The following is a 136,805-nucleotide window of genomic DNA, read 5'->3' as shown; positions in this document are numbered from 1 at the left end:
AATGTGCTACAAGCTCCAGACGAAAGAAAGTAAAAAAACAAAAAGGAATCCAAACAGGAAGGAAACTTTTGAGTTGCAAAAAATTCAGCTGTTCACTTTGTAAAAAAAGATTTTCTTCCAAAACAGCTGTTGTGATGCACATGAAGACCCACACAGGGGAGAAACCCTTCAAGTGTTCAGTTTGTCGTAAAAGATTTACACTAAATGGAAATCTGAGGCGACACTCTGCAGTTCACTCAGGAGAGAAACCATTTAGCTGTTCCGTTTGTGGTAAAAGATTTACACAAAATGGACATATGAGGCGACACTCAGCAGTTCACTCAGGAGAGAAACCATTTAGCTGTTCCGTTTGTGGTAAAAGATTTACACAAAATGGACATATGAGGCGACACTCAGCAGTTCACTCAGGAGAGAAACCATTTAGCTGTTCCGTTTGTGGTAAAAGATTTACACAAAATGGAGATCTGAGGCGACACTCAGCAGTTCACTCAGGAGAGAAACCATTTAGCTGTTCCGTTTGTGGTAAAAGATTTACACAAAATGGAGATCTGAGGCGACACTCTGCAGTTCACTCAGGAGAGAAACCATTTACCTGTTCCGTTTGTGGTAAAAGATTTACACGAAATGAAACTCTAAAAGGCCACCTGGCAGTTCACACATGAGAGAATCCATTGAGTTGTCCATATTCTTAAAAAATGGTCTCTCAACATGATTGTTCCAAACGTCACATGCTTGTGTATGAAAGAAAATTCTAAATTTCTATTTTGTTCCAAACATTAAATAAAGTCTTGTTTGCATTTACCCTGCCTCTCAAAGCTCGCATTGTTTGTCTGCGTATTTTCTGTGTATAGGGCCCAGATGTAGAGAAGGTGCCCGGTCTGGATCAGTCTCCATCATTTGTGAAGGAATTTTTAGGTCACATCAGATCTGTTCATTGTTTATAGATTCAAGTCTGGTGATTACTTTAACTTAACACTGTTATTGTCATGGAGCATGTTATCATGAACCACACCATGACATAAAATAAAGTGACTGTTCAAGTTTTCTAATTGATTCTAATCTGTACCTGACAGTCAGTGAAACTATCCCCCAAACAAACATAATGAATATAATCATAATGATAAATACAGCCTGAATCACATTTAAAGTAATAAAGCATGAAAACACGTGTTGGCTAAATGATGACAAAGGAAATGAAGTGTTCTGGTTCCAAGCTCGTACACAAGCAGTCTTCAGTTTTTGAGGAAGCATCAAAGCCCACATTTCTTTTTTAAAGCCAAGTAATATAATGGTTCTTAATTCAAACTTCCATTCCCTTTAATAATAATGACATATTGTTTATAACACAGTGCTGTTGTGGGGCCTAAAGAAGTGTGTATACTTTACATTTTACCAGCAGAGCAGAGCAGGGGGCTGAAGATTTCATCTCGTCACTCCTTAAATGTCTGCATCTGAATTAAAACTGCGAGGAGTGATGAGGTCGGAGACGAGACGCCAAAAGCAACCTGTGTTCCGCTGCAGAACATATTGTAAGCGACACAAACGTGATGTGACTCTGTACGTTACGCATCTGTCACTCCTCGTTTCATGTGAGCAACGTAAATGAAACCAAGAAGCTGAGAGGTGAAGTAAATGTTTATTAGTGTCTGTGCCATCGACAGTTAATATAACCATACCCTTATAACCCAAGTGACCAACTGTTACACTGTTTGACATCAGACAGTATAACAATAGAGGGACGAATGCAAAGTAGAGACACAAATCTGTAAGAGCGTGAGAGTTACGACCCGAAAAAAACAACCTGTTTGACTATGAGCCATGATAGAGATCAGACTTCTGATCTAAACGCTGGAGACGAGACGAGTGAATACCAAAGTGAGGAAGCAGATATGAAGTAGCTGCATGTCACAGCTGCTATTGAAGCTGTTTTTAAAATCAATTTCAAAGAACCAGTGTGACCCCCCGACGGTTTATTTAATAACCTTTCGGCTTCTACTGATTCACATAGGTTACACACAGGAGGCATTAACACACTTAGAGCTATAAACACAACCCCTGCCAGGATTCATTTTTGTCTACCCCAATTAAATACAGTGGCAGATATATCTATTCCATATCTGCCTCTGGGGAAACCACTAGAGAAAGGTTTTCTAATCTAAAGCTTTACCGCTATGTCATTCATTTCTGGTTTCTCATCATGGACCTAATGATGACGATCCTGACACGTCCTGATCCTGATACTTGTATAACAAATGGTAAAAACAATCCTCTGACAGACAGGCTATCAGTGTGTCCTTGATGGAGCCTTAGGAAGAGTTGTTTAGAGTTTACAGTTTCTCTCTGCATGTTTCTTCCTGAAGCTGAGCGCTCCTTCGAGCAATTGTTTATATTTTAGCTAATTGTTATTATTTAATGTTCACTTTGTAGAGAGAGAGAGAGAGAGAGCACAGTCTACTGAATTAAATTCCCTGGGTGTTAAACATACCTGGCCAACAAAACTGATTCTGATTAAAACAAGCCCTGTCTCAGTCGCCACCTGCCGTGGGTCTTCCTGACCCCTCCTGTCCTGTTGTTCAAACGTTGGATGTAAAGGGAGGATTTCTCTCTTCTGTCTTGTTATAAATGCATGGTGATAAACTCCGCTCGGTGGCCTACTTTTCATCCAAACTTGACCCTGTGACTGTGGAACTTCCTGGGTTTTCTTGGCGCTGTAGCAGCAGCTGAAGAAGCTGTTTTAGCTTGACGTGACATTTTTGGGTCTGTCCTTGTTTCTCATAATGGTTACATTATTTTGTTTGATCAATGTGATGGACACAGCCACACATTAAAAGGTTGTAGGCCACACAACATTGCACCCACATGGTAGTTGCAAACATTTCAAATAAAGGACACAGGTTATTTCTTTTAGCTGAGCATGTTTATTAAAGCCTTTGATTTAAGTACACACATTCAACTTATTTAGTCATTGTTTGTTTATAAAGTAAAGTGGTCGTAATTCATTTCTCTTTTCCTTTTGAGTTACCTGGCTGGTGTGCTCGCCTTCCTGGTTGAGCAAAGGATGAGGCTGAGGGTGGAGCTTGACTTCATGGAGGAGGACCATACCAAGTGCTGAAATATCAGGAGGGGGGATCAGGGTCCCTTGGGGTTAACTTTAAGTTATTTCGTTTGCAGTCCTCCCCTGTGTGTTGGTTTTGGTTCTGGTCAGCAGCTTTAAATATCCCCCTCAGTTCTCATTTTGTCAGGTCTGTTAGTTGAGTTCACACACTGTTTAGTTAGCACAAGCTTTCAGTAGAGTTATGTTATTTTGACCTCTTTTAACAAGTCATTTACTTATACACCCTGACGGTGTTTGTTTGGCCTTTAAGTAATATTTTTGAATAAAGAAACTTGTTTTTTGAACTTTTAACCTGTGTTCGCTTATCTTGACTGCTTGGTCCATGACAATCAAAAAGCATGACACTTGTCTGTTGCCAGGTGATTGCACTATTCCACCATCTTGCTTGGCCTCCCCAATGTCACAGTCAGGTCTGCACACCTCGTGCTGACCTCTCTTACCGACCGCTGATTAACCCTGACCTCATCCTGTTCGTTGATGGTTTCTCCTCCTGCTCTGACATTGGACTGAATACAATGTGTTGGCCTCTGGCTCACTGTCACCTTATCACTCTGCACAAACAGCAGAACTTGTGGCTTTAACTGACGCTTGCAAATTAGCAACGGTCATAATCTACACTAACTCCCATTATCCCTTTGGAGTAGCTCATGACTTTGGAGCACTATGAAACATCTCTCTTTTCTGAAATCTGACGGTAAACCTATTTTTAAATTGTGGTTGATTGTTTTCCCATGTGTGTCGAAGCATTTCCAACTAAACATGACTAATGAAAGCTGCATAGTTTGTGGATTATTGCCCCATACCACTCCTTCTAATAGCTTGCTGATTTCCTATCCCGCTTCAGTACACGTTTCCACTTCCGTTTTCCTTCTGTGGAAAAGCAACCACACTCAAACTTTTTACTGGAAAAGAAATCAGACTCAGACTTTAAATCTTAACCCCGTGGGAAGAATGTAACGGAAGTTGTTATGTTCTTCGTGATCCTCACACCTTCACTGCACCGACTAATGCTTTTTGTGTTCAATCTCAATCAGTGTACATGTAAATAATAAAGAAAATGGTCTCAACCTTTTTGTTAACCCTTCTGTCTGTATTACTCGTCAAGACCCGAAAGGCACATATTTGGGTACCATTGCAGGAGGCAATGCCCCTCTTAATGACTCCTGCTCTTTCTTGTTTGGGCAGGCCATCCTCACCAACAGTCCCAAGGAACCTAAGAGAGCTCAGGAGCTCCCAGAAAAAGGAGAGGTTAGAATATAAAGATGACAAGCAGTAATAAGATATGAAAGCTGGGAGAGAAAGAGAAAGAGGGAGAGAGAGATAAGAGATCCTGGTGCCAGTTCCCCCGGTAGTCTAGGCCTATAGCAGCATAACTATGAGCTGGTCCTAAGCCAGCCCTAACTATAAGATTTATCAAAAAGAAAAGTTTGAAGTCTATTCTTAAAAGTACCTAGTGTGTCTGCCTCCCGGACCCCGACTGGTAGACGATTCCAAAGGAGCGGTGCCTGATAACTAAAGGCTCTACCTCCCATAGTACTTTTAGAGACTATAGGCACCACGAGCAGGCCTGCAATCTGGGAACGTAATGTTCTTGTCGGATAGTACGGTACAATTAACTCTTTAAGATACGATGGTGCCTGACCGTTTAGAGCTTTGTAGGTGAGCAGAAGGATTTTAAATTCTATTCTAGATTTTATAGGGAGCCAATGGAGAGAAGCCAATACAGGAGTAATGTGGTCCCTTTTCCTCGTTCTAGTAAGAACACGAGCTGCAGCGTTTTGGACGAGTTGGAGGGTCTTTAGAGATTTACCATAGCACCCTGCTAAAATAGAATTACAGTAATCCAACCTGGAGGTAACAAATGCATGAACTAATTTTTCAGCATCCTTTTGTGACAGGATCTGTCTGATCTTAGAGATATTACCAAGGTGAAAATAAGCTGTCCTTGAAATTTGTTTAATGTAGGAATCAAAGGACATATCCTGATCAAACAGAACTCCTAGGTTCCTAACAGTGGTACTAGAGGCTACGCTAATACTACTAAGGGCCGTCATATCGGCAGAGAAAGTCTCTCTAAGGTTCTTAGGTCCAATCACTATAACTTCAGTCTTGTCTGAGTTGAGCAGTAAGAAGTTTCTGGTCATCCAGGTCCTGATGTCCTTGAGGCAGGCTTCTAGTTTACGAAGCTGGTTGGTGTCTTCTGGCTTCATTGCTATGTAGAGCTGAGTATCGTCTGCATAGCAATGAAAGTTCATGGAGTGTTTTCTCATAATACTACCTAGAGGAAGCATATATAATGTAAATAAAATCGGACCAAGCACTGATCCTTGAGGCACTCCATGGCTAACTTTGGTGTACAAAGAGGACTCATCATGAACATGCACAAACTGAGATCTGTCTGATAAATAGGATCTAAACCAACTTAAAGCAGTCCCTGTAACTCCAAGCAATCGTTCTAGTCTCTGTAACAGAATCTGATGGTCAATTGTGTCAAAAGCAGCACTAAGATCTAACAGGACAAGCACAGATAGAAGTCCCCTGTCTGAGGCTAACAGAAGATCATTTGTTACTCTAACTAGTCTCAGTGCTATGGTAAGCTCTAAATCCCGACTGGAACTTCTCAAACAAGCTGTTGTTGTGGAGAAAATCAGACAGCTGATTAGCTACCACTTTCTCTAAGATCTTGGAGATAAAAGGAAGGTTAGATATAGGTCTATAGATAGCTAGAGTTTCTGAATCAAGAGTAGGCTTTTTAAGGAGCGATTTAATTTCAGCTACTTTAAATGACTGGGGTACATAACCTGCTGCTAAAGATGAATTGATCATATCTAGTATGGAGCTGCTAACTAGAGGAAAGACTTCCTTAAACAACTTGGTTGGGATTGGATCTAAAAGACAAGTTGACGGTTTAGACGCAGAAATAATCGAATTTAGTTCTGAGAGGTTAATTGGAAAAAAACAATCGAGGTTAGTATCAGAATTTGGAACCGTTTCTGCCGAATCGAAAATATAGGAGGAATCTGCACTGAGTAAAGGTAGTAGGTTGCTAATTTTGTCTCTAATGTTTAGAATTTTATCATTAAAAAAACTCATGAAATCATTACTGCTAAGGGCTAAAGGAATAGATGGCTCAAATGAACTATGACTCTCTGTCAGCCTGGCTACAGTGCTGAAGAGGTATCTAGGGTTGTTTTTATTTTCTTCAATAAGAGACGAGTAATAGGCAGTGCGGGCCTGCCGTAGAGCTTTCATATATCTATTATGACTATCTTGCCAAATTAAACGCGATTCTATCGTTTTGGTGGAGCGCCAAATTCTTTCAAATTTACGTGACGTTAGTTTTAGAGTACGGGTTTCTAAATTGTACCATGGAGCTGATCTCTGTCGTTTGATTGGCTTCTGTTTTAGGGGGGGCGATTGAATCCAGAGTAACTCTAAGTGAATCCACCGCACTATCTACAAACTGATCTAGCTGAGAGGGACTAAAGTGATTATAGGAGTTTTCAACTGGGGTAGGGGATGGAACTGAAACAAAGGCAGCTGAAATAGCTTCCTTAAATTTAGCTACAGCATTATCATTTAAACTTCTAGAGAGCACTTTTTTATTAAGAGGAGTTAAGGTTGGTAAAAATAAATCAAAAGTTATTAGGAAATGGTCTGATATCAGAGAATTTTCCAGAAAAACCGACAGACTATTAATTTCAATACCATCAGCTAAAACAAGATCCAGGGTGTGGTTAAATCGATGAGTAGGTTTGTTTACACCCTGGGTGAAGCCAATAGAGTCCAATAGAGACATGAAAGCCGTGCTAAACTGTCATTAACAACATCCACATGGATATTGAAATCACCTACAACAATTATTCTATCACTGCTAAGAACTATGTTTGATAGAAATTCTGCAAATACAGATAGAAATTCTGAATATGGGCCAGGAGGGCGGTAAACTATAACAACTAGAACTGGCTGAAAAGTTCGAGAGACTGGATGTGAAAGACTGAGTGCAAGACTTTCAAAAGAGGTATAATTCAGCTTTGGTCGAGGATTGATTATAAGACCAGAATTAAAAATAGCTGCTACTCCACCACCTCGACCAGTGTCTCGAGCTATATGAGCATTCAAATGACTGGGAGGGGTGGATTCATTTAAACTAACATATTCATCCTGAGAAAGCCAGGTTTCAGTTAAACAAAGTAGATCAATATGATTCTCTGATATTAGCTCATTTACCAGGAGGGATTTAGATGCTAGGGATCTAATGTTTAGTAAGCTGCATTTAATTGTTAGATTTTTTTGCCAAATCGTATTTGTAGTTTTGATTTTGACTAAATTGTTATGATTTACGCCTCTTTTATTGAGGCTGGAATTGCCTATGACAGGTGTGGGGCGGAGAACAGACACAGTATCTATAGTATAAGTAGGGTTACAGCTATAAGAAGATCTAACTGAGTTACAGTTAGATTTACAGTCACAAGGACAGCTATAGTTGCAGGTAAACAGATCTAAAGGAAGCACAGAGAAGTGTGTAAGACTGCAGCTCTGCATCCTGGTCTGAACTCTGATGAGTTGTCAGGGTTTGGGACTAATAAACTCTGCTACGTTTCTAGATAATAGAGCTGCACCAACCAGAGTAGGATGGATGCCATCTCTAGCTAGCAGACCAGGCTTTCCCCAAAAGGACTGCCAGTTATCTATGAAGCCCACATCGTTTACTGGACACCACCTCGATAGCCAGCGGTTGAATGAAGACATGCGGCTATACATGTCATCACTGGTCAAATTAGGGAGAGGACCAGAGAAAACTACGGAGTCCGACATCGTCTTAGCAAAACTACACACCGACTCCACATTAACCTTAGTAATTTCCGACTGGCGAAGTCGGGAGTCATTTGTGCCGACATGAATTACAATTTTATCAAATCTACGTTTAGTCTTTGTCAGCAGCTTTAAGTGAGCCGTGATGTCGCCCGCTCTGGCCCCGGGTATACACCTAACTATGCCTGCTGACTTCGCTAACTTCACGTTTCTGACTATGGAGTCTCCAATTATCAGAGTTTTTGTCTCAGCGGGTGCGTCGCTGAGTGGGGAAAATGTGTTTGAAACATGAAGTGGTTGGTGGGGAGCCGTGAGCCTCGTTTTCTTACTATGCCTCCCTCTGACAGTAACCCAGCCACTGCCTCCCGGCTGCTCGGGAGCTACCGGGGGAGATTTAACACTATGTCGGCCCGCACCGGCTACAGGTGGCTGGCTAACTGCTGCTGCGTAAGATGACTGTGACTCTGACTCAAAGGTGCGGAGCCTGCTCTCTAACTCAGACACCCTCGCCTCCAGAGCTATAAATAAACTACATTTAATACAGATACCTTTATCAGTAAAGGAGGACGAGGAGGAACTAGACATCTGGCACACAGAACAAGAGAGAGCAGGAGAGGGAGAGAAGCCATCGTAGGAGAAGCTAACTGCTAAGTTAGCCTGAGAGTACGTAGTTTAACGCAAACAAAAGATCTATAGATAGCTAGCAGGAGTGCTTGGTGATTATTTCGATTAGTCAAAGTGTGCAGTGAATGGAGACAAATGTAAGAAAATACACAGGATAAACAATTTAGCTTTAGCTCTATTGATCGGTAAGGTAGTACCGAGACACTAAAGGAAGTGATGCAATACGCTTACCGTAGTACGTCAGGACGTCAGTGACAGTCACAAACGTTTTCCATAATGTATATGTGTCGTAAGCTTTACAAAAGTGTTTCACATTTTGTAACTACGAAGGAAAACCATCCAGAGAAGACACACAAGTCAGGACAGTGTGTGACCTGCGGTGTAAAAGCACTCTGAGTCATCAGACGGTTAGAAAAGCATAACAAAAGCTCCAGTTTTCCATGTGTGACTGTATATTTGATTTGATTTCTTAGCTCAAGGATCATCGGCAGACCTTTAGTCCAGGATGCAGATCGCGCTGAGTTTGTGTGCGTTCCTCTCACTCTTCTTTTCTGCTCAAACTACAGTTGTGGAAAACTTTCATGTTGGTTTCTTCAGTTTCTTTAAAACTTTCTGGGACATGTGTAGTTACAAGGTTCACTCGGGGTTCTGTGTTATGTGATTATTTTCATTCCAGGATGTACCAGAATGCATGGCGTACTTCTACAAAGAGAAGGTGCCTGAGTGGGGGGCTTCTACACCCGGTGTTGTAAGAATCTGTCAGCGCTATGTCAACAGGTAAAGACAAAAGGGTCTGAACATGGTTTATAAATGTCTTTGGGTACAATTGGCTATATTAAAGAAAAAGTCACATTCAAAGCATATAAGGATTTCACTGAACTATGGGAAGACCTGATTATCAGTTGTTTCAGACATATTCCGGTCAAGTAGCAAAACATCACTCACTAATCTGGTTATTTAAGTTCTTACATGAACATCCTCACTCTTGAGAAGTTGCCGAGTCATTTTAAGGCCGTTTCACCCACAGCACCAAGTCCAAGACTTTCAGCAAGTTCAGACAGAGACTACAGGGCTGCAGCAGATCCACCAGAGCAGCTTCAAGAGGCAAAATAATGTTTGCAGCTTCTTCTGTGAAAACGGCAACATCCTGGAACTTACAGCAAACTTCAGCACTTTTAAGAGAGCTACTAAATCCTGCTTATTTCAGCAACACTATTAATCTCATGTCAAACTGTTTGTGGTTATGTCACTTCTGAATATGTTTCACATGACTGTTTTCATCTTTTCTTCACACTGAAGCTCTTCAAGGGACGGGGGATGCAAATTAGCTCTCACTATAATCACCATGATACTTGCATTGGCTGAGTTTGTCAATTTATTTTGTATTCGTCCCTTTCTATCAAATAACCCTGAAAAAAAAGGACTCAAAATGAATCATGAATTTTAAGAGCAGCTGTGTTGCAGCATGTCTCCACTGCTTAACAACAAACGACCAAAGTGAATCTTTGCACCACTAGTTACCACTTTGCCACACTGTACGACACCATCCATCGTATCGCTGTCTACTCCGCTTATCAGTTCCAGCCCACTAATAAAGGAGGCAGACACAAAAAGTGGATGGTGGAGCCTCAGGTTGGTTTTTATAGTTTATACTGATTATGTGTATCGACACTATGTGATCCAAATCATCAGCTAGTATGAAAAGTTCACTGACGCCTGTAAAAATAAATCAACCATTCAGAGTTTGTGTCTTATAGCTTGTAAACAGAGACTGGTCAGCAAAGATGATGACAAGCTACATGCTGAAAAGAAAACACCCTTGGGTCTACCAAGGAGAGAAACAGGCTCTGGATGAGGACTACAAAGGCTCTGGCTACGATCGAGGTCACCTCAACCCCAACGGACACCATGACAAAGGTAGTTAAAAGTTGGTGTTGTTTCAGTGTGAGGTCAGCAGGTGGCAGTAGCAGCATAGTGCACACCTCTATTAACCAGCGCTCTCACAAAAAGGCTTCCTTTGTCCAGTAGCAGGGCCCCTTGAAAGAGTTGTCACCATACTGCTTTGATGTAATATAGCAGTAGTACTAGTTCTTGCATATTACTGTTTTTCTCTCTTTCAGAGAGCCGAGTCGCCACTTTCACGCTGACCAACGTGGTTCCTCAGAACCCAAAGCTGAACCAGAACTCCTGGAATGAGTATGAGTCCAAGCTCACCGTCCTCTTCAAAAAACAATGCTCCAAGGCCTACGTGCTGGTTGGCGCCATTCCCTCAGCAAACAACTGGATCATTAAAAACAATGTGAAGCGGGTCAACATCCCCGACTACCTGTGGAATGCCTACTGCTGTGTGGACAACAACGACAGACCCGTTCAGAGCGGAGCGGCGAGGGCCAGGAACACGGAGGAGAACAAGGTGGAGGAGATGTCTTTGGAGGAAGTGGGAGAATTCCTCCAGCAGTTCTCCAATCAACCAGTAGGGGAGCTGTTTCACAACAACTGCAAGGCATAAAGAGATAATAAAAAGATGTGAAGATGAAGAACTAATAATCAGTGTCATTACTCTTAAATGTCACATCAGATTTGATAACTTTGGAATCATAGATTAACAGAAGTCCTTCTTTTTAAAGTGACACCAGCCAAATGAACTCAAGGTTTTAAACTGAAAGCAGAAAAGATTAAATCACATCAGTAAGGTAGTGGTTTATCCTTTTCTTATTGGATTCATGCTGCTTTTTTTTTTTAATCAGGTATCGATAATAAAAGTTAGTCAAAACAAAACAAGAAGAGGCGTTACGTCTTGATGGTCAATCCTTGAAACTGCGGATTTTTGCAAACGATTTATATTTTCTATATATTTGTATTTCTTTAGTTAGTTTTTTAGTTCTGCTTGTCATGTGACCCCTAGATAAATACAACAAGGCTCGTTTGAGCTTTCCACATACAGTGTAATTATCCACACGACACAAAGAGGACGTTTATCTGTTGTCATGTCAACGATAAGTAATAAAGTTCATTTAGCCGACTTGACTCTTCACTTTACATCTGTGAATGTTCTTGTTACTCTGAAGTCAGCTGATAAACTTTCTTTTCTAACAGCAGATCTGAAGGACAATAAACAGTGTCTGTGCAGTTTTGCATGTGACTTGTCTGAGTGTCGTTGCCGTACGTGTACCTATGTTGCACATCTCTGTGGTTGAACACAGAGCAGAAGTCTCTTAGATAAGATCAGGCATTTCATGGAATGGAGAAGTTTTCACAGAGGCACTTTTTATTTTTTGTATTGGCTGCTAAAACCACCGCAGTGAAGTGACAAAAAAAACAAAAGAGGGCGAGCTGGTTGACTGCTGCTGCTGGGATGCAACCGGGGACTTGATCAACCCCGGATGGGTCACCTGGGAGAGGGGGTCTGATGTTAAAAGATCCAAAACCACCAGTGACCCCAGAATCATCACTGATGACGCATCCCAGCACATCCTGGAGTCGTATCGAGCAACCTGTTTATTTAGAAGACGTGTTTTAAACTCACAGGCTGCAGATTGACGGATGTGCAGATCCTAAATAAAAGAAGCAAAGCAAAAATATCTGATGGTTAGAGACAAAGTCAGCCAGGCCTTACACAGAAAGAAATTCTTTGAATCAGCCACTTCAGTGGGTGCAAAGCATCTTGAACTGTTCATGCTGCTGAAGCTCCCTGTTATCTTTTTTTACATTTTTTTTTTAAGGTTTATTTTTGGCCTTTTTGCCTTTATTGATAGGACAGTGGATAGAGTCGGAAACAGGGAGAGAGTGGGGAGAGACATGCGGGAAAGTGGCCACAGGCTGGACGCGAACCCTGGCTGCCCGCGCGAGGAGCAAAGCCTCGCAATATGGTGCGTGCGCTGCCGCTGCGCTATCGGCGCCACAACTCCCTGTTATCTTTTTTTTCTACACATTTGTGTACATTTTATTTTCTGCATCTAAATCATGTTTTTTTTTGTTACATTATTTATGTTGTCATGTGTATTATGTTTATTCTGTACTCTGCAAAAAAATAAAAATTAAAATGTGTGACTGTGTAGATTAAGAGAAGTCCTTCTTTATAAAGTGACACCAGTCAAATGAACTCAAGGTTTTAAACTGAAATCATAAAAGAGTAAATGACATAAGTAAGGTTGTTGCTTCTTTTGGTCATTCTTTAATAACATTTTTAATAAAAATGTCATGATCCCATCATGGCAGGTCCCTCTTTCCCCGTTGTGTTGTTTGTATTCCCTGTCTGTGATCCTCATGTTTCTTTCCCCTGTTAGTCTCTGTGTGTGTGGCTGTAGGCGTGGCTACCTGGGTGCTGGCTGCACCAGGTGTACCTAATCATCTCATCAACCCTGGCTGCACTTAAACCTGGATTTCCTCTGCCTCTGCGCCAGATCGTTGCGTCTACCAGTGTGGTAGTAGTGTTTTGTGGATCACGGCCTTTTTGTGTTTTTATCTAGCTTGGTTAAGCTGGGTCACTAACTCCTCTGTGCTTCTCCACCAGTGTGATCGTCGTTGTTTTTGGATTCGTGTGTGTAACTTCACTACCTGCTCACTGCCTGCTGATACTTCTCAGGAGGAACTTCACCACGGGATTGGAAACTCACGCCACACTCGGACCGAGTGTTCACCTCACTGTTGGGATCCCTGGATGCATCACCCCCTCCCCCCTCACTGTCACTTACTACTTCATTAAATTTGACACTTGTTTGAACCTGGCTTGCGAGTTGTGCTTTTGGGTCCGATCCAGTAGGAGATCGTAACAGAACGATCTGGCCAACATGGACCCAGCAAACTCGGAACCAGGTGTGGACTCGTTGAGACAGGCGGTGTCGTCACAGGGAATACTGTTGGGTCATCACGACCAGACTCTGCATAATATCATGGAATCCCTCTCCACACTATCAGTTAGCCTCTCCCGTATGGAAGGCCAACTCCTCATTTCTTCTCAGCCTGTGCTAGCTCCACTACCTGGCCCTGCTTCTCTCTCTGCGGCACCCGTGAGTAGTCATCAGCCTCGTGAACCTTATGTTCCTGCACCAGAACGCTATAATGGGAATTTAGGGGAATGTAAATCTTTTTTGTTTCAGTGTTCCTTGGTTTTTGGTCAGCAGCCAATCACTTGCGCTAGCGATGCTACTAAGATAGCTTATGTGTTAGGTCTTCTTACGGGGCGGGCTAGAGCATGGGGAGCTGCGTTTTGGAATAGTCCTGCTAAATCCAATTCCACTTATGATGAGTTTACGTCGGAAATTATCTCGGTTTTCGATCATCCTGTCACTAGTAGTGATTCCAGTAACTGTTTGCTCAGTCTTAGACAAGGTCCCCAGAGCACTGCTGACTATTCGGTGGAGTTTCGTACTTTAGCAGCAGAGCTGGGGTGGGACGACTCATAACTTTAGCCATAACTATAGACAACCGTTTATGGGATCGTCGCAGAGAGAAGGCAATATCTAACCCGACCAGACCCAACATACCACCTGTTCAGTCAACCCAACCTCCGGAGGTACTCATGCAACTGGGCCGAAGCCGTCGTTCACTGGAGGAGAGGAATCTAAGGTTTAGAGAAAGCCTCTGCTGTGGCGAACAGGGGCACCAACTGGCTAACTGCACCCAGCGGTTAAACTGCAACAATCACCAGTCAGTCGGGGTTCTGGTGAGTCACACTGTGGTCCCTACTCTTCCCCGACAACGCATTAACCTCAAAGCTAGTATTTATATGAACTCCTCCACAATTCATCATCAGGCTCTGATAGACTCTGGTGCTGACTCCAACCTCATTGATTCCGAGTTAGTTAGACGAGTTCTAATAGCTACTGAACCTCTTCAGACTCCCCTGGTGGTTAATGCACTTAATGGTGATGTTCTAGCTCGCATAACTCATCAGACCTGTACCCTACCCCTGTTGTTAGCTGGTAATCACCATGAGGAGATCTCCTTCCACATTATGCCATCAGCTAATGCTCCCATTGTTCTCGGGTTGCCCTGGCTCCAACGTCATAACCCAGTTATTGACTGGGCTGCTGGTAAGATTGTGAGTTGGAGTCCTTTCTGCCATGCTTCATGCCTTAAGTCAGCTCAGCCGTTGAACACTAGCTCAGTCTGTGCTGTACCACCAGAACCCCCTGATGTCACCTCTGTGCCTCCCGTTTACCATGACTTGGCTGAGGTATTCAGTAAACAAAAAGCTTCATCTCTGCCTCCACACCGTCCCTATGATTGTGGCATTGACCTGCTATCCAACGTTCAATTACCTACCAGCAGGTTATACAATCTCTCGGCCCCGGAACGTGAGTCAATGGAACACATCAATGAGTCACTTAAATCTGGAATCATTCGACCATCATCATCTCCTCTAGGAGCAGGTTTCTTTTTTGTTTCTAAGAAAGACAAGACCCTGAGACCCTGCATTGATTTCCGAGGTTTAAATAACATCACTGTCAAGAACAAGTATCCCCTGCCTCTAATCAACTCTGCTTTTGAACCCCTGTCTGGCGCCACGGTCTTCACAAAGTTGGACCTACGCAATGCGTATCATTTGGTCCGGATCAAGGAGGGAGATGAATGGAAGACAGCATTCAACACACCTTGGGCATTTTGAATATCTAGTAATGCCCTTTGGTCTAACAAACGCCCCTGCTGTCTTCCAGGCAATGGTCAATGATGATCTCAGAGACTTCCTGAACAGGTCAGTGTTCGTCTACCTGGATGACATTCTTATTTTCTCCCGTAACCTGGAGGAACATATAACCCATGACCGCCAAGTCCTTCAAAGACTGCTGGATAACAAATTGTTTGTTAAACCCGAGAAATGTGAATTTCACACGTCTTCAGTTTCGTTCCTCGGGTACATTGTTGAGAGTGGGCAGGTGAGGACAGATCCAGATAAGGTCAAGGTGGTGACAGAGTGGCCAACCCCTTCCTCCAGGAAACGGCTACAAAGATTCCTGGGGTTCGCTAATTTCTACCGACGGTTCATGCGTAACTACAGTCAGGTAGTAGCTCCACTCACTCAACTCACCTCTCCATCTGTTCCTTTCCTCTGGTCTTGTGCGACGGAGAAGGCCTTCTCAGAGTTAAAGAGGAGGTTTTCGTCAGCCCCCTTTCTGGTGCAGCCTGATCCCTCCCGACAGTTCATTGTGGAGGTGGACGCCTCGGATATTGGGGTAGGAGCGGTGCTCTCCCAACGTTCAGCAGGTGACAATAAATTACACCCATGTGCCTTCTTTTCCAGAAAATTGTCAACTGCTGAGAGAAACTACGATGTGGGCAACCGTGAACTATTGGCAGTAAAACTGTCTCTGGAGGAATGGAGGCACTGGCTGGAGGGAGTTGAGACCCCATTTTTGGTATGGACTGACCACAAGAACCTAGCTTATATTCAAACCGCTAAGAGACTAAACTCCCGACAGGCTTGATGGGCTCTGTTCTTTGGCTGTTTTAATTTCTCCCTGACTTACCGTCCAGGTAGTAAAAATGTGAAGCCGGATGCTCTTTCCAGGCAGTTCATCCACTTGGAAGACAAACCTGCCGTTCCGGACACCATCTTGCCGTCATCCTGCCTGGTGGCATCATTGACCTGGGCGATTGAGTCAGAGGTGAGAGAAGCACTTCAGACACACCCTGACCCTGGTGGAGGTCCACCTGGTCGTTTGTTTGTACCTGACTCTGTTCGTTCCCAGGTCCTTCAGTGGGGACACTTCTAAATTTGCATGTCACCCGGGCATTGCTCGAACCCTGTGTCTCATCCGTCGACATTTCTGGTGGCCCACCATAACCACAGACACCAGGGAACATGTGAAGGCTTGCACCGTCTGCGCCCGTGGAAAGGCCTCACATCGTCCTCCGGCTGGTCTCCTCCGTCCACTCCCAGTGCCCGGCCGTCCTTGGTCCCACATTGCTCTAGACTTTGTGACTGGTCTGCCGCCGTCGAGAGGTAACAATACCATATTAACGGTTGTGGATCGTTTTTCTAAAGCGGTTCATTTTGTGGCTCTCCCCAAGCTACCAACAGCCACAGAAACGGCTAGGCTCCTTGTGGACATTTTCCGCCTCCATGGGATTCCCTCCGACATAGTCTCCGACCGTGGTCCACAGTTTACCTCTCAAGTATGGAACTAATGGCCAGACTGAACGAGCCAACCAGGACCTTGAAGCAGCGCTACGATGTGTCTGCGCCCGCAATCCCTCCTCATGGTATTCTCAACTATCATGGGTGGAATACGCCCACAACTCCCTCCCCTGCGCTGCCACGGGTATGTCGCCCTTTGAGGCCTCATTAGGGTACTTACCTCCTCTCTTCCCTGCTCAGGAAACAGAGATTGCCGTACCTTCTGTCCAGGTTAACCTGCGCAGAGGCCGCAGAATTTGGAGAAACTCGGGCTGCTCTTCTTCGCAGCCGTGAGCTGAACTGCAGGATGGCGGATCGTCATCGGATTCCTGCTCTGGACTTTAGACCAGGTCAACAGGTTTGGCTTAACTCTAAAAACATTCCACTCTCTGTTCCATCCAAGAAACTGGCCCCTCGTTTTATTGGTCCTTATGTCATAGAAAGAATCATCAATGCCTCTGCTGTTCGCCTTAAGCTTCCCAGTGCTCTCAAGATCCACCCCACCTTCCATGTGTCTCAGTTAAAATCAGTAGCCTCCAGCAGTTTATGCCCTCCAGCCGTCGCCCCACCACCCGCCCGACTCATTGATGGCCATCCGGCTTATACTGTAAAGAGAGTCATGGACGTTCGGGGTCGTGGGTTTCAGTATCTGGTTGACTGGGAGGGGTATGGACCGGCGGAAAGGAGCTGGATCTCTCGGGCTCTGATTCTCGACACCTCATTGATCAGGGATTTCTATCATGCTCATCCTGACAAGCCTGGTGGACTGCCTGGAGGGGGGGGGGGGGGTACTGTCATGATCCCATCATGGCAGGTCCCTCCTTCCCCGTTGTGTTGTTTGTATTCCCTGTCTGTGATCCTCATGTTTCTTTCCCCTGTTAGTCTGTGTGTGTGGCTGTAGGCGTGGCTACCTGGGTGCTGGCTGCACCAGGTGTACCTAATCATCTCATCAACCCTGGCTGCACTTAAACCTGGATTTCCTCTGCCTCGGCGCCAGATCGTTGCGTCTACCAGTGTGGTAGTAGTGTTTTGTGGATCACGGCCTTTTTGTGTTTTTATCTAGCTTGGTTAAGCTGGGTCACTAACTCCTCTGTGCTTCTCCACCAGTGTGATCGTCGTTGTTTTTGGATTCGTGTGTGTAACTTCACTACCTGCTCACTGCCTGCTGATACTTCTCAGGAGGAACTTCACCACGGGATTGGAAACTCACGCCACACTCGGACCGAGTGTTCACCTCACTGTTGGGATCCCTGGATGCATCACCCCCTCCCCCCTCACTGTCACTTACTACTTCATTAAATTTGACACTTGTTTGAACCTGGCTTGCGAGTTGTGCTTTTGGGTCCGATCCAGTAGGAGATCGTAACAAAAAATTCATTAAAGACAAAAAGAGAAGAGGCGATACTTCTTGAAGGTCGATCTGTGAACATGTTGCACATTTTTGCAAACTACAGATACATTTTCTATATACATTTTCTTTCGTTAGTTTTGTAAACATGTTTAAGTTAGTTGGACACTTTACATCAACAGCCTCTGTCATCAGTGTGTGAAGTTTTGGTCAATGTTGGCCAGGAATTAGCCAATGATATTTCTGCTTGTCATGTGACCCCTAGATAAATACAACAAGGCTCGTTTGAGCTTTCCACATACAGTGTAATTATCCACATGACACAAAGAGGACGTTTATCTGTTGTCATGTCAACTATAAGTAATAAAGTTCATTTAGCCGACTTGACTCTTCACTTTACATCTTTTCTAACAGCAGATCTGAAGGACAATAAACAGTGTCTGTGCAGTTTTGCATGTGACTTGTCTGAGTGTCGTTGCCGTACGTGTACCTATGTTGCACATCTCTGTGGTTGAACACAGAGCAGAAGTCTCTTAGATAAGATCAGGCATGTCATGGAATGGAGAAGTTTTCACAGAGGCACTTTTTATTTTTTGTATTGGCTGCTAAAACCACCGCAGTGAAGTGACAAAAAAACCAAAAGAGGGCGAGCTGGTTGACTGCTGCTGCTGCTGGGATGCAACCGGGGACTTGATCAACCCTGGATGGGTCACCTGATGTTAAAAGATCCAAAACCACCAGTGACCCCAGAATCATCACTGATGACGCATCCCAGCACATCCTGGAGTCGTATCGAGCAACCTGTTTATTTAGAAGACGTGTTTTAAACTCACAGGCTGCAGATTGACGGATGTGCAGATCCTAAATAAAAGAAGCAAAGCAAAAAAATCTGATGGTTAGAGACAAAGTCAGCCAGGCCTTACACAGAAAGAAATTCTTTGAATCAGCCACTTCAGTGGGTGCAAAGCATCTTGAACTGTTCATGGTGCTGAAGCTCCCTGTTATCTTTTATTTCTACACATTTGTGTACATTTTATTTTCTGCATCTAAATCATGTTTTTTTTTGTTACATTATTTATGTTGTCATGTTGTTTATTCTGTACTCTGCAAAAAAAAATAAAAAGTTAAAATGTGTGACTGTGTAGATTAAGAGAAGTCCTTCTTTATAAAGTGACACCAGTCAAATGAACTCGAGGTTTTAAACTGAAATCATAAAAGATTAAATTACATAAGTAAGGTTGTTGCTTCTTTTGGTCATTCTTTAAAAACATTTTTAATAAAAATTCATTAAAGTTAGAGGTTCAAAGAAGGTCAATCTATGAACATGTTGCACATTTTTGCAAACTACAGATACGTTTTCTATATACATTTTCTTTCGTTAGTTTTCTAAACATGTTTAAGTTAGTTGGACACTTTACATCACAGCCTCTGTCATCAGTGTGTAAAGTTTTTGTCAATGTTGGCCAGAAATTAGCCAATGATATTTCTGCGGCTTAAAAGCGCTGAGTTGTCAGCAGATACAGAAGGCACTATAAAAGCTCACCTCCGTTTACCACTCAATCATCATTCCATATTAACCTTGAAGCACACACACTCTGTCTCAGGACCATCAGCAGACCTTTAGTCCAGGATGCAGATCGCGCTGAGTTCGTGTGTGTTCCTCTCGCTCTACTTCTCTGCTCAAACTACAGTCGTGGAAAACTTTCAGGTTGGTTTCTTCAGTTTCTTTAAAACTTTCTGGGACATGTGTAGTTACAAGGTTCACTCGGGGTTCTGTGTTATGTGATTATTTTCATTCCAGGATGTACCAGAATGCATGGAGTACTTCTACAAAGAGAAGGTGCCTGAGTGGGGGGCTTCTAAACCCGGTGTTGTACGAATCTGTCAGCGCTATGCCAACAGGTAAAGACAAAAGGGTCTGAACATGGTTTATAAATGTCTTTGGGTTCAATTGGCTATATTAAAGAAAAAGTCACATTCAAAGCATATAAGGATTTCACTGAACTGTGGGAAGACCTGATTATCAGTTGCTTCAGACATATTCTGGTCAAGTAGCAAAACATCACTCACTAATCTGGTTATTTAAGTTCTTACATGAACATCCTCACTCTTGAGAAGTTGCTGAGTCATTTTAAGGCCGTTTCACCCACAGCACCAAGTCCACAGAATAGCCTTCAGAATTTAAATTGTTGGTATTTATCAGTGACTATACAGAAGATCAGAGATCTCCTTGACAAGAGAAACCAGGCCGTGAACAGCAGCCAGTCACAGTTTGAACAGACTTTCAGCAAGTTCAGACAGAGACTACAGGGCTGCAGCAGATCCACCAGAGCAGCTTCAAGAGGCAAAATAATGTTTGCAGCTTCTTCTGTGAAAACGGCAACATCCTGGAACTTACAGCAAACTTCAGCACTTTTAAGAGAGCTACTAAATCCTGCTTATTTCAGCAACACTATTAATCTCATGTCAAACTGTTTGTGGTTATGTCACTGCTGAATATGTTTCACATGACTGTTTTCATCTTGTATTCACACTAAAGCTCTTCAAGGGACGGGGGATGTAAATTAGCTCTCACTATAATCACTATGATACTTGCATTGGCTGTGTTTGTCAATTTATTTTGTATTCGTCCCTTTCTATCAAATAACCCTGAAAAAAAAAGGACTCAAAATAAATTATGAATTTTAAGAGCAGCTGTGTTGCAGCATGTCTCCACTGCTTAACAACGAACGACCAAAGTGAATCTTTGCACCACTAGGTACCACTTTGCCACACTGTACGACACCTTCCATCGCATCGCTGTCTACTCAGCTTATCAGTTCCAGCCCAGTGATAAAGGAGGCCGAAAGGAAGACTGGTTTGTGGAGCCTCAGGTTGGTTTTTATAGTTTATACTGATTATGTGTATCAACACAATTTATGTGATCCAAATCATCAGCTAGTATGAAAAGTTCACTGACGCCTGTAAAAATAAATCAACCATTCAGAGTTTGTGTCTTATAGCTTGAAAACAAAGACTGGCCACCAGAGATGATTAGAAGCGACGTGATGGTCCATGAGAACCCTAATGTTAAGCTAGGAGAGAAACAGGCTCTGAATGAGGACTACAAAGACTCTGTCTACGATCGAGGTCACCTGAACCCCAACGGACACCATGATGATGCAGGTAGTTAAAAGTTGGTGTTGTTTCAGAGTGAGGTCAGCAGGTGGCAGTAGCAACCAGACAAAGTTCTTATTCCAGAGCTGCGTGCACACCTCTATTAACCAGCGCTCTCACAAAAAGGCTTCCTTTGTCCAGTAGCAGGGCCCCTTGAAAGAGTTGTCACCATACTGCTTTGATGTAATAAAGTACTAGTACTAGTTCTTGCATATTAATCTGTTTTTCTCTCTTTCAGAGAGCCGAGTCGCCACTTTCACGCTGACCAACGTGGTTCCTCAGGTCAAAAGCCTGAACGGGCCAGTCTGGAATAAGTATGACAGAAAGCTCATCAAACAATTCAAGGAAAAATGCTCCAAGGTCTACCTGCTGGCTGGCGCCATTCCCTCAGCAGAAAACTGGATCACAAAAACAAATGAGAAAGGGGAAAATGTGAACCGGGTCAACATTCCCGACTACGTGTGGCATGCCTACTGCTGCCTGGACAACAACGACAAACCCGTTCTGAGCGCAGGTGCGACAGCCCAGAACGTGAAGGGGAGCGAGGTGAAGAAACTCACTTTGAAGGAAGTGGGAGAATTCCTCCAGAAGGTCCCCAATCAACCAGTCGGGCTGCTGTTTGACAACAACTGCGAGCCACAAACAGATGATAAAAAGATGTGAAGATGAAGAACTAATAATCAGTGTCATTACTCTTAAAGGTCACATCAGATCTGTGCATTGTTTATAGATTCAAGTCTGGTGATTACTTTAACTTAACACTGTTATTGTCATGGAGCATGTTATCATGAACCACACCATGAAATAAAATAAAGTGACTGTTCAAGTTTTCTACTTGATTCTAGTTTGTACATGACAGTCAGTGAAACTATCCCCCAAACAAACATAATGAATATAATCAAAATGATAAATACAGCCTGAATCACCTTTAAAGTAATAAAGCATGAAAACATGTGTTGGCTAAATGATGACAAAGGAAATGAAGTGTTCTGGTTCCAAGCTCGTACACAAGCAGTCTTCAGTTTTTGAGGAAGCATCAAAGCCCACATTTCTTTTTTTTTTTTTTTTTTTTAAAAGATTTGTTTTTTGGCCTTTTTGCCTTTATTGTAGAGGGAGGACAGTGGATAGAGTCGGAAAGGGGGAGAGAGAGTGGGGAGAGACATGCGGGAAATGGGCCACAGGCCGGACGCGAACCCGGGCTGCCCGCGCACGAGGACTGAGCCTCAATACGTGGGGTCGCGCGCACTGCCGCTGCGCCACCGGCGACCCCCCACATTTCTTTTTTTAAGCCAAGTAATATAATGGTTCTTAATTCAAACTTCCATTCCCTTTAATAATAATGACATATTGTTTATAACACACTTCACACAGTGCTGTTGTGGGGCCTGCAACTATACAAGTTATCGCTTTTCAACCTGTCACATCTGTGCCATCGACAGTTAATATAACCATACCCTTATAACCCAAGTGACCAACTGTTACACTGTTTGACATCAGACAGTATAACAATAGAGGGACAAATGCAAAGTAGAGACACAAATCTGTAAGAGCGTGAGAGTTACGACCCGAGAAAAACAAAACCTGACTGACTATGAGCCATGATAGAGATCAGACTTCTGATCTAAACGCTGGAGACGAGACGAGTGAATACCAAAGTGAGGAAGCAGATATGAAGTAGCTGCATGTCACAGCTGCTATTGAAGCTGTTTTTAAAATCAATTTCAAAGAACCAGTGTGACCCCCCCGACGGTTTATTTAATAACATTTCGGCTTCTACTGATTCACATAGGTTACACACACGAGGCATTAACACACTTAGAGCTATAAACACAACCCCTGCCAGGATTCATTTTTGTCTTTATGTCATTCATTTCTTGTTTCTCATCATGGACCTAATGATGACGATCCTGACACGTCCTGATCCTGATACTTGTATAACAAATGGTAAAAACAATCCTCTGACAGACAGGCTATCTGTGTGTCCTTGATGGAGCCTTAGGAAGACTTGTTTAGAGTTTACAGTTTCTCTCTGCATGTTTCTTCCTGAAGCTGAGCGCTCCTTCGAGCAATTGTTTATATTTTAGCTAATTGTTATTATTTAATGTTCACTTTGTAGAGAGAGAGAGAGAGAGAGAGCACAGTCTACTGAATTCAATTCCCTGGGTGTTAAACATACCTGGCCAATAAAACTGATTCTGATTAAAACAAGCCCTGTCTCAGTCGCCACCTGCCTTTGGGTCTTCTGACCCCTCCTGTCCTGTTGTTCAAACGTTGGATGTAAAGGGAGGATTTCTCTCTTCTGTCTTGTTATAAATGCATGGTGATAAACTCCGCTCGGTGGCCTACTTTTCATCCAAACTTGACCCTGTGGCTGTGGAACTTCCTGGGTTTTCTTGGCGCTGTAGCAGCAGCTGAAGAAGCTGTTTTAGCTTGACGTGATATTTTTGGCTCTGTCCTTGTTTCTCATAATGGATACATTATTTTGTTTGATCAAAAAGCATGACACTTGTCTGCTGCCAGGTGGTTGCGCTATTCCACCATCTTGCTTGGCCTCCCCAATGTCACTGTCAGGTCTGCACACCTCGTGCTGACCTCTCTTACTGACCGCTGATTAACCCTGACCTCATCCTGTTCGTTGATGGTTTCTCCTCCTGCTCTGACATTGGACTGAATACAATGTGTTGGCCTCTGGCTCACTGCCACCTTATCACTCTGCTTGCAAATTAGCATCTGGTAAAACGATCAAAATCTACACTAACTCCCATTATCCCTTTGGCGTAGCTCATGACTTTGGAGCAGTATGAAACATCTCTCTTTTCTGAAATCTGACTGTAAACCTATTTTTAAATTGTGGTTGATTGTTTTCCCATGTGTGTCGAAGCATTTCCAACTAAACATGACTAATGAAAGCTGCATAGTTTGTGGATTATTGCCCCATACCACTCCTTCTAAAAGCTTGCTCATTTCCTATCCCGCCTCAGTACATGTTTACAATTCTGTTTTCCTTCTGTGGAAAAGCAACCACACTCAACCTTTTCACTGGAAAAGAAATCAGACTCAGACTGTGAATCTTACCCCCGGGTCAAGAATGTAACAGAAGTTGTTATGTTCTTCGTGATCCTCACACCTTCACTGCACCGACTAATGCTTTTTGTGTTCAATCTCAATCAGTGTACATGTAAATAAATAAAAAAATGGTCTCAACCTTTTTGTTAAGCCTTCTGTCTGTATTACTCGTCAAGACCCCAAAGGCACATATCTGGGTACCATTGCAGGAGGTAATACCCCTCTTAATGACTCCTGCTCTTTCTTCCTTCCTACTTATAGGATAAATTTGCTGTTTATTGGAGCTGTGCTGCTGATTTTGGTTTTATGTTCTTGTGTTATTCCCTGCATCAGAGCTCGGGTTCAGCACTTAGTTAACCAAGCTGTTCAATATCTACTCCTTTCCATGACTTCCCCTGTTATTAAGAACTGTGAGAGTCCAGCAGCGACAGTGATGATGAAGAAGACTATAATCCGTAAATATTGATATGCTGTACCTTTATGAAGTTTTGACTTGAAGTGGTCACACATTGTCATTGTAAGTACTGATGTTTGGTTTGCTATGACTACACACACAAATTTCCCAAGTATCATATGGTGTGATTAACATGTAATCAAAAGGGAGGATTGTTATGGAAAATTTTACTCCATGTGTACGATATGTGTTGTATGAAGGTCTCATAGAATCTGTCATATAAAATTGTAGGGACCTTCCACAGCGGCAACATTATGTTGGGGTTTTATGATGTAAAATTTAGTTGTCAAATTAAATTTAATAATTAAGTTACCTTAATTATTAATATAAATCAATAATTATTATTAAACTGAGTTTAATAAACCTCGGAGCACCACCCTGTAAACAGGGAACAATCAAAATATTACAAATATCAGTCTCAAATTAGTTAATTAAATACCAATATAATCAATAATTAATAATCTGTATTTAATTGAAGGTGTGAAATCCGAACACAAAGCCCTTTCACCCAGCCTAAGTCACAATGCAAATCCACAGTAATCACAAACAACTGCTCTTTAAATTATAACAGAATTTATTTAACAAAGAAACATCAAGTTAATCAATGAAACTCAATCAAACAAACAACTATTATAAACTAAACTACAGGTAACAAACAAAAACAAACAAGCGTGGCACATGTGTATGTGTGTGTTTCTGTGAGAGTGAGTGAGTGAGAGAGAGAGCGAGAGAGAGATCAAAATGGCAGTGGTCACGTGATGGCGGACACAGAACACAGGTCTCCTAACCAGGTCTATTGTCTAGAGACGGAGTCAAACTCTGTCTCTACCTGATCTACGTTTCTGCAGCGTCTGGAAAGTGTGAGTGCGTAAAAGGTGGGGAGAGAGAGAGAGAGAGAAAAGAGCGCACCTCAGAAGCTCAATCGCAGCCTGGAACTCACACACAACTCAGAGCATAGTTAACTTCACTACCAGAAGCCAGTGGCCGGATTTGTATCAGACGGCGTTCACACTAGTCTTTCTGATAATGAGTCTATTACCCGGTTATGATGCGAGAGTTCACAGAGAAACACACAGGATGCAGCGGCACAAACAAAGAAAACAAAAGAGGTTTTACTCTCATAAAACCTAAGACACAGTGGTCAAACACCAAGCAAATATTATCACCGTTTCACTATAATAACTCAGTTATTAAACACACTCTCTATATCTAACTGCACAGACCTATGGAAGTCTCACTTGTAACCGTTTTGTCCACGGTTGATGAAAGGAGGAAAAGGTCCTCTTTCGCCGTCTTCCTGCAGTTGTTTGGAGATGGCAGCGCGTCCGTGGGTTTGAGCAGGGCCGCGGTGTCCTCCGTCGAGCGAGGTGATCTCCGTGGATGTCCTTTCTTTAAAGGACGGAACGAGACGTAATCCTTACAATCTCTCTCAAAACCGTTTTAATACGGGAGAAATAAGACGCTCTTCTTAGAGATGCGTTCAAATGGATGATCTGAGCTCGGAATTCAGGACGTCGGTATGCTTCAAGGCCTTGGGTTAGCTGCGCGCCAAAACTTTTAAACAAAGAGAAGCGTGCTGTGAAACAGGAACAGAGTTGAGACGACGTATGAGAGAGGCTGAACAATGGGCATGGCCGATTTTATCCCTCCCAAACTTCACACCTATGTGTTAGGTGTGGCAAAGCATTCTGGGAGTATCTGCAAGGCATGCTGGGATAAAGAGTCTTTTGTCCTGGTTCTCCAAACGTACACAGCCTGAACTTTGCCATCCTGGCTGGACCCAACACTGTCCAAGCTTACCGATGCCTTGGAAAAAATTGCGAGCAACCTGGATGGCCACTCGGCACTTTGTGGACACGTTGGAATGACCATATTGGTGAGCCCTATAAAAAAAACCATAAAAATGTCCAGCTCTTTCTACAGACTTCTTAATATAACCACTTAATTTTATAAGCTGGTAAACCTAATTTTATTTTGAGTGTTAAAGGGTCTTTCTGGGTAAACTATTCTAAGTGTTTTGTAAAACTTAGCCTTATCATTGCATTTTTCATTTCATAGCTCTTCTTAGTTGGGCGCCAGTTCTTATTTTTGCTCTGTAGATTATAAGAGTTAAAGGTGCCATGTATGATGGTCATATCAAAGTTGATTCAGGTACACTTGCATATTTGGGACAGGGGCGGGGGCCCTGGAGAGAATTTTTCTGTTCCTGTTTTTCTTTCTCCCCTTCTTATTCTCTCGATAGTGTTGGCCTCCTTTGGTGTCACGTCCTGTCGAAATACCCATCGGGTGTTCTTGTATTGTTTTATGCCTTTAATGTCATATATGTTCCTTTGGTTGTTGGTTTCCTTTCTTGGTTGTGTTCATGTAGTGTTTGGGGACGCTTCTTTCTTACATGACAGCATCATTTATCTCTGTTTGCTTTTCTTGTTAATCGGCGACCGATCCCTGTGGACATCTATGTTTAAATATTCAACATATAATCACAGCTTGAATGAGTGTTACTAATATTGTGACTTGGAATATTAAGGGAATTAAGTTCTTTCATCACTCAAAAAAGAGGGGGCCCACATAGCCTTTTTAGAGGAGACCCACCTGCGTGACCTTGAGCACCTCAAACTCAGGAGAGATTGGGTGGGCCATGTTTACCACTCTTCCTTTAACTTAAAAAGCAGGGGTGTAGCAATTCTTCTACATAAGAAACTGCCTTTTACATTAGAAAAATGCATTAAGGATACTGAAGGTAGATATGTCATCATCTCTGGCTTCTTATATGGGGAAAAGCTTACTTTGGGATGAATATATTCCCCCTCCTCTTTCTTTTCCAAACTGCTAGCTGTCTAATCTTCTGTCACTTCTGCCCTTATGATTCTTGGCGGGGACCTGAATTCCTGTTTGGAACCGAAGCTGGACCAGAGCCCCTCCAAAACATTGCGCCCATTCAAAATGGCTCTGGGCACAAGGGAGCTTTGTAAAGACCTTCATTTATTTGATACCTGGAGGATTTTGAATCCGAAGGCCAGGGACTTTACCTTCTTCTCCCGTCCACATAACTCCCTTTCTAGAATTGACTACTTGTTCACTTCTAGGCAGGCTTTAGACAGGGTTAGGAATTGTAATATTAAAGCAATGGCTCTCTCTGATCACTCTCTTGTTAGGCTGGAATTCATACCCCCTTATTTTGACCCCTCTGTACGACACTGGCGGCTCAACCCCTCCCTGTTTAGTAATCCCACCTTTCTAACTCTTTTAGAGGAACAATTAGCATTCTTTTTCTCTCCTAATGATACTCATGATGTCTCGGCTGCTACACTTTGGGAGGCTGCTAAGGCTTATATTAGGGGAGTAGCTAAATCTTTCACCTCGGCGAAAAGGAAGGAAGCGCTTAGACAGCAGCTGGAACTTGAATCCCAGATCGCTGATCTGGAGAAGGAATTTAAACACTCGCTTTCTAGATCAGTATTACTAAAATTTGGTGCAGCGCGTTCTGCCCTTGATAATATTCTTACAAGCAAAGCAGAAACTGTTATTTTTTACGCCAGGCATCGCCTATTTGAATCCGCCAACAAGCCAGGGAGACTTTTGGCTCGTCTTGCAAAGGGCAGGGCTGAATCTAACGTGATTCCCTCATTGAAAGATAACCAGGGAGCAAACCACTTTGAAACTAAGCGCATGGTTGACATTAGGAAGTGTTTTTACCAAAATCTGTTTTCATCAGAATGTCATGATAGTGTCAGTGACCGCTCCAGATTTTTCGACTGTATAAATTTGCCAACCCTGACGTCTGAGAGCAGAGATGCACTTTGTAGTCCAATCACTAAAGAAGAGGTCTCGGATACAATAAAATTCCTCCCAGGTGGCAAGGCACCAGGCCCTGATGGGTTTTGCGCAGAATTCTACAAGAAAATGGTTAATTTAGTGGCGGAGTCACTCACCCGGATGTACAGTGAGTCTCTTGGGCGGGGCACCTTACCTGAGACACTTAACATAGCCAATATCTCACTTATTCTAAAGAAACATAAGCCCTCAGATTGCTGTTCTTCCTATAGGCCAATCAGTCTAATCGGAGTGGATTGTAAATTGCTTTCAAAGCTTCTGGCCAGAAGACTGGAGGTCTTTCTTCCAGCCCTGATTAAACCTGATCAAACAGGATTTATAAAGAACAGGTTCACACACTCCAATGTTCAGCGCCTCCTTAATGTGATTCAGTATGCACACTCCAGTCGAGAGAAAATCGTATGTGTAGCTTTGGATGCGGCTAAAGCATTTGACAGGGCGGAATTCAAATATCTTTTCGATGTTCTTCAGAGGTTTGGACTTGGTTCCGATTTTATTAAATGGGTGAGACTGCTTTACAGCGCCCCAATGGCTAGAGTGTTGGTAAACGGTTGTGCCTCTGAGGCCTTTCACTTGGAGCGAGGCACAGGACAGGGCTGCCCGCTGTCCCCTCTGTTATTCTCATTGGCTATTGAGCCTCTGGCAGAGGCAATCAGGTGTGCGGACAATGTTTCAGGTGTGACTCTTGGCTGTACTGTACATAAATTGGCCCTCTACGCTGATGATGTAATTCTCTTCCTGACTCGGCCGGAGACATCTATCCCTGCCCTTGTTTCGATTATTGATGCCTTTGGCAGTTTCTCTGGTTACAGGATAAATTATGACAAGTCAGAAGCTTTGCCGCTTGGGGACGATAAAAGTGCCCTGGTTGATTTCCCCTTTAAATGGTCTGACACTGGTTTTGTTTACTTAGGCGTTAAAATCTCTGCCAATCTGAACGATTTATATAAACTTCATTTTGCACCCGTTATATCTGTTATAAAGAGTGACTTACTCAGGTGGTTTGACCTCCCTCTCTCTTTGTTGGGCAGAGTCAATTTAATCAAAATGAACGTCCTTCCAAGGATCCTATACCCAATGCAGATGCTCCCGCTGAGGATTAATAAATCTGTGTTTTCCGATATTGATAAATCTATCTCAAAATTTATTTGGCATGGAAAAAAGCCGCGTCTTAATTTCAAAACATTGCAGTTGCCAAAGAGTGGTGGTGTGTCGATGCCAAACTTTATGTTTTACAACTGGGCATGCCACATGCGCATAGTGTCAGAGTGGCTGAGTCATTTTCTCGTCTCGCGACAGGAGACTCATATTGATTCCTGGCAGTGCCCCTCTCTGTCTCTACTCAGCCTCGTTACGTGCGAATCCTCTTTGCTTTTATTAATATTTATATGGTTATTTACAGGTCAGACACTTTATTACCAGTCTTGACTTTCCTGAAGCTGAGCCAGTAGCCTCTGCCTTGGACTCACTACTGTTACAGTCCCACCAAAATAAAAAACATATATCCCACTTTCACGGGAAATTGCAGTCCCTCAATAGATTTAACATTAATAAAATTAAAAGAACATGGGAGAGGGACCTTGGAACTGAATTTGGTGAGGAGGCATGGTCCAATGCTGTGGAGTCAATAGGGAAAACCTTTCTGTGTAACAGACTAACAGAGAGCCAGTTCAGGATCCTTCTTCGGCTGCAACGTACGCCCCAGTCCCTCAACATTTTTTATTCTAATATTTCTCCAATTTGCATCAAGTGCAAGAAAGATGTTGGGTCATATTTTCACTGCCTTTGGAGTTGTCCTCTGATATCAACATTCTGGGGAAAGGTTTCACAGGAAATTAACTTAATTCTCGATAAGAATATACCGATAAATCCTGGTTTATTTGTCTTAGATCTTTCAGAAGAGAGGCCCCCTCTAACGAGTACAGTCAGGTGGTGCTGTTAGCGTGAAAATGGCACTTTAAAAAGCAAATTGGCGAAATGTTGTGAAGACAACAAGTTACCCTGGACAAAACTTCCGCTAGTTCTCATGCACGTGTGCGTGTACCTCACTTAACTTTTATGAAACTCCTACATCTTCTGCTTTATTAAAACGTAACATGTTGAAATATTGCAAAAGTCTGTCACGGTCCCTTTCTGTCTCCATCAGGCGGTGAAAGCCACTGAAAGTCCAAGTGCCGGTTAGGCGTGGTCACCATTAGAGCCATTGCCTTTACCATCTTTTGCCTCCCCTTGTGGTGGTCCTTTTGGGGAGACCGTGTCACTTCGTCTCAGACAATACCTGGCATTTGGCTGCTCGAGTGGAGGCCAGGAAGGATGACTAATGAAAGCTGCATAGTTTGTGGATTATTGCCCCATACCACTCCTTCTAATAGCTTGCTCATTTCCTATCCCGCCTCAGTACATCTTTACACTTCTGTTTTCCTTCTGTGGAAAAGCAACCACACTCAAACTTTTTACTGGAAAAGAAATCAGACTCAGACTGTGAATCTTACCCCCGGGTCAAGAATGTAACAGAAGTTGTTATGTTCTGTGATCCTCACACCTTCACTGCACCGACTAATGCTTTTTGTGTTCAATCTCAATCAGTGTACATGTAAATAAAAAAAAAATGGTCTCAACCTTTTTGTTAAGCCTTCTGTCTGTATTACTCGTCAAGACCCCAAAGGCACATATCTGGGTACCATTGCAGGAGGTAATACCCCTCTTAATGACTCCTGCTCTTTCTTCCTTCCTACTTATAGGATACATTTGCTGTTTATTGGAGCTGTGCTGCTGATTTTGGTTTTATGTTCTTGTGTTATTCCCTGCATCAGAGCTCGGGTTCAGCACTTAGTTAACCAAACTGTTCAATATCTACTCCTTTCCATGACTTCCCCTGTTATTAAGAACTGTGAGAGTCCAGCAGCGACAGTGATGATGAAGAAGACTATAATCCGTAAATATTGATATGCTGTACCTTTATGAAGTTTTGACTTGAAGTGGTCACACGTTGTCATTGTAAGTACTGACGTTTGGTTTGCTATGACTACACACACATTGAAGAAAATTTCCCAAGTATCATATGGTGTGATTAACATGTAATCAAAAGGGAGGATTGTTATGGAAAATTTTACTCCATGTGTACGATATGTGTTGTACAAAGGTCTCATAGAATCTGTCATATAAAATGTATGTGAAATGTCTTAGAATACGACATGCACAGCATATTGGGTGTTTTGTTTTCCATCATTTCCCTTTATTCTGTTTCTTACACTCTGTACATGTGTACATGTCACCCAGGCTCTTTCTCACTGGACTCCATCTCCTTCTCAGCCTTGGGAGGTGAGTAAATAGTCATGTAGTCTCTTTTCTCACACTAGGGGATAGATGGTGCCCTGCCAGGTGGGCAGTGGCTCTATGTGGCGTGATGGGGAGTGCTCTGTGTAGTGTGATGGAAATGTATAAGTTTTCAGGTTTGCCTTTACTCGGGGCCTCTTTCTCTCCTCACCGTGTGAGAGAGGGATCTTCGAACGCTTATCTTGCCTTCGAATAAATGTTCATTGAGACCAGATCGATCTTGGGCTTCTTTTTTGAATAGATCTTCTCACTTTTTATTTTCACTCCTTGGTAATGGGAAAAATTCCATAACAATTTGGCGTTGTCGGCAGGATCCAGCGAGCTGCTACACGAGGGAAACGGGTGAACGGTGCTTGGCCAGCCTGAAGAAAAAAACTCAGTCCACCTGTTTGAACAGGGGAGCCAGGATCTCGTTTCCTGCGCCTGGATCCAACGGACTTGATCCGAGAGAATACTGGGTGAGATACTATTCAAATCATATTACAGACTCTCTGGGAAAGGGACTGATTGCTGAATAGGTAGTATTCAGCGTAGAGATAACAGTTTGCATACCTGCAGGCGGAAGTGTGTTTGAAGCTATCTGATGAGCTCTATCGGAGGATCCTAATTTAGTCATGATCAAGTGACAGGCAAAGAGCTGGAGTGAAAGCCTCCTGACTTTTGGGAGCCAGCCTCTAGTGGACACTAAAGTAACTGCACTTTTTAGTAAGCGTCTCTGCGTTGGCTCTGCACAGCTTCTTTAATCTCACCCTGTGCACAGATGATCCACGGAAGGCACTGTAAAAGCTCACCTCCGTTTACCACTCAATCGTCATTCCATATTAACCTTGAAGCACACACACTCTGTCTCAGGACCGTCAGCAGACCTTTAGTCCAGGATGCAGATCGCGCTGAGTTCATGTGTGTTCCTCTCGCTCTTCTTTTCTACTCATACTAAAGTTGTGGAAAACTTTCAGGTTGGTTTCTTCAGTTTCTTTAAAACTTTCTGGGACATGTGTAGTTACAAGGTTCACTCGGGGTTCAGTGTTATGTGATTATTTTCATTCCAGGATGTACCAGAATGCATGAAGTACTTCTACAAAGAGAAGGTGCCTGAGTTTGAGGCTTCTACACCCGATGTTGTACGAATCTGTCAGCGCTATAAAAACAGGTAAAGACAAAAGGGTCTGAACATGGTTTATAAATGTCTTTGGGTACAATTGGATATATTAAAGAAAAAGTCACATTCAAAGCATATAAGGATTTCACTGAACTGTGGGAAGACCTGATTATCAGTTGTTTCAGACATATTCTGGTCAAGTAGCAAAACATCACTCACTAATCTGGTTATTTAAGTTCTTACATGAACATCCTCACTCTTGAGAAGTGAGAAGTTGCTGAGTCATTTTAAGGCTGTTTCACCCACAGCACCAAGTCCACAGAATAGCCTTCAGAATTTAAATTGTTGGTATTTATCAGTGACTATACAGAAGATCAGAGATCTCCTTGACAAGAGAAACCAGGCCGTGAACAGCAGCCAGTCACAGTTTGAACAGACTTTCAGCAAGTTCAGACAGAGACTACAGGGCTGCAGCAGATCCACCAGAGCAGCTTCAAGAGGCAAAATAATGTTTGCAGCTTCTTCTGTGAAAACGGCAACATCCTGGAACTTACAGCAAACTTCAGCACTTTTAAGAGAGCTACTAAATCCTGCTTATTTCAGCAACACTATTAATCTCATGTCAAACTGTTTGTGGTTATGTCACTGCTGAATATGTTTCACATGACTGTTTTCATCTTTTCTTCACACTGAAGCTCTTCAAGGGACGGGGGATGCAAATTAGCTCTCACTATAATCACTATGATACTTGCATTGGCTGAGTTTGTCTATTTATTTTGTATTCGTCCCTTTCTATCAAATAACCCTGAAAAAAAAGGACTCCAAATAAATTATGAATTTTAAGAGCAGCTGTGTTGCAGCATGTCTCCACTGCTTAACAACAAACAGCCAAAGTGAATCTTTGCACCACTAGGTACCACTTTGCCACACTGTACGACACCTTCCATCGTATCGCTGTCTACTCCGCTTATCAGTTCCAGCAAAGTAAGAGAGGAGGCCGAGAGAGACGATGGTTTGTGGAGCCTCAGGTGGGTTATTATAGTTTATACTGATTATGAGTATCGACACAATTTATGTGATTCAAATCATCAGCTAGTATGAAAAGTTCACTGACGCCTGTAAAAATAAATCAACCATTCAGAGTTTGTGTCTTATAGCTTGTAAACAAAGAATGGTCACCAGAGATGATGACAAGCTACCGGCTGAAAAGAAAATACCCTGGGGTCTACCAAGGAGAGAAACAGGCTCTGAATGAGGACTACATAGGCTCTGGCTACGATCGAGGTCACCTCAACCCCAACGGACACCATGACAAAGGTAGTTAAAAGTTGGTGTTGTTTCAGTGTGAGGTCAGCAGGTGGCAGTAGCAGCATAGTACACACCTCTATTAACCAGCACTCTCACAAAAAGGCTTCCTTTGTCCAGTAGCAGGGCCCCTTGAAAGAGTTGTCATCATACTTCTTTGATGTAATATAGCAGTAGTACTAGTTCTTGCATATTAATCTGTTTTCCTCTCTTTCAGTCCCAAGCCGAAACGCCACTTTCACGCTGACCAACGTGGTTCCTCAGAACCCAAAGCTGAACAAGAACTCCTGGAACAAGTATGAGTCCAAGCTCACCGACCTCTTCAAGGAAAACTGCTCGAAGGCCTACGTGCTGGTTGGTGCCATTCCCTCAGCAAACAACTGGATCATTAAAAACAATGTGAAGCGGGTCAACATCCCCGACTACCTGTGGAATGCCTACTGCTGTGTGGACAACAACGACAGACCCGTTCTGAGCGGAGCGGCGAGAGCCAGGAACACGGAGGACAAGGTGGAGGAGATGTCTTTGGAGGAAGTGGGAAAATTCCTCCAGAAGTTGTCTCCCTATCAACTAGTAGGGGAGCTGTTTGACAACAACTGCAAGCCACAAACAGATGATAAAAAGATGTGAAGATGAAGAACTAATAATCAGTGTCATTACTCTTAAATGTCACATCAGATCTGTTCATTGTTTATAGATTCAAGTCTGGTGATTACTTTAACTTAACACTGTTATTGTCATGGAGCATGTTATCATGAACCACACCATGAAATAAAATAAAGTGACTGTTTAAGTTTTCTACTTGATTCTAGTTTGTACATGACAGTCAGTGAAACTATCCCCCAAACAAACATAATGAATATAATCATAATGATAAATACAGCCTGAATCACCTTTAAAGTAATAAAGCATGAAAACATGTGTTGGCTAAATGATGACAAAGGAAATGAAGTGTTCTGGTTCCAAGCTCGTACACAAGCAGTCTTCAGTTTTTGAGGAAGCATCAAAGCCCACATTTCTTTTTTTAAGCCAAGTAATATAATGGTTCTTAATTCAAACTTCCATTCCCTTTAATAATAATGACATATTGTTTATAACACAGTGCTGTTGTGGGGCCTAAAGAAGTGGGTATACTTTACATTTTACCAGCAGAGCAGAGCAGGGGGCTGAAGATTTCATCTCGTCACTCCTTAAATGTCTGCATCTGAATTAAAACTGAGAGGAGTGATGAGGTCGGAGTCGAGACGCCAAAAGCAACCTGTGTTCCGCTGCAGAACATATTGTAAGCGACACAAACGTGATGTGACTCTGTACGTTACGCATCTGTCACTCCTCGTTTCATGTGAGCAACGTAAATGAAACCAAGAAGCTGAGAGGTGAAGTAAATGTTTATTAGTGTCTGTGCCATCGACAGTTAATATAACCATACCCTTATAACCCAAGTGACCAACTGTTACACTGTTTGACATCAGACAGTATAACAATAGAGGGACGAATGCAAAGTAGAGACACAAATCTGTAAGAGCGTGAGAGTTACGACCCGAGAAAAACCACCTGACTGACTATGAGCCATGATAGAGATCAGACTTCTGATCTAAACGCTGGAGACGAGACGAGTGAATACCAAAGTGAGGAAGCAGATATGAAGTAGCTGCATGTCACAGCTGTATCTGTTTAACCATAAAGCTCTATTTTGTAAGTTTTTAAGTATTGCCATAAATACAGTAAAATGACTAGAACAAAAAAAAAAAAAAAAGGAAGAAAAAAGGAGTCAGTTATTTGAATTTGATTCCAAATTCTCAGGAGCGACTTCAGAAGCGAGACATGTTCTTCTTATTACATGTTATCTCTGCAGCTTTTTGTACGTTTTTTAACTAAACAACATGCGAACAATCGGGGGAAAAATCTGTCTTTCTATGCAACTGACTGCACTAATGTTTATTTCTGCATGAAGTTTAAGGGGGAATCTTCCACTAATCACCGTTCTTGGGTTGGAATCGACCTCAGCAGGTCAGAGTAAGCTAATGGGAGCTTAGCTTTAAATTACTCATCACTGTGTTTAAACTAGATTATTATTGCACAATATGTTTGAGGATAGTCCCAGAGAACATTTCTAATAATTGCTGCTTCATCTTTTGTGAATTTCGCCCCTGAAAGGTCTTTAAACCGCCCTGCTACACTTTCTATCAGCAGCAGTCTGAAGCTCAGTTGTACTTGACCATGGGGTGGTCACTCCAAGGCGGCAGTTTGGAAAGTTTCTCCTCCGTTTCTTTTTCTATGGGCCAGCTCCAGGCCTTAAAGAATCCACACAGGTTCATCCCCACCGCCTGGGAGAAGGTCTCGGCGTACAGGTTCATCTTCTCTTTGTTTTGCTTTGGGAAGGTGGCCGGGTTCATCTGGTGGTAGGCTCCAAACACCTTCTTGAAGGCGTCCCAGCCAAACTTGTCCTGGAGCTGCATGAAAGAGACCAGATGTGAAATGCAGCGACGTGTTTTGTTTTGTGTTGTGTTTTATGAGCATTGAGACAAAGAGTGTCTACAGGAGGAGGGAAACAATGACACTCTCTAACCTGCATGTATGTCTCCAGGGCTGTCCATACACTCCAGCTTTCAAGTTTTCTTCCCCCCTTGACAAACGCCTCAGCACGGTTGTTTCGATTCTCCGGTGTCATTGCTCCATGAGCCTGAACGAGATGACAAGTTTTGATGTAATCTCAAAAACAATGCACTTTAACTTCAGACTCAGATTAGACAGCTCGATGACTCCACCTTCTCCCTGGGGATCCCCAGCACGTTTTCATGCACGTACACAGACCACAGATTGCATGTACACTCTGTCGTGTGTGGTGCGAATTCCCAGTGGCGTTTCTGTTGGTTGTGTCCCAGTTCATGGATGGCGCCCCACAGGCCTGTGGTTTTAGCATGCTTTATGTCGACCAGCGTAGCTGCTGTGGCCCTGTGCATCATGACAGGATAACCTGCATGCATCCAACCTGAGGGGACAAATGGTTTAGCTTTATATCTGTGATAAAAAGAGCCCGCACTGCATCGCACACAATTCAAGAGTGGGATGTTACAAAACTATGGAAGCCCTTTAGGCCTGAGTTTACACGCTATTTACTACGAGTGCACGGCACGCATGACGTCAGCCTCGCATATCTTAAAATGTCAAGAGATCAAGTCTGCAACTATTTACAGGTCATCTCTACTTCTACATGTATGAGAACATTTCCGTTCAGGACGCAGCACGCGTGGTTCAAACACAAGCGTGTCTGAGAGGAGATGCATCACGACAACGTACACGTCAGTTTTCCATGATTTCAGTTGAAGGCTGAACTTTTTAATCTCCACATCCAAGGATAACCACGCGAGTTATGTTATTGTTCAGCAGATATGGCTGTCACCTCGTTATCACAATAAAACCAGCAATAACAACATGTGATTATCACCAGGGAAACGAATGACAGCTTCAAATCTTTCAAACTAATAAACGGTTTACATTTTTTAATCAAATATGAAATAACAAAAAGTATCGATGTAACACTCAAATAAATAATCTATAAGGAATAAATATCAATTTATTCTAACCGGCCTCCCGTCAAACAGGAACTCAAATTAAAGAGCTGGAAAGATGTAAAACCTGAACTCACCGTGGGAGATCTGCACGTCGGTAACGTAGCGCTCTTTGCGTGGAAATTTGTGCGGTACGACAGCAAGGTCGGCGATGCCCTTCATGATGTCATCCCAGAGCACGGCCAACTCATCAGGGCGGTCCAGCTTCCGAACAACATCCGATGGTACCGTGATGATGATGTTGGCAAACTCGAGCTCTGCCCAGGGCGCCGGAGCTGTACGCAGCAACGACCATTCAGCTGCTGTTGTCACACCTGAAAGGAGTAAAGGGAAAGGCGGGATTCAAAATGAAGCAAATATTTACGAAACAATCTTTTTTTTTTACATTTTGTTGGAGGTTTCATTTGATCACAGTTACAACCAACATGGTCAAACATTGACATCTTCAAATCAGATAACGGGGGGCAAATAGGAACATTTTCTTCAAGTCACCTAGAGGACAGACATTTACTATCTGAATCAGTCAAAAAGCATTTCATTTGAGGTTCATTGTATGACACGAGCAGTTCTCCTTCACCAGCAGAGGGCGCTACATGAATTACAACAAACATCTTTCTCCAGAGTGTCGAGCGGTGATGCTCGTACATGCTCAGTTGAGTGACTGTCTTGTCTTCATTATAAATCTTTACCACACGTGTTTGAAAGATAAAATCAATAAATGAGTACACTTATATCGATCTATCCCAATAACAGTATCAGCCCCCCCAAAAAAATATAGGTGGGGCCACTCTTGTTATGTTTTCATTCCTCTCTTTAAAACGATTTAGGAACACTCTCAGGGAGAAATTTGTTTCACAGACTCACCAGATTTATAGTAAGGCGCAGGTACTGCAATCTGCACTTTGACCTCCAACCCATCCTCTTTTGTGTTGGGCGGGGCCACCAGGTAGATGAGACCCCCCCACAGGTTCGACACCATCATCATCTCTGAGTTTACAGGATATTGCTGATGAACACACCGTGCTCTCTTCAGCACGTCTTTCTTGAGAGTGTCTGTCTGACAGCCAATCTGGATCTGAAGGTGACACGGAGTGTGATTAGTTACATATCCGTGAGGTGAGGACAGAGTGAACGTGCTCAGGATATTATTTTATTTGACGAAGCGAAGAAAGAGGAAAATGTTCTGATGTCGAAAATCCCACTATTCTCCACAAAAAGGTACGCTTTGTTTCTTTTTGTTTTCTAACACAGGGCCTCACGAGGATTGACTTATTTTTTAAATCCGGTCTGAACTAGTTGTTCTTCTTTTGTCGGCCCTGCAGGTTGACAGAAACACTGTGATCTCAGTCATTCTTGAGTGTTGGGAGCAGTACCTTCCAATTCTTGTTGACAATCTGTGCTGGTAAGGAAATGTAGGTCTTCATGCCAGGAGCCAGATAAAGACCTGTACTGACCCACTCTAATGCTCCTGACACACACACACACACACACACACACACACACACACACACATTAATTCAATGTAATTATGTATATACAACAATAAATCACAAAATGCATGATGTTGAAGGAGCACATGTTCGTTCGTTACCTGCTGTGTCAACACTAAAATTGACAGTGTGGTTGTAGACCACTGGCATTACGGGATTGTCCTTGATGAGGTGGGGCAGGAGGGCATCAGGATTTGAGCAGACTTTGTACACCTCAGGCCCCACATCGAGGAGCAGGAGGTCTTTTGGATTCTTCACGGGGCAGCTGTCACACACCTTCAAACACAAATATTATCACAGTACTATTATTGTTGTTGTCTTAATGCATCTGTTTGGTTGTCAGCATTGTGCCCTTCTGTTGGAGTCCATTTGAGCGTCTCAGTGTGGTTTGGTTTGCTCACCTGAGGCATACCCGACTTTACCAAGAGATTAGTGATGGTGGAAACCACCTGTGTGTAGCAGCAGCAGTCATGAGCGTTCATGTGCAAGTAGGAGGCCAAGTCCTTGCCCAACTTTTTCAGATTTTCCTCGTCGTGCTTGCTCAGTTTTTCCCCTTTGTTTACATGGTCAGTAAAGCGGCTGAGCACTTGGCGGAACTGGTAGTTTTCTTTGGCCTTGCTGGGCTCAGGGGCTTTGAACACACCTCCTCTGATAATTGAGCCCATCACGCTCAAGCCCATTTTGTTCAGGACATGGTTCCCTGAAAGACATGACAGCAAACCTCGCATGAAAACCAATGCCCTGCTTCTGACTTCTGCTCCCACTTTGAGCAATGATTGGCAAAGCGTTTTTTTTGTCTTCTACCTTCGAAATGTTCGGTTAGTGTTGACTCATTGCATTGTGGAACAGTCAACAACCAGTGCCACAGCACTCTCCACCAGAACACAAATACATGAAATACAATAAAAAGGGGACGAGCTGGTGGCTCATGGGAGTTGAAGATGGTGTTCTTCGGACAGTGGAGGCATGACGCCTTCACCAAGGTCCAGATCAAAGCAACAACTAGGTCAGCGCAGAGGCCCTTGTTTTCACTCGCTCCGAGTTATATTTCCCTTTCAGGTTGCGCTATAACACTTCCAACATGGTCGGACGACATGTCAAATGAATTAATTCATTTTTGAGCATTACCCAACCTATAGTCATCTTGGCTGCCGCCACTGGAGGAGCTAAACAACCTTTAGTCCATCTTGTCCCTGAGAAGAATCAACCTGAACAATCCCATAGACACGACATAAATCCACTCTGATCCTGTATTTGATCATGTCTATAAACCCCTCTATTTCAGCCCTGCTCAGAACAGGCTGTTTCTGTGTCTGTAGCTTTAAATATGTAAATGAGCTGTGTCTGACCACGCCCCCTCTCTGGAAGGGCTCGGGTGTACTCGCTGCTTTCTGGCTCCATGTCCTATTGTTTACGGTGAGAAGGCAGACTCAGAGGGCAGAACAAACACCTAGCTGTGGGAGTGTCACCCACCTGGGGGAGGGGCTACTGCCCTTTGTGATGTCACAAAGGGAAAATCTCCAAACAGCCTGTTTGATCACACATTTTCTGAAAGGTGGAGCAGGCAGAAGACGGAGAGGATGGACTTTTCTCATTATTGGAAGGTTTGTAGACAGACTAGAGACACGTGTTAGAGGAACATGGGGAAGTGTTTGCAGAATATATAACAACTAAGTAACACTGGATGAATTGTGTTTGGACATTTAGAAAGTAGTTTTACATGCAACTATTTCAACCACAATGTCAAAGTGCATTATCATACCTGGGTAGTCTGTCAAAGGGTTTTTCCCGGGGTGTGTGGTTGCCCAGTGCCAGGCGTGTCCAGCCATCAGGAGGCCTCCTCCCTCTGCCACAAAGTCTTGAATTTTCTCTGAGTCAGCGTCGCTGTACGTCACACACACGTATACACTCAGGTCTTCTTTGAAACCTGACGCCACACAATTCAACCCAGATTTGCTGAGATTGCCGAGTGCATTTTTTACCCCGACACCAACGACGCCCTTACGGCCTTCATCCAACCAACGAAGGGCATTGCTCCAAAACTTAGTCAGGCTCTGCAACAATGGAAACATGGCAAGAAGGTAGAAGTTTGTTAATGAAATCCGTACATATTTGCTTGCTGTTGGTCAGAATAGAAAAAATAACCATAAAGTACTGACATTAAATTCATACATTTTCCCATAACTTGGCGGTTTTAAACATATTAAACACGCCTTACTCAGTCTTATTCCTCTGACTGTGTTGCACCCCAGTCAATGACTCTTCTACCTCTTTACATCCGTAACATCCTTACATTTATCACTTGACCCTTTCCACCTCCCTGAGTCCCACATCCCTCAACCTCTACCCTCATCTCTTCATCTATCGACTCTCATAGTCTAACCTCACTCATCATGTCCGTCCTTGACATGCATATTAAAATCTTTCTCGCCGTGGTCTTTGTTATAGACTTTACCTCTCGCCCCAGAAATCCTTCATGTGTGGTCACAATGATACGTCCTTGCCCATAGTAGGCTCCTGCTATGAATGCCTGTCCGTCGGCTGTGGTGGCGATGGGAAAGGCCACCGGGCCGTGGACCAGAAGCTCAGAAGCGACGGAGTTCCCCGACAGGTCAAACTCTGGAACCCCCTCGAGCAAAAACTCAAGGTCCTCCTCAAAGTCCTTTCCAATACTGTTGGTGAAAGGGAGAGAATAGGCCGATCAGATAGAGTCCAGTATAACACACATACAAACCACATGAAAAAAACTTTTTTACCCTGAATAAAAAAATTAGTTTTTTTTCTACCTTCTTTAAAACTCAGATTTTGACATTGTAATAAGTTATATCTGAACTATAGACTGTTAATACAAGTCAGGTCAGCCACGCCACAATTATGTACAACACTTATCCTTCATAAAATCAAAACTGACGAGTTATAAAAAAAAGCCACCTCTGTACAGTGTGTTTTTTTTACACCAGGTTGTAAACATACATTTCTGCTGTTAAATAGACATGTTATTATGACAGGCAACCTCAAGTGGACATTTGGGGAACTGCAGTTTTTTGCACTTCGCATTGGCTTCAATTTTCCAAAACTAAGGTTTCTGCTAGAGCGTATAGTAAGGTATTAGAGGGGGTTTGTATTGTGCTTCTAGATTAAATCTATCACTTTGCAAAGTGGCATTTGCAATAATAAACGACAGTGTACACTCACACGACAGACATCCAGGAGGCTGGGATCTGTGGGAACACAGGGACGCACTCTACCGCTCCACAATGTGCTGAAAAGTAGATCCCTGCCACACCAGACACCTTGTTCCCGTCAAAAAAAAGCAGTGGGTTCTTCTTAGGGTTCTTTACAGACCAACTCCACGCCTGACCAGCTATCAGCACTCCTCCTCCAGCTTTCATGAACGCCACCAGGTCCTTCACATCTGAACCCACGCTGTACGTGTTGGTCACGTACGCACCGACGCCCAGACTTTTATCGAAGGACCCCACAATTTTGCACTGGAAGGTGGATTTGCTGAGATTATTGGCAACCTCCTTGACGTTTGTGTGGAAACCCACAGACGGGTTGTCAGATCCCTCTCCTCTTAGCCAGACCAGAGCGTTCTCCACTAGAGCAGGAAAGGCGCCGAGATAGCCCTCATGACCAAGGACCACTATGCGTCCTTTGCCGTACAGAGAGGCAGCCATAAGGACCTGGCCTTGGCTGTTCACTGCTAAGGGAAAAGCATGATCTCCAATCAGAACCAGGTCACTGGGAACACAAGGGCCGCAGAGGTCCAGCTCTCTCAAGCCTCTCATCACAGCGGCGTAGGCACCTTCATGGTGGTTATAGTTGGGCTGAGTGGCCATGATTGACGATCTGAAATTGCAAAGTAAGTGTGAGATGGCAGATGGATGAAAGCTGGTTACTGAGGTTAAACAATAATCCTGTTCACCTGTTTGTTGTAAAGAGGAGCAAAGTCTGTCCCCCCCCCCATGGAGACTCAAATAACTGAATACCTCTTAAAATCGTTAAAGTATCACACTTTTATAAGAACCAATACCGAGTTAAACAGCTTTTTCAAAACAAGCAACGACTGCCAAAAACCACAAAGTAAGTTTCTTTACCTGGACGTTTGGTTGTCTTTCAGCTTGTTTGGTTTCACTGCAGCACACTCGTGTCACAGACGGACAATCCCAGGACAACACTACACCTGACAGGACAGAGGAGGCAACATAAAGGAGACCTTGAACAGGATTTTAGATGTCAGTAAAAATGAGAACAGGACGAGGTAGTTGAGCGAGTACAGCCCATGTAGTGGCAGACTTTTAATGATGGCCAGAATTGCACAGGATAAACAACTCCGGTCTGTCAACATTCATTCCTCACTGTGTGAATATGTCACCGCTCACAGGAGGCCACACCCTGGGTGAGACTGTTTAATAAACCTGTTTATTCAGTCAGCAAACGTCAATATTTGTGGATGTAGACGACACAACATTTGGACGGTGAAGTGAACCAGTAGGAGAGGGTTTAGTCTCTTAAAACACAACATGACCTCATTTAACTCTGAAGTTTTCTCTGTTTTATTTAAGAACGGTTTAAATGTGTGTGTGTCGCTGCAATTAAAGGTGCTTTATATCTGAATAAAAACTGAAATGTGGATAAAATGCACAGCTGTTTTTTAGACTTAGACTGAACTTTATTGATCCTTTGGGATGACTCCCTCAGGAAATGTAGGAACTTTTGTGTGATCATTTTCATTTCAGTTTCTTGGTTTTTTTGGATTGTTTATCAAACAAATCAGAACTTGTCTGAAACTATCTCCTTGTTTAATTTTTTATATTTCACATCTCTAAGTTGTTCCCTTTTTATCTTTTTTTTTTTTTAAAAAAAAGACAGTTTTAAGAAAACAATTAATCACACAGAAATGTAGCTCGTTGGAGTCTCTGAAATAAATAAACACTTATTTTAGTAAAACAGGCTTCGTCCATGACATTCATTATAAAAATAACAATCCAATCAAACCTGTCTGTCTGGTTTAACAGGACTCAGTTTGATTCTTTATGCTGCATCACGTTTAGGAAACTGAAATAAAGAAGACTTCTCTCCCTTATAACTCAAAATAATAAACTGAAGTGCATTTAGCAGAATCATAATTAATGATACTGTCAGTCTCACCTTGTTTTCTGCCTTGGTGTTTCTCTTTCTTCCTCCTTGTGTGAGTGAGAGGAGGAGGAGGAGGAGGAGGAGGAGGAGGAGGAGCACACAGGTGACACTTTTCCTTCAGTTCTTTATAGCAAGAGGACTTCAGATAAACAGCGTGACGCAACAAATTAAAAACACATATTTCAATTCTATGATTTCAATGATTTAATGTGGAGAAAACATGGGGAGAAACCCGGAAAAGTAAGCGGAACCTTAAAATGGGTCATGTTTCCGTACGAGCCTATTTTTTTGATGGACCGCGGGGGACAGTTAAACAAAAAAAAGCGTCCCCGAGTGGTTTGTGTCCCACGACTTTACTCAGAAGTTGTGTCTAAAGTGTTTTTTACTGTGATAAGTTGTGTTTTATGTCTCTGAGCTAAAAACACACCCGGACACTTAAAGTGACGCACTCCGCTCACATGTCCTGTTCGCTGCTTGGGCCCTCCGGGGCTCGGGTCCTCCTGGAGGATGGACGAGCTGTGATTCTGGGCCGGGGTCCGGACACCGGGGTGGCCGATCAGAAATGCTCCAGGCATCAGGGTGAGGAAACGCGCCAGTCACGCAGATCCGTGTAGTTCTTATCCTGCAGAGTATTGTAGTTCTTATCCTGCAGAGTATTGTGGTTCTTGTCCTGCAGAGTATTGTAATCCTTATTCTGCAGAGTATTGTAGTTCTTATCCTGCAGAGTATTGTAATCCTTATTCTGCAGAGTATTGTAGTTCTTACCCTGCAGAGTATTGTAGTTCTTATCCTGCAGAGTATTGTAGTTCTTATCCTGCAGAGTATTGTAGTTCTTATCCTACAGAGTATTGTAGTTCTTATCCTACAGAGTATTGTAGTTCTTACCCTGCAGAGTATTGTAGTTCTTACCCTGCAGAGTATTGTAGTTCTTATCCTGCAGAGTATTGTAGTCCTTATCCTGCAGATTGTTGTATAAATCTCAAAGCTTTAGTCGTGGAGGATTTTAGAGGTGCTCAGCTTCTAAAAAGGATGTGACACATAGTTCTGTTTAGTTTTTTTAACAAACTTCCCCATAACCACTAATTTCACTGACCAGCTCACAATATTTTCAGATTATTTATTACATTAGATTTTTATTCACTAAGATGATAAAAGATACACCGATTGGGAACATCAGGGCCTCTTCTTTCAATCTGTAGTTCTGTACTGAGTCGTCAGCATTAAATGGATTTGACACAAACAAACATCCAATACTGACATCAGTTCATGCCACATTATTTTCTTCTGTGTGTCAGCAGGGACGATATCAGCGTACTGGTGCGTCCCTAACACTAACATTAAGTAGGCTAACCTGCCTTTTACAGCACACAGTCACTTGTTTGTGGAAATGAAATATGGAATATGCTGTTGTTGCAAATCGTCGTCATTAGCATAACGTTGATTTCACAACAAGCAATTTCGCGATTTCCCATTCTGTAGGTTTCTGCGACTCGTCCGGTTAAAAGAGAAAAGGCAGACGTGTGCACACTGTAAAATTGTGTCAGTGCAAACATGTATGCATGAGGAGATGTTTGTGTGTTTAAATGATGCTAACAGACTTCATGTCTCCTCCAGTGAAGGTGGTGGCTTGCTATGCAGACCAGGATGTGGTTGTCACTCAGGTATGAAAACAAAGCGTGCAGTGTCACATGATCGTTTAGTTTGTGTCCCTCGACACTCAACAAACACCACACAGAAACAATATTTGGTGTTGGGGCGTTTTTGTTTCTTTTTTCAGACACTAAGTGTTAGAGTAGATCATACCTGACAGTTTTGGCGAATGTCTCTCGCCTTCTTCAGAGTCTCACTGACTGCGTGTGACGTGTCAGCCGGTCTGACCACGCCCACCACGGCCTGGTCAGACTGGTGGATCTGACTGCCCTGCTGGGCGTGCCGCAGGTGCCAGCTGACAATATCTGCCGGCTGACGCGTCACACGCAGTCAGTGAGGCTCTGAAGAAGGCGAGAGACATTCGCCAAAACTGTCAGGTATGAGCTCCATCTACTTTAACACTTAGTGTCTGAGAAAAGAAACAAAAACACCTTATTCGTTAAAGACATGATGAACGTTTTGGTGTTGCATAATGAAAACATCAGTAATGTTAAAAAAACGACGTCAGTGCTCGGACACACCCTGCTTATCTCCAGTCCTGTAAACTCAACTGCAGTCCAATGTCCATGCATGTCCTGTTTTATCGTTCCTCAGCTGGGTCCCAATCCAAGTTCTCTTGACGGTGAGCAGCTGAGTCGCGGCCAGTCTGGGAAACTGAAACACGGGGGCACACTCTACCTTGTCAACCAGAAGCATCCATTCAAACTGCACTTCGCTGTGAGTTCAAACGGAGCCGCCTCCACTGCTGCGCAGAGAGGACTTAAAACCTCCGAAAAGACAAGAGGAGCAAAAGAGCAGACGGAACAAGAGGCAAAGTCCAGTCCAAATCCGAAGCGCAGTATAAAGGATTTCTTTTCTACGTCTCCCATGAAGGTAACGCACTGTTAGTCCTTGTGTTAGTGTGTGTACCAAACATGTAGGTGAACATGAGTGACACTGTATTCTTTGTTTTTCTGTGCAGTCCTCTAAAAGACGACTGAGCCCAGAGAGTGGGCGCCCTGAAGGGAAGCGCCAAAAAAAAGACAAGGAGGCCTCAGCTCGAGGGATGAAGGACGAGGATGAGGAGGAGGAGGAGAGGCTGGCGGAGGAAAAGCTGAAGCAGCTGCAAGAGTTGGCAGAGAAGTCTCTGACAGAAGAGGGAACGAGCCTTCAGCCGCCATCGCCGTCTTCATCGACTAAAGGCTGTCTGAAGAGCAACTGGCAGCAGATAAGCAACCTGCTGCTCTACACTGCTGCTGGTGTCAAAGGGAGCGACAAGGTGGGAGGGAGGGGCCTAACATTTTGACATGGGGGGGGGGGGGGGGGGGGGTACTTAATGTGGGATCAGACCACCACCAGGGTGCATTCACACTAAGCATTAAGGATGCCTACTTACTGTGTGGTCCAATCACCCAGGAGGGAAGTCCAACAGGAAGTCCATCGAGGGTGTCTGTCATAAAAAAACATCACAGATGACAGTTTGTGCAAATTCTGCAGATTTCCTGCTCTTCTGTGTTCGGAGAGTTTTTTGGGTCAGGCAAACACAGAAGTGCTCTACAATCAATCAATCAATCAATCTTTATTTATATAGCGTCAATTCATAACAGGCGTTATCTCAAGACACTTTACAAAAGCAGGTAAAAGACCTTACTGTTTGTCTGTTAACATTAACAAAAGAGCAGGTAACAAGACCATGCTCATTGTTATGTTTACAAAAAGCAGGTAAAGGACCTTACTGATGGCTATATTACAAGAGCTCAGCTTAATCCGTCATAGCGTGGCAAGAAAAAACTTCCTTTTAACAGGCAGAAATCTTCAGCAGACCCGGGCTCATGACGGAACAGCCATCTGCTAAACTACAGAGGCTGACTTCTGTTTGGTCTGTGCTGCCAATGTGCAAATGTCTCAAGGTGTCGTTTTCTCCTGTCCTCCAGATCGCTGGGTTCGACATAGACGGCTGCATCATCACCACCAAGTCTGGAAAAGTCTTTCCCACATCGCCGGATGACTGGAGGTGCAAACGCCCCAACTCTCCCTTTTTCTTCAGCTGAACAATGTGACACACGGCCTCTCTGTCTTTGAGCGCTCTCTCCGGCTCTGTGGTGTTTTTTGTTTTTGTGCGTGTGTTAGATTTTCTGGTTTATTGTCATTTTCTTGAAGTTCTCTGTGTTGCATTAACAGAATCCTGTACCCGGAGATTCAGCCCAGGCTGGCCAGCTTGCTCAAGAAAGGATACAAGGTGAGAAAACGTTGTGATCATAACTGGAAAAATGGCCCTTTACTTCCTGGTCTACCTTTCCTCTGCTCCCCTCCCCCGCAGGTGGTGTTCTTCACCAACCAGATGGGGATCACGAAAGGCAAACTGAGACCAGAAGTGTTCAAGTGTAAAGTAGAGGACATCCTCACCAAGCTGAAGTTGCCTGTGCAGGTTGGTCATGTTGACTGAGTTTTCTGCTTTTGGCTGTCAGAAGGAGAATCGGCCGGATACGCATTTATTTTATTTTTTTCAGTTTTCCCAAATGCACAAAGTTCCTCATATCCTCGACCCTGAGCTTCTCCTGTCAGCCCCTCAGTGAAATGTTTGCATGCAGTTGTAGTGAGGTGACGTGTGGATGCAGCAGGGGGGGGGGCTCGCTCTCTCTCTCTCTCATGAAGAAGCTGATATCCTCCTCTTGTTTGTGTCTCAGGTGTTTGTAGCAACAGGTCCTGGTATGTACAGGAAACCCGTGATGGGAATGTGGAATCACTTGTGTGAGAAGGTAAGAGCACGAACACACACACACACACCTATAATAAGAACCACACCTCCCACTATTCACACTCTTTACACTGTGTGTGTATTTAATTAGATGAGTCATCCCAGCAGTCTCACTGTTGTCCTGTGCTCCTCTGACTCAGAGCCGTCTGTTTAAGGGAGACACATGACTTACTTTGCATGCGTGTCTCCTCTTCAGGCAAACGAGGGTGTGACTGTCGACAAGGCGCAGAGTCTTTATGTGGGAGGTGAGTACGCTCAGGTGTATGAAGCTGTGTTGCCGTAGAGATAACAGTCTGCATACCTGCAGGCGGACGTGTGTTTGAAGTTATCTGATGAGCGCTCTCGGAGGTGAACGCATGCGCACGGTTTAATCCGAAAGGAAGCCGGACTTGGTTTCAAGTTCTTAAAGATCAGGAAGCAAAGAAGCCTTTCACAGACGACGGCATGAAAAACCTGAATGTTTGAGAAAATAACACACACACACACACACACACACACACACACACACAACACAACCACAAGCATCCATCTACAACAGAGAAAACTGAATTTGTCATGGTACCAGTTGAATACACATCCATGCAAACAAGCGTCGTACGGTCCTAATTTAGTCACGATCTAGTGACAGGCAAAGAGCTGGAGTGAAAGCACTTTTTATTAAGCGTCTCACTCTGTGCACAGATGCTGCAGGGAGACCAGAGAACTGGGCTCCAGGGAGGAAGAAGAAGGACTTCTCCTGCAGTGACCGACTGGTAAGTCTGCAGATCTTGACTCTGCTTTGCTGTTGCTGCTCTCCTTCCTCCTCCTCCTCTTCCTCTTTCTTTCCCCCGCCTCGCGAGGACTTCTTTTATATGTCAGGTGTTATGTCTACACGTGATCTTGCAGCTCATGTTTCCTGTGCCGAGATGAGAGCATTGTGTTCCAGTGATTTTCTTCCTTCCTGCTTCTGTAGTTCGCTCTAAACATTGGGCTGCAGTTCCACACCCCAGAGGAGTATTTCCTGGGGTGGAAGTGCGCCCCCTACAGCCTGCCGAGTTTTGACCCCGTGAGTACAATCAACAAACTGTATTTTGATGCCCTGCATTTTCTTAATATTCTTCTTTATCTGATATTTTAGAGGAGGGTTGACTCCACCGCGAGCCTGTTCGACCCACCGTCCGCCTCCCTCACCTCAACCAAGACCGAGGTCATTGTTGCCGTGGGCTTCCCTGCATGTAAGAGGAAATGATGCATCACATTTTTCTCACCCGACTTTGCACCAAAAAACACTCTGACGTCGTCTCTCTTCTCTTCACAGCCGGTAAATCCACCTTCTTCCACACCCACGTTATCCCCAACGGCTACGTGTACGTGAACAGGGTGAGTGGATCTGAATAATAACACAAGGACTTCATGTGGTTTTGATTCTGTTTGGACATTTCTAAATCGGTTTTGTGGAAGTCCTCGCTGACTCGTTGTGTCCCTTCTTCTTCCCTGTTCTGTGAGTCAGGACACACTCGGCTCGTGGCAGAACTGCGTGTCGGCGTGTGAGCGCGCGCTGAAAGAGGGCCGAAGTGTCGCCGTCGACAACACGAACCCGGACCCAGAGTCTCGCAAACGGTGAAGCATAAAACTTTTTGTGGCGATGCATCGATGTGTCTTGATGTTTAAAAAAAAAAAAACAATGTGAATTTATTTTTGGGTGTTTGTAGATATTTGGACGTGGCCAAGGCTGCAGGAGTGCCCTGCCGTTGTTTCCAGTTCTCAGCCTCTCTGGAGCAAGCCAAACACAACAACAGAGTAAGACCCGCCCCCTGAAAGCGTCACTCTTCATGCATCGTTTCAGCGTGCTGCTCATCATGTTTTTGTCGCCCTCAGTTCCGTGAGATGACTCCCTCCGACGTCAAACACGCCAAAGTCAGTGACATGGTGTTTCACAGCTACAAGTAAGGAAAAAAACTGCTTTCTGTTCACTTCTCTTTTGCTCGTATAAAAACCAACGACGACGGGTTAAAAATCAGTTGTATTAATGTCACCAAGCGGTTCGACCTTTAACATATTTTCAGCTTGGAGGTTGAATTCCAGTCCTTAGTTTTTCTATTCCTTCAAGTAAAAACAGTGAGATCATGTCAAACTCTAATATAGCAATGTGATCCTACATCGGATAGATTTTAAGAGTTCTTACAGCCTGCAGCCGAGCAGCACGAGCAGCCTCTCCATCCCGCCCTCGCTCAGACACCAGGAGGGTCAGGGGAAGCTGCTCTTTTCATGCAGCAGAGCTCGTGTGCTGATGGTTAGAATATCTGTGTTGAAATATTTCTCTTTGACTTGAGTCAACACGAAGCAGCTTATCGACGAGTTTAGAGAGTTGTTGAATGAGTCGATACAAAACACCACGTTCTGATGCTGGAGAGGGGAAGAAGCGTCTTTTTAAAGGTCACATCAGACGTGTCGCTGCAGGAGCTGAGGATCAATACTGAACTCCTGGACTTCTGATTGAAGGCTTAGCTTGTCTGTATTCTTCAGTCTCCTCTGTTGACGGAGCGGAGGAGTGAGTATGTGACAGCGAGTGTCTGCTGCCGCTCGATGCAGCGTGATATCCAACACTCGTTTGCTCTTCTGATACGGTGTAAAGCCTGTTGTACTTATCTGCTCTAATCTGACTCCCTCTCCCTCTCTCTCTCTCTCTCTCCCTCTCGCTCTCTCTCTCTCTCTCTCTCTACGGACAGGAAACACTTTGTGGCTCCTTCGCTCTCGGAGGGATTTTCAGAAATCATCCAGATCCACTTTGTCCCATACTTCAAAGACAGCCAATCAGAAACCGTGTTCCGGCAGTTTTCTGAGGGCTGATTGGACAGCCGGCTCTCCAACACCTCTGACGTCTCCTCCAGTGAAGCCGCTGACTCAAAACACACCCGAGATTTCTTTCACACCGAGATGACAAATTAAACGATTTGACAACAAGCAGAATCTTTTTTTTTTTTTTTAATATGCTTTACTAAAGTTTACTGCATCACAGCTGAAAAATCATCATACCGTTCGTCAATAAAGCTTTGATGTTCACTCCACATCAGGCAGGAAGTGGATCTCGTCTTTGAGATGTTGTTTCAGCCACGGCATTATCTTGAAGAGGTCGATGTGAAAGTCTCGAGCGTTCGGAGGCGGCCTGTCGCTGCTGTAGCGCCTCAGCGCTGGGTCGAGGTTGTTGCACATGTCTGTGGTGCCCCAGCTCACTACTCCCACCTGGTGGTTGAAGCAGGAGAAACAATGCAGGTCACTCGATAAACCAAAGTCACAAAGTGCTCTGTGAAGCATGAACGCCTGAAAAAACACAATAATGAAGGGAGTGATGAAAGCGTCATTTTAAACATGCAGAGGGCAGAAAGTGTTTCTGGGCAGCTCGTATAAGGTTATTAAAACAGGAGGATTATGAGCTGTTTTCTTGATTTTTCACCACACACACATTTCTGGCTGCAGAAATGTGTGTGGTGAAAACAGTGGGCAAGGTTTCTTTCTGTGCGTATATGTGTGTGTGTGTGTGTGTGTAACCAGCCCAACCTGAAAGTAGCGCTTCCCCTTTTCCAGAAACAGTGATCCTCCAGAGTCACCTGAAGAGCAGCACACAGACTGTTTTGTAATTTGAAGTGCGTGCAGGTCACACTGTGATGGTTCTGATCACACAGGAGGGTTTGAATCCTGACCTTTACAGCTTATAGAGTACTGAAACCCCGAGGATCCCCCAGAACAGAGGAATCTGTCAGGTACGTACTCGTCCAGTGTCACATTGGTTGGCTCTTTGAGGGTCTGTTTCGCCTTCTCTACACAGCCAGGCCTCTGAAACACAAGTTCAACACGCTTCATTGCTCTTTGTTATTTACCAGATTTTATGCAGGAAACATGGAGGGAAATTTAAATGTATGCGACCCATGTCTTTTAATTATACAATCAAGGATTTCTCTCAGCGAGTCACTGCTGCAAACGTCTTGGTACATTCAGATGGATTGGATGGCAGTTCAGCCAATCACAGCCCACGAAGTGCAGGAAGTTTGTTGCCTGCAGACAGACATCGTCTCATCACTCAGAGGTAACTCTCACGTCCCCCTGACTTTACAAAAGGCTGCTCCGCCCCCCAAATATTTGCAAACGTCTCCATGATCAATGTCAGAGGAGTTTGGAAACTGCTGATTGTCTTTTATTTTTTCTACAATGGATATAAAGTCGAGTTTTCTGGCACAACTTCCGAGGTGCATGGAGAGCGACAGGTGGACGACCCTGATGAAGAGTCTGAAATGTGAGAGTCTAATAAAGTTGATCTTCAAACGACGAGTGTTGCCGGAGCTTGATTTGACCTTTACAATGAATGCAGAAATGAAATAATTATTCAGACACTCATCAGATCTGTGTATTTCCTCCTTCTCTTTGAAATCTCAATATTTTCTTCTGAAGAGAAATGTCTTTCTTCAACTGCCCTCTACCTACAAATATATGACAGGTGACACTGGCCAATGTGAAGCTTAGAAGAAGAAGAATCTCACCTGACTTCCTGTTTGAATATACGTCTCTCTGCGTTGGGAGTTTTTATGGATGAAAAAGGCAGCAGTCTCCCTGTCAGGTAGAAGTTCCTCCCCTGCAGGCACAACATTCACAAAGACATTTATTAAAGAAACTGTTTGGTGCTGAAATATCACATTACTAGTGCTGTCAAACAAAGCAAAAACATTGAATTCATTTCATGCTTTATGACTAGTTATTTCTAAATAATGGCATAAAGTGCAGAGCAGGTCGACTTCCTGTGTTATCCTGTTTCTTGTTGGCTGGGGCCAGCTCTCTGTAATGGAGTTTAGACTGCAGTACCCATTTTAAACACTCGGCGTCCGAGCCTGTTTTTAATTTAATTTAATTTATTTTTTATTATTAATCCCTGAGGGAAAATTCTGATTCACTCTGTTATAGACAGACTGGCACCTCTCCGGACTGAGCTACTGCCACCTGTCGTTAGGTCGAGACAGCATTTCCAATATGGCGTCTATCATCGATCGGCTTCACACTTTTCTGTCAGTAACATCAATGAGGCTCTGATGTAATTTCTTCTGGTTCTAGGTCAGGAGAGGTCACATACTGTGCTGCTGACATGTCGAGTTGACTCTCTTCATGGCTCGGCTGGCTGGCACGGTACAAGGCAAGCAGATCGGTCTGTTGAATGACAAACACGATGCAAACACTCAGCACTACACGGGGGGGGGGGGGGGGGAATAAACCTTTTTAAAAGCAGGTTTTCTCACGTCTTACCTGGCCTTCCAGGAGAGAGGGATACTCATGTTCACCTGCACCAGAGCTACATCGTAGTCATAGAACTCGGCTACATTCCTGTGTTTCAGTGCTCGGGTGTTGTACTTGGGGTGAATGATCACCTTCTTGGGTACCACCGTGCCCTCACCTGGAAACCAGAGAAGCTGCTTATTATTATTATTATTATTATTATTGCAAAACAAAGAGGATTCAAAGCACAGACTGTCAACAACAAACGATGACATGAAGGGAAAGTGAACCCAATATATTTGCAGCTACTCCTACTGGCTGGCTGCAGTACAGATCATGTTAACAGACACGGTTTAAATCCAGATACGTGTTGAGTTAACTTTTCTTAAAGACGATTTCTGTCACGGCCGATGTGTTAAAATAACGTGGCTTGATGCATAATGTTTCACATCTATCCCACACTGACCCTGACTGTGCTGTATGAAGCCCTGGTGGTGGACACGGTCTGTACTCGCTCTGGCAAAGCAGTGAGCTGCAGTCAGCACCCAGTTGTGGCTCACAATGGATCCAACACACGGCGTCGACTAAAAGGAAGAAAAACAAGAGTTAGAGGGTAAAGATCTGCGAGGACTTTGTTGATGTTGTAGCACATAAAGTTCGCTCCCCACCGTTTTCAAAGAGACGTGCCAGGGTTTGGTGAAGATCCCTTTGTGTTCCCTCCTCTGCTCCTTGGAGACGTGTTCCTGAGCGACCCCGCACATCGTCACACTCTTGTCACCTGCAAAATTAACGTGAATCCTGACATTAAGATCAAACTACAAATCTCAAATGTTAAAACTGCTGCTATGTGCGTCTTTTCTTTACAACGTTTCTGCATTTTCAAATAGTGCTTTCACACCTGCAAAGAAAGTTTTTCAGGGTGAGAAGGCAGCAGGATATAAATCAAAAGAATGGGATTGGTGCTCGACCACAAACAGCCAGGTAAGATCTTGCATGTAATCAAACTGCTGCATTGTATTTTCTGTTCTCCAGCGCTCTTTTATTTAACGTTTTTCATTCAGTCAAACTACATGTCGCATTGATATCGAGGCAAATGTTGTCATTATAGCGTCGTATAGCAGAGCGATCAGATGAGGATGATTTCAGCTGTGAAAACATTGTACTCTGAACTCTTGCGCCCATGGAGCCGAGAGAGCGATTCGATTTAAATTGGACTTACTGATGATGCTGTTGAACACTTGTCCCAGTGTTTCGTATTCTTTCAGAACAAAGACGTGGTTCTCACCGCGCTTCTTTGAGCCCAAAGAGTTCAGCTGAGCTCTATTCACTTCGCTTCCAATACCAAACACGTAGACATCTGAAAATGAAATATGATTACTAGGGTGTTTGTTTATTTTTACACTTATGTATAAAACAAAACGCTGTAGTGTCTATGTAATGTCCCTGGTTTCTAATCTTGCCTTTACTCGCTCTGGAAAGTCCTTGACGTGCAAAAGTTTATTGTAACATATGAAGCAGACAATCTGCGATGATGACGTGTGAGTTGTTTTTGCTAAAGTTCGCTGTTTTCTGTTAGTCAGGTTAAGCGCCGGACCGGCTGACCAATCAGCCCAAGTGATCAGTTATCGCCACCTAGTGTCCAAATTAAGTCAATAAACATCTGCAAAGAACCCATTGAAATACAAAACACGAGTACACACACACACTTAATTGGCTCCTACAAACACTTTTCATTGCTCTACTGTTTACACCTACGAGCAGTTCAGAGTCAGCAGGTAAGCTAACCAGCTTGTGTTTGGACTGTGGGAGGAAGCCGGAGAGAAGCCACGCCATGCAGGAGGAGAACATGCAGACTCCACACAGAGAGGCTCCCGTCAGACGGGGATTCAAACCAGCAACCTCCTCGCTGTGAGTTAACCACTGCACGACCAGAAAGCCTTTTATCATCGTACCCAGCATTGTCTCATGTGCTTGATCCACGCCTGTGCTGTGGTACCCCAGCAGGTTCCTGATCCTGACCAGCTCAGCCTGAGGTTTGGAGCCTGTGTTGCTGAAACCTGCAGAGAAAACAAAAAATCATCAGACGCTTGCACCCTTCAAAATAAGAGCGCTTATTATGCTCCCACTTTTATTCAACAAGTCAGAGAGGTTATCAAAGGAGGTTTTTTGGGGTTTTTTTTGCAGCACACGTTGAGAGAGTTGTTTTTACCATCTGTTTCTATGACGATGATGTTCTGAGTCTCATTAAAATGGTTTGTGGCGCTGTTTTGCTTTAAGAAGCTGATCATCTCAGTGACTCGCTTCAGGGCAGCATGGAGGTTGGTGCCTGTCTTTCTGCCGTGGCCTGCAGATTAAACATTATGTAAAAGTTCAGAGCATACTTTACATATTGTGATCTGTAAGTGGATAAAGCAGTAACATGCACAGTCCTACTATGGTAGTCGAACTCCATCAGGTTCCATACGACGTCGTCAACGCTGCTACTTATATCTGTGTCTGTGATGTTGACGATGTCTTTAACCTCACTGGCGAATGACAACACATGAAACTTCAACTGCACCTCGTAGCTCTCCAGCTAAAAAACAACAAAACAGAGAAAGAAAAACAGACATGTAGGAGTTACAGCCACCGAGACACGAGGACAGGTCGTCTTTTTAATGCTGCAGACCTTTCTTATCAGAGCAACGGTGGCTTCCCTGGATTTTTCAAACTCCTCCTTTTGAATGCTTCCCGACGTGTCCAGTAAAATGAAGACATTCATGCGACTGCCTTCAGACACACGGAAGGTACGACCAAAAGAGCTCCTTTCACCTAACACAGGCAGAAAGTGTTTCACCGACAGGCTCCCTGTATGGGCTGAAATACTGGTGAGATGTTTCCAGGAAGAATGAGCAACATTTTGATCCAGTAGATGTCGCCCTTAAGAACCAGCATGAAACCAAAACAAAGGTGGCTGACACCTCCTCCAGACTTCAGCCTCCAGCTACTCCAACACCTGTCTCCACTCTGTTTGGCACAAAGGAGTCAAGTGCAAGCAGCGAACAGAATCGTCCTTTGCTTGTGCTGGAATCAAATGAAGTCCTGCATTGTTGTGCTAGCGGGTTAATGTTAGCGCTCTTTAGTTAGCTTGTAGCTTCAAACTGCACTCTAAAAGCTATTACGTGACCTCCACATAATCAGTGAGTATGTTCTTCTTCTTCTCTCTAGTCTTTGACTAAAACAGCTTTTATACACAAGGGGAGGAGCCGGCCGTCCCGTCCAATGTAAACACAGCTCTGACAACAACACAGCCAGTGGGACAGTCAGGACTCACACACACATTCACACAGGACACACTGGACGTAAAATGTTGCCCATTCTTCCTTTAAGACTCTGATGATATTGGTTATACCCACCGTCCTGTTTGGCGTCTGGTGAGAGTACGTCCATCTTTCCTGCGAGCGACCCTGCCAAGGAAGCTGCAACAACACTCGGGGAGTCGAAGGTGTTTGGGGCTGCAGTGAGAACAAAGATTTGATGAATTGACGTGTATGTAACAGTTCAATGTGTGCTGCTCTGGCACCAACTGATGCTGATTGGTCCTTAATCTTCTGTGGTTCATTTTAATAAGCAGGGCTTCATCATAAATTGGTTATTACTATTGTTCACGTATCGATGTTCAAATAGGCTGTCAGTCTGCACCTTGGCAGCGTGGAGTCGAGCCGCTCCACTCCCTGTTCTCCATGCAAACCCTTTCAGCCGAGCCCAGCAGGTCCATACCAGTCTGACACCTGTAAACCACTTTAACCCCTGTGTAAAACCGGCCTGGTGATCTCTGGGCCCCGGGTGGGACCCCAGGGTCATTACAGTCGTCAGATGCATCTAAAGACAGAGGGGCAAAAAAATACACGATTTTATCCATGAGCTTCGAGCGAGTGATTTGATTGGACAAGATGTATTCGCTTGATGGTGATACAGAGAACGACAGATCTGGGACTTTTAACCCTCGCTCTGCTTCAGGTGTTTAGAGCACCGCTAGCACAGCATGTCACATTATGTGAGAGGACCCCCAGGTAGAACCTACAGCAGAGGTCACAACAAAGACCAAGAAAATGTTACGCAAACTCTTGTGAGCAGTCGAACTTGCACAAATACATTTATTGGTCATTATCTCCATTGCAGGTTGCACAGTGTGCCGACATTTTGGTTGGGAAAAGTAATTATTTACATTATTTAAAATTGAATTTACTAACAAAAAATACTGCAATAACTATCAGCAGCCTGTCAAAAAACTTGATTTCAACTTAACTCTGATTAGACAAATAGTTAACCATAGATTTGGGGTAACCAATCAGAATACAGGATGGGGGGGGACACACCCCTTCTCACAGCTGCACCCCACACTAAGAGTATGAAGCAGCCACACATTTGTCAAATTAGGGAAATCATTGCAGGATTGGAAGTTTCAATCTAAGAAGGAGATTTATATCGTTTTTTATTTTTAGAGAGTTGTTCATCTTCAGAGTCACGTTTTTAAAAATCTGTTTAAAGTTTCACGTTTACTGCTTCCTCTGTAAAATCCATTTGTTCCTGTTGTTGTTACACTGAAGCTGCTTTCTTGTATTATTTGCAGCCAGTGCACTTTGACAACATTCAGGACTTTTAATGAGCGTGTCTGAACGTGTGATTACAGTGTACGGACATATGTGGAGGTGTAAAGTGAGAAGTCGGCCGTGTAGAGGAAGTTTGGGTCCCAGCAGCCTCAAGTATATTTGTGTTTTTACTCATTTTACTTTTTTTGCGAAAGATGATCATAAGTCAAAGTTAAGTGGAGTAAATGAGCGTATTCATCAAAATCTGCTTCACAACCTAAACCTCATTTTAAGTGTGAGATTAGTCTAAGCGTGCTTGCTCCACAATTACACGCTCTAATACACCTAAGAGCCCCACGTACAGTAAGCTGATGTTCTCTCACTCGTTCTCTGTCGCACTCATTAACAGAAGCGTACCCATTCAATCATACCCAGAGTTTGTCCTCACCCTCGTTCTGACAGACAGGAGTACGTCCCGTCCACTCTCCTGTCAGGGTGCAGTTCCTCTGGGCAGATCCAGACAAGACGAACCCCTCATGGCAGGAGAAGCTCTGCGTGGCCCCGACATGGAGCCACTGGTCCCGGGGCCAGAAGTCCCCGTGATCCAACTGGAGCTGAGCTGGACACAACATATCTGGCATTTGGACAAAGACACGGACAGACGAGAGGGTGGCAGATAAGCGGACGAAGACAAAGGACATGAAGTTATGAAAATGAACTGAAGCAGAAGAGACGTAAACCTTTGCATGTAGCACGAGACGCCTTTCTGCCACTTGGTAATCTCATGGGTGACCACTCGCCATCTGCACTGCAGATCCTGGAGCTGACCGGGTAAGGGTATCGGCCCAGGCTGCAGTGATAGGACAGCACACTGTCCTCCATTCCCCCCTTGAGAGGAAACACATGGTCACTTCTGGAGCTAAATTAAGGGACACGAGATTTATAGGAAAGAGATACTTGGTCACTTTCAAGACGGTATAGTTTCTTTTAAATGGTGAAAAGGATTGAACCGTCCTACCGCTTGAATTTCCCTCGGGATCAATAAAGTATCTATCTATCTATCTATCTATCTATCTATCTATCTATCTATCTATTTCAGTATTGTCTATCTTCTTTTTACATTTCCAGGAATCATGACGCCTCCTTTTTCTAAAAAAAATATGCATCCTCTACTTCACCCTTTATTCTATCCCTGGAAACATTTTTGGTTTGTTCTTAACAATGATTTATAGATCATGCTTCTGTTTGAGTGTTTGTTTTGACATGTATGTCGATCAGTTTCAGCTCCACCGTTCAGGTGTTTGTTTACCTGTGAGTAGGTGACGTGTCCGTCTTTGATGCTCTCTGTTGTCGAGCAGTTGATCGGCTGTAGATCCTCGTACGTCCCATAATCGTATTCAGGGTCCTGCAGACACACTGTCAAAGCAGCAGTTATAAACATGCGCAGCCTACAGAGACACGGACGGCTTGTAATGACATCTAACACAATAAAAGTCCCGCTCACCCTCCTGGACGGAGACGAAGAGTAAGATCCACAGTACAGGCTTCACATACATGACTGAGCTCTGTGTCTTTAAGTGACTGCACCACAGAAACCACAGCCAGAGTATCTAAATCGACCTGCAGTCAGACGCTATATTTGATGACTGATTACCCATTAACACAGCCAAACTGATCCGGGAAATGACGGATTGTGCAATTTTGGACAGAGCACAGATTTGATCCCTTTACTTTCGTTTTTGATTGCACTCGTTTATAAAACTCTCCTGTCATAGGACGCTTTATTTTACAGTACCAATTGTTTTTAAAAAAACAGCTGTGAGGCTACTATGAAGGTATGCAAATCCAATTCACCATGTTACTCTAACATGTGTCTCTAGTCTGTCTACAAACCCCCCAATGATGAGAAAACTCCATCCTCTCCGTCTTCTGCCTGCTCCACTTTTCAGAAAACGTGTGCTCAAACAGGCTGTTTGGAGATGTTCCCTTCATGACATCACAAAGGGCAGTAGCCCCTCCCCCAGGTGGGTGACACTCCCACAGCTAGGTGTTTGTTCTGCCCTCTGAGTCTGCCTTCTCACCGTGAACAATAGGACATGGAGCCAGAAAGCAGCGAGTACACCCGAGCCCTTCCAGAGAGGGGGCGTTTAGGTGTTTGGTGGTCATGTGTATCTGTGTTTGTGTACCTGCTCACTTTTTTTTGTCCAAACAAACATGCGTGTGAATAACATTTTATGAGCTTAAAAGATCATTACGGAGATTATCGAGGTTTAACAAGGACCCCCTCCCGCCTACACTTTCAACCTCATCCTTTCTCCCCTTCCCCCCTCCTCCTCCGAGCGGCTCAGTCCTCTCAGCTGACTCGGCTTTGTTCAACACTGTGAAGGAGTTTCTAACAAGTCTTTTGTAACCACTCGCGTTCAGAAATGAAGAGCGGTTCAGGTCGATGCTGCTGAAACACAGAGAGGTGGCAGAGGAAAACACGGGTGTCTCCACAGGTCACTAATGTGAATCATAATGTTTTCATTTTGATCTGGGTTACATTGATGGATGTCCAAGATTCTCTGCTGGGCTGGACGAGCGACGGTCAGACGCTTCAGGAATGTTAGTGGAAGGTTTTTTTTCTTTTGCAGTGAAGATGTTTGAAATGTTAAAAAGAAAACAGCGAAACCATTTTTTTTAACAGCTCTTTATGAAGATTCAGTTCTCTTCACAATGTCGCCACCGCGGGAGAATTCATCGCGACGTCAGACTCTCTAAGGAGAACGAGAGGCGGCAGACTAAAGATGTCTGACCTCAGCCAAGTTGCAGTGTACTCAGACTCTTCGGATATTTATAAGGTGAGTGAGGATAACGACAATAGAGCTTTTAGGACTTTTTCTTAACTGCTGATTAAACGGTTTTTTTTTAAATAAGTTAAATGTGAATGTGTATTTCAGCTCTTTTTAAATATTTAAGTACTTGAAATCAAGCCCTGTAGTCGACATGGAGCCGAGCCAGTCCAAGTAGAAGTTCAGATACGAGAGCAGAAAGCTGCTCAAACTAGGATCAGTGTTGGAGATGCTTTTGAAACATGGAGAGAGGTTAGAACGCAGAAAGCTTTACAGACCCATGCAGAGCTGGCTAAACACTGAAGCTACAGTGTCCACCACATGCAGAGCTGGCTAAACACTGAAGCTACAGTGTCCACCACATGCAGAGCTGGCTAAACACTGAAGATACAGTGTCCACCACATGCAGAGCTGGCTAAACACTGAAGCTACAGTGTCCACCACATGCAGAGCTGGCTAAACACTGAAGCTACAGTGTCCACCACATGCAGAGCTGGCTAAACACTGAAGCTACAGTGTCCACCACATGCAGAGCTGGCTAAACACTGAAGCTACAGTGTCCACCACATTCAGTGCTGGCTAAACACTGAAGCTACAGTGTCCACCACATGCAGAGCTGGCTAAACACTGAAGCTACAGTGTCCACCACATGGTGACCTGTGTGAGTTTGAGTCTGAGTTTAGACTGCAGTGCCTGTTTTAAACACTAGGGGGCGGAGTTACATACTGCTCCTTTAATTAAATGCACCACTGGCAGACTAAATATAAACTCTGTGTGAGCATAAATCTAGCTGTTCTGATTCATTGGATTAGAGAATGATTAAAGTGATGGTCATTAGACATGAATATCTAAACTACTCGAACAGACTAAATACTGTTGCATAAAGAGCCCTTAACATGAGGACGTGAGTAAAAATGTGTTTATTAAACTTTACATTTGAAAAAAGAAAGAAATTGATTTTCTCCAAAGGTTCGCAGACGTCATCGTCTCCAACTGCCCTTTTTTAAACAAACTGTTTGTTTGTATTTATTTTCTGCAGAATGTGTTTTGCAACCCTGCCTTTGAGCTGGAGGGGGAGCGGGAGGAGAGGGTGGAGGGATTCAGGACGTCATCGTCCACCCCTGAACCAATCAAACCACCAACAACAAGTGAGTCAGACTATCCGTTTGCTGCTTTCTAGCAACATCTGTAAACAAAACTTGAATATGTATGTTTGTTAGATAAAAGGTATTTTTGTAGAAATGATGTCCTGGTGAACCTGATGACCTGATAAAATGGTAAAAGATTCAGTTCAACAACTATAAATGTAAAAGACAAACGTAGTCCTTCAGAGGTAGTCTGTCTTTGTCGTCGAGTCGGATCTTTCCTTGAAGACCAAACAAGCCTGAAGGTGTCTTAGTGAACATTGTGTCTAATGAAAGATTTAGTCACATCATGAGAAAACATGCAGGCTGCAGCTTTTGTCTTAAATCCCTCACACAAAACTTAAAGGACATTTTGATTAACTGTTGGATCAATAAGGGGAAAAAACATGGAGGTTAACATGAGAGGAGCAAACTGAATCATCACCTGAAATAAAATGAGACAGTGGCTATATATTTAATCTGTCTGTAAATTTGGGCATTGCTAATGTTTTTAATTTTAAGTGTTTACTTTTGATTTATGATCAACTTTTCGGCAAGTTTTGTGAATGCGTCATAAAATGAACTCAGGTCTCCATACAGAGGCTCTCCTTTGAAAGTAAACACTGTGTGTGTGTGTGTGTGTGTGTGTGTAATTGTTATTTAGACCTTGCCTGGGGTGTGTTCGGTGTGTGTGCGATGCGTCTGCGAGGTCCTGGTTGTGGATGGGGGGTCGTGGTGATCTCTGTCGCTGCCCTGCTCCTCTTGACAGCTATCGGGCTGGCACTGGCGCTCATCCTCACACGTGAGTCACCGCATCAACTCTGCACAACGGAAAAGAAATGGAGACCAATTAGACAAGCTTCAAAGTGTACGGACAGTAACATGTTTTCACTGGATACGTTTAAAAAAACATCGACATTGGAGGTAGAAATACTTTGTTTAAATCTCACTGAGTTTCTTTGCACCAATTTAAAACAACATGGCCGGAGCTTCAGTGACGTCATCCTTCAGTTTCTGAAGGATGAAAAGCTCAATGCTTTCTTCACTGAGCTTGATGTTCTTCTTGTTTGGCAATGGCAGCTGGTTTAATCCAAATAAAAACACAATGCTTCCCTGCAGCTGGATGGCTCGAGGTCACTTCAAGCTCAAACTACAAACAAGCTGAGACCCATTTTCTGAAGTGGTCTCGTTTTAGTTGTTTGGTTCTTTCATTTGACAGCTTTCACACCAGTGCAAACAAACCACACTCGTTTTCAAGCTGTAGACATGAGCTTTATAATTTGGGACCTAATGAGGACTCCTTGGATTCTGTAGTCAGCCTCAAGTGGACACTTTAGGAACTGCAGATTTTTTGCACATCTACATCGGCTCAATTTTGCCGCAGCAGAGGTTGCTTCTTTTGCTTCGGCAGTTAGTTCCATGAGTTTTATAAAACATGGATTTAGACCCACGAACGTCAGACCTGGAAACAGCAGATTAAGGTGAAGCTGACAGCAAGCCTCAAGTGGACACTCGAGGAACTGCACACCACAACAATTGTTTAAGTTGCCGTGGTTAAAACGTTTCAGTACAGGCAATGCAAATCCAACATGCAAAGTTTTAACTTGTTCTACCCAAGTCTACAATTTTGCAACATCTTTCCTATTTTAAAAGAGCTTCTTCAGTGCTCATTCATCACGTTCATGTTTGCATCATGTGAGTTCATATTGTGTCTTTAATTCAGAGATAAAAGGCCAGGAAGTGGAAGATCAGATGTTGTCCACCAGCCCTCCACACCTGCAGAGTGCCGGAGAGGGAGCGTCTACTTTACCCACAGTCCCGGCCAACAGAAGTCAGACGGACATCACAGCTTCACCAAAGCCTGCCAGGATCCCATCATCAGAAAAACGTACAAGATTCAAGAGAAATGCTCATTTATACTGCACAAGCTGATAAATTAAATGTGCATGATGAACTTTATGTCTGTCGTCAGACAGTGAGCTTGATCTCTGCAGGGTTTTCCTTGTAGGTGTAGAAGTTTTCCTTTCTGTCTCCTTTCAGGTTGTGGAGGAGTTCTAAGTGACTCAGAGGGAAGCTTCAGTTCTCCAAACCACCCCGGCTCCTACCCTCCAAACCAGCTATGTCTGTGGGTGATCCGAGTCCCACCCCCCTCCGTGGTCCAGATCCATGTTTCCTCTCTGACCATAGAGGGGCCTTCTCCCTGTCTGTTTGACTGGCTTGAGGTGCAAGAGCAGAAGGAACAGAGCTCCGTGGTTACCAGGTGGGTCAGACCTCCACGTTTCCTTTAATCAACTGTTTGGAAATAATTCTACAAAAGTTCCTTCTGTGGATGATAAAATATATCCAGGCTACCACTCCATCACCCTCTCATGGCCCCACAGTGTGCAGAACATTTTAATAATGTACGGCCAAGGGTGACATTCATCGATGAAAAGGGGTGAAATAGTTGCGATAAAATAAAAAATAAAAACACCTGATGTTTCCTGTAGAATTAAAGTTAGTGCTTTTCAAACTTGTACAAAACACCTGAAACTCGTCTAATAATGTTTGGGCTGAGCTGACGTGTGAACTAAGGAAGCAATATTTAAAAACAAAGTAGTCACTATTTGGACACAAAGTTTTGATGTGTGGTCTCTAATAAACTCAAAGTTCCACTCACTCTACTTTCCATTTTCTTGTTTGCCATGTTGTTACCTTGAATTGCCACTAGATGGCACTAAAGGTGTGTGCATGATTGGCGAGTAATTCTGGGTACAAAATGATTATTGGAAATATTTCTGAACTTTGAGTGAGAGAGAAACAGAATGAAAGAAAGGTGACAGATAATTAGCAGACGTCTGCTTTTCTTCTCCAGGTTCTGTGGTAACGTGGCTCCACCAACAGTCAACACAAACAGCAGCACGGTGTGGGTGACCTTCCGCTCTGATGGCAGCATCACAGGCAGCGGCTTCACTGCACAGTACAGGGCCGTACTGCCTGGACACAGTCAGTCACGTGCATGTGTCTGCATATGAATAACTACATTCACTCTCATACATTTGAATAAATCAAATCGTCTGTGCATGCTCCTGCACTGTGTTCCCTCAGAGAGCTGCTCCAGTGAAGAGTTTTTGTGTGACGGCGGTCGCTGTCTGCTGCCCGTGTCTGTGTGTGACGGTCATCCAAACTGCCAGGACCAATCGGACGAGGCGAACTGCAGCCATAAACACAAAGGTGAGAGCTCACGGACGGAGATAATCGTATCACTTTTAAAAAAGTCTGAGAAGAGTGCACTCATGCACGTTTGTTTCTGGTTTGTTTTGTCCCAGAATGTGGCGGGGAGAAGAGCGGGCCTCAAGGCTCCCTGTCAAGTCCAAACCACCCCAAGCCTTATCCTCACCAGCAGGTACACATCAAACTGCCCAACACACCGTGAGTGTGTGTGTGTGTGTGTTTTCACTCGTCTGTTCTCCTGTTGTTTCCCTTCAGTTTTGCATGTGGTACATATCTGTGGAGGAGGGGAACGTCATCACACTGAGCTTCAGGAACTTCAGCCTGGAGACTCAGGATGTGTGTGAGTTTGATTACGTGGAGGTGCACGACAGCGCCGATCCTGGAGCAGGAAGAGTCCTGGGAAGGTGAGAGCCCCGCCCACATGTTTGATTAAAAAGTAAAACAGTAATCCTTGTTGTGGAAATCCTTAATGTAGAGGGTGAATGCTTGACCTCCTTTTCTGCTGCAGCTTTTGTTCATCTGCCTCTGTCTCAGGTTTTGTGGTACATCCTTCCCTCCTGAGCTGACCTCCTCTGGCCCCCACATGACCGTGCTGTTTGTGGCTGATGAAGGAGTGGCGGACAGCGGCTTCAACGCCACATATCAAGCTGTGTCTGTGCTGGACAGTGAGTTCTTGCATTCGTAAGGCTAATTCTTAATAATCTAAAGTATTTGTTGTTCCCTTTGCCTCTGATTCCCTTCTCATCTCCATTTGCAAAGTGGGCAACAAGTATTAACTCAAAAGTACAGATATCTGTGCCAAAAGTGCTGATTGAACTTCTATACTAATCAAAAAGAAGAATAAGTCCACGCTCAGGCATGCCTGTTCTTTCGGAGCAAAGCGGACTCACGTCACATCTTTGGGACGGTTAAAAGAAACATCCCAGGATGCACTGGGACACGTCTTCAGGGATGTTTCATGAGGTCAGTGGATGTTTCTGCTCTAACACCCTCGGTTAGGCAGCATACTGTAGCCAGGGCTGATCAGGTCCGGTCTTGTAGCCCAGCTGCTGATTGAACCTCCTAGAGGCCTTCTCTGCGGGCTCGATGGTGGACCTCACAGGGTGTAGACCTTACACAATGCATGGTCAGCAAAGCTTCTGTACCCAAACGTGATGGTCTCAAACCTTGCTTTCCAGACACTGCTGTACCAGCTCCTGCTACTTTAACCGCTTGTGCTCATTAGCCTCTTCCATGCGGTCCATTAGGAGCTTGGAAGAGGCTCATCTGGACACAATAAATTGGCGTAATGTAGATCCCAGGTCAATGTGGCTGCTGGTGATCCCTGAGAAAGGCTGTGTACCTCTGCGTTATTCTTTCCAACACAGTTTTTCTTCGCTCATCACGTCTCATTTTGGTTTTTTTGTTCAAAGGGACGTGTGGTCCCAGCCAGTTTGCCTGCAGGACGGGGGAGTGTCTCGAGCAGCAGTGGTTATGTGACGGGTGGAACGACTGCCCTGACGGAGCAGATGAACAGGACTGCAGCAATTCCACCTACCCTCTGTTCAGTGAGTCCTTTTCATCTCCGACCCCAATCAGAGCCTCAGATGTCGTCGTGTTTGTCTCCGAAGCCAGAAATGTCCACATGGAAATCCGTCACTTTAAAATCTAACCAGAGATGACATCTTGAAGGACATTGGTATTTGAAAAGTAACGAGCTCTGTTTGCGTGCCTCCAGCTTCTCCGTGTGAGTCGATCGAGGTGGAGATGTGTCAAGGCCTCAGCTACAACCTCACCTCCTTCCCAAACATCTGGCTGTCTATAGCTGATCAGAGGGAAGCTGCCACACTCCTGCGAGCGTACCGGGTAAAAGCCAAAACTTAACTTACCTTAAAGCTTCAGGTTTGTGATGACTTTGGCCCAAACCCGAGGACAAAGTGTTTTGTCTTATCTCTATGCTGATTTTGTCCCGTACATGAGTTTTCTGACCAAGAATATCCTCCTGCTGTAACCAAAATCTGTAAAAAAAAATAAAAAAAAAAGTACCCTGCTGCTACCTGTCTGTCACTCAGCGTTGAAATCGGTCTCTGTCTCAAGACTCGGCAGACTTTGGGTTTTAAATGAGTCAAGACCAACAAGTTGATGATTTTTCTTTGACATTCATGATCTTGGTCTTGTTTCCTGACTCGGTCTCCAACGATTTGACACCTACCCTGAAGTAGAGGTTTTAGACATTCATTGTAACTATATAGAAATAGTTAATTCTGCCTTATCAGTAATCGTCACATTTGATTTTTCAGCTCATATAAAGAGATTAGGAATTTCAGTCCGTTTCATAACAGGCTAAAAACTCTTCACAGGAGCTTTAAAGGACCTGTTCTCTCGTCTCTGCTGTATTAAAAATCGACCCGCTGGCAGCACCAACAATGTCAGAAAATAAAGCGTAGCAGCTTCAACAAGCTGTTTAACCTCACTCTCACCTCTCTCTCTTTTTTTTTTGTCCCGCAGGTGCTGATGGAGCTGGCGTGTTTCGAGCCCTTGCGGAGGCTGGTGTGCGGGATGTTCCTGCCCCAGTGCAGCCCTCAGGGTGGCGTCCTCCAGCCGTGCCGCTCCGTCTGCTCCTCCGCTCAGCAGCAGTGTAGCCACACGCTCGATCTGCTCTCCTTCAGCTGGCCCTTCAACTGCCACCTCCTGCCTGACTCGCAGGAGCCCATGGAGTGCTCGCTGCCTTGACGCCTTCACTTTGAGATGATCACCCACAACCTGCTCAAGTTTGATAACACAGAAGTGATGAGGACCGAGGGACTTTGCACTTTGAGGGGACCGGTCTTGACCAATAGATCCAGGGCATTTCAGACTTGTGTGAAAGCAGATGATTTATAGCACAGCTGCATATAAATCACTCGGTGTGTGTATTAAATGGTTTAACTGTACATGAAGCAATTTCACTGTTAAATCTTGACAGTAAAAGATAAGATTTATTTCAGTTAGATTCAGAAACCAGCAAAAAAAAAAAAAAGAAAAAGAAAAAGATGTTTCTCTCTCAACTGGTGTAAATTATACTTCCTCACTATTTATTGCTTTGATTCATGATATAAAAAACACATCTCACCTCCGACCAATACAGAGAGAATACTTTACAATGATCTTTATTGCATTGTCCATGATCACACACCACATTGTGCTTTCATTGAGTCAGTGCTTGTGAAGAAAGAGAACGGTCCAGATTTGAGCGTGTGGAGGATGAAATGGACAGGTGCTGGGTCACATGAGGCGTTCGAGGCGTGCTGATGAAATACGAGCTTCGTGTGGCAAAGATCTACTCAGAGATAAATTAATTTAACTTGTTTGTTTCTATCCTTAAAAATGAACACTTGAGGTTGAAATGACGTCAAATTGAAATAAAGAAATCTAAATGACTAACAGGGTTTCCTGTGCACAGCCAACCTACGTTCTCAGGTGCCAGGAACATACAATAAACCGTGGCACGACGACTGTACTGTCACGTCATGGTGAGCAGACGAAGCGTTTGTCCAGTGAGGAGGCGACAGGTGAATCCACAGACTGTAAATGTTAATGGACGAGACCAGAGTGACATCACCCGTCTGTTCCTGCAGGGGGCACCGGAGGCTCATCATCCGCATAATGATGAGCAAAATAAGAAAAATGAACCCCCCCCCGTTCAGTGTGTGTCCTTGATGACAGAAACTAATCAGTCTATTTGTGCTGTAAAGACCTTTTCACCTGTGGTGTGTTTGTGAGTGTTCCTGCAGCCCGCCTCAAGCTGACACTCGACAATCTGCAGGATTTTGCACTTCTGCGTTGGCTTCATTTTTCAAGAACAGAGATTAGGGCGATGCGCGTTGTTCGCTCACAATAAAGTGACAGCAAAGTAATTTTCAGTGTGCCGCGGTTTATTATTTGTGAGCATTCAAAGAAATGTAAGAGGTCGATTATACTGAATCAATGGAGATGATTTGTGTTGAGTTTAAGCACCTGCACTTTATCAGCTGGCCCCCTTCTGTAGTCCCAGCCATCACTCAGAGCGTGCGTCATAAATAAACCCTCCTCTTAACTGTCGTGCTGCAGAGAGAAATTAAATTAATCTTCATAAATAACCGAGTGCATGACCATATTTTATATTCAGTGATTCCTAACATGGTATTGCTGGACAACGCTTGATTGCACTTTTTATTCCACATTCAGATCTTTCAGTCACATGGTTGTTGAGGCGTACTTTGGTACCGAAACCGAACTTCAAAAGTGTATTCGCCGCTAACGAGGGACAACGAGTTTGAGGGTGAAGTCGAGGGCCATCGCCGTGAGGCCCCACACTCGATACTTCCCGTTGCGAAACACTGGCAGAGTGTAGCCGTACTTGTCACCGGTGCGAAAGTTGGTGTAGCCTCGGTTCTGAGGGTTGCACAGGTGGGACAAAGATATGGTGAAAATGTCCTCCACCTGGAAGGGAAGCAGAGACAGGAAGGACAGATTAAAAAAGAGTCGGCTGTAAAGAAAGCAACTAGAGGGTGGAAGGTTTTTAAATCCAGTGACTGTGAATGTTTTTATAAATAGTGAAACGATAATGTACCAATGCATGTTTTACTTCTCTTAATCTCTTTAATCTGTGACCTGCTTGTATCTGATCAGAAAGATTTATGATGAAAATATAAATCATTGGGACATTCACTCATGACAAACGATCGGATGACGATACCTCTCCAGGATTTGGTTTGAAGGATAACTCCTCTAAGGGGCCGAGGTTAGCGAGCACAGGAGCGATCATCATCCCCGACTGGTGAGAGAAACGACGACACAAAAAGCATCAGAGACACGTTTGGTGTTAAAAATGATCAAACTTCTGAGTGGTGACTGCACGCGCTCCAGGCATGGAGGCTGTAGTCCACCAGGCAGGAAGCCCTGGGATCAAATCCGACCTGTGGCTCCTCTCCTGCATGTTATTTCCCACGCTCTCTCACTTCCTGATTTCTACTCTGTCCACTGTCCTGTCGCCACAATAAAAGCAAAAAAAGCCCCAAAAAATAAACCTGAAACTTAAATCAAATATGCAGGATCTGTGTTTTTGATCAGATCACCAATTTAACAATTTTATCACAAACTCTTGGAATTTTTCTATGAGCACAATTTATCATTTTCAAATAACATATTTTCTGTTTATTATATTTGATTGATGAATTGTTTGAAAGAAACGGTTTATAGATTAAACAATCTTTAAATAGTGCATCAGCTGCAACGAAACAGCCTTTTACTGTCTGCCCCACACAAGGACTCTGCAGAAAACACACAGCTCAAATCTTCCTCTCTCTCATGTTAATGATAAACATGTCCTCACACACGTCCCTCACAGCGGCAGGTTCACCCTGTCGGACAGGAGCGGGCTGGGAAGGTTAAGACATAGAACGGATGTGGAGGAGTGCTCTGCCTTTATATTGCTGTAAAGTGTCATTTTGCATGCATAGCATCAATGAAGAGAACTTTCTAGCAAGCAGAAAATAAAGTACAAACACTGACACTGTGATATCTCTTCTATCTGCAAAACGTTTGCATTCACACATGCAGCTCGCTTCGAAGATTAGTGGAAAATCTTCAGCACGGTGGATCAAACCAATACATATAAAATAAAAAAACTCACCCTGTCCCTGAGAGGCTTCAGGGTCCCCCAGACCCTCTCTGTGGGCACATTAACACCCAGCTCCTCCCTGGCTTCTCTCAACGCTGTGTCCACGACATCTCTGTCCGACGGATCACTCTTACCTCCTGCAAAGCTGCAAACGATGGAAAATGAGGACACACTCACAGAATTCAGCTAGCAGTATGTTGTTGTTGTTTTTTTCACATTTCTAGCCTTGCTGACCTGACGTCTCCTTTGTGCCGCCCCTTCAGCATGCTGGAGCGCAGAGTGAAGAGAAATGCCGGCTCCCCCTCAACAGAGCACAGGGAGACCAGGACGGCGGCCCAACGCTCCTGGTTCTTTTCCTTGCTCTGTCCTATTTTTATCTTGTCCGGATCATACAGATTTAAGTTGGGCTCCAGTCTCTGTCGACAGCGGCCTTCATTCTCCTGGGACAGACAATGTTTCCAGAGATGTGTTTCGTGAGGGGCGGCCTGATGAAGAGCTCTGCTTTGGTGAAACTTGAGGATGGGGGGGTGCGGCCTATTGTGAGAGCGGTTCAATATCCACCGTGTACGCGTACACGAGCTTAAAGGTCTAACTAAGTGATGCCTGTAATATAAATTGCTGTGAGGAAGTTTGCACTGACTCCTATCTGTAAAAATGAAGGAAGGTTGGCAAGGCCTTCCCCGGCGTCCAAGGCAACCTTCTGAGTAAGAGCTCACAGTTTGGACATTTAAATCTAAATCTTTCACAAAAGTGCTTTTTAAAGAACCAGACCCGACTGGCTTGCCGCTTATGGCTACAGGAAGAAACTTACAGGGGTGGTGTGCGCTGGATAGGAGGTTTTGAAATGAAGCTTTTCTCAGCTGATGAGTTTCACAGTTCAGGCTACATAACGGCTGCTGCGCTGAAGGCCACATGGTCTCCGACCCCTCCTTACTCTCACAGACCCTCTCATATCTCCTTTCCTTCACTTCTCTTGCAGCTGCAGCGAAGTCAGACACCGCAGAGAGGTGGGATTCTCTCAGTACGAGGAGAGGTCTTAGGGGGCAAGACCAGGACAGGATCTGAGGGCCCCGAAACATCCTTGAAAGAGAAACACAAAGACAGGCTCAATTAAGCATAGATTGCACATGAGTATGAAACTCTATCTCACAGCTTAAAGTAAACCAAAGACTACACCTGTCTCTACCTGCAGGAGATGATTGTGTGTTGTTTGCAAAGGTCAAAGGTCATCCTGTTTGTCTACTCTTCACCAAAACATACTGCAAAGCTGCGATATCGTCATTAATTGTGTCTTTTTACCAATTATCCTCTCGACAAAACTGATTTGACAATTCTCACTGGTCAGCTGTTTGTGCCCAACTTTCCAACGTTGTCAAACTTCGACTTTTCCCCTGTTGAAAATACCAGTTAGCATGTTTAACCGCGTTTAACACACGTACTCTTTACGATAAATATTTTCTATTAGGTCCCTGCTCTGAACTCAAGAAAGATAAGAGCAGGTCTTTTAGTGTTAAGGAGAGTCAATGGCCCAAAAGTCAACAGCTGACTTGAACGCAGGCTAACTAGCATGCTAACGCATTAGCACAAGGCTAGCACAAAACAAAGTGAGGTTAACATCATAAACCGACACTTTTAAATTGAAGGGGTCCGGTGACATCTTTCACAGAGGAAAGAGGCGTCCAGAAGACACATGTTTACCCTGGGAATGCGTCATTTAATACACGGAAAGACACTCACCTGACAGGCTAAGTAGCAGCTGGCCTCTCGCCACGGCTAGCCGGTTGCCCCAAGTCAAGATGGCGCCGAGTAGCTTCACGCGCGTCACTGTTGCCCTCACTGCGCTGTGATGATCTCACAACCCCGCAGTTCGTCTTTGTTTTTCCTGCAAACTCAAACAGGGTGTGTGACGAAACAGATTTTTGACATTATTCATTGATAACACAAACCAGAGTTGTATTATTATTATTTAATTATTATTTATTTAGGTTAACTACACCGTTCTTAACTACACCCTGTCTAAATTATGCTTCATGAAGATTTTGTTTCTTAAAACCCTATTACTTCACCTCCATTCAATTTGAACACTATATGTGTGTGTGTGTATATCTATCTATCTATCTATCTATATATATATATATATATATATATATATATATATATATATATATATATATATATATATATATATATATATATAGCCTATACTTGTAATTTTGTGTTAATTTAAAAACACCATAATGTCACCATTAATCCATGAAACTGCCATTTATCTTTAAGGAAACTGGGAAGCTGAAAAGGGTGACATCAACGAGAGTCAAACCTCACCCCACCTGTTTTGCCAGCTCCACCCTGAGCCCAGATAGTCTGAGTTTTTAAGCAGCATGTGATTCGTGTGAACTGGCATTTCAGTCCCATCATCCTTGCGTGTGTGTGTGTTGTTGTTGTTGTTTTTCCCAAACTAAGGACTCTATAACATTTTTGGTTTCAGAATCTTGTGGCTGTCCACTTCCAGGTGTGACCTCCCAGACATTGAATCAGTCTCTGTTTAGAACCAGCACCTCATGGCCTCTGCCTGGTCTGAAGAGGAGACCTTTGTCTGCTCAGTCTGCCTGGACACCCTGAAGGACCCGGCCACTCTGCCCTGTGGACACTCATACTGCTTGGCTTGTATCCAAAACCACTGGGACAAGAGAGACAGCAATGGTGAGTACAGCTGCCCCCAGTGCAGACAGGTCTTCAACCCTAGACCCGCGCTGGGTAAGAGCACTGTGCTAGTGGAAGCTATGGAGAAACTGAGAACTAACAGCTTCAAGCAGAGCTTCTTCACAGCTGGGTCTTCTGCTCCACCGTCAATGCCGATCTACATGGAGGTCCTACCAGACACAGGGCTTGTACAGCAGGGCAGCATTTACCCTCATCTTCCCACTGTGGAACCCAGGCTCTGCCCTCAACACAACAGGCCCATGGACATGTTTTGCCACGAGGACAAGGAGTGTGTGTGTGAAGTATGTTGCCAGCAAGGACACAAGGGACATCGTGTGCTCAAACCACATCAGGAAAGGAGGGAGAGGCAGGTGCGTAATGAACAAGACTTAAAAGACCAGCTTTATATTATCAGTGCTCCACTGGTGTTCTTATTCTGTTCTCTCGCCTTGTTCTCACTGCACATGATGAAGTGACAGCAGGTGACTCAAACTGTGAAACTGTGTTTTCATGTGTGTGTAGCACTTCCAAAATGTGGACGGACTTGAAGGACGTGTAAGACAACAGCTTAAACTGTGTATCCCTTGAACAAACACAGAAGCGTTATTTCCCTGCTCTAACGGGATTTTCTGGCAAAAATGTTTTGTAACTTTACCGGTGACTCAGCTCAAGACAATGCAGTTACTACTCAAATTGTGCGTGAGTGTGAGATGCCTCTCGGTTTTTAAATTGTATTTTAAGAAATCAATGATATGTTTTGTTCTTCTAGAAAGAGTTTTTGCAAATGCAGGCTGACGTGCAGAAAAGAATCCGGGACACTGAAAAGACGCTTAGTGTGCTTCCACATGTTTCCCGCCAACACAAGGTAAAAAAAAAAAAACCCACATTCATTGCCTCCTCTTTTTTTCTTACTATTTCCTCACCCCTGCTCTTTTTTGATCCTCGTCTTTTCCCGCTTCAATCCCAGGCCTTGGTACAGGCTCTAGAACAAGAGAGCGTAGATCTGTTCTCAGTGCTCGTGAAGAGTGTGAATCAAACTGGAATCCAGGTCGGAGAGCTCCTCAGCACCCACGAGGCCTCTTTGGGCAGCCAGGTGGAGGGGCAGATCAACAGCCTGGAGCAGGAGGTGGCTCAGCTGCACTGGAAGAGTGAAGAACTGAACAGGCTGGCAGACATGCAGGACCACATCTGCTTCTTGAAGGTAGTCACTGTTGCATGATTTCAAAGGGTGACCATAGAACAAGGCTCAGCATTGATAAAACAAAAAGTGTAATATTTGTACTTGTAATACTTTTACAAGAATTTCTTCACCATGGAGCCGCCTGGTCAGACTGGTGCCACAGGAGAGCCAAACCTGCGTCAGGAGAGGGCAGAGGTTTCCTCCATCCGCTCGGTCTTCAAAGAGCTGCAAGAGGCAATACAGGAGCAATGCAAAGCAAGCGTGGACGCGATCTGCACGTTATGTCAGTGTTGCTGTTTTTGTTTGGGTTTTTTTCCATTTTCTTTTCTTCCTTAATCATTAAATCAGTTTCCTCGTCTTTGCAGTGAATCAGGATGATGTGGCTCCAACAGGCAACGGCACAGAAGAAGCAGCAACAGGGGGCGCTACTGCAGCTGGTAACAGTGGTCAGTTCTGCACTACGAGAAGTCCAGGTAAAAATCACGTGAACGAAAATAAGCCATTTGCAATTAGAAAAAGTTCTTGCAACACATCCCCTTTTTTCCCGTAGTGTATGATATGATAACAGACCCTCCACCTCTGCCACCACCACGACCTCAAGGTGAGTCAGGTTAAAGTCTTCATATTCTGTGTGATTATGGTGATCATGGAGTTTGTTTCATCTATCCATTTTCTTACACCTCAGGCCAGGAGTCTTCACCCAAATCTCAATCTCTACGACCTGCAAGTCTTCACGGTAAAAAAAAAGAAGACACTGTTACAGCTCGCAAAACAAATACTCATGATGTTTAGTTAACTAGCTCCTTCTGCTCTCTCTCTCTGGACATGAAGCTTCAGCCCCCCCTCCATCAAACCTTCCTCCTCAGCCTAAAGGTAAAATAACAAAAACAAACCTTCAAACCCTTAAAAAAAAAGAGGCAAGCCAACAAATGGTGATATTAAAATTTGATTTATACATTTTGTAAACCAATAAGCTGACAAGCTGTCTCATAGCAGAACTATAACTGTCCAAATACATGCTGACAAATTATTTTTTTAGTAAGAGTTTATATTAAATCTTTTGATTGGATAAATCTGTTTTGTCTTTCAGCTCCTCCTGTAACAAAACTGGGACTTGCTAATCCAGACCCAAAGACCAGAGGAGAATTGTTAAAATGTGAGTCCGTCATTTTCTACATTTTTATCACGGAAGGAAGAAGAAAATACGAAACCTCATGAGGGTGCAGGTTTTTGTTCAACATGACGTATCCCTTTTTTTAGTTCGCTTTGAACCCACCATGGACCCGAACACGGTGTACCGCCATGTACAGCTGTCAGATGGATGTCGCAATGCCAAAATGCGGGCAGAGAACCTGAACCCACCGGACCATCCAGAGCGCTTTGACTTTTGGAGACAAGTTGTCTGCAGAGAGCCCCTGGCAGGGAGCCCGTACTACTGGGAGGTGGAGTGGACTGGCCAGAAGGTGAGTGCTGGGTCATCAGAGGAGAAATGTGTTTGCTCGTCCAGCTTACAGGCGGATCCCTGTTATTTGACGAGAAAGTTAACGTTAAAATAAAGCCATATTTTTAGACTCGAGTATAAGGAGCGTGAACTTCAGGGACCAGCTAATCCAGACAAGAACAATCCAGATCTGGTGTTCCACTTTTTCTCTGCCAGAGATGAACTAATGAAGCTCAGAAAAGCTGAATCGGATCAACCTGATCTGGATACAGACTTTTCAAACGATTGTGAAATCAAGATTTTCTGCGCTTTTAAAGGGGACGTCACAGTACCTATGTTTTCCACAGGGGGTGCCAAAACCTGTTCTGCCTAAAGGATCCTCATAGTTACTTTAAATAACATATTTAATGTCTGTTTTTTCTTTTTTTTTTTTTTTACATAATATCCCGGTTTCTAATCCTTTGTTGGGAGGGCGTTTCTGTGTGGCGTTTGCTTGTTCTCCTCAAACATCATGTGCTTCCTCCTACAGTCCATCGGCATGCTTACTCAGTTAATTGGTGACTCTAAATTGCCCATAGGTGTGAGTGTGTTTGGATATTTGTCTCTGTGTGTCAGCCCTCTGATTGACTAGCGACCAGTCCAGGTGTAACCCGGCTTCTCAACAGCTGGGATCAGCTCAAGTCTGCCGAAACCCCAACCGGGACGAGCGGTATACATGATGGATGGATGTTTGATATTGATGCTATTTAACAACAAAATGAGAAGCAGACGTGAGATTTTTGGAGAGCAGTTCTCTACATGTTTTTTAGTCAATGATGATGAAATATTTCTCATCAAGATTTTGCTTTCCTGATCTATGTCATCCGTCACTCCACACAGATCACCATCGGCGTGGCCCACAAGGAGATGGAGCGTAAAGGCTCTGATGACAAAAGCCGCTTGGGCCACAATAATCTCTCCTGGACCTTGTACTGGTCCGGGACTGGGTTTTCCTTCTGGCATGATGGCAAAGAAAAACCTCTGGGCTCACCTAAGGCCAGACGAATCGGGGTTTATCTGGACCAGCATGCAGGGATTCTAGCTTTTTACCGCATCGCCAAGAACCAGGCTGAACTCATCTACCGGCACCAGACCCAGTTCACAGGTCCGCTGTATGCAGGGTTCAGGTTCTGGGCAGGAGTAGGGGCAGAAGTGACTATATGCCCACTGGATTAAACAAAATCTAATGTGTGATTATATTCCCTGTATGACCTACGATGTGATGGTGTTTAGACGTGTCTGGGTTTATGACGTTATTCTGTCCCGAGCGCATCGTTGTGAAGGAAATGGTATAAAATTATTCTTTGTAATTTAATTAAAAAAAACAGTTTACTCACTTTGTCTTCAGTTGTTTTTTTTTTGTTTTTTTTTAAAGTTTACGATGAAGGTCTTGTCATTAAGTATCCTGCAGATTAGGGTTTTCATGGTACCAGAATTTCTTTTTTCCCTCAACTTTTTTAACTGAATTTTGAACCATACAAAGATAAATTGACAGGTTTTACAGTAAGATACGAGTAGTTTAGGGTTAATACAAAAAACACATCAACAAAAACTAAAGAAAAAGAAACGGAGACAACTAAAATCCAACACAACCTAAACTTGGCTGTTCAACCAGTTATAAAAGCTTGTGATTTTCCGGATCACAGCAGCAAACCTCCCCCTTCTTATGTGACCAAAGGAATAAACAGGATACTGCTGATGTTATCTCACTGACCTGGATGCATCTCTTCTGGTCCCACATGGATTTGGAAAGAATTTCTATTGACGCTGCAAAGTCTGGCATTGTGTTCCAATCAATATAATTTGACTTAAGTTGGTTCCTCCTCACTTTTTCATCTCAGACAGCAAACATTTCTCTCTCTTTCTTATCCCAAACTTCCATAAGCCTGTTTGTGCCAGTGAACTCTGGTAATACAAAACTATTCATCGAGGGACAGTGACGCTCTCATTTGACACGTTGTAGCGTCAGGTTGTCCTGACAGGAAAAAAAGGTGGACAAAGCACAGCTGGCTTCTGGCTGAACAAACACATGTATCTTCAATTAGAGAGTTTAAAATCTGATTAAAGGAAAAACAATAATATGTCACAAAGGCACACAACATGCCCTTCACGCTCACGTTGTCACGTTTGCGGGTAGGAAACTGGGAGGGAGGACCCAAGTGCAGGAACAAAAATATTTATCAAACAAAAGGCAAAACAAAATTTACTCAAAAATCTAAATCCAGAACGAGTGTGAAAAACAAAGTAAATCCAGACACTCATCAAAAACTACACGGGGAATGACAAAGGACAATGAACCAACAAGAGACTCAGGGAAAACACAGACTAAATAGACATGGGGTAATCAGACGTAGGTGAGACTAACGAGACAGGGTAATCAGAAAGGAGGGAAACACAAGGAACAAAGAACACAAGTACAAAGTAAAACTCAACACTGACAACACAACCAAAACCAGATATACAAATTAAAACAGGAAACATCAAAGACTAGACTTAAAAACACAAGACAGGAAATAAACTAACAGGTAACATAGGAGGACACAAGGAAACACACTGAAGACTAAAATAAACACAAGACTATGAAACAATCAATACAGGAGGGAAACCAGAGAGACAGGGAAACACAGTAACACGGAAAAACACGAGGGAATAAATTTAACCGAACTCAAAACTCTGAAATACAACCTAAACGAAACGAAACCATGACACACGTCATATTAAAGATAACTCATTGTTGGCCAGATTTAGTTTCTGACTGCGTCTTATTGTGCAGGCGTATGTGATGTTATTTTTTCACAACACAAACGGCAGCAATGTAGAATTCTTAAAAACGAACAAACAAAACAAATGAGACCAGTGTGGCTTATTGCAGGCTTTGTCCTATTAAATGGCATCAGTTGCGGCAATCAACTGCTGCCGCCATGTTTGTTTTGCTGGTGCACGTGGCTGAGGCCGTGCCTGTGCAGGCGGTCGGGGTAATTTACATGCCACAGTATCGTGTATTCTCTTGTAGTCAGTTTGGAGAAATCAGGTCTCAAGATCAAATCTGGGATACTCGAGGCCATGTAAAGGCACTCACTAAGTGATGCATTGAAATGTTGAAAGAAAGCAGGGGTGGGATAGAAAATGCTGCAGCCACATGCACAGGACAAGAAAAGCAAAGAGAGGAGATGTACCGCTTTGTTCCACAGGGGGCGCCAACATTTACATAAACCAAAAGTTCCTTACGCAGGAGCTTTAATGTTTCCTTTTTCAGCGCTGCAATCTGACTGTGTGCCTTATATAACATCAAAGAAAAGCTCATGTGAAGACAGGAAGTAGTCTTTTTATGTGCTGATGGGAAATCAGAAAACAGGTCGCCTTAGAAGATACGTGACACCTGACCTACATCTAAAACACAAAGCCCACAAGGAGTGTGTGTGTGTGTGTGTGTGTGTGTGTGTGTGTAAAGCCATCAATGGTAAAGAAAAATGTATATGTGTACAAGGAGAAAAACAATGGTGGCCTGTAGGGAAAAGTGGGAGGAGCTGCTTGGGAGCCAGAAGACTATAGAACTTATGGAAGATATATACAGGTGTGACGCCGCACCGCTCAATCACGCGTTCTGCTCTTCTGAAGCCAGCATCAGTTTTCAGTAGGACGATGAGAGGTGAGACTGCATACATTTAAAAGAAGACACATTCATTATATATAATGAAAGTAATGTAACAAGACTTTCGGACCGTCATATTTTCTGTTGTCACGTGAATCACTGTTGGGCGTTATTTCTGAGTTACCTCATTTACTACATTCGCTCTTCTGCTCCCAGGTTTTGTGTTGCTGTGTCTGCTGGAGGCAGCACTCATCCAGGCTAAAGACTTTTCCTTTGTTTGGCCTGGAAAGACTGGGGATGGAGCTGTTGATCCCAACACAGAAAATTGTGAGAGACGGCAAAAACACCTTGTTAATGGTCTGAATGTATCTAGTCTGCCTCTGTGCTGCTTCCTATATGCCTGCTGTAACTCTCCATTGTTCTGTCGTGTGCTATTTTCTTAAAAACACAACCAACTAGTCAACTTTCTGTTTCCTGTGTGTGTGTTATCAGTGTGTGTCACGGACCAGGCCTCGTGTGGCTGCTGCCTGATGCAGCAGCAGATTCACAGGATGAAGGAGTTCTTCAACATGAGCCTCACTGAGCTGGAGAAGGAACTGACGAAGACAAAGACGGTCCTAAATAATGTCAGAGGTGAGACACACGTAAATGCATGAGCAACACACACCAGAGAAGTGGGGAGATTATCCAAACATCGTCACTGCAAACACATCATAGGAAGTATTAAAAAAGACAACTAAAAACAGGAATATTGTCATTAAAGTTTCTGAACTTGGGCAAAGTCCTCCCAGGTTTTTAGAGGTTGACCAAAGTTGTCAGTTTTTAGACTGCAGATGATAAAAGGTCAATATTTTTCCTCCTTCTTCAACCACTTGGAGAGCTCCTCTTCATCATGTGTGCAAAGTGTGTTGTTGTAAATCCACTCTGATCCTGTATTTGATCATGTCTAAACCCCTCTATTTCAGCCCTGCTCAGAACAGGCTGTTTCTGTGTCTGTAGCTTTAAATATGTAAATGAGCGGTGTCTGACCACGCCCCCTCTCTGGAAGGGCTCGGCTGTACTCTGTGCTTTCTCGCTCCATGTCGTATTGTTTACGCCTCACACTCATAAAGAAAGCTGCTGTGGGCTTGAATCACACTTGGGCCATTTGCTGCATGCCATCCCCGTCTCTCTCCTCCTCCCAACACTTCCTGTCGGCTCAAGCTGTCTCATCAAACGAACGCGATGAAAATAACAAACACATCGCATCCCCTCTCTCCTCTGTATCTGCAGCCAGCCGCAGTGCCTTCTCTGTCGCCCTAACCAGCGGGAGCTCACTGGAATGTTTCGGCCCCTATCGGGACGACAGGCTCATCGCTTACAAACATGTCTTCATCAACTTGGGAGAAGGCTACAGTGTGGACACAGGTATCTTCACTGTTCCCCGCTCTGGCGTCTACAGTATTGCGCTCACCGTCTTCAGCGACTCTGGTTCTCCCGGTAACACCTTGGCAGCCTGCGCCGGGCTGCAGGTCAACGGACGAGTGGTGGCAGGGCCGCGAGAGAAAAACATGCAAGACCAAGAGGACAGTGCCACCATTGTTGTGGCCCTCCACCTGAAGGCTGGGGACAAGGTGTCTGTCAACCTGCCCATTGGATGCTTCCTCTGCGATGACAGCAACCATTATAACACTTTCACTGGTTTCCTGCTTTATGCTACGGACTAAGTGAGGGAAGCATCAACCCTTAGCCCTGCATGAAATCTTTCAGCTGTGACAATGTCTTTAACATTTTTAGAATAGATCAGTCTTTATTGTCATTATATAATTGTACGACAACATTAAAGCTTCACCTTAAAGTGCACACATACAGTCATGCACAAAACAACAAACCTGTCATTCAGGTAGATGGGCAGAGCATGTGTCGAGTGCATGAGGTAGTATTAAAAAAAAAAAAGGTTCTTGCCAGATACCAGACTGAAATGTACTTTCACTCATAACCAAGCGATACTCTCGTCTACACTTTGCCTGATGTTTTGGTAACGTGGGGAAAGTCAACATAAAGTTAAATTGTTGTGAAGATGTCTCCATTCAAACCTTCCTCACCACTCGCTCCTGTCACACCGTTTAAATACTTTGTGTTTGAATAAATCTGGCACTCGTTGGTTCGACTGTGATGAAAGCTGTGACGGAAATCTGTAACGTACCTAAAAAAATAAATAAAAGTCTATTTAGCTGTAGACGCTGTCGTCTTGGATTATTTATGTGCACATGTGAATTTCTTGTCTGTACAGTCAGTCTCAGATCTGATAGTTGCATCCAAACAAAATCTTTTTTCAGTTAAAGGAAAGACGGATACATCTCTGTCTGCTTTGGGCTTCAAATCTTCTGTAAAACTTGTTTTATAAATAAAGCTGTAGATGCGCTGCAGAAGTTAAACCTGAACTCCAGATAAAGAACATCTCACCTTAAGTGACACCAGGGTGGCTCCTTACACAAAGCCGTGGAGGGGGTGTGTCTGATATTTAAAAAAGGAGAGCCCCTAGGAATGGAGAAATACATTTCTAGATTTGAGAGATTAAAGGGCGGAGTTTAAGAAATAAAAAAAAAGAAGATGAGGAGGAGCGATGTGAAAAGAAGAGGATTAAAAAAATGGAGAGGTTACGAGGGAGGGGCTCCCAGGAAAATATAAGTGCACAAAATGTGTCTCATGTTCGGACTGCACACCTTGAATCCTTCGGATCCGTCACAGTGTCCCAGCTTCAACATGAGAGGTGAGACTGAATATGTTTTAACTGATTAACATTAAGGTTAAGGTAGTCATGGTTAAGCGTGCTTCATTTCCTAATTGTGTAAACTCAGTATTTCTGTGCATCACTTCACTTACACGTCAGGATTGTATAAATCACCTAGAAATTCAGAATATGTGACGAATGCGTGGAAGGAAAAATGTGAAATAAATGGATGATGATTTGAAAGAGGCTCACACTGAGTCTGTCAATACACGTTTTAAACTGTTACAGCATAAAAAAAGTTCATATGGACTCATGTTACACCAACAGACAAATTAAAATGTTCTGCACATCACAAACATGCAATAGACAGATCTGCTCCTTCATCTTTTAGAGAAATGACGTTAAAGGTCGGTCTAAGAAAAGGTCTAATGTCTGGATTCTTCAACGTGCTGACTTTTAACTCACCTGAACAATCCACTGAACGTCGTTTACTAATCTGACTTTTTACAGCCACCTTCTTGTCATTGAATGTAATCTCATATTTCTACGGCTTAATCCTTACTCCTCACATTTTTAATCCTCTATTATCTCATGTAGCATCACGATCCTTAGAGGAACAACACGTCGTCTCACGGTGTACTTTGTATATGGTTGAAATGTCAATAAAGAGAACTGGTCTTGTTCTGTTGGTGAATGCATCGACTTCCTGTCTATAATAACCACCTGGCTACCAGCGGCCTCGACCAACGCTTGTCAGAGAGTTACAAACAGATGTTGTCACACTCTGATTAGCTGCTGCAAAAAGGGAACGCGTCTAATGATTAATACTTTTCTTCGTTCACCAGCTTTAGTGTTGCTGTGTCTCCTCCACGCAGCTTTTGGTCATCATGGAAAAAAATATTCCTGGACCGGACCTGATCACTTAACACCCCAGCAAGTTGACTCCAAACAAAACGACAGTAAGAGATGACCTTCAGGCCTTTTTTCTTGACGTCTCAGTGTAATCTGCATGTGCCTGTGTTGACGAGCGAATGTGTGTGCGCTTACACAGAGTGCGAGTCGAACCTGCTGTCGTGTGGTTGCTGTCTGATGCAGCAGCAGATGTGGAGGATGGAGGAGTTCTTTAACTACACCGTTGACGCATTGAACACACAGCTTACAATCGCAAAGAGGACCCTCAGCGATGCAGGTGAGCAACGAGTCTGTGAGCAGAACGCGTGAAAAGTGACTTCTTATACCTCCAGCTTGACTCCTTGTGTCTGCATTCCCAGCCAGCCGCAGTGCCTTCTCCGTCACTCTGAGTCCTGGGGAAAGCTGCTTCGGCCCCTTCGAGGACGAAAGGATCATCATCTACCAGCACTCCCTCTTTGACCTGGCAGGCAGCTACAATTTGGACACTGGTGTCTTCAATGTTACCCAGTCAGGGGTGTACAGCCTCTCTGTCACCGTCTACGGGTATCAGTCTTTTTCCGCCTGTGCCAATCTGGAGGTCAACGGACAAGTGGTGGCTTCACTCCTCGAAAAACATGGCCAGGACGTTGAAGACAGTGCCACAGTTGTTTTAGCCATAGGACTGACGGCCGGGGACGAGGTAGCCGTCGTCTTGCCCAAAGATTGTGTCCTCTGCGATCACAGCTACTATAACACGTTCACTGGTTTCCTGCTGTATTCTACGGCGGCCTAAGCAGATGTAGCCTTGTACCGAGCTTATACTGAGTGTGTTAGATGAACTACGCCTGTTGTGACGTTTATGACCTGTCGTCTCTGATCTCTTCTGGATCTTTGTCTGCTTACACAATTTTTTTTTAAAAAAGCTGTATTTTTGTGTTTTACCCGGTTTTTAAAATCCACCTTAAATAAACTCGATGACGTCTTTGTGAAGTCGTGCTGTGAAGACTCTTTGCTCTGATCATCTTAAACTGGTGAATGATGAGATGATATCTGTATTAGAAAGATGAATAAGAAACAAAACGCTGTACCAAAACTTACAGAAATAATAAACTGCACTTTAAAAAAAAATTAACTGGTTGCCTCCTTTTATTTCATCCTTCATTAATCAATAAAGAGTTTGTTGCTTATGCTGGGTTGTGAGTGAATCAGGGGTTCAATCCTCAAAGAGCTTTAAGTTTGTTTCCCTAAAAACGTTTTTAATCATTCATCACGCTGAGGATGGAAAAATAACGGCGTGCTAATCAGGGGCGTGTCCAGACCTTTTCTGACTGGGGGGCACTGCCTCATGCAGGGGGGGCCTGAACTGTGTACACAGACATCTATATTAAATATTTACCCTCTCTAACTTCACCATTCATATCTACTTTATAAACCAGGATCATGTATGTTCCAAGTCATATTTTCAAGTAACAAAAACTTTGAATGCAAACTCAATGCACACTTTCTAATTATCATGAACAGGTTAGTTAGGGATGTTATGATCCCGAAACATTTTCAGGTATTTCATTGTAAGTAAGAAGATGAACCTTATTCATTTATTTAAAAAAGGAAAAAAAAGAAAAAAAAGAAATGGAAATACGCTACGTAAAAAAAAACAAAAAAAAACATTAAAAACAATTACTAGCAGCCTTTAGAAAGAAAAACAGTTCAAACATAAGTCCTCCTCTGACAGAGGAAACATCCAATCAGAGTTTAGGGTTTTTGTGTTGGCACCTGGGGTGGCCAATCAGATTTCAATCGAGGGGCCCAACCCCTTAGGATGTCTTGAATAGTCGATGATGTAAAACTCAAAGTTAATTTTCCGACAGGAAGCAGAAGTTACGGAGGGACTGTCTGTCCGATCTGTGGATTTACAGATAATTGGATCAAGTTTTAGTTTTTAACGAGCATTGACTCTCATATGTAATTGAGTGAAAAACATTTTTTTACACTTCGATTAATATCAATAAAGATACAGTCAGATGTCAGATTATTACCGTCTGTGCTGCTACACTGTAACAGACAAGGCCTCACGTCCCCTCTGGAGATATCTGGCGCCCTTTTAGGGTGGCTCGGACCCCAAGTTGGTCACCAGTGATCTGGTCTATCATGCTCATCTCCCTGCCTGTTTGTCTGCTGAGGAGACACACCTTTCCAAACAATAGCCCCAGAAGGTGTGTGTGATTTGAGAAAGTGAGAGCACCTGGTGACGAAAAAATCCTTTATACGATGTCGTTGTAAAAGACAATTCAGGCGGATAAAAAAAATAGAAAAACAAGGAGGAGCGATGAGAGAAGATAAGGAATAAAAGAGGTAACAAAGGAGGAGGTTTTGGAAAAAATATATATCCACTCCACTTCCGCTACCAGTCAGTCTGTCACTTTTCTGCTGAAGCCATCACAGTCAACATGAGAGGTGAGACTTTGTGCACTTATAGAGGAATGATTATAATATTAAAAAATGCAAACACAGCAAACTAATGCTTTCTTTCCTTCCAGCTCTTATATTGCTGTGCCTACTTCACTCTGTCTGTAGTTCGATGTTCTCCTGGCAACCAAATGCCGAGAAACAGCCCGGCGATGGTGAGCAAATCCTGGTTACGTCATCAGAGTGTCTGCATGTAGTCGTAGCTGAGAATGTTTGAATGTGTGTTCGTGTTCAGATTGTTTGGAGGACCAGGGTTCTTGTGGCTGCTGTGAGACCCTTCGAGAGATCGACAGGATGGGGACGTACTTTGACACGAGCCTGGCCAAGCTGAAGGTGGAATACGAACAAACGAAGAAAACTTTCACCGACATAAAAGGTGAGCGAATAAACACAAACGAGTCGCACACAGTTTGAACTGATGCAGATCAGAATTTACTCGTGTTTTTTGGGGCCAAACATTCATCATGGTCGTGGCCCGGGGAGGCTGTGTGTTTCCCTGCACTGTGTTTGTCACCCTCTTCCTTTCCGTTCTCTCCAGCTCTGCACAGGTGACGCTACAGACACCCGCTGAGGTTCAGGAGGGGTCAGGGGTCGTTAGTTAGAGCTTCAGTTTAGCTTGTTTTTTAATAACAAATCTGTTTGGTTTTAACCTGTTTTTGAGCTTCATCGGGCCGCCTTGTGGTGAGGTGTAACACAAGACTGTGACTGCGCCTGCTCTACAGACAGACTGGGCTAAACGGAGCCCCACAGTCTTACTTTGTAATGTCTTCTTTCTCTTCCCCTCCAGCTAACCGCACTGCCTTCTCCGTGGCTCTCTTTAATAATGGTCCCTTTAAGTGTTTCGGCCCATTTTCTGAACTGCTGCCTGTCATCTACAAAAAAGTCTTCTTCAACATTGGTGATGGCTACGATGCGAACACGGGTATCTTCCTCGCGCCTCACTCTGGCGTCTACAGCCTCGCCTTCACCGTCTACAGTGACGCTGGTTCTCCTGATAGCAAGCTGGCTGCCTGTGCAGAACTGTGGGTTAACAGCGAGCACGTCGTCGGGTCGGTTGACGTAAACCATCAGGACCAAGAGGACAGTTCTTCCAATGTCCTGATCCTCCACCTTAAGCGTTCGGACCAGGTGGCCGTTTACCTCCCCGTTGGATGTTTCCTGTGCGATGACCAGAACCATTACAACACTTTCAGCGCTTTCCTGCTTCATGTTACTGACCACGACAGTGGATTTACGTCTTAACTCTTCGTCTGGTCACAAGGTCGTTGTGCCTTGACGTTTTTCAGACAGAGCTTGCAAATGTGAAATTGTCTTTGTTCTGTTACAGCTCCTGTATTTCTAGATGACATTTGAGATGAATAAACACAACCTGTAGATTTAAAGGAGAAAGATGCAGAGAAGACTGATATCTGAACTGTAATTCAATGTTATATCACATTTGAATAAAGCACTTTAATTGCACTTGTTGAGTCTTTGTAAGATCCGTCATTAACATCAGGGGACTGACTGACTTGAATCCTCGTGCAGTTGAGCAGCTGACTGCTGCAGATGCAATTGAAGAGGGAATACTGGAACTTTTTTCGCATTCATTCTTTTCTTGCACACCTTTATCATGAAATGTTCAGCCCTCGTATTGATGATTACAATAAGAGATGTGTGGTGTTAAAAGGTATTAAAGAGCTCTCATTGGGTCATAAGGGGGTTGGAGGCGTGGTTAATATCTCAGGTTTGACCGAGGCTGTGGTGAAGAGATTAAATTGAAAAATGTACATTGTACTAAAAGGGAGGAATTTGGTTTGCAACAGACGTCCAGCGAGGCAATACATGTCATAAAAAAGCACAAAGACTTAAATACAGACATATAAAATCTAACTAAGGATATCATGATAAGTCCTGAGTGAAATAAGAAGAGACACAAAGAAGTACTGCCAACAATGCTTACAGAAACCTAAATGCTCATGGGACAAACAACCTCGGATATTTGGCCCTCCTGACATAGGTGAACCTCCTCTCTGTTAGCTCAGGTCTAAACTCAGGATCCCCTTTGCCTTCTGATTGGCTATTATTTGAAAATCAGAATTGTTTTTTTTATTGCCAAGAAATGTATCTTGGTGTGAAAGAAAAAACAAGGCTAAAATAACAAGTAATTAAATAAAATAAAATATGAGTAGCACATACCAATATATAGAGTTTAAAACATGTCAAATATAAAAAATAATAAAAAACACAACATTTGCAAAGGGAGCATGAAAGAGAATAAATATCAAGTCCAGTGAGCTTTAATGTAGTGCATAAAGAAACAGGGCCCAATTTCATTTCTTTTTATGGGCCCAGAGATCCTGTCGACACCCCTTACTGTGAGCATCCTGACAGAAACAGGGCTTGCGATTAAGATAACGTAAATTTGTGCATGCTATATCTTACAGTCCTAATGAATAGGACTGAGTAACTAAAGTCATGAAGAGATCACATAATAACTGCCTCTCAAGAGAGACATACTCAAACATTCTTGACAGCACTCTGCACATAACCATCTCATCAACCTCGGAGGTTTTGCTCCTGATGGATTTGGTCCCTGATGCTGTGCAGCCAGACGGCCTCCTGAATTGTCCCGTGATTTTGTCAAAGCTTTTGTTCATTACTGCCAAAACAGTCTCTGTTTTTCTCAACAGGCAAAGACACTCACACAAATATAATACGATAAAACAATCAAAAGATTCACAGGGATGCCAGTTCATTAATAAAAATATGACGATCAAGGAAAATGACGCCGAATGTGGCACTGAAGGCTGCAGTTTCTAGCTTGAGGATGGTTTGTTTGTTAGCTTGTTTTTGTGGGTCAGCTAAAAACACATCATTGAGAAATGTGAATCTTTTCCACCACCACAATCTATCAAACAATCTCAGAAAGACTTTAATTCACACCATTAAGCTGCAACTCAAAGCTTGGGAATGAATTGACACCTGAGGTCAGGGCTCAGTCCATCCTCTCTCGTTTCTGTGTTGGTGAATCTGGTCTGGTTTGTTTTTTAGGGTCCCGTGTTTGAAAGCCGACATGAAAACACCCGATACACCCTGCCCTCCTTCGAGCAGATAAGACAGTTCTGAAGAACCAGGCCAGATGACTCAGGACTCTTTACACGCATGCAGGTGGTCAAAGAAAAACCCGCAGACAATGCACAGCCCCAGAGGCCATCGAGTCTTTAAAGGTAGCCGTGAACACAGGAAACACCCTGTTATCTAATCGGACGAGTAACAAGAAGGAGAGTAACAATCGCCCGTTAAAATGTAGGTTACAAACAATACTTCAGATAGAGCGAGGGCCAGAGAGACCCTGGAGACACTTCACACTGTCCATCGAGGTGGACAAAACATTTACAGTCCTTACAGGTAGCTCGCTAATAGGTTGAGCGACTGTTAAAAATTAAATAAATGCACCTCTTCCCACTATTCATTAATTTGGCCCATAAAAGGTGTTAAGCAGTCATGCTTGGACCTTGATGTGAATTTTCAGGTAACATAGCTGACTATGTGGCACAATAAGAAGTATCAAATATTCCTGTTTTTTTTTTTCTTTCTTGGACCTTGATGTGAATTTAAGATTATTGATAAGCATCGGCTTATTGCATCACACGTGTACCTGTAGCTTAAATCAGCTGGTGTGTAAATAAATGCAAATATAGCTGTTGGCCAATTTCATTTAGTCAAAGTAGGTCTCAGATGAAGAAAGGTTGGAGACACCTGATCTACGACCTGAAAGACACAAAACTTAATCTGCGACTCAGGATAAAGAACTGAACTGCTCGTCTCTTTGTTTGTCTGCTGCGGACGAACGGCGAACGTGTCTTTTTGAAATTGATTTTCTTTGAGGCTGTGATCGAAATATGGCAAACACGAAGGCGGCTTTGTCTCATCGTAATAATATTGACTCTCAGCACAAGATCATCCAGATAAATCTGGGATCCACCTTGGATGAGACGCCATCAGATATCTCGACCTGAAAAAACCCCACAATCAATACGGCTTCCAACAACGTCCATCAGAAAGAAAACATGGGAACACACAGTATCACCTCTCTTCTATCCCAGCATGAGAACCAGGCAGCGTTGGACATTGTTCCCAGATTTGGACCTTAATCGATGGACTGATAACATTTCCCATTCGCTCTTTGTGTGTTCTTGTTTGTTGAGCATCACATCCTCAGGGACCTGACACCAATAATCGCCATATCAGCGTTTCAGTAGCTGGTGTCCTCTGAAAGGGTGGCGACCTGACACCGCTGTCCCAATAAGAAGCATTATGGTCCCAACAAAGGATGCTGGGAGTTTCAACATGATTGATTCTTGTTCTTTTACAGGGAAGAAAAATGACGTGAGGCCGTTTGTCACCATCGTGCACAGCTCTGGAGGAGTGACAGTGTTTTCCAGTGAAACTTGTTTTCATGCTAGTTTGCACTGTGTGTGTGTGTGTGTGTGTGTGTGTGTGTGCACGAAAGGAGGCGGAGCTTCTGACATTAACCTCGTCATGGGGAGGATCACCTGTACCTGTAAGACGCTCAAACTTCCCGCTGTGTAACTCCCAGTCTCAGTTTCACAAACGCTCACGAAGCTGGTGTCTTCACTCAGAACAAGAGGGAGGAACATAAAATAGTAAGTTTTTAATACTTGTTTCATCACTCGCCAATTTCATTGTTTAAAAATGGAGCAAACATTAAGTCATCACTGCATTAACGCTGTCGTTGAGGGAGCTTGCTTCGAGTTTTCAAAATGATGAATATTAGATTGTTAGTTGTGACAGTTGCTCAATATAGCAGCAGGAATTGTAGAAATAAATGTAGACGATGAAATAAAAGAGAAGTAATAGATCCCAGGTGAGAATATATTAAACTCAAAGCACGCCGAGCTTGTGGGTTCACTCAAATCATTTAAATCAGGAGAGTTTATAATGAGTTATTTAACAGGAAAAGATAAGCATGCCCCGACTGAGAGGGGGGGGGGGGGGGGGGGGGGGGGGGGTGAGGCCGACCTGATGGAGTCCAGAGACCCGGGTGGTGCTGATGGTAGAGGAGTGCAGGATGTGATGAGACTGAATCTGAACTTTGAGGGCGGAGGAGGGTCGCACTGAACTGACAAACTAAAGGTGGAAGGGAGAGAACAGAACATTTGACCGCAGCAGCGTGATTGGTGGAGAGAAGACGTGGCTTCATAAAGTTAGTTTGATGATACATCTTAAATTAAACAGATTAAACAGTATTTAAAAGTTCTAATCCGGTGCGTAATTACATCATGGACATACTTTTGAAATCAGTCATATTAATTAAGCTGATCCATGAAGACAGCTGTTCTCACTTATTTGTTTACAATTCCTGCAGTCACACTTATCTATACACCTTATTTAAGGACAGACTGGATGTCAGGGCAGAGCACATGTCATCTCAGAACCACTTCTCCACATCAACTGAAAAGTAATGAAGTGAAAGATTTAATATGAGCTACAGGCAGAAGGAGCCGTTAAAAGGTGCAGCGGGGTGTTAAAACAGGTAAGAAGAGAGGCATTAACCCATGCGCTCTGTTTTTCAGATGATTGTATTACCAGCTTTGTTCCTGCTGAGGTCGCTGTTTCTCTGTGGCCATGTGGAGGCTCAGTCCAGCATCTACGAAATCATGAAAGTGGCTGCATGTGAGCAACACAACCTTCTTACACACACATCATACTGAACATGTTAACCTGCTGTACATTTAAGTGAATGCTTTGCAAACCAAATTGCTGCATGTGTATGTGTAAGTGTGTTAACATGATTCATATTTCACTAACAAAGACCACACCAGGGTAGTTTAGATGCATGGCATCGAAATGATGAGTTGGTTGATCAGAAGATTGAGGAAAGGAGGGATGCAGGGGACGAAGGGATGAAGCTAAGGGTTCAAGGATGGAGGTAGCATGGCGTGTAAGAGTTGAGGGATGAGAGATGAGGTCTACGTGAGGGACCCTCGTGGTTCCTCTATTTAGACAAAGAGAGAAGTGAACAAGCACAGGGTTTTTTTTTTGGGGGGGTTTGTTCCTGAACCAAGTTTCAAAATCTATATTTGTAGTATGGACTGACAATGTAACACGTATTTGGCCTCTGTATTGAACGTCCTCGTCACAGAACAGATCAGTCACCTCTCTTCTTTTTAAAACAAACAAACAAACAAAAATAAATAAATAAATATATATATATATATATATCCCTCACCATTTCCCCCTCTCGTTTCAGTGGAAATGGAAGGACCTCTGAACTGTGACAAGTGGGACTGCAAGTGTGCCTTCGAGCGCCAGCGTAGCTGCTGCTGCGGCGCCAATGATCTGTACACTCTGGAGGACGTCACCTTTAACAGGGTGAAATATTTGTGGGAGGAAGTCAGCTGGCTGAAGGACAGTGTCATGGAGCTCACAGGTGAATACACTAATCCATCAATCTTTATGTGTGCAGCGCCAGGTCATAACAACAGTTACCTCAAGACACTTAAAAAGAGCATGCACTCTGTGTTATGTTACGAGCAGAGAGGCAGCTTTAATCCACCATGAGCACAGCACTGAGCAACATTTGGCAGAGTAACGGTGACAAGGAAAAACTTCCTTTGAGCAGAACCAGACTCAGCTTGAGCTGCTGCCACTGAAAAACCTTCAGAGTGCTTCACTGAACCAAAACATGTTCATCTCTTCCTCTCAGAGGGATACAAGGTGTCCTTCAAGGCCACAATGGACCCAAATCTCGCCGTGGCTGTGCCGACCACTCCTGATTCCTGCTTTGGACCCTTCAATACTGACGTGCCAATCCCGTACTCCTCTGTCGCTCTTAACCATGGCAACGGATACAACCCTTCCTTGGGTAGGAATCACACACAAACACAAACATTCAAGTAAAGTAACTCGATGACTTCACTGTGCGTGTTCCTCTCCAGGTGCTTTCACCGCTCCGCGTGCTGGTGTTTATCTCTTCTCCTTCACGGTCTACTCGTCTGTGGCGCGTAACGAGCGCCTGTACCATAAAGTAAAACCACACATCGACACACATACCCCATGATCGACTCTCCAGCAAAAAGCAAGTACCTTCATCTTCTTTCTCCATGTCCTCGCATCTTTAGATCCAGATGATGAAGAATGGGGTCGGCATAGTCGGTGCGTGGGAGAATAATCGAGAGGATGGTGAAGACAGCGCCACTCAGGTAAACAGAAAATATCTATGTTGTGCAAAGACACCTTTTTCAGGGCGGCTCCATATTTGCCAGGATTCTGTTGACAGCTCTTTTTACCTCTGCTTGTTTTCTTCTCAGGTTGCCATACTGGATCTTCAGAAAGGTGATCAGGTCTACATGGAGCTGATGTCGGGGAGGAAGCTCTGTAACCACCTGCAGAACAACATCTTCACTGGTTATATGGTGTACCCCAGCACTGATGAGTAGATGAACACACTGACCTTAAGATAATCCGTAATAACCTTCTTCAAGCACAAGAACGAGAATATGATAAACACACATAGACGTGTGCATATATGTGTCGACATACACAAACTAATGTGTACACGATTGTGATTGTGCAAAGCAGGAACAAACACTGGGACATCTTTGAAAGTATTTACTTTACTAAATGTTTGTGTCAATAAACAACAACAAAATAAAACTGTGTGATCATTTCTTCTTCTTTTTGTTGCACACAAGTTCTGATTTTTTATGATCAAATTTATTTTATTTTTATTTTATTATTATTATTTTATTTATTATTTTGTATTATTATTTTTTAATTATCAATTTTATTTTATTATCAATTTTATTTTTATTTTATTATTATTATTTTGTTTATTATTTTATTATTATTATTATTTTATTATCAATTTTATTTTATTTTTATGTTATTATTTTATTATTATTTGATTTATTATTTTTGTATTATTATTATTATTATTATTATTTTATTATACATTTTATTTTATTTTTATTTTATCAATTTTATCAATATTATCAATTATTTTATTGATTTGGACTTGAGCTTGTATAGCACCTCTCTAGTCTTTTACCAACTCAGAGGACTTTCACTCTGCGTGTCACCCTGATAGCAGAGGCTGCTGAGTAAAGAGTCCATCAGAAGTTCCTAATCCCGTTCATACACATCCCCACACACCGCCGAAGCAGAGGGAGCAGCTCGGAGTCTGGGGTCCTGCCCAAGTCCACATCGGACACGAGCTGGAGATCGAGCCCCCGACCCTCCCGACTCAGTCGCCTTTGCGTATTGGTCTGCACTTCTCATCCCACCTTCACACACTTGTGCTCTTACACACACACACACACACTGATCCACATAGTCCGCGGATGGATAGCGGTAACAAACAGGAGGCTTGGACATCATCTGGGAATGGTAACAGTGGGTCGTAATGTGCTGCCCATGACAGTATAGCAGTGATGTGAACCAGCTTCTTTCATGAGATAAACAACACCAACGACTGTCCTTCCGGTAAACACACAAAAAAGTTAACATGATGTAGCAGCTTACACATGCTCCACACACTTTTGCACACATGCAAACAGGCCCACACACACACACACACACACACACACACACACACAGCTTGCAGCTAAAGGGGACCCTGGACTTAAATGGAGTTCTCTGCCTGGATGATGTAAATGCTTGTGTCTGAAATCACGCCCTCACTCCCTCCTTCCTACATATGGAGTTCTCTGTAGTGGACTCTATAGTGCACTCATTCTTCAGTCATCACGCTGAAATACCACATGGCCATGTTCACAAGGTCGTACATTTGAATCTAAAGGGGTCTATAAGTTCAGTAAACCTTGTTCTTAAAGTCCCCAGAAGGTCTCATCGTGCAACTGCACCGTATTAAAGTGTTGTTACGTCTCGCCACAGACCTGCTACTTGCACACAACCTGACTGTAGACAGTCCCTTCTCTCCGTGTTGTATCCTGTTGGGACCTCGTGTTCAGATGTGATCTGCACGATGGCTCTGTAAATAAAACAAAACCTCACATTCAATGTAAACAATTTAACAACTTAATATCTGAAAGGCGAGTCACCTGAACCGGCCTCATCAATCCTCGTGTTTGTTTGTTTTTTTTATTTGGAGGTGCACGTCAACTGATGTTTCACATAAATATTTCACAGCATTGAGGGTGTTGAAGTACAACTCCTGTCCTGAAAGGAAGCATCTGAACCAAACTGCAAGTAACCAGGAAGTTAGGATCAACTGAGGCAGACTCAAAAAATGTTAACTGAATGACCACAAGGGTTCAGTCTACTGAAAAGTCTGAACTGTGGCATCTCAGAAAGAGCCAACATGTTGAGTCACACGGTGTGGGAAACCAAATCACGACACTGATGGATTACTTCTGTAGATTTTTTTGCAGATATAACTGCTAGCATCTACAGCTCATTGTAGAGACAACCTCGGGTGCACGATGGATTTTACCTGACACTGAACCTGGGGAAGAAGACTTTCTGCAATCATGCACTTAAGTTTAAAGCTGCTAAACGATGACACCGATAACGATACAGCCAAACACTACCTCTCAATCTGAATCATATATGCAGGGATGTACACTCACTCCCTCTCTTGTTCTCTTTTTTGCTTCATCTATCACCGCCCTCTAAGCTGTCGTATTAAACAGCACAGAGATGGGATAACTGGATAGTGCTGTACTTCCCTCGAGACAACTGCAAACCGCCAGTAAACATCCGAGCTACAAGCGGACCGGAGAGATGCTTTGCTGCCTGCTGAAAGTTGCAGTGCTTTGAAACGATTACGATGAGGTTACACATTGTTGCTTTAAACTTTATTCATGAGGCCCGGATAATTCAGGCAGCTTGATTTATAGAGACTGGATCTGGTGTCTGACAGGAGCAGGAGGATTTTACTCTCAGAGGCATTGAGTTGGCAAAGACATTTAGATTCTTAGAGCTTTGAGAGTACTGACTCTCCGTTTTCACATTTGTTTCCCTACAATGGGAAAGGTTCAACACATTAGCTGCCATCTCCTCTTGCTCCGTCTCCACTCTGTGTCCTTCTCTCGGCCCCCATCACCTCCCACTGCACCTTGTTCCCACTTTAAATGAGCAGCGATGTGGTGAAAGTATTTGGAGAATTCCTGCTGACCAAAGCGACGCTGCCTGCCTGCTGTCTCTACATGGAGCAGCTCTACCCAAATAAGGCCGGGCTGTAAACTGGACGTGAAGAGGAAGAGACGCACAGGCAGGGAGAGGGAGCTGCTGAAAGGCCATTGCCCATATAAGGATGAACTTTCCTTTTTTTCCCTCTCCCTCGACTCCCCTCTCTCTCTCCTACACCTCCGTCATATTTCCTCCCTCCTCCTCTCTGTAGACCAGTGAAGTCATCCTTCCTCATCTACTCCTTTTAAGCCGGCATTTTTGGAGAGGGAGGTCCCCGCCATAGCATATACAAACACTAAGTCAAAGCATCCTCAGTCGAACCCACACACTCACATAGCCAGCAGAGAACTGACCTTTTCCTTTACACAGTGAGTATACTTTTGTTTTGTTCCTCTTTGGAGTAGAAACAGCTGGATTTGGGATTTAAAAAATATTCGCCAAAACCTGTGAGCATGGTTTCATTTAGAATCTCACAGGACAGTAAAGGAAGTTTTGGTCATTTCATGTAATCATTGAAATGGTTGAGAGATCTGTGTGCAGGTATATCAACTGTGAAATGCATCTGCACTTGCATGTGTGCATATTTAAGGTTGTTTGACATGTCTGACCATAACCTTTTTAAAAAGTTGCTCCTGTGGAGTATCATATGTTCGGGTGAATTTAATCATGCATGTCTGCTTGTGTCTGTACGAATCCGCTAAATATCATGTGAGCAAAAGTGGCATAAATATTTTTACTCAACTTTATAGTTTCTTTTAATTTATAGAAACAGAAAAAGTTAAAGTCATTAAAAAATGTGAGCATTTGAATGTCCAAGAAGAAGTATTTACTCTCGTCTCATAAAGGACTTTTAGGTTGTGTTGATTTTGGCGCCCCCTGTGGACAAAATGTGCCTTTTGTTTATTTGCTGATTTTGTCCTGTAAATGTACAGGAAGTGTTCTTAATTTAAAAATATATATATGATCCTGCTGTCTTTTAAAGGTTAATTGTTTCACTCAGTAAGAACCTGTGACGTGGAAAATCCTCATCTGCCCCGCCGCAGATTTAAAAGGCAGTTAAAGATAATCGCAAAAAGAATATTACAGAGATGATAACTATTGGCACTTATCTATCACTTATGTCTTTTTGGCTTTTAAGGTTTTATAAAGGCATCACTGTTTATTTCAGTCTGTTTCATTCTCTCTCAGAACGCTCCGTTTTGGTGTGTGTGTCTCTTTAAATGCAATGACCCCGCCCCCTGAGTTCACCCCTGTAGACATCACTCCTCTGTAGAGAGAATAAAAATGGCTGACCTGCGCTAAGGTTTAGCTCTTGGCTGGGGTTGGAGTCCATGAGTGGAGATACCAGGGGAGGGGAGGGGATATTATTTTTAGCAAAAATCCCACTGTGATGTCACAAGGAGAGCACATTAGAAACAGAGCATTTTTCTCTGTGGTAACAAACAAAGAACTGGATGAGTTTGTTTCACATTTCGTGGGTCAATAGACACTCAGGTTACCTAAATATATCTTCAAAAACAAAGTCAAAGTGGATTTTCCACAGTATAGATCCATCAGTAATTACCCCCTCATTTAATTCAACCAGTAACATCTGTCTGCGTCTGCCTGTTGTCCTTCTTTATGACATATGTAAAGGGAACAACATTTATTGTAACGATGTTATTGGAGGGTTTCAGCGTGAGAGGAGAAGCAGGGAGGTGAGCCAGACGATGCTGCATAACTCTGCCCGTATGTATACAAACTTTTATTTGCACGAGCAAATGACCCAGAGCCATTTATGGTCGGAGGGCGGGGATGCTGAAATATATTCCAGGAAGGCAGCTGCATCGACAGAGACGTCTTCCTCTTTGTTACAGAACTAGTGGTTAAGAATAGTCCTGTTATAACGCTTGCTTCTCCTTGTTTAGCTTAAAAAGTAGCAAGTACATTACTGGAATAAAAGTGGCAGCACACCAAGCCGCTCAAGGAAAAGCAGACGAGGAGGAGTTTCAAACAGTGAGCTGCAGCAGCAGCTTCTGAGCAGCAGCAGCAGATAACACTATCTCTCCTGCCAATCCTGTGGCAGCACAAGAATGCTGCAAGAACTGACCACTTTGACAGTGAAACCCAAATTATATGGAATCGGATAAAACTTAATTTTAACATCGGCGGTGCAGACGCTCGTTGGCTCTCCGGTTTGAAAGAATTATCAGGACTTTGGCAGCAGTTTGAAAAGCTACTTTAAGAGCTGAGTTTATCCAAGGAAAACAGCTGGCATAAACCAGTCACATCATAAAAACCGTGTTAGCATCAACCCCAAGAACATCAGTGAGCTGGAAGTGTGATTCAGACACTCATCATCACTTCCAACAGACTCTTTAGAATAAGCTAAAGACGAAGAAGTCCGCTGTAGTTCATGCAGACCAGGGTCATTACGGGGTGGTTATGGCTGGTTAACTGCAGAGGATGAGGGTGAGGCTGCATGATGCCATGTGCTCTCAGACCCAAACGGATGCCACAACATTCATGCTGGTTTCCTGTGCTGGCGTGAGGCACGGTTGCCATGGCGATAAAGAAACAGAGCAAGGAAAACACAACTGAGAGAGGAGGACGGGTGGTGGGACGGAGGAGATGAAGTCATGTTAGAAGAGGAAAAAGCTTTGTTTTGACATTTAGATCGTTTTTTCCATCTCCATATTTTATGTCAGGTTTTTGATGATTCCCAATCAGCGTCATTATTTCTTTCATTGAATCTCAAAAACATGTCGAACAGGTTTTATTCCGATGTCAGCCTACATATCGTCTGCTACCGTGCGATGATTTCTGTACGTTAGTACAAAAACCAGTCTGACCTTTAGTCCACATATTCATCTTATAACGCTATTGTGACTGACTATACTTGTTAATTTAACATTCATCTGTTTTCTCTGAACGATCCATCGTTTCCTTTAGTGGAAATCCTTTTTGACCATGTAAAATGTAAACGACGGTGGAAACTGCAGCTCGCCGTTGACCTTCTCACCTGACCCCTTTAAACGCTGTCAGGGACACGTAACAGCCATTTAAAGAGGGAACGATCGATCACGTCACTGATGATGAAGAACAGAATGAGCTCAATAAGCTGTTATTGTTACAGGAGCAGACTTTATATGTAGGCCGACGTTAATGTTAACTTTATTTTATTGCAGACCTTTTTTGTACAGATCATAACAAAGTAAATTTACTTCAGTACTGTACTCGTGACTTTTACTTGTCTACGTTTAAAAGACGAATACCGTTGTTTTGACTCTCGCTACTCCAGCTCTGAAGTCTGCAGATGGATTTCATTGATGCCGCACTTGTACGTTTTGCATCTTCGCGGTTAAACTGAGAGCAAACACAGAGCAAAGGTCACCGAGGTCAGGCCGTTCATTTAGGAGGTGGTAACGACGGCTACAGCAGAGGAGCATTATTCTCCCCCTGATAACCCACGGCCATATCTTCAGCCTGTGATTGAAATATGATGACGTGCAGTATTCCCTCGTCTTCAGCTATTTCTGGTTGCTCCTGCTCTTGATTCTCAATGCGAAAAACACAACAATGTTTTCAGACTTTATTTTAGTCAGAGGAGGATTTATACTTCATCTCTAGTCATGAAGCTGTGTACTTTTTCCTTCACTGCTTATGAACACAAATAATACAAATACACATTTCTCTTCTTCACAATCACAGACGAGAAGTCATTGGGTGCACAATGTGGTCAACGCAGCTCGTATTTCTTCCCCTACAGAGAACGTTATGTGTGTGATTTGCAGTTGTGGTCCAGAGGATACTTTATGTGGTGAAGAGTTAGAGGCCAGTGGAAAAAGGGAGAGTTATTGGCATACCAGACAAAAATCTTTCTGTAATAGTAATTATACAATGACTCACGTCAGCCAGAGTAACAAGGGCTAATCGTGTGTGTGTGTGTGTGTGTGTGTGTGTGTGTGTGTGTGTGTGTGTGCGTGTGTGTATATACCAGAATGAGCGACAGATGAGGCTCGAATTGAGTGTCTGAATATGTGGTTGTGTGTAAGTGAGCATGTTGCCCAGCATGTGTGTTTGGTTTCTCGTGGTCTGGAAAAGCACCGCGGGGAATGAAGAGAATATTAAACAAGGTTGGCGGTAACACTCTGCAGACGCTCTGGGCAGAGATCCATAAACGCTGCTGGCCTGTTAGTTTCCAGTTTGCACACAATCAGAAATAAAACTCAATATAGCACAACCGAATATTCTCTTTAGCCCCTCTTTTAAAAATATTATGATTGAGAAATAAAATCTCTTCAACGGTCCCGGCTGAGGAGGCAGCATGAAACATTACAAAGAAATAACTCCATCAGACAATGAACAGAGGTGCACAAAGTACACTACTTGCATTGAGTGCAGTCAAGAATACATTCTGCTATGCTACGTTTATTTAGAGAATTAGCCGCAGGTGTTTTAAAAAAAGGTGCAGACGGAGATTGTGTTCAAACACAGAACGTCCACTCATGGTGCGACTCGTGGTCAATTGCGACATTTTGAATACTAAATCCAGTTGGAAAATTCAGTGACCTCTTTTTACCCACCAGGACAATAAAAGCGTCTGTGTGTTGTTCCCAAACATGACTTTATTGTTCTGCATGGCGACGACAGAGACAATCCTCCTGCACTCAACTCATGGGGGGGTTTAATACCTTTAACATTTGAACTTTAAACCTCTCCAGGAACAGGAAGTGGAAGTGACCTGACATCAACATGGCAGCAAAGGTTGGATGGTGCAGACAGCACTTTGTTTTGGGTTTTTTGCACTTGGCTGTTGGCCCAAAGGCAATACAGACAAAAAAAAATGCTGGCAATGATATGAGGAAATGTGTTAACAGAGACCGGGAGCGAGTGTGTGTGTGTGTGTGTGTGTGTGTGTGTGTGTGGGTTAAGGACAGAAATATGCAAAATATGAGCTTGCTGGTATAGAGCTCCCATTGTACACCACTTTGCCTGGGACACTGACTCAGGTCCTTGTAGGGCTGAATGATGTGCACTAGGAGACACAATGCTGTCAATGTGGTTTTTCTGGGTATTTAAAATAAAATGCTGAAAATGTTTGCTTATATACACGCTTTGTACACGCATGTCTTCAGTGTTTATGTTGGTGTATATTGCAAATAATGTTCTGTGAACATGCATTAACGTTCACCCTTTTGTGCATGCTTCTGTATAACGGTTACAAACATGAACTTTTATCTTGTCAGGGATGTTAACGCTAGAGGATGAGACCCGAGAAAATCCAACCTCATCCCTTCTGTTAGATGTCACACTCGTAAACATTTTCTGTCTTTGATTCTTTCCTTTAACGCTCTCCTGTTCAATCCCTCGCCTCCCTCCTTCCTCTGTTTCATTGCTATCTCACAGGGAGTCGGCATGGCTAACAAAGGTCCATCCTATGGCATGAGCCGACAGGTTCAGGATAAGATCGACAGCAAGTACGACCCCGAGCTGGAGCTGATCCTGGTGGAGTGGATCAGCCGTCAGTGTGGCTCCGGCGTTGGGAAGCCAGAGGCGGGCAAAATGGGATTTCAGTCTTGGCTGAAAGACGGCTGTGTGAGTGCCACATGTCTCTTTACAATACTTGTTTTTTTTTTCTAGATTTCAATCAATCAAATGTTATCTCAAGACATTTTACAAAAGAGCAGGTAACATACCTTACTTACTGTCAAGAAAAATGGGATGGGGGAGATGGGATACGTTGCAGGCAGGATTTGTCCTTCGTATTCCTCGGGTTCCTGTAAGGGTCAGAGCGGGCCGTGCATGAATGAGGACAGCGTTGGTTGTGGGGATGACACAGTCCGATTGGGGTGGCTGGGCATCAGGGACGTCAAGTCTACTTGAGAACTGGCTTCTGCTGCCGGGACAAGACCTCCTGGGCTCTCCAAAGGGTTAGTGATCTTTTTGTAATGCCTTTCCTTTCCTTTTGTTGTGTGATTTTTCTTTAGGTTTTGAGCGAGCTGATAAACAGTCTGTACGCTGGAGACAAACCTGTGAAGAAGGTTCAGAGCTCCACCATGGCCTTCAAACAGATGGAGCAGATCTCGCAGTTCCTCAACGCCGCAGAGAAGTATGGTGTCACCAAGACCGACATGTTCCAGACAGTGGACCTTTGGGAAGGTTAGAAGGTTTTTTGTTTTTGAAGGTTTTTTTTTACTTGAAATTGAGACAGATGCTGCTGGTGAACATGTAGACATCCCTCTATTTCAGCCCTGCTCAGAACAGGCTGTTTCTGTGTCTGTAGCTTTAAATATGTAAATGAGCTGTGTCTGACCACACCTACTCTCTGAAAGGGCTCAGGTGTACTCGGGGCTTTTTGGCTCCATGTCCTATTGTTTACGGTGAGAAGGCAGACTCAGAGGGCAGAACAAACACCTAGCTGTGGGAGGGTCAGCCTTCCTGGGGGAGGGGCTACTGCCCTTTGTGATGTCATGAAGGGAAAATCTCCAAACGGCCTGTTTGAGCAGACATTTTCTGAAAAGTGGAACAGGCAGAAGTCGGAGAGGATGGACTTTTCTCATCATGGGGGGTTTGTAGGCAGACTAGAGACATTAGAGTTGGAGGAACATGAAGATGTGTTTGCAGAATATCTGACCTTCAATACAGACTCACTGTGCAGAAAAAAGATAACAGTTCAGTTTAATGTGACTGATCACCATAGCACTCTTACTGGTGTTGTGTTTGACATAATGCTCAGCACCATAAAGATGCACAAAGCATCAAACATAATCATAATCTTTCCTTTGTGTGTCTCGGGACAGGTAAGGACCTCGCGGCGGTGCAGAGGACCCTGTCAGCTCTGGGTAGCTTGGCCGTGACTAAGGATGAAGGCACATATAATGGAGACCCGAACTGGTTCTTCAAGTGAGTCTGAGGCCTGAGATGCGAAGCGTTCATAAAACACTTTGGACTTTTTGTTTTGTTTTCCATTAAATGCCGTTTTCAATAATGTGTTGCAGGAAAGCGCAGGAGAACAAGCGAGAATTCAGCGATGACCAACTGAAAGCAGGCAAAAATGTGATTGGCCTACAGATGGGGTCCAACAGGGGAGCCAGTCAGGAGGGCATGAGTTATGGAAGACCTCGACAGATCCTGTAAATCACTGTGCCACACATAACAGAAATATAAACCTTCCACCCCTCACATCTTGTTAGAGCCTGTAAGCTTCAAACTGCTTTTCTTATCTCCCCTTTCATCAGAAAACCTTTCCTGCATTAGAGTCTAGTTACTTTTTAAGTGCCCCCCTCTTCTGAACACTCAACATTTCATGTATGCTTGCACTAGTTATCGCTGCTCAGACCCGAGCTCACAACCCTGAGTCCTGTCCTCTTCGAGCTCGCACCAGTACGACAGCATTTTGTAGTCTTTAGTGGAAATAGAACTTTTAAATGAAAACGCATTGATTGGAGGTTAAAACACCAAAGTGATCATGTGCCAAAGTTGAGCTGTTCCTTCCTCAGGAAAAGTAATTATACTGTATGAGGCTGAAGAAATACCTGACCAGATGTATCCGGCACGGTTCGTCTACCACTTCCCACAATGCTTTGCCTGCTGTATCAGCGCCAATATTTTTTGTACATTGTCTTATTAAATAATGACTTTGAAAAACCTCTCTGGATCGACTCTGTGTTTGTCGTAAAAGGTCAAATTATTTTCCAATGTTTAATACTTAGCATACAGAAGTGAGTGTTGGGTTTTAAGCCCTGCTTGCAGGATGTTTATGGGGACAGCGGAGTATTTATACTCCTAATGGTGTGTTGTCATGCATGTGGTCTCGGGAGGCAGAAATCCCTACTTGCTGGAAGGAGATGTCATCAGGAACGCCCGCTGAAGTCAGAATTCATACTCTTGGAAACTTGAACTGACTTTAGTACCCCAAGCTTGAAATCCAACATGGCTGCTCCATGCATCATCATCATCATCATCAGTAAAGTACAAATTTATGAACAACTTAGTCCTCTTTTTGTGTGTGTCATTTCTGATTTAATTATCAAATTACATATCTCTTGAATATCTGCAGAATTTTCTTTCTTAATACCCAATGAGCACATTTCAAAAACGCTGACAGGACAATCTGAGGTGATAACCACGGTTAGCTTAACCTGTCTGAGCGTATTCAGTGTCAATAAAACATTTTAGGGATTCTTCACACATTTGCATGAAGCTTTGTATCATTACAAACATGGTAGTAGTGTGTAATGGTGGTGAATCCATCCTTCTTTTTGCCCTGAGACGAGAAAAATACGTTTTTCTTTGCCTGAAAGTTTTTATTACGTGACGCAAAAAATCGTCATATTGCGTCACGTAAAGAATTTGAGGCTGGCAGGGAAGAACTACAAGTCTAGTTTCTCATGTTTTCATCCACTGAAGCTACAGAAATATAGTCTTACCTCGGGCGTCGGTTTCCACCCGCAGCCAATGTAAACATTGCATCACGTCCAAATGTCTCATCAGCTGGTGGTGAAAACGTCCTTCTTGTCCTTGTTCGGATTAAACGACCCGCTACAAAACAATAATTCACCATTTCAAAAGAAAAACAAACAAAGTGTGTTCAGAAGTCTTACTGGATCTACAAACAAGTTAGCTTCTAGCTTTGGTGTTCAGAGGGATCAGTGGGAGTGGCCTGCAGAGCTGTGCATTCTGGGAGTTGTAGTATTTGATTCAAATCAGTTTAAAATAGATTTTCTGCTTTTTCTCGGTCAAGAAGGCACAAGTCAAACAAATTATTTTACATTTCTACCACATATATGACCCAATTTCACTACAGATTCATGTTTCAATGGGTGAAGTATCACTTTAAAATGCTGGCTCAGCTTCGTCCATTCTACAACCAAACAAGCGCAGCTGCAAAAGCTGTAGATCAGTTGTGCTTCTTTGCTATGTCTCTTTAACTAGCCTGGCGTCGCTGCACATTAGCCCACATAAAGTCAGGTCTCAGTTAAAGGTCTCCTCCTCATTTATTGTTGATACATTTATTCATTATCTCTTCCGCTTTTCTTGGCGGGCCATGATTTTGATTGCTCATGGCCTAAAAATGATTTTGGGGGCCATGGCGGGCCGGAGCAGCTCTCAGCTGTCATTGGGCGAGGGGTACAAGCTGGACCGATAGAGACATAAAACCAGCCACACCTACGGGCGATTAAGAGTCATTAATTAACCTAACGAGCATGTGTTTGGATTGAGGGAGGAAGCCGGAGTACAAGGAGAGAACCCACGCATGCAGACTCCAGGGATTCAAACCAGGAACCTCCTCGCTGTGAAGCTAACCACTGAACCTCCGTGCATCCCATTTAGTGTCGATTCAACATACACTTTCATGTGTCCAATAACGACAGAATCGAGCACATTACCCATCAATGCTCTCAGAGTCTCCTGACCTGGAAAAAAGATTTTTTAAAAAAACAAACACTGAACCCTCAGTGAGCGACAGGGGAGACGGGAACGACTCTGCTGCCTCACAAGATGGAAATAAATACACCAGTAATCCTCTTCTCTTCTCTCATGTTGGAACATTTAAACACTAAAACACTCTTTAAAAAAAGAACAACATTCCTATATGTGCACAGCTCCAAAGTCCTGCACAGCACTTGTTGGCCAGGATGTTAACAGAGGTTCCTCCCTCTCTGAATATTCAGATTTTGTTGAGTTAAATATTCTTCCTGGTGGAAACTTTAAATGTAAAAGTCTGTACCATCTTTACTGTAAAAAAAATAAAAGGCCCATCTTTAACTGACAGCCAACAAACAAACAGAAATTCATTTTCACAAAATGATGATTTTATTACCATTCGGATCACCTGTGACTTGCACAGCAAAACACAGTTTCCAAATTCACCGCACACACTCGTTCACATAAAAATAAAACTCTTTAATGAATCGTTAAAAACAGTTTGTAGAAATCAATGAGCACAGTTCAGATCTGTACAGCAGCAACACAGCTCCTATATATTACACTTCATATAAAAATACTTTTACAAGAACCACACTTGAAAACCCCACTTCAAGTTTTGTCAGTAGATTGTTTAAAAACCAAAAGATGAAGATAATAATAATAATAATAAACCCCAAATGTTAACAAGAGAAAAGAAAAGGCATAAAAAACACCTCAGAAAATAAATCTTTTCCCTTAAATACATCAGCGCCCTCCTCACCTGGGAGGACGCTTTCCTATGGAGGTCATTGCATATTTCAAGATCACTCTCACCCCACACACACACACACACACACGCACACACACACACACACACGCACACACACAGCAGATTTATACCTTTCTCGAGTGCACATCATTTTATGGTCCTAGCCCGGATCCAGCCCCCCCGACACAGGTGTCTGTGAAGTCCCTCCAAACTGACGGCTCAGTTCTTTGTCAGGTTCCCATTCACATACAGATGAGCCTGATTACAGAGTATTAAAGTGTTTTAGATCAGAGAGACTTCTACAGCTCGTCCTGATAGGACCTGAAGTCTGAAGTGAAGGATTCCCTTGTTGTTTCTCTTCTTATAAAAAGTAAAGAGGGATGGGAGTGTAAAAGCGTGCATGCAGTCCTGCTTTTACTCTCATCGCAGAAATGTTTATTTTTTTAAACAAGGCCACGTTTTTGAAGAATGCAGACAATGACAAATGTGCAACTCCTCAGTCAGTCTGCAGATCAGACTGTGAGCCCTCCTCCACCCCGTCAGGTAAGGTAGACCGGGGCCGGAGGCAGTGTAGGTAGGCTGGGCTGAGGTGCAACGACAGCGCAGTAATCTGGCTCTGTGCTATGTCGCAGGCTGCTCTCCGTTTAAAAGTGACGTGGACTCGGAGTCCAGCACCGCTTGCAACTCCACACCGGAGTCCCCATCTTCCTCCCCGCCGTCCTCCACCTCCTCCTCGCCTATTGCCTCCTCCAGTCCTCTCCCTGCGTGGCCCCGCTTGTTCCGCTGAGCGCCTCCCCGCCGCCTGCTTTTCCAGAAAAGGCCTCGGCAGTGCAGGTGGGCCAATGTGACCTCCAGTGTGTAGTAGAGAGACCAGAAAAGAGCAAAGCAGCCCAACAGCAACAGGAACTGGAAGGGGGGGGGGGGGAGAGTGAGAGGAGGTTAACAACATCGAAACATCAGGAGCTGATCGCTTGACTGGAGGGCGAGAAAAACAGCGTGAAAGGCTCCGAAGAGGGCGAAGCAGAGGGAGTGTCAGGTACAGCTCACCTTCAGGTTGTTGGAGGTGAACGGGCTGACTATCTCTGGAGGGATATCCAGGCCTGGGGGGCAGGGCAGAGAGAAGCTGCTGTCCAGATACTTGCCGCTCATAGCTTCCTCCACCAGCCTGTCAATCAACGCGCAGAATATTCATCGAGCTTTCACGTCATTCAAGACATTTCATCAGACATTAGTGATGTTTCTTTTCAGGTTTCAGAGACACTGTTGTAGCTCAGCATGCTACCTCCACACAGAGCTCTTTTAATCTGTTATTTGGACCCAGTTTAACCAGCTCTTCAAGACTGGAGCCAGGCTCCTGGGCCTGCTCACTGCTGCTGAGTTCAAGTGACGGGGGTCTGAGTTAAAACGTTTTGACATGTGACCTGTTATTACATTGAGTTTTGTTAACGTGCTGTTTTGTGATCGCACATACAGCTCTCAACAAAGATAGTGAGAATGCAAGATGATTCACTCTGCAACAACTAAGCTCAGAAAAACACCCACGATGGCTTAAGCAACAGAACGTCATTACATTTCATTTGTCCGCAGAGAAACTCAAAAAGCACAAAATGATGCAACAGCATGGAGGAGGCAGCACAACGCGCCTGTCGAGTCTTACATCTGTCTGTCCTTGACCTCGCTGAAGGTCATAGAAGAACCATACAGAGTCAGCGCCCACTGCCTCAACACGCCGGCGCCGGCGCACTGCCTGGACCAGGGCTCTTCTGCAGGAGCAGAGAGGAGGGTCAGAGAGGGTGTGCACAGTATTTCCTCCAACAGTGTGAGTCAGTGAGGGTGCCTTACTGTGGTCTGATATCCTGAGCACGTACAGGCCTTCAGCTTTCTCTCCCCAGCAGCGCACGGTGGAGAAAGTCCAGTCCTGGTAGCCGGCAGGGTCTCTGTCAACGAGAGAACATTAAAACACGGATGGAACAAACTGTCGCCCTGACGCTGACACGGAGACTCGTGTTTGCGTGTGCGTACCTGTCGATGGCGCGGCGTGCCCCGATGACTGAGCTCATCCCACTGGGGCAGACCAACACAACCTCCACGTTGCCACGGCAAGGGTGGTCTATTGTCACGGTAACAGCGACATGCTCCAGCGTCTCCATCCCGGACTGTTTCAGATCGGCGAACGAGACTGAAGGGGAGGAGGGAGCAGAGTGTTTGATCACTTCCTCGTAACACCACAAATTAAAACTAACATCAACACACACACACACACACACACACACTGTACACAGGGGATGCCAGCAGTCTGCAGATTTAAGACAACACATAAAAATTACAAAAACAAAGACTGTAACAGATGCTGCTCCTTTCAGAAAAGACTGAGGCTGTATTAGTTCAGTTTTATTCTTTGCTCATGAGACCACTCACTCTTCACTCTGGCCGTTCTCCCGACTGGGAGGAGGCCGTAAAAAACAAACAAAAGAAAGATAGAGATCGAGGAGGGAGAACGGAAAGCTCTGAGTGAGCAAAAGAAGAAGTGATCACATTCACAGACGGGCGGATAATAAGTGAATCACGGCGGTGAGATGTGAAAAGGAAACCTGAGTAAGTGAGACGAGTTGTGGAAAAAAAAAAAGAAAAAAAAAAAAAGAAGGAAAAAATAAGCAGAGGCCATGAAGAAGAATCTCAGACTGTATTTCAACACTGATGCAAGGAGAACATGACCTAATAAGGAGAGGCGGACTGAGTGAGGAGCAGGCAGGGCGGGAGGGAGGGGAGCCACGTCGTGCAGCGTGTAAACAGGACAGGCAGAAGTCCGATACAGAGCAGATAGAGTTACCATTCCAGGTGCGGATCAGCTGGTCGGGATATGTCGAGATGGATGCTTCCTCTTTCTTTACTAAGCTCTGATAGGACACCAGGAACGGCACAGACTCCCAAACCTGAGAGACAGAAAAAGGGGGTCAACACCTGAAATGGATTATGAAATAAAAACTTTTCTGTGAGGAGTTTTTAGTTGCTTATAAATCAGACAGAAGCGAATGTTTTATATGATGCAAAACAAAAGGGAAATCAGTTATTCTTAAAGGAGCCATGTGTGACTTTTTGATCCAGTAGATGCTCTCAAACCAACAATCAGAGAGAGATTTAGATTGTGTGTATTATTGCATGAACCTTGGCAGCATTGACGAGTCTCCACGCGTTGAGCAGACCGAAGCCGTGCTGCGGGCTGTGGTTAAATCCAGCTCCGTTTACTTGCCATTCTGCCAGTCTGTTGTCACACTGTTGAAACACAGAATAAAAAGATTTCATGTAGTTGTCAAGCTGATGGATGAATCTTTCTGCCTTGTGAGTAGCGGAGCATGTACAGCCGCCCGGCGTGCTGAGAAACATTGAGGCCGACCTTGGTGGCCGTGAAGGCGATGATGTGCTGCACGTCTCTCCAGCTGAGGCAGGGCCGGACCTGCAGCATGAGAGCCACCATCCCGGCCGCCAGGGGCGCCGCCGCAGACGTGCCGGTGTGGCTGTCAGTGCAACCCGTCCCCTGCTGCAGGGACCAGTCTGACGTCACCTGCAGACACAGAGCGAAGGGCTGAATGGTGAGGATGCAACAAGAAGAGATTTACGTAGAGCACAAACAGTTCTGGGGGGTCTGGGCAGGTCTGGGCAGGAGGCCAAGCACAATCTGCTGCTCACAGCGGTATGTAAACATACAAGAGCTTTACAGGTTATAAGAAACACAAAGTGTTCACGTCTGTCTGTAACTCAACCGGGTGCCAATGTCACTGAACCGTCCCTCCTAAATCTGCACGAGTCCGAGCTCAGCAGTGTTTGTGTACATTAAGAGGACTGACGTTTCAAGGCTTAAAGATGTTCAGAGACCAAAGGAAGCCGAGAGGAGCACATTACAACCAGGAGAAGAAAGAGTCACAGCTGTACAGAGAATGGAAGGAAAACTGAAGGAAGATGCTTGAGCCCCATGTCTCGACCCAGACAGTCTGGAAGCCGATTTTTAATGATTAAATTAATCATTGTCCAATCAGCTGCAGGATCAACATCAACCAACGAGCAGACGGCTCGACAGGAAATCTTCAAATATAAACGCACGAGTCGATACTTCGAAACGTCCTCTTCCACACGGAGTACATTTTGATGACATTCATGCGAAAGCAGCTGTTTTTAGTCAAGTCCAAACGGCTTCTTCAGAACCATCCGGCGAAGGTCAGCATGTGGTCAGGACTGTTTGTGTAAATGTGGTCGACGTTGGATCAGTTTTGAGGGTCCAAAGAGTTTTGGACAATCTGACCTGGCTCAAGCTCCCTGATGATCAAATCACATCGTCACATCGTTACAGCTGTGTTGCCACGGTGACAAGCCATAACAGCTACAAACAAATGCCTACAGATTCTTTTGGACCTCGCTCATGTCAACAGCTGCTGCTGTTTTTGGATGTTTTCTGCTCTTTGAACTGCTTCTCGTTGGAAGGCATCTCAGAGTCTGGAAACACTGAGATAAAGTTTAAAGGCTGCTGACGTCTCTGTATTACACCAAATTAAAAATATGTTACTGTGAGAAACAGTTTGTCCTGTGTGACGGAGCTCGTCCGTCGTGTGTGCGAGTGTGAAACCTACAATGCTCCTCAGCTTTCCCCCTCCGCTGCTGAACGTGACAGCCAGCATGGACGCACAATCCTCAGCGTAGAAGGGCTTCCCCCCGAACTCATCCACCGCTCCTGCCACACACAAACACTCACATTATTCATGGCCCCGTCACACATGCTCACAACATCGACTAAAAATGAGACGTGGAAATCGCTGCCATGAGTTCACCAGTTTGTGGACTCCGACACATGACCCACATGTCCCGGTGTTCCTTATCTGAAGCATACACACACATAAAGGGCACACAAGAGGCTTCGTGGCTCACCGACTGTGATGGTGTAGATGGAGTTGGCGTAGCCGTCGTAGTTGCAGTTGTCGTTGTAACTTCCACCGTTGCCACTGGCAACCACAAAGATACTCCCAAAGCCTCTCCTGCCTGCGATCACCCCATGTTGCAGCGCCGCCTGAGTAGAGGAAAACAACAGAATTCAATTTATTTATTTTATTCAATAAGAAAAGAAACGGTCCATGAAATAAAATCACTCTCTATATTCAGTTTGTTGCTGTGTGCTGCCCTCTGCAGGACGAAAGAGAAAAGTGAGAATAGAATAAAAAACAGTAAGCCAGAAAAAAATGCATCACCCAGGTAGAAAGTAGAAACAGTACAAGTTAAAAATATATTGTAGAGTAAGACGATATAGTGCATGAGTGAAATGATTGATTTTTGCACACGGAGAAGGAGGGGATACGAGAGCTGGGACGAGTCTTACCTTGCCCAGGGGATGAGGACCGTCCACAGTGTGTCCGTCATCATCTGGACCCCAACTTAAGAAAAAACATAAAAAAAAAAAAAAAGTGAATTCCACAACAGAGACAATGGCCTGTGAAATCAGTCTTAGTGACACGCTCTCACCTGCAGCTGTAGATGTCGTTGACCTGGTAGTGCTTGTTAAAGGCAATGGCCTCCAGGCTGTCAGTCAGCGGGCCATCCAGGACTCGGATACCTGGAAAGAAAACAACAAGCAAGAAGCATTTTACCCAATCACACATTTCCACAGGTTTTTAAAAAGACTTCAACAGAAAATACAGTCGTGTGTTTACCTGCCACCTTACTGCCGTAAGCCACCCCGACTGCACAGAAGCTGTTGTTGGGGACGGCCGCGATCTCTCCTGCACATCGCGTCCCGTGGTGGTTGTCGCTGTGGACGTCCGGGTGAGGCATTGGATCAGGGTCGTTGGAGTTGAGGTCGTAGCTGCCCTCTGGACTCTGACAGGAAAACAAAGAATGAAAGGACGAAGGACAGACACATTAAGCGGAGTGAACAGGTCTGTCTTAGTTTGGACTTACGTAGTTGGGCTGGATGTCCTGGTGGGTGTGCTCCACCCCGTCATCTACCACCACCACCGTGACTCCTTGACCTGTGATGTTGCGCTCCCACACTCCTGTTACGTTAATGTCCAAACCCTTGTTGCGGTTGTTGTGCTGCAAGAATAAGAAAAGAAGGATATCTGTCACAGCGAAGGACTGAATCAGACGTTTGTACAGATGAATATCTAGTTTTTCAAACGTCTCCATCTCAACGTACAAAGATTAGATGTCACGACAGCCAAAAGATTTAGAGCTCCCCCTGCTGGCTGGCTGCAGTAAAGGTCACATCGAGTACGTTATAACAAGACGACGGTCATAATGGTTCGCTCACTGTTTATTCTCCACAGAGGATTAAGTTTTAATAATAATAAAGCAGATGTGACGTCATGATTGACAGCTCTGTTGACAGATCCTGCAGCGTTCTCTGCCAGCCTATTAGAGGAGAGGTGACAAACGCTGAAACAAGAATCTTTCGCGCTTCAGATAAAAAGGCACGCTCCGGACGTTCACTGCTCCACACTGCATCCACGAACCACTCTGCTCTGTGAATCTCAGTCTCCCCTTCTGAACACACTGACACGCAGTGCTTTGGATGAGGTGCGGTGCATGTCCCAGTCTCGCCTTTACAGAAAAGTAGTTCCTCTCTGCTGCAGTGTTTTTATACCAGCCGTTAAAGATGTAAAGAGTGCAGACACAATGATGAGGCATTAATACGGATCATATGTTGATTCTTCCTCACCCAGCCCTATAAGCATACAGTGTCAGTGACATTCTCAATAATTGTTTACCTGCAAGTAGAGACCGTGTGGGATTAAGCCCCGCCCCCAATTTGCTCTACAAACAGGGTCAACACACCTCCTGATACAGCCTGTGAACACAGGCTATGGGCGAGACGCAGGAGGGAGGGGGAAAGTGACGGCTCCTGACTTTCCGCGTCTCGGTCAGAGAGACGAGAGGTCAGAGGTCAAAGCAAAGATATGAGTAAGGTGGAAATGAGGCCGCCTGCTCGACTGGTTTTTGAGAAAAGCTAACCGTTGTAATCCTGCACATCCGCTCCATGCACCTCCTGACTGTGTAGCCACAGGCGGATTATAAAGAGATGCAGGAGTGAGCCTTTCTCTTAGCTGTCATTTCTCATAGCTTGAATTTCCCTCAGGATCAATAAAGTATCTATCTATCTATCTATCTATCTATCTATCTATCTATCTATCTATCTATCGTCATCAGACTGATTCAAGAGCAACAACAACACACACTTAAGGAACGGCTGCATGTGCTCATGAACATACTTTTCTCACATTTATGTTTGGGCTTTCAGCCGTCATTTGATTGGACAGGAGACAGAGACTTCCAGAAAGGAGCTGCAGGTCAGACACGAGCATGCTTGGAGGAGTATAGCCTCGGTACATGGAGCAGGACTCATCCGCTAGGCCATCAGCGCCCCACTCACATTCATACAGTATATTTGTAAATTGATTTTTCCGTTGTTTATATTGATGTAGGTTGATTTTTTTCTGAGATTTAACACTGGAGACTTTCTTAGTTATCTTTATTTTTTTAATTGGAACATTTTGTTTTGTTCTTCAAATATATTTGAGTATTTCTAACGTCTTCATCGTGTCTCGACTGATTGCAGCTTCTGTAATAGGATCACTTCCTGCTGAGGATTACATCTTTCTACCACTCAAAGATCAATAAACTAAAGTCATCATGAAGAAATAAAGAAGTGTGGACTCTCACCAGGTGCCACTGGTGCGTGTAGTTTGGATCGTTGAAGGCCACAGATCTCTTCCAGCGGCTGAGCACTCTCTCCTTGGAGTACCACACGACATGCGGGTGAGCTGCGAGGACGTCCCCAGGCTTCACACTCTTACTCCAAATATCAGCCCTGGCCTCAGGTCCGGGCTCGGCAGAACACAGCAGGTAGTGTCCTTCCAGCTGTCCGATCTGGCCCTGGTTCTGCAGCCCAGCCTGCTCCGCGACCTGGGACCAAAAGGTGCAAACAGAACTGAAACTTTCTGTTTCTCTTCAGGGCGGGGGACCAACAGTCAACTGCAATAACAAATCAAACATGTACAGTATATTGCAGAAAGTATTGTACCCTGGTGGCTATAACATCCAAGTGCCCAGAGTTCTGGTCAGCATCTTCTTCGTCGTCGTGGGGTGGACCGGCGTGGAGGCGGACGGCCCAGGCCTGAGCCTGACCGCAGGAGGGCGACGGCCAAGGTGAGGAAGAAGGAGGCGACGAAAAGGGAAGTGATGGAGCATTGGAGGGCAGCAGGGTCAAGAGGAAAAGGGACATGGAAGACATGAAAACGAGGAGCAGAAATGTGGCGAAATACGACGTTGCCATGGCAACGGAAGGAGACAAAAAAATAATAACACAGGCTCAAGCAGGTGAGCCCCTCTCATCTGAAGAGCGACCTGGACACGGGACAGAAACAGACGCACAGGGAGACAAAATAAAAAGAGCGTGGTTAGTCGTGATTAAGACAACGTGAGAATGAGCGTGCTGCATTCAGAGGACGCTCGCCACATTCACAGCAGCCGCAGCACGCTCGCTCAGCGCTGTGAAGTGGCTTTAACACATGATTACTATTCTATCAGCGCTGTTAGACCACAACAGAGACGCACGATCCTCAGAGTTCAGGTCAACCTTTAAACCTTAACTTGGTGGACTCTGCAGAACACTTCAGCGATCATATTATCGAGTAGAAAGAGAGCGGCTGGGTGTTTGGGGAACAGGAGGTGTCACTCCCAAGCACAGCAAACAAAAAGATGATACACTTCACATTTAGCATTTGTACAGATAAGCTTCATATCCATTTGAGGACACAATTAGTCACCTGTGAGCCTGAAGGTGAGACACCCTCAGGGAGCCGCCTGCTCTCATCCAGCCCTGACTAACGCTCAAACTGAATGTGACACAGATGACCTTTCACTGACCTGTTTCACCTGGAGCCAAACAAAACAATAACATGATGCAACATGGAACTTAAGAAGTACAACAACAACAACAACAAAAAAGACGAGTGAGAGAGAAATTACGAGGTGAAACAAAATCACTGAGCAGAAAAGAACGGTCCTGTAGATGTGCAAAAACAGGTGAAAAACCTCAGGTGCATTAAAAGAGGAACAAAATGCTCACAGCAAATAAAAACATTTGTAAAAACACAGCAGGGCGCATCACCTTGTGTACTTCATGTGACTACAGATTCAAAGCACAAACATGCAGACGCGTGTGCACCGTCCTGTGTTTGTGCAAATGGAAGTAACGTCTACATCATTCGATTCTATTCTATTCTCCAAAAACAAAAAAAACAGTCTAATTTTGAAGGATAAATTGTGCGTGAATCGTATCATGAGTTGAGTGAAACGTTGCGTCCCTATAATTTGAGGTTTTTTGTTGCTTTAATCCCCTTCATGTCCACTTAGGTCCTCTGATCAGTCCCGAGCCCAGTGAAAACTCAGAGGCCTTCTCATTGGCCAGCCCCCGTAGCTGGAACCAACTGCCCCCCCCCCCCCCCATCTGAGAAACCATCTCTTTAAATGTTATAAAATCAAAACTCAACTTTAATCCTCTGGCCTTTGAGACTCATGTTTTTATTTACCTATGTTTATTTTACTTAAGGTATGTATCCGTTTATATGCTACTGTTCTTTACATTTTATTTTCTTTAGTTGTGTTTTTTTATGTGCTTATATCATCATATTTTGGTTGCAGTAATTGTCCAAACAGTTTGACTGAGAATGGAAAAAGTCCTTTATGATTATGTGCTGCGTTCATGTGCTCTCGGAACATTCGGAAAAATGAGTTTTCGAGTTGTGAGACCCACATGAACACCTGCCCAAGTCGGAACAACAACTCGGAAAATAATCAAGTGCCCGACTTGATACATCACCAACTTTCTTTGCTCAAATCTGATATCCTTATTGTTTGTTTGTTTTTATTTGTATTTTGCTTCTGCCGTTTCCAAACTGAAATCACGTGAACACACCTGGAAACTTCAACCACCTGAGCAGCACTTGAACGCAGCAGAGGTTCACGACGAAGCACTTTAACTGTGACGATAATTTAAACCGAAAGGACCTTAATAAACATTTTTCTTGGTGTCAGGAGGTCAGGAGGAAAGTGTCTGATGTTTTAATGACACTCAGCTGATTTGAATTCCTCTTTATGTGACATGTTTGTTTTGATTGCTGTGTTCACTTCCTGTGTCGGCCTGTTCCTCTCTTTATATTTCATACATTAATAAACTGACCGGATGACACCCGAAGATGACAGCTAAAGAACAATCAAGAACCTTTAACGTCAAACAAAGAAACAAAAGTCAGAACAACTTCAGAGCTGTAGTTTGTTTATTATTAGCTAGTTGTAAAGACGTTAATAGTTTAGACCGCTGTTCTTTACTTTAAAAAAATCAAATACAACACGCCTGAAGTCTTACCTGTCCGTTAAGTGTGCTGTTCTCAACGGCTCCCCGCGATTGTTTATGAGTAACGTTGAGCTCGTCATTTCACTTCCGTAACTGGCGAGCTGTGCGTTCTACGTCATACAGTAGTCGCGTAGACGTCGTGCGTGCCACCTGATTGGTCCAGAGCTAGAGCGCCAGGCTTTTCTTCTTATTTTTTTTTTTGGAGGGGGGGCGGCAACAAAAAATGGCATACTGCCACCTGGTGTACACGAGGCTGTAACGTCATGTCGTTTACCTTTCTGAATATTTTGCATACTTTACTCTGCCCCTCTGAGCAAATCTAAAAAAAACATACTTTGTTATGAAGGAAATAAACCTTTTCATTTATTTTATTTAAAGAGCATTTCTATCTAATAATACTATTATGGGTGCTTCATTTTAAAATCATTGTTCACACACACATGGCTTCATGCTGCTACAGTGGTTAGGAGGTTGCTGGTTTGAATCCAGGAAGAGTTGCTTCAGTACTTCTTTTGGATCCCGCCTGAGAAAATAAGACCACTGAATTATATTTTGATGTATTTTAATTATATAAAGGATGCTGCCTGTCCATGAATTTGTCAAAAAAAAAAAAAAACTCAGATCATGTCATAGTTACAATAAGTTCTTTATTTGTTTAACAGTGCTGCCAGTGGCTGACAGATAAATATACAGTTCTGAGTTGATCTATTTACAGCTTGCAGAAGGACGATACAAACTGTCCCTTGTACACATACATAGCAATCTTTAGTGTTAAACATACTTTGGGCTAATTTCCCCGTCCAAGCATAAATGGTCCCCGTTGAAAAACGTGTTGGGTTAGTCTGTTTGTGAAAGAAGCCCTATCAGGTCTGGGTTTGTTAACATGTAACATGTTACATGTGCAAATCATCAGATCAGTGCAGCAGGAGGATCACATGTATTTACATGTATGTGTCAGCGCAAATAGTACATCTGGAATGCAAACGTTTTTTGTACAATAGTTATATTCAAGCTACCGATAGAAGAGTCGAAAGTGACATCTGATGTTGACCACGTTCAGTCGTCTCAGCTTTTCATCTTATACAGTAAAAATCCTGTTACATTCTTATATTTCATAAAACTCACTTCTTTATGCTTTCTTTATGTGCATTGCATTTTCATCGCTGTCATTTGCAACATGGTGTCATTTCATAAATACTTTTTCCTCTCAGTAGTACAACTTGTCATTAAATCTTTCTGTACACTCTTCACTTCACGCGACAGCTGTGCAACACATACAGGCATGCTCACACACAAACAGTCATTCATAAGCCACAAACAGTACATCTAGAAACACATACATATGCCGCACGCTGATATGGTCACATCTTACCAAATCAAACCAGAGCAGACGGATTCCCATCATGACGTGCAGGATGTGACTTTCTTCATTAAGCCATGAGAGATTGAATTATCTTCTTTCTCATTAATTCCCCCCCAAAAAAACACCCTAAAACCACTCAGCTTGGAGCTCTGACAAATCTTTGAAACCTTCAAATCCAGCCCAATTCTCCGGTCTATTTATACACTATTTATACGAAAGAGCGGCTTCTTTTTCCCGCTTTATTTCCTCTTGCCGTGCTGAACTGCAGCAGAAGCTTAAACAGGCTTACAGTCGACGCTGATGACACCTTCTTTCATGTTAGTAATGGCTCCAGTTTACGTCAGACGCGCTCCAAGTTAAGGGCGACACTTTTCACCGTGTAGACACAGTGTGTTATATTTATTATGTTCCTGCAGAAGGTTTCAAAGCGCAGTTTTAACAGCACCAGTATTTTGACATCCCTTTAACATCCATCCTTCTAAAGTCTCTGTGACATATTTGGTTCCCTTTTTCCCTCCCTCGTCGTCACTTCAGGAGCGATATGTCGTCTGCAAAGTCCCCGTGTGGGTGGAGGCAGCGAGCGAAGCGCCACTGGCAAACCATGAGACACAGAGGCAGCATGAAGAGGGCGCAGATTCCCGCCATGATGTAGGCGATGGTCATCAGAGTGGACTCGTCCGTCTGAGGGATGTTGTAGCCGCAGTCCTCCAGGTCGACGCCGTGGAACGGGCCTCCCACTGAGGCAGTGCGAAACTCATCGTGCACTGCAGGTAATCGAACAGGACAGTTAGTATGTGAGACACACCGAGAGCTTTAAATCAACTGCTCTGATTAGAAATATAAATAATATATATGTTCCCCTTTATGACTATCTTTTATTCTTTTCTTTGAACTGAAAGACTTTAAACTTCTAGATTCCTTCCATTCGCTCGTCCTCACCGTGGCACGTGCTAACAGCGAAGCCGATCCGTTTCTTCTCTCGGTCGAAAACAACATAGAAGCCCTCCATGATGACAGCCCCCATCACTGTACCAGTACTGGACTGGGACACAGCAAACTTATAGCAGTCCTCCTGGGCCGACGCCACATCCTCCACCGGCCGCAGGTATTGCTGCAAGAAAAAGAGGAGAGCAATAAAACGGGCGTAGCTGCCAATGAATGATTAGGAAGAAAAGTTGAATCTCTTGGCTTATTTAACATCGTCTAGAAAAGATGTGTCTCTGCTTACATGAATTCCTCTTCCTGTTTTTCTCTCTACTTTGACTGACTACACCCGTGAACGTGTTTCTTTATGACCCCGACACACCGAGCAGACTGCAAAGAATTAGTAACATGTCACCTCACATCTTGGCCAAATAGTTGGAGGCTACAAATAAGGAATGACGGGTGAAGGCATGGATACTGCAGCGGCAGGCTCAAGGGGCTTTCTAGAACCTGTGTCAAGAGCTGGAGATACATGAAACCTCCCAACAGCCAATCAGAGAGATTCCTCTCACCAACCGCGTCAACGCTGACCAATGCTGATTCAACATGTCGAATTAGCTGAAAAAAAGGTCGACGGGTAGAGAAGGAGCAGGACATCGCAAAAACTAAGGCGACGATCAGGATCAGCAGAACAGATCAACTTTCATTCTTACTGAGTGATTAGAAAGTCAACGTCCACCTCAAACTTCTACTGGACTCGACTGATTTTATTATCCTCTCTTTGGTCTGAGGAGATAAAGGAACAGTATACATGCCACACAGGCCCATTCAGAGTTCTACCTGCTTTTGAAATTACAAAGCAAAGAGAGTCTAATCTTTTATCCGGGGTTTAATTCTCCCGTTAGCACCAAGGACACGAGCCTCCCACAGGTTTACATATTCCACACTCTCTTTAAATTCTCAGTCTGATCCTCCTCGTTCAGAGCCCATCAAGGCCTCTCCGAATCAAAACCGTTTCAGGACTTTTCAGACATTTATGAAAGGCTTTAGAAACATATATTCAAAGGTCATTCGCTTTGAAATGTGCTCATTATATTCTTTCTTCATGGGTCCTTGCCAGACATTTTTTTATTTGAAAGAGTGCGACTAAAGGATAGAAAGACTTCCTGTGAGGGAGCGCAGGAAATGAAAAATCTGCATGTATTCAGCTAACAGGCCGTCGGTGAAATCGCCTCAGACTTCTGAATAGCAAAGAATGTGCATGAGTCATATTTGTGATTTACTTTACTTTACTGTTGTAATGACAAACTATTTTCATTACGTGTCCCCTCACAGGACCTAGCAGGACGTTTGTTAGCACTGGAGACTTATTTATTTAAGAGAGGACAGTGCAGGAAATCAGGGAGCGAGAGAGAGGAACGACGTGCAGGAAAGGAGCCACAGGTCTGAGTTGAACCCGGGCCACTCGCTTCCAGGCCAAAAGCCTATGCACATGGTGTGCATGAACCAACCACCAGGCGAGTGGCACCCCTGGAGATCTTTTCAACAACATATCCGGATTCAGTGACATGACTTTGTATGAACTCCTGGTTTTTAAAGCTTCACATACATCGCCTGGAGAAGATTCAGCGGCTTACCTGAGGGAGGATTGAGATCCTGAAGGACTGGTTGTGGTTCTCACTCATCAGGTAGAGCGATATGACTGGGAAGATGTGCCAAGGTGTCGTCCCCGCCTGCCAACACACGAGCTGCTCCCCCAGCCAGAAGCCAGAGGGAAACTGCTCTGTCTGAAACACAGAGTCAAAGTGAGCGTCGCTCTTTACTTACCCGCTTCTGTGAATCAAAACATCCAGAGTCAACCACAAAGACAGAGAGCCGCGTCCACACAGCTGACAAAACGCAAAGAGCTTGTTACACCACGTCACACCTTTCACACACTGATGGCAGAGAGGCTACTACAGGAGGAACTAATCCATTCACGCGCCGCTGACCACCGCAGCAGTGGGAGCATTTGAGGTTCCTCGTCATGCCGACGCAGGAGCTGGGGATCGAACTCCCTGACCTTCCAAGGCAAATATTCTCCTTATATCACTTTAAAACAGACTCTCTGGCAGGAGAGGATTTTTTTTTTTTTTTTTTTGAAAACCTGTGAAAAGCCTAAACTGACCCAAGAAAGTTCAACCAGTAAGTCAAACCGAGGGCACAAACACACACATCCAGTGTTACACAGACTAATATTAAAGGCATGAAGGTGTCTGGACTGACCGAAGAAGCTGCTTCAATAGCCTTGACTGCAGCCTGGAAGACTTTCCTTGGCAGACGCAGGTTGGTGGTGCCACTGTCTACGATGCTCTTATCGTAGTTGTACTGGAGAGGACACATAATCATTTCAATGAATCATCTTTAACGTGACTTTAAACTGAATTACAGACCAATATGTCCGATCTTACCTCTTTACAATCCATGTTCAGATCCTGTCCGTTCACCTCGATACGTACGATGATGACCTCATAGTACCACTCCCTGCGTATGGGCGTGTACCATAGATCTCCTACGAACAGCGATGGGTCCACTCCCCCAATGATCTGAGAGCAGAGAGATGCAGGTTTAAAGTGTGAAGTCAGAAGATTTGTACTCTATTGTCTGGATGAGCCTCACCATGCTGCCGCCGACTGTCGCACTGCCGAGCGAGTAGTTTTGGGTGAAGCCAGCTCCACACAGCTGGAGAGAGAAGAGGTCGGGGACAGAAGTCTGACGAACCAAAGAGTCGAAGAAAGGCTCCAATGACTCGTCAGGCTGCAGAGAGAGAGAGAGGGAGAGAGAGAGAGAGAGAGAGAGAGAGAGAGAGAGAGAGAGAGAGAGAGAGAGAAAGAGAGAGAGAGAGAGAAGAAGTCAAACTTCACCCTGTTTTAAAATGTGAACTTGTGAGATATCCGGGCATTCACTCTTCTTACTCGTGCTATGTCAGCGTATGCCAGTCCCAGGATGCCTTCCCAGTTTGAACCATTGATGAAGAAGCGATCCGATTGGGTGATAGCGGCGATGTTGGCCCGCAGTGTGGCGTTCGGGCCATGTGGGACAGAAACCAGGTCGGTGCCCAGCTCTCCCTCCCAGCGCCCCTGAGTGTAGGGGACATAGACGCTCCTTCCCTGGTCGCGGTACGAGCTCGAGCTGTGGCCGGATGTCGAGTTGGCAGAAGAAAGAAGATGAGCGGGTTCAAAGACTTTTATTGGTGGGACAGAACAGATCGAATGGTTTCATGTCAGAGAAAATAAGGTGAGGACCAGAACACCTCTACAGACTGTCTGCACGCCACCTCTACAGACTGTCTGCACGCCACCTCTACAGACTGTCTGCACGCCATCTCTACCGTCTCCACAGACTGTCTGCACGCCACCTCTACCATCTCTACAGACTGTCTGCACGCCACCTCTACAGACTGTCTGCACGCCACCTCTACCGTCTCTACAGACTGTCTGCACGCCACCTCTACAGACTGTCTGCACGCCATCTCTACCGTCTCCACAGACTGTCTGCACGCCACCTCTACCATCTCTACAGACTGTCTGCACGCCACCTCTACAGACTGTCTGCACGCCACCTCTACCGTCTCTACAGACTGTCTGCACGCCACCTCTACAGACTGTCTGCACGCCACCTCTACCGTCTCTACAGACTGTCTGCACGCCACCTCTACCGTCTCCACAGACTGTCTGCACGCTACCTCTACCGTCTCTACAGACTGTCTGCACGCCACATCTACAGACTGTCTGCACGCCACCTCTACCATCTCCACAGACTGTCTGCACGCCACCTCTACAGACTGTCTGCACGCCACCTCTACCATCTCTACAGACTGTCTGCACGCCACCTCTACAGACTGTCTGCACGCCACCTCTACCGTCTCTACAGACTGTCTGCACGCCACCTCTACCGTCTCTACAGACTGTCTGCACGCCACCTCTACCGTCTCTACAGACTGTCTGCACGCCACCTCTACCGTCTCTACAGACTGTCTGCACGCCACCTCTACCATTTTTATAGACTGTCTTCACGCCACCTCTACCATCTCTACAGACTGTCTGCACGCCACCTCTACCATCTCTACAGACTGTCTGCACGCCACCTCTACCGTCTCTACAGACTGCTGCACGCCACCTCTACCATCTCTACAGACTGTCTGCACGCCACCTCTACCGTCTCTACAGACTGTCTGCACGCCACCTCTACCGTCTCTACAGACTGTCTGCACGCCACCTCTACAGACTGTCTGCACGCCACCTCTACAGACTGCTGCACGCCACCTCTACCGTCTCTACAGACTGTCTGCACGCCACCTCTACCGTCTCTACAGACTGTCTGCACGCCATCTCTACCGTCTCTACAGACTGTCTGCACGCCACCTCTACCGTCTCTACAGACTGCTGCACGCCACCTCTACCGTCTCTACAGACTGCTGCACGCCACCTCTACCATCTCTACAGACTGTCTGCACGCCACCTCTACCGTCTCTACAGACTGTCTGCACGCCACCTCTACAGACTGTCTGCACGCCACCTCTACCGTCTCTACAGACTGTCTGCACGCCACCTCTACAGACTGTCTGCACGCCACCTCTACCGTCTCTACAGACTGTCTGCACGCCACCTCTACCGTCTCCACAGACTGTCTGCACGCTACCTCTACCGTCTCTACAGACTGTCTGCACGCCACATCTACAGACTGTCTGCACGCCACCTCTACCATCTCCACAGACTGTCTGCACGCCACCTCTACAGACTGTCTGCACGCCACCTCTACCATCTCTACAGACTGTCTGCACGCCACCTCTACAGACTGTCTGCACGCCACCTCTACCGTCTCTACAGACTGTCTGCACGCCACCTCTACCGTCTCTACAGACTGTCTGCACGCCACCTCTACCGTCTCTACAGACTGTCTGCACGCCACCTCTACCGTCTCTACAGACTGTCTGCACGCCACCTCTACCATTTTTATAGACTGTCTTCACGCCACCTCTACCATCTCTACAGACTGTCTGCACGCCACCTCTACCATCTCTACAGACTGTCTGCACGCCACCTCTACCGTCTCTACAGACTGTCTGCACGCCACCTCTACCGTCTCTACAGACTGTCTGCACGCCACCTCTACCATCTCTACAGACTGTCTGCACGCCACCTCTACCATCTCTACAGACTGTCTGCACGCCACCTCTACCGTCTCTACAGACTGCTGCACGCCACCTCTACCATCTCTACAGACTGTCTGCACGCCACCTCTACCGTCTCTACAGACTGTCTGCACGCCACCTCTACCGTCTCTACAGACTGTCTGCACGCCACCTCTACAGACTGTCTGCACGCCACCTCTACAGACTGCTGCACGCCACCTCTACCGTCTCTACAGACTGTCTGCACGCCACCTCTACCGTCTCTACAGACTGTCTGCACGCCATCTCTACCGTCTCTACAGACTGTCTGCACGCCACCTCTACCGTCTCTACAGACTGCTGCACGCCACCTCTACCGTCTCTACAGACTGCTGCACGCCACCTCTACCATCTCTACAGACTGTCTGCACGCCACCTCTACCGTCTCTACAGACTGTCTGCACGCCACCTCTACAGACTGTCTGCACGCCATCTCTACCGTATCTACAGACTGTCTGCACGCCATTTTTCATCTCTACATCGTTCTTTTTACATCACGTCAGGCCTCAGGAGACTCCGCCCCCTCCCGTCCTACTGTCCCGCTGTGAGGAGGTGCATGTGTGAAAACGGCAAAATCAGTGTAGCACGCGCCATCAAGCTAATCATTCTGGGGAAAGCTGATGAGAAAAAAAAATCTTCATGAGAGGTTTCTGTTTACAGTCACAATTTTGGTTCGAAAGAGAGAGAGAGAGAGAGAGAGAGAGAGAGAGAGAGAGAGAGAGAGAGACGGTCGGGGATCGAACCTGCCGTCAGCGAGAGCAGCTGAGCTCAGCAAACGCTCCGTATTCTTCTTCTTATATCAACGATGTGAAACATGTCCAATTTCAAAGGTTGTAAAATAATATGCAGCTCATATGATTGTAATAGAGTTGGTAATGTGTGTGTGTGTGTGTGTGTGTGTGTATGTGTGTGTGTGTGTGTGTGTGTGTGTGTGTGTGTGTGTGTGTGTGTGTATGTGTATACACACATAAAGGGCACTTCTCTTTGAAGGAGATGTACTCACAGTGAGCGATGGTAGTATCTTCGCAGGAAGGGGTGAGCAGCTGCACCTACTGCAAAGTTACTGCTTCCTGTATCCACCAGTATGTTCAACTAGGGAGACAAAGACAGGAGAGAGAGAGAGAGAGAGAGAGAGAGAGAGAGAGAGATTTATTTCATGTACACGTGTGCATTTTGCAGAAATCATTGGGGTTTTTAAAAGTGTCTTTCAGTTAATCATGGATGAGTTTAAAGAGTAGCGCTCTACCTCGGGCACTAACACCATGACTCGTGAATCCTTTTCTTTTTGAGAGGCTGATTTCAGAGTAGCACGCCTCACCTCTGACACATTCTCTGTATCCATTCCTCTTTTCCATGTAGAGTCCTGTGCTGCTTCCTGTCGCCCTGAACGCCCTTCTCCCTCCGCTCCCTCTCTAACCCTCCACTCCTCTCGGGTTGCCCACTCCGCTCCCCCTCTCTGCTCTGTGACTGCCTGCATCTCTGTGTGAGTATCACATTTTGTGCTGTCAGTCAGAACAGTAACTGAGAGTGTTGAATGGAGACATTATGCATGTTGTGTCTGGTCTTTTTATAAAGTCTGCACACATCACAGCTGGAGTGCTGCTCCTCTGCTGCACACCATGCATGTTGTGTAAGTCATTCGTTAACCCTTTCATGTGCTGAGGTTAGGGATGATGCTGGGTTCACAAAACGATTATCTCACCATTTATTTTACAAAATGAGACTGAAATAGAGTCCTTTAATTATTATTATTATTTTTTTTATGAAAACACACATGCACCTCTTCATCTCTTTGGCTCTTGCACTCGTTGGGGCGAGCTTGTTAGTAAGGTTTGGCTTCACAGCTGCCATGGTAACGCCGGCTTTTTTACGAGCAACCTCGCCCGCTCTACAGCTGCTGACGCTCAGCTTATTACTGCGACTCATTCTTCAGAGTACCGATGTGAATCTTGACGCCTTTGAATCGATTTTTAACTGCCCCATGATTAATATGCACATCCCTAGCTGAGCTTGTAATTCCTGGTTTAAGAATGTTTTGTTACACTGAAGCACTGACGCACATAACATTGTATTTTACTGTCTGATAAATGTGGAGAACCCCTCGGTAATGGATGGACCGCTCGGCACACAAACAACCAATCAGAAGAACGAACAGAGCCAGCCAGAGAGCCACAGCGAGCTGTTCAATAATGGATTGGCTCTTAAAATACCCAGAGAAGTGGTACTGTCTCAAGGGCTTGGACTGAAAGCTCAGACTAAAAACTGACTCTGTCCACCTCACTTTTTCTAACACACACACACACACGCATCCATCTGCTCCACACGAACTGTCCACAAACAGATCTCTGCAAACTACCCGTCACTGAAGAATCTGTGTACTGAGAGACGAGCTGACTGCTCTGTGTCTTTCATAAACAGAAACTAAAGGCTGCATCCTGACACACTGAGACCTCATGTCTCTCTCTCTCTCTTCCTGTCCTCCCTGGCAGAGTGCCCGTCTCTTCCAGCCAATAAACTTTGCCCATCCCCCTTCTTCAATGGAGGAGGCATCAGCTACTGTAGTCGTTACCAGAACATATCTGAAAATCCCTGTGAATGACTGGAGGCCACTTCTAAAACGTTGTGTTAGCTTAGCATCTCAAGGTAAACGGATGGTCCTTATTTACAAATGTAATAACTTCAGCTCTGAATTCTGAATTCGAAAACACAAGCGTCTTCCTTCTGGACAAAGAAACCAAACTTTCATTGAAGAAATACTCAGTTTATGTTTGTTACATTCTGACCAGGCTGAAGGACGCCGCTTTGCCAACACGTACAAGTCAGGCGAGTCACAATCTGCATGTTGGCCCATCGCTGCCTCGTCCTGCACGCTGGCAGTGACCAATCAGAGGTGAGGACACGTTTGATATTCTCTGTCGCTGTCTTCTCCCGTTGCTGGCAATGAGGTGGATACATCATATCTGCAACTCCATGTTGGCTCTCATCATGTCTACAGGGAGATGAAGAAGCAGGTTTGTCTGCGTGTGTGTAAACACCACATCCTGAATCTGATCGAAACCAGGCAGAGGCTCATAACTGGGAAGTCCATAACGCACTGCTTCACTGTGGCACTTCAAGTTAGAGTCATCCATCCCTCAGTGTTTCTCTTTGATATCCTTCTACCAGAGAAGAAACAAAAAGGTAATATCCTCTAAACTCCATCTCTGTGTCACATGTCTCTCTCCTGTTGCTCTAATCCCTGCCCCCCCCCCCCTCTTTTCTCTTTCTTCATTTCTGTTTCACTCCCTCTGTCACCTTCACCCGTTCCTTCCTCTCATCTTCTCCCACCTCATCACTTTCTCTCTCTCTCTCTCTCGCTCCCTCGCTCTCTCTGTCCGTCGCCCTCTGTGTGCCAGCCTGTACACTGCAGCTGCACCCAGCTGGCGCTCCTCACTCTGCAGAATTAATGGTTCCATTATCCATCTCATTCAGCGCTTTCCCTCACATTCACTAACTTGCACGTACACACACACACACACACACACACACACACACACACACACACACAGGCCATCTGTCATTGCAGGGCCAGCAACAGTATAGAGCTCAACAGTGACCGCCCACTTTTTCAGTGCCTCTGGTCCTGGAAGTGAATTTCTCCGTTCATATCCTCTATTGAAATCTCATAAAATCCTTAAATCAATATTTTAGTTGTGGAACCAAGTCAACCAGGTATCAAAAACTCAGGGATTAAAAAAAATCCATTTGATTCGCCTCAAAGAAATTATTTGAAATGAAAAAAAAAATGACTCAAAGTCTCATCTTTTGTCTGAGAGCAAAGGGACTACGCATCCCACAATGCATTGGGATTCCAACAGACCTTCTACGTTTATCTGCTACAAACAGCCTAAAGTTCAGGGGCTAGTGTAACCGTTTCCATGGTCACAACAGCAGGCTCCACCAATCAGAGGCCTCGCTGTGACACTCTCAGATCATGGGTAAGTTAGTTAAGCCGAGTTTCTATTCATTCAAGGTGAACACTTTACAACAGCGAGCCTGCTACAGGAGCATGAAGCATCGTCTCACACTCGCAGCTGGCAGAGTCTCTGAAATGTTTCTGAAACAGTACAAGTCTTAAATAATGTGCAAGCAAAGAGGAACATCATATTTATGTTAACTAGGTTGGCTTGAACAGAATCAGAGATGCAAGAACACACACACACACACACACACACACACACACTCTAATACTAGGCTGGTGAGTCAGAGCTCACTGGAGGGATTATACATCCCATCTGGCCTGGGAACGGTTTGAAATCCTCCAGGAGGAGCTGGAGAACGCTGCTGAGGAGAGGGGAGTCTGCGTTTATGTCTGTTACTGCGAGCCGACCTCGGACAGGTGAAGAAAGACGGATGGATGGTGCTGCTGATGTTCTGGGTTAGAGCAGGGATTCTATCGGACGGGTTTTAAAATGTGATTGTGTGAAATTTAAACCCATTCAGTGAGGTTATTTTCTGTTTGTAAGTGAATTATTCACAAACATTTGACTTGTATTTTTCTTTAATGAATGATCAAAATAAAATATTCATTCATTCATGATGACACAAAGAATGAAATCTGGCTATCAATAGATTGACTTCTGTAGTTTTTTATTTGCAGGATGTCAATCATGAGATGACATCACTTCCTTAATGCTCACGTCACTGGTAGCCTACTCAACTGTAGTTTTAAGGTAACATGGCATAGTGGGACATGGTTGATAACAAATGTGGGGACAGGCATCAGTTTTTTAAATTAAATTATAATTGCAAAAACCTATTGCTTAATCAAAAGAGTCAATAAAAGGGGAAAAAAACGACCTTATCTTGATGTGTTTTTGTTTTATGTATTTGAAGAAGATGAAGTCTGGGGCACCCATTTCAGAGAGTCACCCAACAAATATTAATTAATTATTTCATGGAGTCAATAAACACAGGCTTTACCTTCTGCGGAGGAGAGCCCACGGCCATCTCCACGTAGTATCCCTGACCCGACTTTCCACGCAGGTTATCAATCATGTCCACGAAGTTGACGCCGCCCGCTGCCGCTCCTCTCCGCTTGCGCGCGGCGCGTCTCCCGAGGTTTCCGCGCTCCTGGTTCGCAGAGGCTGCAGCTGCGGCAGGTGACACAAGCGGTTCAGCCAGAGCGCCTTGCCGCAGTGGCACGCGGATGGCTCGAGGCAGGCCCGAGGTGTCCGACGCGCAGTGACCGCTACCGAGCACGCACAACACGGTCCATATGAACGCACCTGTCCACCAGCAGGGCTTTAACATCGACGCGCCCATGGTGCTTCTCGGTAACGTTGTCCCTTGATGCGTTAGTTCCAGTTCTTTGTTCACTTTGACATCCTGTCTGCAGCGGCGAAGGAGAAGAGATCAGGTGATGCAAGAACTGACGGCGTAAACCATGATGGCAGTTGAGCCGCAAATATGAAGGGGGACAGGGTCACTCTGATTTATCTCCAGTTTTCTTCAAGTCCAATGAAGAATAAATAAACCAATGGAAACGCAACATGTATGCAAGAAACAGCTGACCCTGAGAATTAAACCACCCTACAATTAACCCATTAACCTCGGAGTCAGATTATTTGAAGCGACTGGTGATCGCAGCCTCCCCCCTCTGAGCTCAGGGAATCAACAAACCGCAGGCCTTTGTTGTTGTTTTCTCCGTAAATCTGTTTGTCCAACGACAGAGAGCATCGTTGGCAGGCAGGCTGACCGACGGGCTGCTGTCATCCGCATCCTTCCCCTCTCTAACCCGGTCATTCTGTTCTCCGCCTTCCAGTCTTTCACCTCCTCCTCCTCCTTCTCCATCCACCCCGCTGCATCCTCCGGAGCTGCGAGAGAGAGAGCGCGTGCAGCGCCGCCGTCAAGCGCGTCCACAAAAACACGACAACATCCGGTCACGTTTACAAAATAAGACGCCAATAAGTGAGAGAGCTGTCTCTGCCTGAAACTATTTGTAAATAAGAATAATAATCATCTTCACATGTATGAGTATGAGGACAAAAAAAAGATGTTTTTACATTAAAGGAAACAAATGTTCCACTTTATTGAACTTTTAATTTCAGGTATAATAAATATCAATGATCTTCAGAGTTGATCATTTAAACTAATATGAGTCAGCTCTAGATTAGAGATGGGACAGATCCGATGTTATATCTGTATCGGGTCTGATATCGACATGATATCAGTGCCGATTCACGTCACAGATCAAGAAAGATGGTTGGCCAGTTTAGACAACAAGTCAACATGCACAGTCTTGCTTTGCATGCATTCAGACTGAACTGCACATGCTGACAAATTGTCTCCATAATGAAGTTCAGTCAACAGTTCCTTCTCAAAAGTACAATTCTCACACTTCAGCTTTATAAGATTTAATTTGAAAACCTGACAGTTGTCACTGCTTCCTGTTTGTATGTGAAGCCTGCACAAAGTTTAAATACTTTTTTAGGGAATCATTTCAATTTCTGTGCTTTTATAATTATTTTTTGTTTTGTTTGCTTTGACATGCTTTACAGCTTTGTGTAGCCTTACGCAAAATACCAACAATATTCAAAACAAAATCAGTCTAATAGTAGTAGAAGGTCTAAATACTATATCAGAAATGCCTCTTTGGCTCCAGGTCAACATAAAAATCTTTTTACTGACACGGGAAGTACCTATTAAACTTTCAGCACAGATAAAACATGTTTACAGGGTCTGAAGCTCCCCATTCAGAAAAAGGTCAAAAGTTTCCTGCCTGAGGAAGAGCATATGGACTGAAAAAAAAAAACATGACCTGTCAATGAATCCTGTAAACAGGAGGTGTTTGGTGTGCAGTTCATGTTTGCTTTTTCAAAGAGAAAACGTGAGAGAGGGACGTAGGAGTGAACGAGAGAGAGAGAGAGAGAAGAGGTGTTTAAGATGTTTAATGTTTAATATGTGACCAGACTGTCATAAAATCAGATTTAAAAACAAGCAGCAGCAGTTATGGCACATTTTCATGAACTCAAAGTACTGTTATTTGTTAAATAACGTGCAATTCAACGATAGAGTTCATTTATGATTATATTAAAGGTCCGCCTCCGATAGAAAAGAATCAATCTCTACCTTTTACCTTAATGCTCTCCTGTTACACAAAGCTGCTAAAAACCATCCAGGAAGTCAACAACATGTACATGTACATGTACAATTTAAAAACAGTTCATGTCATGGTTTTATATGCCGTCATCATTATTATCACACTGAGAATAAATGACTTCTCTGCTTCATGTAAAGTCATGGCACCTTCTGCAGTAAAGTAAATAAAGTCCAGGCTGCTTATCATCTGAGTATTTACAGTACAGCAGCGTTTCAAGAGTCCTTCAGCAAAAATTAATTGGGAGGGCCCTCCAGCCGGCGTTCATCACCATCATGTCTGCCAGTGTCCCGACGCTTACTCCTCCTTTCTCTAGTGTTTTAACAGCAATAAATCATGCAGCGCTGAGCAGGTTCAACGACAGTGAGTGCTGTCAGGTGGGACCCCCTTAGGTCGGATTTCTACTGTCATTGTAAATTTGCAAATTTTGAGCCACTGCCGTACTGGAGTATAAAGATTGTGAGCCCTCAGGGGCCCCCTGTTGCTCTGGGGCCCCACGCTGTTGCCTGCCTATAGCCTGTTGACAAGCAGCACCTCTGCCTACATGTGTGGTGCGTGTAAAGGAATTATGAACAACCTGTTTTACTTTGAAGGCAAAAACACGGTTGTCTCATGACTCTCCACGCACGCTCACTCAGCAGCATTCTGGGTAATGTAGTTTCCAACCGTGTGTAACTTTTGGAATCAAAAGATCACATACTGTTTAAGCAGAGTCAATCCAGTGTGCATGGTGTTGATTTGGGATCTAAGACAAGAGGAGGCTTGACAAAGTTTCTTGGCGTGCAGCGTTGTAGCGTGACCTCTTCCTGGATGCTTTGGTTTCGTTTATAGAGGATATGGAATCGATGCAGCTTTTTTGTCACGTCGCTAAGGATTAAGGATTTGATGGAGTACTTGCAAAATCCCAATTTAATCATTTTGTGAAAATCATATTCTATATACATTTCCTGTCACAAGCAGAATAATAATGTGAAAGATAAATAATGTCACTTTGCTCTTCTTTCTTTACAACAGATCGCCTCTCTCTTGTGATGATCCTGGACATTCCCAGTAGGCAGAAATAGGGAGAAAGGACGCCGGAGACAATATGCTGGCTTCATCTTTTCTCTCCGAGCTGAGTCCCACCGAGTCTTTGAAGGGATGTAGCAGTCCACACTGCTCCTCCAGCACCAGGGCTGAGTCCTCCGCCCCTGAGGAAGCAAGTCAACACAGAGTGAAAGCTATCAGTTGCCTAGATACAATGTTATTATATCCTTTAGTTTAGTGACTCCATAAGAGACTTAATGAATCAACAGCAGACAACACAACTGGCCTACTGAAACAAAGACGAGAAAATACAACGAGTCATGTTTCTGGCCTCGGCTTGTTTCTGCAATCGCCTCAATCAACAGAACACAGATCACATCTGGACATTTCACATGAGTCTCACAGCTGCTGCATGGACGCGAGATTTATATCTCAATAGAAGATTTTCATCACTTTGTTTTAGTCTAAGGCAGATGTGCATCTTCGGAGAGTCAGGTTTGTTTGTTTTTTGGTTTTTTTAAATCAATGACTTTTGTTGAATCACTTGTTAATCGCTAAATTTGAGGTTTCAGAAACGCAGATCTTTTGCATGGACAATGGTTGTCCACGGTCCCTGGACAGCAACTCTTAAGAGCCCCTACGGAAATCTGCCACCAAACCCACCAACACTATGCCCCCCCACTACTACAGAATCAGAGAAGGCTTTAGGAAAGGTTAAAGTACAGAGAGATCTAACCTGGTCTTTTCTTTTTACACTTTATTTAAGATCTGGGGCCCTCCTGCTATTATCAGGTTAACCTTATGGTTGATCCGGCATTGCTCCCATCGTGCATCAGTGGCATTTAGCTTCTGTTTTATTTTTTTTATTTTTTTCCCAACAAATAGCCAACACTTCCTCTTCAAAATCTGCTTGTTAGTCTGCACGTGTCGACGTGTGCAGTGAGGAGAGGACGGATGCTTTAATAATATTTTCATCAGGCAGAAAAGGTTTGGGAACCACTCTTCAATCAAAACATCAAAAGTGTATTTCAAATGAATTGATCCGACTCTGCTGCGTGTATGAGACATATCGTCAGCAAATAGATCCAAAAGATTTACATCTAAAAGAAGACATTTCAGAGTATAAATGTGATACAAGGGAAAAGCTAAACATGATTTTGTGTTTGACTTCACATTTGACCTAAACTGTTTTATAGAGAGAAAAAAACTCACTGGATGACGATCCCTTTGCTCTCTGCTCTCCATGTCTGACACTGAGGGGCTCAGCTCTGCCCTCTGGTGGGCACCACACTGCCAGGAGTCCAGAATGACCAACCCTACAGACACACACACACACACACACACACACACACACACTCCCATATTTCACCTCAGATGTATGTCTCTTGTGAACAATCTTTGCATACAAAGGTTGATTAGCTATCAGCAAGGTTGCTGCCTTATCACAGTGTACAAGCTGATAACATGCTCTGATAAAAGATAGACCGGGATCCTGTCAGGATATCCAATGAACTTTCCAGAAAAAGATGTTTCTTAAACAGCAGGACTGAAGAAGTAAAACAAGAAATGATGAATCAACAAACATTTTTTAGATCAAACTGTAAAAGAATTGAGTTTGGATTTTTTACCTCACGACAAAACAAACTGTGGCGTACTTGGAAGCAAACCAAAACCCCTGTTTACAAGTTTGGTTGTTTGTTCTTCACCAGAGGTCGTTTGAGTGTTCACACCACCCGCAACCAAACAAACAACAGTTTCCATCGAAGCCAACAGAGTTTGTTTAAAGCAGACATCAGGAGTTTTAAGCGCTACAAGTCTGAGTGACTTTGGGAAAGCGGTGACAATAATTAAAAAAAAAAAAAAAAGTATTCAAGCTACAAACGTAAAACGAAAGGAGGAGAACTCCAGAGGGTCAAAGAAAAATATTGTAAGAAAAAAAAACCCAAGTAAGGTGAAAATAATCCAGACCTCTACGTGAGTGCAGAAACAAAGTACTCGTGCTTCGTTTCTTCCATCTTCTGATGACTCATGGACACTTACCGGTCCTGAGGGTCTGCAGTCCTGAAGCCTTTAGCAAATGGGTTGCTTGCAATTTTAAGCTGGGTGATCTAGCAGGAAACGGGGAGAAAGAACTTGTTGAACAAGGAAAACCTAATGTTTGCTTTAAGCATCGTCATTCTGGGTTACATACCCGGTGGTTTTGATAGGCGGTGACGGCCATGAAGCGGGTCTCTGCGAAGGAGAAGGAGCAGAAGTTCCTGTACGCATTCAGGTGGCTGTTGGGAGCAGGATCCACATACACGACGTGGAAGCGCGGCTGGTAGCGATGCATGGAGTTCAATATCATCTGACAAATCAGAGGAAATTAAATGTTTTTTTTTTCTTGTCTTAAGAGTAAAAACGTAAGGATGCGTGTAGGAGACAGCGACTGACATGTCCGTTATCATCCAGCAAGTTGTTGGTGAGCTTAAGCGTGTCGAAGGATACAGTCTGCTTCATCCACTGGGCGCCGCACGCCGGCGAGTCCGGGTGGAAGTGCATCCTGCTTGGGGCAACCACATCTGCTCGTCCTGCCACCAACCAGGATGAGCTGTGGAAAGCATATCTGATACACACACACATGCACACGTTTCAAGTGTGTCAAACTGGAGATGGAAATACTATAAGACATCAGAAACAGGCTGAAAAGAGTTGAACATTATAAATGAATGTTACTGAACACTTCTCTCCTCACCTGTATCTTTTATTATCAACAGGGATAAAGTCCATCAGGAGGACGTACTCAGCAGCCGGATCCATCCCAGAGATTTGCACCTGGAAGGTAGGAAACATCCTCCTGCAACATGTTTACAGCCAAATACACAAATCAGTTGAATCAGAGCGCCTCGGCCAAAGAGGAGAAACTGAGAAGTGCAGAAGAAGGTGAGAAGCGTTCGTCTTGCCTTCCAGCTTTTGTAACAATCATCTCTGTGCCCAGCTGGTCAAACTGCCGCCAAAGCGAGTGCATCTCGAGCTGAACTCGGACGCCGCTCACCTGCAGGGCCTTGGCGCTGCACACTGACCCTCCGTCTGCACAGCAGGACATGGATAGCTCACAGCTCTGAGACAGCTGTGCACCTAGAGAGGGAGCGAATGAAGAGAGTGCAGGAGAGATACGTGGGTGAGTTTTTCATTTAGCCCCATTTTGGACCTGTTTGTTCTCTGTTGATTTCACACAGGACGGATGAAAACAGCCTCTTACCGTTCATAATTTAAATATCTACAAGAGGAATTATAAGCTTTGTTAATTCCTCTGATCCTTCTCTCCACTTCGGTGTCTTCTGACAACAAGCAGCGACCTTCAAACTCGCTGAGGACCAAATTCTCTCTCCAATGCTGGGATAGATGTGCATCCAAATATCACGGAGCAGGCTTCTTTTATACACCACCAGCGTCTCACAGGGGACCTCCATGCCGGCCTCATCCATTACAATACCCATGGTGCTACTGACATGCACTAATCACACGAGCTGCCCCAAGAACTGTGAGTACAAGTACGTGCACACACACACACACACACACACTCAGAAACCCGTCTTGCATTCCCTTTTGTTTCGTTCCGCCTGAAGCCTTACGTGGAGGTCGCCTTGACGTCATTAATAACATCCTAATCAGCCCGCTGTTACTGGGTGTGGACAGATTAAGACAACAGCAAACTGCTTTTATTATTCATGGGCAATTTTCTTTCAGGCAAAGTTTCAACACCGTACTAATTGAGGGTCAGTAATTCCCCACAGCCGACTGAAGCTGGTGCATCTCTTATGGTTCACAGAGATGGCAGCGTGAATTTAAACACATCAACGTTTCCTCTTCTCGCTACGCAAGGTGTCATAAGACGTGAATGAAATGATCCGGCTTCCTGTTTCTGACAATGCAGAGACGTGTGATTAAAACTCAGTGTGAGTG

The 136,805-nt window shown here is 44.2% G+C and overlaps 16 protein-coding genes and 2 long non-coding RNA genes across 26 annotated transcripts in view; 11 read left to right on the top strand and 7 right to left on the bottom strand.

Annotated features, from left to right (window-relative positions):
- Window positions 1–801, top strand: part of LOC306830942 — a 3,689-nt gene extending 2,888 nt beyond the window's left edge. The window contains exon 2 of the long non-coding RNA XR_013780038.1: window positions 1–801. This exon is cut by the window's left edge and continues 651 nt beyond it. This is a non-coding gene — a long non-coding RNA (uncharacterized lncRNA).
- An 8,444-nt stretch (window positions 802–9,245) lies between these two features.
- LOC306829922 (endonuclease domain-containing 1 protein-like) lies at window positions 9,246–11,068 on the top strand (the record flags this gene model as incomplete). Its single annotated transcript, XM_079353140.1, has 4 exons — window positions 9,246–9,331; window positions 10,072–10,186; window positions 10,312–10,471; window positions 10,675–11,068. The coding sequence occupies 4 exons, from the start codon at window positions 9,246–9,248 to the stop codon at window positions 11,061–11,063; spliced, it is 750 nt and encodes a 249-aa protein (XP_079209266.1). The 3' UTR covers window positions 11,064–11,068.
- A 10,539-nt stretch (window positions 11,069–21,607) lies between these two features.
- LOC306830091 (TRPM8 channel-associated factor homolog) lies at window positions 21,608–44,578 on the bottom strand. The gene is made up of 14 exons (XM_079353335.1): window positions 44,488–44,578; window positions 43,434–43,519; window positions 42,529–43,185; window positions 41,789–42,005; window positions 41,096–41,387; window positions 39,735–40,033; window positions 39,435–39,609; window positions 39,217–39,311; window positions 38,708–38,918; window positions 37,921–38,157; window positions 37,040–37,263; window positions 36,841–36,954; window positions 36,486–36,724; window positions 21,608–21,806 (listed from the first exon to the last, which is right to left on the bottom strand). The coding sequence occupies exons 3-14, from the start codon at window positions 43,173–43,175 to the stop codon at window positions 21,734–21,736; spliced, it is 2,823 nt and encodes a 940-aa protein (XP_079209461.1). The 5' UTR covers window positions 43,176–43,185; window positions 43,434–43,519; window positions 44,488–44,578; the 3' UTR covers window positions 21,608–21,733.
- LOC306830099 lies at window positions 27,760–29,088 on the bottom strand. Its single transcript, XR_013779928.1, has 2 exons — window positions 28,663–29,088; window positions 27,760–27,869 (listed from the first exon to the last, which is right to left on the bottom strand). It is a non-coding gene; the product is annotated as an uncharacterized lncRNA (long non-coding RNA).
- LOC306829921 (endonuclease domain-containing 1 protein-like) lies at window positions 32,741–34,901 on the top strand (the record flags this gene model as incomplete). The annotated part of the gene is made up of 5 exons (XM_079353139.1): window positions 32,741–32,823; window positions 32,917–33,017; window positions 33,880–33,994; window positions 34,124–34,283; window positions 34,489–34,901. Exons 1-5 carry the CDS (start codon window positions 32,746–32,748, stop codon window positions 34,899–34,901), a joined length of 867 nt encoding a protein of 288 aa, XP_079209265.1. The 5' UTR covers window positions 32,741–32,745.
- Window positions 44,579–44,769: 191 nt separating the features above from the next.
- pnkp (polynucleotide kinase 3'-phosphatase) lies at window positions 44,770–51,805 on the top strand. Its single transcript, XM_079353339.1, has 17 exons — window positions 44,770–45,054; window positions 46,090–46,136; window positions 46,720–46,998; window positions 47,087–47,383; window positions 48,039–48,118; window positions 48,286–48,343; window positions 48,425–48,532; window positions 48,792–48,863; window positions 49,059–49,107; window positions 49,544–49,614; window positions 49,815–49,907; window positions 49,980–50,076; window positions 50,160–50,221; window positions 50,352–50,461; window positions 50,554–50,641; window positions 50,720–50,787; window positions 51,571–51,805. The coding sequence occupies exons 1-17, from the start codon at window positions 44,934–44,936 to the stop codon at window positions 51,689–51,691; spliced, it is 1,821 nt and encodes a 606-aa protein (XP_079209465.1). The 5' UTR covers window positions 44,770–44,933; the 3' UTR covers window positions 51,692–51,805.
- Window positions 51,806–51,898: 93 nt separating this feature from the next.
- Window positions 51,899–63,376, bottom strand: LOC306830092 (complement C2). 3 transcript variants are annotated; one of them, XM_079353337.1, is made up of 19 exons: window positions 63,293–63,376; window positions 59,981–60,087; window positions 59,412–59,590; window positions 59,120–59,305; window positions 57,782–57,961; window positions 57,496–57,594; window positions 56,769–56,911; window positions 56,534–56,675; window positions 56,310–56,444; window positions 56,053–56,157; window positions 55,320–55,457; window positions 54,769–54,878; window positions 54,567–54,684; window positions 54,131–54,278; window positions 53,961–54,034; window positions 53,377–53,468; window positions 52,543–52,675; window positions 52,400–52,449; window positions 51,899–52,084 (listed from the first exon to the last, which is right to left on the bottom strand). In XM_079353337.1, the coding sequence occupies exons 2-19, from the start codon at window positions 60,058–60,060 to the stop codon at window positions 51,902–51,904; spliced, it is 2,295 nt and encodes a 764-aa protein (XP_079209463.1). In that variant the 5' UTR covers window positions 60,061–60,087; window positions 63,293–63,376; the 3' UTR covers window positions 51,899–51,901. The 3 variants fall into 3 exon arrangements, with proteins under 3 accessions (XP_079209463.1, XP_079209462.1, XP_079209464.1); XM_079353336.1 differs by lacking the exon at window positions 63,293–63,376 and adding an exon at window positions 60,176–60,953 and having other exon boundaries at window positions 59,412–59,559; XM_079353338.1 differs by lacking the exon at window positions 63,293–63,376 and having other exon boundaries at window positions 59,981–60,953.
- On the top strand, window positions 60,964–69,241 carry mfrp (membrane frizzled-related protein). Its single transcript, XM_079353340.1, has 13 exons — window positions 60,964–61,511; window positions 62,542–62,650; window positions 63,291–63,428; window positions 64,350–64,514; window positions 64,667–64,886; window positions 65,481–65,611; window positions 65,714–65,839; window positions 65,935–66,011; window positions 66,095–66,243; window positions 66,374–66,504; window positions 67,252–67,386; window positions 67,557–67,684; window positions 68,327–69,241. Exons 1-13 carry the CDS (start codon window positions 61,458–61,460, stop codon window positions 68,549–68,551), a joined length of 1,788 nt encoding a protein of 595 aa, XP_079209466.1. The 5' UTR covers window positions 60,964–61,457; the 3' UTR covers window positions 68,552–69,241.
- Window positions 69,242–69,805: 564 nt separating this feature from the next.
- Window positions 69,806–73,305, bottom strand: nudt8 (nudix hydrolase 8). 6 transcript variants are annotated; one of them, XM_079353345.1, is made up of 6 exons: window positions 72,646–73,077; window positions 71,694–72,539; window positions 71,472–71,604; window positions 70,536–70,613; window positions 70,197–70,279; window positions 69,806–69,901 (listed from the first exon to the last, which is right to left on the bottom strand). In XM_079353345.1, the coding sequence occupies exons 1-6, from the start codon at window positions 72,687–72,689 to the stop codon at window positions 69,871–69,873; spliced, it is 1,215 nt and encodes a 404-aa protein (XP_079209471.1). In that variant the 5' UTR covers window positions 72,690–73,077; the 3' UTR covers window positions 69,806–69,870. The 6 variants fall into 6 exon arrangements, with proteins under 6 accessions (XP_079209471.1, XP_079209468.1, XP_079209470.1 ...); XM_079353342.1 differs by having other exon boundaries at window positions 70,056–70,279; window positions 72,646–73,076; XM_079353344.1 differs by lacking the exons at window positions 69,806–69,901; window positions 72,646–73,077 and adding an exon at window positions 73,197–73,305 and having other exon boundaries at window positions 69,983–70,279.
- A 537-nt stretch (window positions 73,306–73,842) lies between these two features.
- Window positions 73,843–78,162, top strand: ftr86 (finTRIM family, member 86). Its single transcript, XM_079354165.1, has 11 exons — window positions 73,843–74,533; window positions 74,932–75,027; window positions 75,130–75,363; window positions 75,463–75,625; window positions 75,708–75,815; window positions 75,893–75,943; window positions 76,028–76,078; window positions 76,174–76,215; window positions 76,433–76,498; window positions 76,603–76,805; window positions 77,663–78,162. The coding sequence occupies exons 1-11, from the start codon at window positions 74,021–74,023 to the stop codon at window positions 77,996–77,998; spliced, it is 1,863 nt and encodes a 620-aa protein (XP_079210291.1). The 5' UTR covers window positions 73,843–74,020; the 3' UTR covers window positions 77,999–78,162.
- Window positions 78,163–80,378: 2,216 nt separating this feature from the next.
- LOC306830866 (complement C1q-like protein 4) lies at window positions 80,379–82,194 on the top strand. Its single transcript, XM_079354580.1, has 4 exons — window positions 80,379–80,471; window positions 80,631–80,741; window positions 80,907–81,047; window positions 81,687–82,194. The coding sequence occupies exons 1-4, from the start codon at window positions 80,465–80,467 to the stop codon at window positions 82,118–82,120; spliced, it is 693 nt and encodes a 230-aa protein (XP_079210706.1). The 5' UTR covers window positions 80,379–80,464; the 3' UTR covers window positions 82,121–82,194.
- Window positions 82,195–83,134: 940 nt separating this feature from the next.
- LOC306830777 (uncharacterized protein) lies at window positions 83,135–85,095 on the top strand. Its single transcript, XM_079354456.1, has 4 exons — window positions 83,135–83,166; window positions 83,973–84,086; window positions 84,179–84,316; window positions 84,399–85,095. The coding sequence occupies exons 1-4, from the start codon at window positions 83,160–83,162 to the stop codon at window positions 84,809–84,811; spliced, it is 672 nt and encodes a 223-aa protein (XP_079210582.1). The 5' UTR covers window positions 83,135–83,159; the 3' UTR covers window positions 84,812–85,095.
- Window positions 85,096–86,322: 1,227 nt separating this feature from the next.
- Window positions 86,323–87,909, top strand: LOC306830626 (uncharacterized protein). Its single transcript, XM_079354214.1, has 4 exons — window positions 86,323–86,472; window positions 86,556–86,639; window positions 86,720–86,860; window positions 87,272–87,909. The coding sequence occupies exons 1-4, from the start codon at window positions 86,466–86,468 to the stop codon at window positions 87,724–87,726; spliced, it is 687 nt and encodes a 228-aa protein (XP_079210340.1). The 5' UTR covers window positions 86,323–86,465; the 3' UTR covers window positions 87,727–87,909.
- A 3,053-nt stretch (window positions 87,910–90,962) lies between these two features.
- On the top strand, window positions 90,963–94,126 carry cbln18 (cerebellin 18). The gene is made up of 7 exons (XM_079354466.1): window positions 90,963–91,133; window positions 92,064–92,163; window positions 92,741–92,920; window positions 93,197–93,355; window positions 93,429–93,517; window positions 93,612–93,692; window positions 93,801–94,126. Exons 2-7 carry the CDS (start codon window positions 92,064–92,066, stop codon window positions 93,927–93,929), a joined length of 738 nt encoding a protein of 245 aa, XP_079210592.1. The 5' UTR covers window positions 90,963–91,133; the 3' UTR covers window positions 93,930–94,126.
- Window positions 94,127–96,865: 2,739 nt separating this feature from the next.
- On the top strand, window positions 96,866–104,273 carry tagln (transgelin). 2 transcript variants are annotated; one of them, XM_079353938.1, is made up of 6 exons: window positions 96,869–97,010; window positions 101,346–101,388; window positions 102,031–102,219; window positions 102,612–102,783; window positions 103,425–103,527; window positions 103,623–104,273. In XM_079353938.1, exons 2-6 carry the CDS (start codon window positions 101,377–101,379, stop codon window positions 103,759–103,761), a joined length of 615 nt encoding a protein of 204 aa, XP_079210064.1. In that variant the 5' UTR covers window positions 96,869–97,010; window positions 101,346–101,376; the 3' UTR covers window positions 103,762–104,273. The 2 variants fall into 2 exon arrangements, with proteins under 2 accessions (XP_079210065.1, XP_079210064.1); XM_079353939.1 differs by lacking the exon at window positions 101,346–101,388 and having other exon boundaries at window positions 96,866–97,010.
- Window positions 104,274–106,509: 2,236 nt separating this feature from the next.
- pcsk7 (proprotein convertase subtilisin/kexin type 7) lies at window positions 106,510–117,329 on the bottom strand. Its single transcript, XM_079353799.1, has 17 exons — window positions 117,210–117,329; window positions 114,864–115,186; window positions 114,503–114,745; window positions 112,742–112,876; window positions 112,495–112,660; window positions 112,307–112,397; window positions 112,164–112,218; window positions 111,719–111,857; window positions 111,424–111,524; window positions 110,196–110,363; window positions 109,967–110,074; window positions 109,632–109,734; window positions 108,824–108,980; window positions 108,644–108,738; window positions 108,459–108,564; window positions 107,849–107,966; window positions 106,510–107,707 (listed from the first exon to the last, which is right to left on the bottom strand). The coding sequence occupies exons 2-17, from the start codon at window positions 115,113–115,115 to the stop codon at window positions 107,423–107,425; spliced, it is 2,322 nt and encodes a 773-aa protein (XP_079209925.1). The 5' UTR covers window positions 115,116–115,186; window positions 117,210–117,329; the 3' UTR covers window positions 106,510–107,422.
- A 501-nt stretch (window positions 117,330–117,830) lies between these two features.
- On the bottom strand, window positions 117,831–130,568 carry bace1 (beta-secretase 1). Its single transcript, XM_079353398.1, has 9 exons — window positions 129,659–130,568; window positions 125,700–125,788; window positions 122,439–122,655; window positions 122,143–122,280; window positions 121,935–122,069; window positions 121,750–121,851; window positions 121,122–121,271; window positions 119,500–119,671; window positions 117,831–119,324 (listed from the first exon to the last, which is right to left on the bottom strand). Exons 1-9 carry the CDS (start codon window positions 129,998–130,000, stop codon window positions 119,086–119,088), a joined length of 1,584 nt encoding a protein of 527 aa, XP_079209524.1. The 5' UTR covers window positions 130,001–130,568; the 3' UTR covers window positions 117,831–119,085.
- A 2,271-nt stretch (window positions 130,569–132,839) lies between these two features.
- Window positions 132,840–136,339, bottom strand: LOC306830048 (T-box transcription factor TBX1-like; the record flags this gene model as incomplete). Its single annotated transcript, XM_079353269.1, has 8 exons — window positions 132,840–133,024; window positions 134,073–134,176; window positions 134,901–134,968; window positions 135,052–135,207; window positions 135,294–135,465; window positions 135,595–135,696; window positions 135,803–135,977; window positions 136,300–136,339. 8 exons carry the CDS (start codon window positions 136,337–136,339, stop codon window positions 132,840–132,842), a joined length of 1,002 nt encoding a protein of 333 aa, XP_079209395.1.
- Window positions 136,340–136,805: the final 466 nt, after the last annotated feature.

This window comes from Symphodus melops (genome assembly GCF_947650265.1).
Source record: "Symphodus melops genome assembly, chromosome: 10".
Taxonomy (NCBI): domain Eukaryota; kingdom Metazoa; phylum Chordata; class Actinopteri; order Labriformes; family Labridae; genus Symphodus; species Symphodus melops.
Note: the sequence above shows the minus strand (reverse complement) of the source record. Positions and strands in the feature narration are given on the sequence as shown.

Bases quoted from the DNA above. Each gene is read 5' to 3' on its own strand.
- LOC306830091 (XM_079353335.1), bottom strand. From the start codon at position 43,175: ATGGCCACTCAGCCCAACTATAACCACCATGAAGGTGCCTACGCCGCT. The intron at 40,034-41,095 runs GTATGATAATGC...CATGTCTTTCAG, and splicing joins CCCTTTGACAGACTACCCAG to GGAACCATGTCCTGAACAAA. The intron at 39,312-39,434 runs GTAACGAACGAA...TGTGTGTGTCAG, and splicing joins TTTTAGTGTTGACACAGCAG to GAGCATTAGAGTGGGTCAGT.
- pnkp (XM_079353339.1), top strand. From the start codon at position 44,934: ATGTCCTGTTCGCTGCTTGGGCCCTCCGGGGCTCGGGTCCTCCTGGAG. The intron at 48,533-48,791 runs GTTGGTCATGTT...TTTGTGTCTCAG, and splicing joins AGCTGAAGTTGCCTGTGCAG to GTGTTTGTAGCAACAGGTCC. The intron at 50,077-50,159 runs GTAAGAGGAAAT...TTCTCTTCACAG, and splicing joins TGCCGTGGGCTTCCCTGCAT to CCGGTAAATCCACCTTCTTC.
- LOC306830092 (XM_079353336.1), bottom strand. From the start codon at position 60,227: ATGTATGTGAAGCCTGTACTGTGGATCTTACTCTTCGTCTCCGTCCAG. The intron at 57,962-59,119 runs GTGAGGACAAAC...CTCTGTCTTTAG, and splicing joins TCCTGTCTGTCAGAACGAGG to ATGCATCTGACGACTGTAAT. The intron at 54,879-55,319 runs GTAAGTCCAATT...TTAATTTTGCAG, and splicing joins AGTGTTCAACAGCATCATCA to GTGACAAGAGTGTGACGATG.
- mfrp (XM_079353340.1), top strand. From the start codon at position 61,458: ATGTCTGACCTCAGCCAAGTTGCAGTGTACTCAGACTCTTCGGATATT. The intron at 64,515-64,666 runs GTACAAGATTCA...GTCTCCTTTCAG, and splicing joins GATCCCATCATCAGAAAAAC to GTTGTGGAGGAGTTCTAAGT. The intron at 67,685-68,326 runs GTAAAAGCCAAA...TTTGTCCCGCAG, and splicing joins CACTCCTGCGAGCGTACCGG to GTGCTGATGGAGCTGGCGTG.
- nudt8 (XM_079353342.1), bottom strand. From the start codon at position 72,689: ATGACCTTTGACCTTTGCAAACAACACACAATCATCTCCTGCAG. The intron at 71,605-71,693 runs GTCAGCAAGGCT...CATCGTTTGCAG, and splicing joins CGGCACAAAGGAGACGTCAG to CTTTGCAGGAGGTAAGAGTG. The intron at 70,614-71,471 runs GTGAGTTTTTTT...TTCTCTCACCAG, and splicing joins TGAAGCCTCTCAGGGACAGG to TCGGGGATGATGATCGCTCC.
- ftr86 (XM_079354165.1), top strand. From the start codon at position 74,021: ATGGCCTCTGCCTGGTCTGAAGAGGAGACCTTTGTCTGCTCAGTCTGC. The intron at 75,364-75,462 runs GTAGTCACTGTT...TACTTTTACAAG, and splicing joins ACCACATCTGCTTCTTGAAG to AATTTCTTCACCATGGAGCC. The intron at 76,216-76,432 runs GTAAAATAACAA...TTTGTCTTTCAG, and splicing joins CCTTCCTCCTCAGCCTAAAG to CTCCTCCTGTAACAAAACTG.
- LOC306830866 (XM_079354580.1), top strand. The intron at 80,742-80,906 runs GTGAGAGACGGC...GTGTGTTATCAG, and splicing joins TGATCCCAACACAGAAAATT to TGTGTGTCACGGACCAGGCC. The intron at 81,048-81,686 runs GTGAGACACACG...CTGTATCTGCAG, and splicing joins GGTCCTAAATAATGTCAGAG to CCAGCCGCAGTGCCTTCTCT.
- LOC306830777 (XM_079354456.1), top strand. The intron at 84,087-84,178 runs GTAAGAGATGAC...GCGCTTACACAG, and splicing joins TGACTCCAAACAAAACGACA to AGTGCGAGTCGAACCTGCTG. The intron at 84,317-84,398 runs GTGAGCAACGAG...CTGCATTCCCAG, and splicing joins GAGGACCCTCAGCGATGCAG to CCAGCCGCAGTGCCTTCTCC.
- LOC306830626 (XM_079354214.1), top strand. The intron at 86,640-86,719 runs GTGAGCAAATCC...GTTCGTGTTCAG, and splicing joins CGAGAAACAGCCCGGCGATG to ATTGTTTGGAGGACCAGGGT. The intron at 86,861-87,271 runs GTGAGCGAATAA...CTTCCCCTCCAG, and splicing joins AACTTTCACCGACATAAAAG to CTAACCGCACTGCCTTCTCC.
- cbln18 (XM_079354466.1), top strand. From the start codon at position 92,064: ATGATTGTATTACCAGCTTTGTTCCTGCTGAGGTCGCTGTTTCTCTGT. The intron at 92,921-93,196 runs GTGAATACACTA...TCTTCCTCTCAG, and splicing joins CAGTGTCATGGAGCTCACAG to AGGGATACAAGGTGTCCTTC. The intron at 93,356-93,428 runs GTAGGAATCACA...GTTCCTCTCCAG, and splicing joins CGGATACAACCCTTCCTTGG to GTGCTTTCACCGCTCCGCGT.
- tagln (XM_079353938.1), top strand. The intron at 102,220-102,611 runs GTGAGTGCCACA...ATTTTTCTTTAG, and splicing joins CTTGGCTGAAAGACGGCTGT to GTTTTGAGCGAGCTGATAAA. The intron at 102,784-103,424 runs GTTAGAAGGTTT...GTCTCGGGACAG, and splicing joins GACAGTGGACCTTTGGGAAG to GTAAGGACCTCGCGGCGGTG.
- pcsk7 (XM_079353799.1), bottom strand. From the start codon at position 115,115: ATGGCAACGTCGTATTTCGCCACATTTCTGCTCCTCGTTTTCATGTCT. The intron at 111,858-112,163 runs GTAAGACTCGTC...TCCTCTACTCAG, and splicing joins GTCCTCATCCCCTGGGCAAG to GCGGCGCTGCAACATGGGGT. The intron at 110,364-111,423 runs GTAGGTTTCACA...CTGTGTCTGCAG, and splicing joins GGGGAAAGCTGAGGAGCATT to GTGACGTCAGACTGGTCCCT.
- bace1 (XM_079353398.1), bottom strand. From the start codon at position 130,000: ATGGGCGCGTCGATGTTAAAGCCCTGCTGGTGGACAGGTGCGTTCATA. The intron at 125,789-129,658 runs GTAAAGCCTGTG...TTGTCTCCCTAG, and splicing joins TGGGCTCTCCTCCGCAGAAG to TTGAACATACTGGTGGATAC. The intron at 119,672-121,121 runs GTAAGCCGCTGA...TTTTTCTTGCAG, and splicing joins GGATCTCAATCCTCCCTCAG to CAATACCTGCGGCCGGTGGA.